Source organism: Moschus berezovskii, chromosome 8 (assembly GCF_049115385.1).
Source record: "Moschus berezovskii isolate FMDL1 chromosome 8, NW_MosBer_1.0, whole genome shotgun sequence".
Lineage (NCBI taxonomy): Eukaryota > Metazoa > Chordata > Mammalia > Artiodactyla > Moschidae > Moschus > Moschus berezovskii.
Genome location: NC_142467.1, coordinates 22,945,502 through 23,089,680, shown reverse-complemented (window position 1 = coordinate 23,089,680; position 144,179 = coordinate 22,945,502). Strand labels below are relative to the sequence as shown.

General features: G+C 38.5%; 2 protein-coding genes across 6 annotated transcripts; one reads left to right on the top strand and one right to left on the bottom strand.

Moving 5' to 3' along the window:
* Window positions 1-43,014: 43,014 nt before the first annotated feature.
* TMEM161B (transmembrane protein 161B) lies at window positions 43,015-119,889 on the bottom strand. 5 transcript variants are annotated; one of them, XM_055429135.2, is made up of 12 exons: window positions 119,739-119,889; window positions 94,829-94,932; window positions 78,330-78,413; window positions 76,123-76,220; window positions 72,539-72,695; window positions 53,907-54,058; window positions 53,426-53,486; window positions 52,793-52,933; window positions 49,823-49,936; window positions 46,379-46,553; window positions 45,042-45,138; window positions 43,015-43,873 (listed from the first exon to the last, which is right to left on the bottom strand). In XM_055429135.2, the coding sequence occupies exons 1-12, from the start codon at window positions 119,739-119,741 to the stop codon at window positions 43,596-43,598; spliced, it is 1,464 nt and encodes a 487-aa protein (XP_055285110.1). In that variant the 5' UTR covers window positions 119,742-119,889; the 3' UTR covers window positions 43,015-43,595. The 5 variants fall into 5 exon arrangements, with proteins under 5 accessions (XP_055285110.1, XP_055285111.1, XP_088694604.1 ...); XM_055429136.2 differs by lacking the exon at window positions 94,829-94,932 and having other exon boundaries at window positions 119,739-119,869; XM_088838478.1 differs by lacking the exons at window positions 76,123-76,220; window positions 94,829-94,932 and having other exon boundaries at window positions 119,739-119,869.
* On the top strand, window positions 119,471-122,161 carry LOC148777029 (uncharacterized). Its single transcript, XM_088838480.1, has 3 exons — window positions 119,471-119,592; window positions 119,720-119,937; window positions 120,315-122,161. Exons 1-3 carry the CDS (start codon window positions 119,493-119,495, stop codon window positions 120,414-120,416), a joined length of 420 nt encoding a protein of 139 aa, XP_088694606.1. The 5' UTR covers window positions 119,471-119,492; the 3' UTR covers window positions 120,417-122,161.
* The last annotated feature ends 22,018 nt before the right edge of the window (window positions 122,162-144,179 follow it).

The window sequence follows — 144,179 nt, the reverse complement described above, 5'->3', positions numbered from 1 at the left end:
GAGAGTCCCTTGGACTGCAAGGAGATCCAACCAGGCCATTCTAAAGATCAGTCCTGGGTGTTCATTGGAAGGACTGATGCTAAAGCTGAAACTCCAATACTTTGGCCACCTCATGCGACGAGCTGACTCACTGGAAAAGAGTCTGATGCTGGGAAGGATTGGGGGCAGGAGGAGAAGGGGACGACAGAGAATGAGATGGCTGGATGGCATCACCGACTCTGTGGACATGAGTTTGAGTGTACTCCGGGAGTTGGTGATGGACAGGGAGGCCTGGCGTGCTGTGATTCATGGGGTCACGAAGAGTTGGACACGACTGAGCGACTGAACTGAACTGAACTGAATAAGAACTCTATTTGGAGCCCTTCCTAAATGCATCAGGCCTGGAATGCAATCGTTAAATCTACCTTGCTGAAATTCCAATCAATGAGAATTTGGGACAATATGGAAAAATGACAAAAAAGTGTTGTTGGATTTTTGTAAGAATCATTTGAATGGGTTGTCTTAACCAATGAACCTGTATGCATTGATGACCACATTTTTGAGATATTAGAGTAAATACAGGAAATTCAATCTTTTTAAAATGTTATCCACTTGGGATGTCTGTTGACATTTTGCAAAGCAGATCATAAATGTACTTAAACCGATGAGTAAAACATTAAAATTAAAAATCAGCCTATCTTTTCTCAGAGTCCCTTTTTCAAATGGCACAGAGAACTTTACACAAGCTCCAGGCACCTCTGCATTTAATTCCTAGGGGCAATAGTATTCATCAGTGCATTAAGCAGCCTGGTCAGGTACTGCTGAGTCAACCCCATTCTGGGACTTGCCTTCCTTGTGAAAGCAGCACAGGCCTTGAGATGTCATTATTCCCACGTTATGATAAGGCACTCACTTATGCTGCTTTACAGGAGAAAGAACCAAAGTTTAAAAAGCCAGAGCCACTGATTTATATTACACTACTGTAACACTCTTAAATAGAATCGCATTTTAAAAGACAGGACCTGGAAGAGAAAAAGCTTTACTGGCTTAATCCACGATCATGGAATTGATGGTCATTTAAAAATAATTCTTTTCTTTTCTCTTTTTACCATCAGGAGCTTCATTTTCATTAGAAATCGCAGTCTTGGTACTGAGGCAGCACCAGTTTCTTTGTGGCACAAAGCAGGAAGGTGATCTTTTCTTAATGGGAGAATGACTGGAAGTCGCTGGTATGATAATGTTCACAGGTCAGTACTTCATAGCCCGACATGTTTACTAAACACAGTTGCAGCAGAGATGACCAAAGGTATGAGTGCGTACTTCTGAATTATCTTACTTGACTAAATGGCTGCAACTTAGCTTATTTGCAATGGACACTTTCTCAAAATCTTCAAAGTGTACTGGAAAACATGAATCTTAGGTGTGTTTTAATTAACTTAAGCAGAAAATTGTAGCTTTTACAATTTGGCATGACTAATGAATGAAAGAAATCTATAATAGCAAAGCTTAGGTCTTATAAAGTGCTTCTTGCTGGGGGAATCTTAAAATCATGTTTCCTTTTTTACTCTTTTATAAGAAAACTGATACAAATAATGTAGACCTTTTCTCAAGGTCTCAGAGAGCTTTAACAAAGCTAAAATGTGCCATCTTCACTCCTTGATTTATAACCTCCATAACCTTTACTTAAGAATTTATCCAAAGTAAATTCTGAGTGTCTACTTTACTAAATATTTCTTTTGTTGACCAGGAAAATGGAACTTTTGTTTCTAGAGTCATTTGCCAGAGGTGATGCTGATTAATAGAACTGAAACTAAAGATGACATGTGAAGTCTCACGGGCAGCAACTGGATACAATTTTAAGTTAGAAAAACTGCTGGCTTTAGCAAGAGAACTAGGGTTAGAAACCACTCCTTCCTTCGCAACGCTGTTATCACTTTTTACAACAAAGATCATCTTCTTCTCTGCCCCAAACCACACCCAGAAAACACACCCAGTCAGTCTCTGAACATCTGTTCACCTCTCCCCTTCCTGTCTTGTTACTGGGATGGCCAACTTTGACAAGACAGCTTTCAAATAGCCATGAGAGGGCTAGAAATCTTTTAAATACATAAATAAGCTTTAAGAAGTAATTCACAAATAATTGACATTTGACCGTGGAACTCTGAGGCATATATTAAGATATGCCCATATGCCCACGGGCTTTCCTGTTGGATCAGTGGTAAAGAGTCCGCCTACAGTGCAGGAGACACAGGAGACACGGGTTTGATCCCTGGGTCAGGAAGATCCCATGGAGAAGGAAATGGCAACCTGTTCCAGTATTCTTGCCTGAAGAATCCCATGGACAGAGGAGCCTGGCAGGCTACAGTCCGTGGGGTCACAAAGAGTTGGAAGCAACCGAAGCAACTTAGCACACACGCATATGCCCACAGGCTCAAACACTCTGTGCCTGAACTCAGCACCTACTCTGTAGAGTCCAGTTATCAGCTTTTCAGGATCCAAGCAAGAGATGAACAAGAGGGAACCAAACAAGAAGAAACTAAACCCCTTGCGGGTTGACAGTATAGTCTCGGATCTGGAATGACTGAATCTTCACAAGTGACACCCCTAGACCGGTGGTATCAAGCGGTCATTCTGTATCCAGTACGTGGGAATTCAGCTCACTTGGACCTTGTATAGCTAAGGACAATATTTCAAAAATGATGGAAGAAATATTTAGAAACAAGTCATGGTTCCATACTAGGAAGGACAGATGCTCAAATAGTCAGAAAGCTGGATAATCGACTGTACAGGTGTAAATTCACACATGCTAATTATCACCATCTCTAGTGAGTCTCTCCTATTGTATTCACTAAAACTAAATTAGTTGAAGTCCAAAATGGACTTTCCATGTGGCACACTGGTAAAGAATCCGCCTGCCAGTCAGGAGACCGGCAGAGTTGTGAGTTCGATGCCTGCCTGGGTTGGGAAAATTCCCTGAAGTAGGAAATGGTAACTCACTCTAGTATCCTAGAAAACTCCATGGACAGAGGAGTCTGGTGGGCTACAGTCCATGGGGTTACAAGAGCCAGACACAACTGAGCAACTGAGCACACACAACTTCCCAATGATTGTGAACACGTGTTTTTCTATGAGTTTGGCTATGTAAGTTTTACCTAGTTTAATGCCACACAGTATTTAACATCAGGTTACACATTTAACCTCTGGAGGCAAATAACTGAACACAATTACCAGTATAATACAATAACCATTCACAAACAATCCACATTATACAACAGCCTGGGTAACTGTGAATCCAGTCCCCGGAATCAAGAAACAATACACCAAAAATGACTCAAACAGCCTTCAGCTAGTAAAAGGACAAATAATATGTAGAACGCTCACATGAATGTAATATGTCCAATGAATGTAGCATGCCCAGTGAGATATTGCTTAGCAGTAAAAGGAAATAAACTACTGATACACCCAACAGCATAACAAAGATCAAAGTCACTATGCTAAGTGCAAAAAACCAGACACACACACACAAGCTACCTACTTATGATTCCATTCATATGTCTGGAAAAAGCAAAACTGTAGGAATGAAAACAGAGCAGTAGTTTCCAGAATTTAAGTTTATGAGGGAGTTGACTACAAAGGGCAAAGGTTGACTACAAAAGATAGCACAAAAGCATTTGAGAAGCGGGGTGATGAAAGTGTTCTGTTTCCTACTTGTCATGGTGAGTATAGGACTCCATGCATTTGTAAGCCTCTTAGACATGTATAACCCCCCCAAAGTGATTTTATTGATTTTGGTCCCACTCCCTTTTTTTCTTGATGGGTCTGGCTAATGGTTTATCAATTTTGTGTATTTTTTCAAAGAACCAGGTTTAGTTTCATTGATCTTTTCTATTTTTTTAGTCTATTTAATTTTTATTTTGCTCTAATTTTTATGATTTCTTTCTTTCTTCTAACTCTGGATTTTGTTTATTCTTTTTTCTCTGATTATTTAGGTGTAAGGTTATGGTATTTATTTGATATCTTTCTTATTTCCTGAGGTAAGCTTGTATCACAATAAACTTCCTTTTAAGAACTGCTTTTGCTGTGTCCCATAGATTTTGGATCGTCATGTTTTTGTTGTCATATCTCTAGGTATTTTTAAATTTCATCTTGCTTTCTTCAGTGAGCTTGGTAGCATATTGTTTAGCCTTCATGTGTTTGTGTTTTTTGCAGTTTTTTTTCTTGTAGCTGATTGAAAATTTCTAAGGAAACACAAAAGACCCTGCATAGCCAAAACAATCTTGACAAAGAAGAACAGAGATGAAGAAATCATGCTCCCTGGCTTCAGAATTAGTACAGAGCCACAGCAATCAAGTCAGCATGGTACTGCAACAAAAAGAGACACACAGATCAATTGCTGTTGTTCAGTCACTAAGTTGTGTCTGACTCTTTGTGACCGCAGGGCCTGCAGCACACAAGGCTTCCCTGTCCTTCACTATCTCCTGGAGCTTGCTCAAACTCATGTCCACTGAGTCAGTGATGTCATCCAACCATCTCATCCTCTGTCGCCCCTTTCTGCTCCAGGTCTCAATCTTTCCCAGCTTCAGGGTCTTTTCCAATGAGTTGGCTCTTCATATAAGGTGGCCAAAGTATTGGAGCTTCAGCTTCAGCATCAGCCCTTTCAATGAATATTCAGAACTAAATGCCTTTAGGATTTGACTGGTTTGATCTTGCTGTCCAAGGGATTCTCAGGAGTCTTCTCCAGAACCACAATTTGAAGCATCAGTTCTCTGGGGCTCAGCCTTCTTCATGGCCCAACTCTCACATCTGTACATTACTACTGGAAAAACCATAACTTGGACTATACACACCTTTGTCAGAAAAGTGATGTCTCTGCTTTTTAATATGCTGTCCAGGTTTGTCATAGCTTTCCTTCCAGGGAGCAAGTGTCCTTTAATTTTGTGGCTGCTGTCACCATCTGCAGTGATTTTGGAGCCCAAGAAAATAAAATCTGTTGCTGCTGCTACCTTTTAACCCCATCTATTTGAAATGAAGTGATGGGATCAGATGCCATGATCCTAGTGTTCTGAATGTTGAATTTCAAGCCAGCTTTTTCACTCTCCTCTTTCACCCTCATCAAGAGGCTCTTTAGTTCCTTTTTGCTTTCTGCCATTAGAGTGGCATCACCTGAATATCAGAGGTTATTGATATTTCTCCCAGCAATCTGGATTCCAGCCTGTGATTCACCCAGCCAGGAATTTCAAATGATGTACTCTGGGAGTTGGTGATGGACAGGGAAGCCATGCTGCAGTCCGTGGGGTCACAAAGAGTTGGACACGACTGAGCGACTGAACTGACTGACTCTGTGTATAAGTTAAATAAGTTGGGTGACAATATATAGCCTTGATGTACTCCTTTCCCAATTTTTAACCAGTCCATTGTTCCTTGTCCAGTTCTAACCGTTGCTTCCTGATCTACATACAGGTTTCTCAGGGTTTGATCCCTGGGTCAGGAAAATCCCCTGGAGAAGGGAATGGCTATCCACTCCAGTATTCTTGCCCAGAGAATTCCATGGACAGAGAAGCCTGGCTGACTACAGTCCATGGGGTCACAAAGAGCCGGACATGACCGAGAGACTAACACTTTCACATAGATCAATGGAACAGGATATAAAGTCCAGAAGTAAACTCACACACTTATGGTCAATTAATCTATGACAAGGAAGGAAGAATGAACAATGGAGAAAAGACAGTCTGCTAAATAAGTGGTGCTGGGAAAACTGGACAGCTACATATAAAAAAATGAAATTAGAACATTCTCTAATATCATATACAAAAATAAACTCAAAATGGATCAAAGACCTAAATGTAAGAATGGATACTATAAAACTCCTGGAGGAAAACATAGCAGAAATAAATCACAGCAATTTAAATTTAAACACAGAACAAAATAAATCACATGTTTTTTTTTTGATTCATCTTCTAAAGTAAAGGAAATAAAAGAAAAAAATAAACAAACAGGACCTAATTAAACTTAAAAGTTTTTGCACAGCAAAGGAAACCATCAAGACAAAAAGACAACTTACTGAATGGGAGAAAACATCTGTAAATAATATGGCCAATAAGGGATTAATAGCCAACATATATAAACAGCTCATACAACTCAACATCAAGAAAACAAACAACCCAATTCAAAAAATGGGAAGAAGAAGTGAATAGACATTTCTCCAAAGAGGAAATGCGGAAGTGCAACAGGCACATCTGCTAATCATCGGGGAAATGCAAACCCAAACCACCATGAGATATCACCTCATGCCTGTCAAAATGGCTACCGTCAAAAAGAACACAAGTAACAAATGCTGGCAAGGATGTGGAGGCAAGGGAACCCTATGCAATGTTGATGGGAATATAAATTGGTAGAGAAACTGTGAAAAATAGAAATGGAGGTTTCTCAAAAAACTTAAAATAGAATTACTATATGACCAAGCAATTCCATTTCTGGCTTTAGGTCTGAAAAAATAACAAACCCTAATTTGAAAAGATATATGCACCCCAGTGTTAATATTGTTGTTGTTCAGTTGCCCAATTGTGTCTGACTCTTTGTGACCCCTTGGACTGCAACACCCCAGGCTTTCCTGTCCCTCACTCCCACTTCTGAAAAGTCATGAGCATCTCTAAGACAGAAACCTTCCAGAATTCCCGTTCCTCTCCCTAACTTCTAGTATACTTGAGAATCATGGTGAACGTAACGTGCTTCCCGAGTAAGAGGATGCTATGTACTTGGCATGGAATAAGGACTTCATAAAAACATGTTCAATGAATGGATGCTGACAGGGTTAGTTAGTGTTAGTCGTGTCTGACTCTTTGCGACCCCATGGACTGTAGCCCACCAGCCTCCTTTGTCCATGGAATTCTCCAGGCAAAAATAATGGAGTGGGTGCCATTGCCTTCTCCAGGGGATCTCCCTGACCCAGGGATCGAACCTGGGTCTGCCACACTGCAGGCAGACTCCTTACCATCTGAGCCACCAGGGAAGCCCAAATGCTGACAAAACACTATTTCAAATCTTGTGCTCTCTGCTCACCACCTCCAAGGCGTAATATTTGAGGGGGAACCGAGTCAAGTTTCACTAGAAATTACTGTGTCAACGTAGACGTCTATGAAACAAAGTCACATCACTATTTCCCTGCTTTCTCATTAGGGGATCTCAAAGCACTATACCAACCTCAAAGCCTGAATACCCTTTACTGGTGGCTGTAAAAGGCAGGTAAATCAGACTGGATATCAGTTCCAGTAACAACCTACTTACTCCCGGGTCTTGCTTTTTCTTCGAGGATTTGGTTTTTCTTTCAGGATTTGATTTTTCTTCTCCTGGGTCCTGTTCGTGCTCTAAGCACTCACCTGTGCCCCAGGAAGCCCTGACTTTTCATGGCACTCTGAAATGTAGGAGACCCAGCTTCGACCCCGGGGTTCAGTAAGATCTCTGGGGAAGGGAATGGCACACCACTCCAGTATTCTTACCTGGAGAATCCCCATGGACAGAGAAGTCTGGCGGGCTACAGTCCATGGGATTGCACACATTCGGACACGACTGAGTGACTAACACACACACACACAGAGCAGGCAATGCGCCCCCACACTCCCTCCTCCACGCCCCGTCTTCTCACCGCCCCCCCACCATGCTACTAAGCAGATCTAATGCTGTTTGATCTCATCTCCAATTCTTTGCGGTTTAGGGAGCTGTGCAGCCTTGATGTACAAGACAAATACACACTGTAGCTCTGGCCATACAAAATCATCTATCATCACCCTGCCTTTGGACGTGACCAGTACATTGTGTGTTTCACAGAAATTAATCTGGTGTTTCGGAGGAGAAAGGCATTTCGGAATCAGTCTGCGTGCAGAACCCTTCCTGCAAACCCTGCAGACGCAGTTTCAACGCCTTTCGCCCCTGCTCAGGAAGTCTCAAACTTGACCTTCGAGAGGATTTCAAGGGTAGTGCCTTCCTCCCTTTCCCCGGTAAGGCCTCCTTCTGGGTACCAGGGCTCTGAGAACTGCACATCCAGGCGCTCGGACAAGGCGGGGGAACCAGAGGAGGCGCGGGTGGGAGGTGGGGAGGGGACCGAATCGTGGAGGGCGGGGGAGAAGGGGGAGAGCTGGAGAGGATGGAGGGAGGAGGAAGATTATCTGCATATGCATGAGGCGCCCGGCGCTGCCCTAGTCCCCTCGCAGCTGCCGGGGCGGGAGCGCAGGAGGGCGCGGGAGGAGAGCGGAAGAATGAGGCGGGGGCGGGGCGGCTGAGGCCCAAGCCTGTTTGGAGAACAGAAGAGGCGATTTGCATGGCGCCCGGTGATTGGCTGAGGGCGGAGGCTGGGCCTGAGAGGCGACTCCTGAATGGCTCAAAGGACAAATCGCAGGATTCGTTTGGCCGCCGAGAAGCCGTAGAAGACGAGGGCTGCGCAATATGAAGCCTGGCCGCGAGGGGGCGCGATGTCCCACCTTTGTTCTCGTGAAAGGCTCCTTTTCTCGCCTCCTTCCCCCGCCCCCCGTCCGTGTCCCCACCCCCCACACACACAGACACGCAGAAAGTGCAGAGAAATCCTGTGATCCAGTCAGCTGGCTCTGCCCCGTCTATTAAGAAAGATGAACACTCCTTTCTCTTCCATCTCCTTCATGGGAGACCACTTTTCATTTCAGATTATCACAGCAATAAATATTCTTCAAGGGATTAAAAAAAGGCACTTTGCCAAAAGATAAGAGAATATATATGAAGTGGGTGGGTTGTAGAGGAAGACAATGCATGTAGGCAGGGAAACAGGCACACGTATGTAAATATGCACATAATCACCCTAAGAACACAAAACATGAAGGTGGGGGTGCAGAGACATACAGGACAGAATACACATCACTCACAAGATGCTCACAGGTTATACACACTCTCCCACACACCCACTAACCAACACACTACCACACACCCACGCACACACACGGACCTCAGAAAAGGCATCCCAGTGAATTCACATGCAGTGGAAAGACTGCCGATAAAATATGAGAAGAATTTAAATGGCTCATCCCCTCCCCCTCCTAAAAAAATACTCAAGCCGAATGGCTCTGTTTGCATAATACTAATATACACAGGACGCTGGCAGGGGCAAAAAAAAAAGGCTCCATTTGAGGCACACAGCAGAGAATGCGTGTATACACGCGTGCGCGCGCACGCACACGCCCGCGCAGCTGTGGGCGGGACACACCCACAGCCTGTGTCCTCCGCCCACGGGCACAAGCAGAAGACAGATGCCATCAACAGCGCTCAGTACAGTTTTCCAGAAAACACTCAACGCGAGAAAAACGTAAAGAAACCACCCTGCTCAGACACGGAAGCCCTATTAGTGAACCCACGTTTTCTAAACACACACACACATACACACACGCTTGTCAGACAGAAGATTTGGGTTCAAAGAACAGTGGATGCACAATAGATAACAGAGCTAGAGCATGTCATCAGGTTAAACAACACTTCGAAATTACTTCAGCCTGGGATGGCTTCCTGGGATGCTCCTGAAAAATCATATCCAAGAAAAACAAAACATTTTCATTTATTCTGCTTTTCTTTCCCCCCGCCCCCGTCCTTGTTTTTAAGACAGTGTAGAAGAATCTCCCTTCCCCAAAGGAGGATCGCCCTCCTCCCACCTCCCCACCCGCCCCCCGACCTCCCGTTTTTGTTTTGGGAGCTTTTGAGCTGTCCTGTTGATTTGCCAGGGAGGAAGGTGCTAGGGAGCGGTCTCCCAGGCAGACAGCACCACAAAAGGCATTATTACACATTCCAAATAACAAGGGCTGTCTATATATTTACCAATCTGTTCAAATATTGAACCTCTTAACTTGCTAAATACCCGCCTCTTCTCCCTTTCCTTCCCTCTTGTGCTCCCCTCTCTCCCCTTTCCTCCCTCTATCCGTTCCTTTTCCTTTCTCTTTCTCAATAGGTTGGAGGCAAGAAGTGCCCTTCTGGGGTCCAAAATGCGGCCAGGGGTGCTGGGCTTTACCTGACCCTCTTTGAAAGCCAGTTTCGTTTCCAGGACATTGCTCCTTTGCCTGCCAAAAGACCGAATTTGAACCACCAGAGCTCCCTTTTTTTCTAAAGGAGAAGCTTTCATGTTGCCTTTCAGGTTTTAAACTGCCTCCAAAAGCCATCTCCTAAACAGGAGGGATTCTCCTGACCCTTCAGGAGTGCCAGTGCCTCCAATCCGGAATGTCTGCTCTACACTGTACCTCCAACCCATCCAGGAACTAGTTAGTAGAGGGGAAACTTGCATAACCGAGAACCTTCTAAAGACAGCCAGGGAGTTTGGACAGTATTTGATGACCCAACCAAGGCCAGGGTTTAGGCACATGCCTATTGCAGGAACCAAATCGGAATGCCACCGTTGAGAATGTCTTAGTACCCTAATCTTTGCTTGGAGGACTAATAAACTCACTCTGAAGGCCAATGTAAAATGGGAAGTTGTATAGCACTGGGCCTTGAAAGCATAATCCAGAATGGAAGGGTTCTCATTTTGATGCATAGAGGGAAAAGGAAAGCTGTGCAGGAGCTCAGTGGGAAAGGAGGCGGCGACCCCCTGGGGCAGGGACTCTGCCCACGCCCACCCTCCAGGCAGGTGACCTGGGTAGACTTGCCTTTGAACGATCCACAAGCAACCTCACTCTAGAGTCTTCTGACTTCACCCAGAACCCTGCTGTGTGACGCAATTTAAGGTTTTCTAAGGAGGCTTCCCTGTGCCACTCTAGGGTTTCCTATCGGTCGAAGCAAAGAATTGCGAGAAAAATCGGGTGCCTTTCAAGTTGACACCGAAAGGGACACTTCCTCTAGGCACGTTTCCTCTGGCCTCAAATAACTTTATGCGTTTTGTTTGTTTGCGGGGTAATGGCAAAAAGTGAAACTACAGTTTGGTGAGATAATGAGATGTATGTCTCCATGTCAGATTTGCCCAGTTGACCACCTTCATACGTCTATTCTCCTTTGAGGCGCCCTACCCACCAGTATGGCCAGAGATCACCTTAGACAAACCAGCCTTCACCTCGGACCCAGGCCCTCTGCAGACTCAAGTTGGGGATATACGTCCGAGTGGTCCAAGAACTCCCCAATTATCTTCCAGTCGCCTGCTCTCCCGAGAAGCTGAAACGCGCCCGCCCGCGCGGTAATGACCTTTGCTCGCTGCTGTCGGGGCTGGCACGAAGCGCCAGGGGCGCTCAGGGCCGCCCAAGCTTTGGGCAATGGGAAGGCGGAGCGAGGGAGAAACTCAGGTATACATATGTTTTAAAGAGGTGTGCTGAAAACTTTTACAAATGCTAAATAAGAGGAGAAGGCTAAGTGCGTTGCTGGGGTTTTTTAAAGTGTGTTTACTCTTTGTGCCACGCCAAACCTAGAGGAAAACTTGGTGCTGGCTTCTTACGCTATGTATTCTGTAAGATGCCGTCTATTTGCATGATCATAAAATGGTCAGGATATTTCTCCCCTATTGCACAAATCCCTTAGGAAAACTGTTTGAGTTTTCCACTTTTACGCTGATCGGAAATGATACTCATCCAGAGACATTATCTAAATCTGCGAAAGAACGAGGGCTGCTTGTCATGCGTCCTTCGTCTCCACTAACGTGTGCCACCCGATTAGAAGCAATTTAAGCAATCAAGGCCGTTATGAGAAGGGGATGTTAAAAATAGGTTTTCAATAGCCTCAGCACTCTAATTCGGAAGAAAATCTAAAATTACATATGTATCATTTCTTTATATGAAATATATAATCCCACTGTCTCCTGTTCGCTCTCCATGGTCCCTCCCCCATCTCCTGCCTTCCTTTAGGAAATTCGTAACAGAAGCGAAGTGTAAGGCTACGATGGAGAGAAGGGACTAAGGTTCCTAAAAAGTCTTTCTGAGACCAAACGAGAGGGTTTGTGGGGTGCTTGGCCCAGCCTTTCCTGGGGCTCCTCGCTGTGGTAGCGCTCATAATCGTGGTTGCTCTCTGACTTTGAATCCGTGGTGGGCGAAAAAAAATCCCTCAAATGTCCTGCCCAGAGCAGAAGGACCCCACTCCTGGAATCGAGTTGTAGAACCCAAGGCTCCGGGGGTTCGAGGGCTGGCCGATCGAGGGGGTGGCTCTGGTGACTCCAGGCAAATCGGGCTAACTGCTGACACACGCGTCCACCTTGGGCGTCAGGGGTGCAGAGAAAGGGCAAAGAGGTTGTGTTGGGGGAAAGAAAAACAGATACATGCTTCCAAACGGAACGGGAAAAGTAAAAATAATAATAATAAAAAAAAGAAGTAAATCAAAACAAGAGATAGACCGCAAAGCAATGTTCTCCAGCGGAAGCAAGAATGCCGTCCCCGCTTCCCCGGGTCCCACCAGGTCCGGGCGCGTGGATGGAGGCCCGGAGCCGGGCCAAGGGCGGGCGTGCCTGACGCCGGGCCCTCCCAGCCCTGCGATCCAAGAGGCAACTTGACCCTCCCCTGCTCTCCCCAGACAGCTTTGGAGAGCGACTCAGGACAGGGAGCGACGCGAAGCTGTCCCAACTTCTAGGAAGTGGAGGGCCGGTCCCCGCGCTTCCTGCGGGCGACGGGTCGGAGTCTTTGATCCCGCTGGTCATGCGGGCCCGAGTTCTCCGGAGCGAGTTGTACTCAAAGCCAAACGCCTGGAGCCCCAGCCCTGAGAGCCCTGGCAAGGGCGTGGAGGGCGGAGAGGGGTGGCACCCTGAGCCCAGCTCTGGGCCCAGAGTGGCGGGGCGCGTGGGGCTGGGGGCGCCCAGGGGGTGGTCCCTGCACTTACAAGTGGACCCCAGCTTTCTGCAGGGCCTCCAGAGTGGGAATACATCACCTGGCAGTAACACCCTCCCGAACCCAGTCTTCTGGAAGAAACTTCATGTCCAAACAACATCGCCTCTTCCCAACCGCTGAGGATAGACCATGAATGAAGTTGGGGACAACTCGTCTCGGAAGTGCTCCTGTTTTCCAAAACAATAGCAATTCTAGAGGAGGCAACGATGCCCCCATGGGACAAGCTGAGAATCTACTCTAGGTTTCTCAGAGTGTGAGCCCCCCCGCTCCCCCCGCCCCCCGACCAACAGCCACACCCGCAGAGGCAGAGATTAGGGCCCCCCTCCACCCACAGGCGACTCCGCACAGAAGATTCTCACACACAGCTACGGAAATGTTGCAATATTAAAATCCTTCCTAATAGCACCTAATTTATTTCCTATTTGTTCTGCTTGTTGGTGTCTGATTCATGGACTGGAAACCATTTGATTTTTAGCAAATTGATCGATTTAATAATTCAAAAATTATTCCTGTTTTCAAATAATCTTTCCTGGAAAGTGATGTCGAAATTGTTTCTTGAAGTTAAAGCTTTATGAAAATTGCTTTGAAAATTCCTTGAAAAAATACTCTATTTTTACACTATTGAATTAGAAATTGATGACATTTAAAAGTGTATAGATATTAGGAATATTTATACTAATGAGGTTTTCTGATTTGACAAATATAGTTACAAGCATTTATTAATTTATTTCCTCATTTTGCTACATAATGCCCTAATACGTTGGGGTAGAAATCAGAGTAGATGTTATTGACAGGGAATGGTGCCCTTTCAAAAGTTAAATTTATCCTTTAAATCTACTCTTTTCATAAAGCTGATTTAAAGCTCAGTACACACACACACATATGCATAAAATATAAAATTTTCTGTGCTGTAAATTAGCTGGATGAACTCAAGTCTTTCATCCTTACTGGGGTCTTGGTCTTGTTAATTTTGGAGATCTAACTAAATAATCTACAATTCAAACATTGTAGAATTTATGAAATATTTTACTTAAATGTAACTTGTGGTTACATAATAGCAAAATATTAAAATAAATATTTTCCTATTTTACACAAATAGCCTATATTTAAACTGTCTACTCTATGCAATATTCTGTTTTAACAGTCTAAGAGAACTTTCTAACATGATCCATTACTCTTAACGGTCTAAGGGACCATGAATGTACAGGAAGGATCATAAAGAATTTTATATATTTATCAATATATCTGCTTCCCAGGTGGCAGAGTGGTTAAGAGTCCACCTGCAATGTAGGAGACAGGTTTGACCCCTGGGTCGGGAAGATCCCCTGGAGTAGGAAATGGCAACCCACTCCAGTATTCTTGCTTGAAAAATTCTATGGATAGAGGAGCCTGGTGGGCTACCGTCCATGGGGTCGCAAAGAGTTGGACGCAACTGAGGGTGTGCACACATTCGTATATCTACTCTTCTGTAAATGAGGCCATATCTTCCACTAAATTCCCAAAGAGATTCATGATTGTAAAAAGTTTAAGAGTAACTGATCTGCTCTGGAAGCATTCATAAGCAAAAACACAGCCACCACCGTCATTGCATTTGCATTCCTTTGCATGTATGAAAGTGTTGCTTTTTATAGTCATTGAAGAGCACCAAATGTTATGTGAACTTCTAAAATAGCACTCCATCTCACTGTGGAAGCCATCTTGGGAATGTGTTATCTCTAAGACTTGTATGCCCCTAAAAAGAGCTTAAATCTTTCCTCCAGCTATTGAAGATAGTGAATTAATACCTTTGATAACTTTACAGCAGTCTCTGGAAGACAGCTAGTTTATTACAGCAATTATGAGAATCACAAACTACAAGAAACTACGGTCTCTAGAAAGTTCTCAAAGTTGTCTTTTTCTCCATCAATAATCTTTTCTCTTTCTCCTGTTCCCCATCTCTCCTCTATTCCCAACCCTGGTCCACACTTGGGCCCATTCTTCCAGGCTGACATGAGCTTACTTAATCTGAGCAACATTTTCAGGATTCATCAGCAGCAAACTACACCATCAAGTTTCTTTTTTTTTTTTTAATTTGACCCCAAGTCTACTAAATTAATTTCTATGTCAACCATTACAAGACTTCCTTTGGAAATATCAGTGACTGCACAAGCCATAGACAGATCAAGTGTGGGTGCTCCATATTCTGAGTGGGGTTGGGTTATGTTTTCAATTGGAACAAGGTATTAAGTGATTAAACTGTGCCAGCAGACACAGCACTTTTATCAAGCTCTTTTCTTTCCAAGCAGGCACAGAAATAGTCAATCTCTGGCCCTGAAAGTCTCTGAGGAAAACTTGGAATGCTTCAGGAAATCATGTTTGCAATTAAAGTGCTGGCATTTTTGTCCTCATCACAGAATAAAGGCTGAATACCATTTTTGAAACTTTACCCCCCAACACCTTTTTTTTTTTTTTTTTAATTTCAATAAGCTGCTTAAGATCCTCTTGCATTCATTGACAGGATTTTTGGCACCATTCTGCTACACTAGTTCACAACCATTTAATTGTTAAATGTTAACAGATTACAAGTGACTTAACAGAGGCTCAGTCAGAATTCCAGACACCATTATCTTAAATCCTACCACTGCCAGATTCACACAAGACAGAAGATCAAATACCGATTTGGGCACCATGTTTTGCCTGCCTTTTTGCTGACAGAGGTAGAATGCTGGTATGTCTTCACCTTATTCCCATCACCATACCTGGCACATGGCTCCGAGAATAAGTGAAATTAGCAGATTTCAAGGAATAAATGTGCAGGCCAAGCTAGCTAATGTCTATTTGACTACTTGGAACCATAGGAGAAGTGGCAGCTTTTTAGTGATTCCTATTATGGGTCCTTTATTGTAAATGCTCTCAAATGAAAAATACAAAATGAACACAATAAAATACTAAATACATACCATAAATCTGTAATAAAATTGTTTTACGCAGTTCATTGTAAAATTCTTTCTAAAAGTCTTCCTACTGATGGAAATGGGGTAAGTAAAATCTAAACTTCCTTGGGAAGAGCAGAAGGCCATAGCGTCCAGCATTGTTCTTAGCGCTTGTGTGGGTTATCTCAGTCTCCCGGGAAAACCCTGTGAGACATGGACTATTATGACCATTTTACAGGCGAGGAAATTGAAGCCCATAGAGGCTAACTTACTGCTCAGCATTATATGATACAGATGGTTGGTCTATGTTGGAGCCGAGATTCAAAATAGAGGCACTTTAATTCTAGAGACAGAACTCTTAGCAATTAGACAATACCTTGTTGAAAGAAATATACAAACATGAAAACTACATAAGTACTCAAAAATAGCAGATTCTTGCTTCCAAGAATCCAAGGATTACACTTATCCTACTAAGGTAAATAGGTAGGTAGGTACGTAGATGGATTGGCAGGAAGCATAACACGGACTGGAGAGTCAGGCGAGCTGGGTCTACGTCATTTTTTTTTTCTGCTCAGCCACGCAGCCTGCAGAATCTTTGTTCCCTGACCAGGTTTTGAACTCCGGACCTAGGCAGTGAAAATGCTGATTCTTAATCACTGGACTGCTAGGGAAATCCCATAATACTTTAAATTTTTCATCAAAGTAAAGCATATACCTGGTTCTACAAAACAGTACAGAATGACTTAAAATGAAAAGCCACAAGTCTCCTGCCCTAACTTACTCTACTTCCATTATAGTCCTCCATCAAGAGTCTCTTTAAATGTTTTAAACTGTTCCCGGTTATTCTTTTTCTGATGATTACCACCATACTGGTAAACAATATGTTTATATATCTATCATGGGAAATGCAGATATGGGTTACCTATACCACTTCCCATACCTTTCCCCATTTTAGTTTCTACATTGCCTTTTAAATTCTAAATAATAAATTTTCACATATATTTCTTGATACAGCACCTCAGATAATATCCTTTGATTTCACACTTTAGCTCTCCTCCCGTCTTTCACTATCCAAAGAGAATTCTTTGTATTTTGCATTTCTCTTGCCAAAATGGATGACAATACCTCCTGCTTTTTTGTTTATAAACTTTTTATAAGTTGAATATGAAATTCAAAATCAATCAAGTTTTTAAACCGTTGTGACAGTGTAAACAGTATTAATTGTACAACCATAAGGATATTTCATCTTATTTTTATCTTGGAAGTTCTATTGTCTTTTTTTCTTCAATTATCTACTGCCTCCAAAAATTTTGCAGTATCTAAGATGGTATCATACCTTTGGAATCTACTCTGGCTAAAACCTCCCTCCATAAGCCTCTTTTCTACTCCAATCTTGACGAATTTCTCTCCAAGTTTTCAGCACAATTGCCAGGCTGTTGCTGCTGCAGTCACTTCAGTCGTGTCCGACTCTGTGCGACCCCATAGACGGCAGCCCACCAGGCTTCCCCGTCCCTGGGATTCTCCAGGCAAGAACACTGGGGTGGGTTGCCATCTCCTTCTCCAATGCGTGAAAGTGAGGTCAGTCAGTCGTGTCCAACTCTTCGTGACCCCATGGACTGCAGCCTATCAGACTCCTCTGTGAGATTTTCCAGGCAAGAGTTCATTACTTTGTGGGCTGTAGCCAATGTTTTCTACATAGGATGTCAAGTCATTCTTTTTGTATCACTCCTTTTTGCTCAAAGTAACCTCCTCATTTTACCCCTCATTTTGCTCAAGTAACCTCCTAAGCTTGAGAATGCAGGAGACAATTTTTCTGAGTCCTTTCCTGTCTGAAACTGTTCGTTATTGAATAATGTATCAAATATGAGTTTGCATTTATTCATTGTTCTCAACATTCAGTGGATACTTTCACGGCTTTCTCATACTGTTCATGGAGTTCTCAAGGCAAGAATACTGAAGTAGTTTGCATTTTCTTCTCCAGTGGACCACATTTTGTCAGAACTCTCCACCATGACCCATCTGTCGGGTGGCTCTACACGGCATGGCTCATAGTTTCATTGAGTTAGACAAGGCTGTGGTCCATGTGATTAGACTGAGACATTACTTTGCCAACAAAGGTCTGTCTAGTCAAGGCTATGGTTTTTCTAGTAGTTAATGTAAGGATGTGAGAGTTGGACTATAAAGAAAGCTGAGAGCCAAAGAACTGATGATTTTGAACTGCAGTGTTGCCTAAAGGAAATCAGTCCTGAATATTCATTGGAAGGACTGATGCTGAAGTTGAAACTCCAATACTTTGGCCAGCTGATGTGAAGAGCTGACTCATTGGAAAAGATCCTGATGCTGGGAAAGATTGAAGACAGGAGGAGAAGGGGACAACAGAGGATGAGATGGTTGGAAGGCATCACCGACTCAATGGACACGAGTTTGGGTAAACTGTGGGAGCTGGTGATGGACAGGGAGGCCTGGCACGCTGCGACTCATGGGGTTGCAAAGAGTCGGACATGACTGAGTGACTGAACTGAACTGACTCATGGCCTTCAATTCTAGCTTCTGTCTTTGTCTTTTTTCCTTTGATTCTGAAATTCCTAATTTTGGGGAGTTGATTTTTGAGATTAATTCTTTCTTCCTTGCATTTCCATTGTATTTTCCTACTTGCTTTACTTTCCTTTAAATTCACTTAATCTTGGGACTTCCCTGGTGGTCCAATGGTTAAGACTGCAAGCTTTCACTGCAGAGGTCATGGGTTTGATCCTGGTCAGGGAACTAAGATCCTACATACTGTGCAGCCAAAAAAAAAAAAATTCACTAATTTTAATGTTCAACCAATTGATTGTTTTAGTTTCGTAATCACATTTTTAAATAATGAGGGCATTCAGTTGATGCACAATTTCTTTTTCATAGCATCCTATTCTTTTTTATAGCATCTTGTTCTTATTTTATGGATGTATTATGCTTTCTAATCTTTCTGTGGTATGAATTAGAATGTTTAAGTTTTTGTGGCTGTTCTTCCAAGTTACCTGTTTCCTTCATAATGTTGCCATTTCCCTGTCTGTTTCCCTTTTTTTAAATGACTGGTTTTCTTGGCCTTTTTCACCCATATTGCTGGCTTTTCTCAAGCAATTAGAGATACTTGTTTCTGTTTATAATTAGGAAATACTAAAATGGCTCACTGGTAGCTCTCTGAACACTTGTAGGATCCTGTTTACTGGCAGTTCAATAAGTGAAATGTGATTGGAAAGCTGGCTACTCTGTGGAAACACACACCTCTGCCACAATTGACAGGTCTTGTTCTGGGGTGTCACTGCTTTGGACTGGGGTGTCACGAGCTTCCCTAGAGCCCTTCTGCAATTGCTCTTGAGAAGGCTCTTCAGATGCCTGTTTTCAGTCATACATCCTACTCCCACCCTCCCTCACACCTGCAGCTTCTGAGCTCTGAGCCTGTCAGGTCCCACAAGGCAGACTGGCCCTCTTTACCTGAGTCACTGCTGCATACATCCTAGGTAATGGAGGTTTCCTCCCTGGTGCATCAGGGGCCATTCCTGCATTTGTTTTTCAACTTCTAGAACATTTCAAAATCTCTCTTTTGCAGTTAAGACTCTTAAGTTCTTTACTTTATACCTTTAAAGATGGTTTTCTATAATCTATTAATGTTTTAGGAGGGTCAGACTGCCATATTGAGTTGGATGTTTATGTTTAAACATTTTAAAGCCTTTTCATATTGTTTATACTTATTTCGTACTACACCTGATTTATTGCTTTTTATTGGCAGTTTCCAATTAATCATGAACCTGAGTCTAATTTACAGTATAAATTGGAAAGAAAGTTCTAAGAAACAAGCTTTGATGATTTAAATGGCCAAACGTAACTCTTTTTCAAATTTATGCTTCGTAATATAAAATGGATATGAATGTTTATTTCTAGGGGGGTCCTATGTCAAGAGCCTAGAAAAGATAATGTTGGATTTACTGAAATCTATTTATACCACACATATTTTCAAAAGCTACTTAAAGAAACTAAAAATCTTACTTGGAGCAAAAGCATATACACCAACAACTGGCATACCATTCCGAGACAGATGTAAATTTGCTTAGCAACACAAAAGATTAAGATTCTTCCTCAAAAGTATCTTTAGTACCTTGACAATGATCACAGCGTTTTACTCGATACTGCAAATGATACACATTCTTTGGCTCTCATTCATTTGTTCACTTTACAGATGAGCTCCGCAGAGGCTGTGGTCACATCTGTTTTTCACCGCTGCGCCTCCAGTGCCTAGCACAGCTCTTGCACCCTGTGGTCAGTTGATAAACATGCATCAAGTAAATGCTGAATGAACTATGTGTCCAGACGAGGCTCTAAAACTGACAGTCAGGTTTGGGAAATTAGATGTATTAAGATGTATTAGGAATAAGAGTCTGCGGTGTGTGATAAATGTCATAGGGGTCACCTGAGCAAGTGCAATAATAGGCATTCAAAGGAAGGAAAGATTGCTCTAAGCCAGGATGATTGCAATATCAAGCAGAAAATGAGGGATGAGATTTTGATAGGTAGAAAGAAGAAAGGAAGAGCTTTACATGGAATAGAGGGTTTAAGTCAAAATAATATCGAGCTTATAAATGTTTGTAGTCATTCAATATATTTAACTTAAAAAACAAAACCCTGACTTACAGACTCCAGAAGTAATAGTTTCATAAAGAAGCACTGAACTCAGGCAGATCAGATTTTCTTCCTTAGATCAAAGTTACTGACTAGACATTTATACATAATCATCTTGGTATATAAAACCACGTTCTTGGGGAAAAAGCTTCATACCACATCTGCTTGGCTTTGGAGCAGAATTAAAATATACTGCTAATTCAATATTCAAATGTCCCTTACTTAGGCTTTTTTTTTGTCCGCTTTTTGGAAATAAGAACAAATATCTCTAAGTATTATTTTACTAAGTTTTGGCAGTTTCAATTTACAACTCTTAAATTTTCTTAATAAAACCAGAATGCCAGGATGTTTTCATATTTGTTTACAAACATCTGGGTGCTTGCATTTTAATCAAACACAAACGGGGATCAGGCAAAGCTAAATGAAACTGGATGAAAATCCCCAATAAAACACTGCCTGCAACAAACTGACATTCAGAGCGGGTGGGTACACACACTTGCCACGGTATTTATTATCTGGTGCCCCCTTTGGAGTATAGTTGACAGTCATCATCAATTTCAATTTTTCTGATAAGAGAAAGTCGCATGTCAAAAAGACAGGCATACACATGGCTGTTTGGGGGAAAAAAACCAACATAAAGAAGGAAAGAGGAGGAGGAAATAAGAAAACAAATTATAGAATGGTAACAATAGTCAAGCACTCTAAGTTCTTTACATGTATAAATTCATTTAAGGAAAGAAGGCAAGCAGAAAGAGGCGGAAAATAAACTTATTTTCCTAGAAAGCTCTGATCTTCAAACAACATGCAATCTTCCCACTCATGTCCATAAGGCAGTATGAGGAACTGGGCCCTTCCTTACCTGTACTGTTGTTCTGAAGTCTTGGAGCTTGTCAGAAATCAGTCCTGCTTCATATTTTACACGATAAAAGAGGCAGAGATATTCACTGGAAATTCCACCAAGACGGATGCGAAGAAATACTAGTGCCTTTAAATTTTGGGGTCATGGGCACTCGATTATATGAATAAATCCCAATGCAAATTCTATTTCTTACATATTAAAAACTAGAATAGCATGCTGCCTTTAAAAATCTATTTATAAGCTATATTCTAACATGTTAAATCCTTTTCTGAAAGAGCTACCTCACGCTCTTAAATAGAATGAAGGATCAACAGCATGGTGGTAAAAAGCAGATGGGTGAGAGAAGTGTTGGAAATGTGGCCTCTACCCTTAGCTTTGGTTAAGAATCTCCTGTGTGAAGTCACCACATGGACAAAAGTGTTAAAACACTTAGTGTTGCCAAATATTTGCCTACCAAAGAGCTATTAAAGTCCACTCTCCCCCCACTCCACTGTTGAACTGGGTATGCTTTTAAACTGACTTCTCTGCATTTAGATTTGTCCTGATGTAAGATTATGCTTTTAATGAACTAGTTGAATTCTACAACTCTAGTTCTAAAGAAATTAAATGTTGTGCTGTTTATAGCCATCACATGGAGAAGTCATGTTCTAGGCAGGACATCTCAGCTGCCTAAACCCATGTTAAAGGGCAGAATTATCCAGGTGCTTTACTGGAACCCCACATTACAAGTCAGTATCCAAACCACCTGGTCATTTTAAGTATCAAAGATGATGCCTTATCTTTCCTATTTTCACATAAACAGGGCTTACTGACCCTTTAAACATGCAAATTAAAGTCCAGCAAAATAGTGCAAGTTAATGGCAAAGCAGAAAAATATGGTTAAAACCTGCTACTACAAAGTTACCGACTCTCTCAAAAGTACTAGCTGTTGAAACATGAGTCTCCATGTGTCTCAAAGGACTGAAAGGCCATCTTCTCATTTTTCAGTGTCTCAGCCAGCTTGTCCACTCTTATCCCACTTGTTTTTCCACTCCTCATAAACCAACACTCATTCAGACACCAGTATTCCAGCAGTTTTTTACACCACCGTTTTATAATTCTGGCAAAGCCAAACAACAGAAGGCTGCTCTGGGGCTTGCAGCATTGTCAAAAGGACACCCATGTGTGAGCGCTTCTTTTGTGGAGTGCAAGTCTCCAGAACAGAAGCTGTTAGCAATACAGTGTCTCTGGGCAGAACACTCAGAGCCCCTGCGTGTAAAGGAGCTACACCTGGAAAGATTATGAGCGCATTTGGAGGCTGTGCATAGTACTAAAAGCTCTGCCGAATCGTTCCACTGCAGCTGTAGTCAGTAACAAATTGAAGCACTTTATAAAATTTGTCGCTCTTCAATAATTCTGAATCACTTTTAAAGTGCTCCTGCTCCAAAACCATAAAGTCTTTCTTAACCATTGCAAACTTATAAAAGGCACATCATCAAAATGACAGTAATCAACTCCTTCAATTTTAGGTGTGAAACTGCTGGGTTTTTTTTTTTTTTCCCTCCTTGTTTTTGTTGTTCACCAAGTGGGGGAAAAAAAGTAGGTCATAAGGACATGATGTAAAAAATTCTCAGTTTTTCAACAGCACCAAGTAATCAAAATTCCCAGATGTTCTCAGATTAATAAAGACTTGATTTTAGGTAAGATTCCCCTTAGGGGAGAGAGAGAGTGTGTGGGTGTGTGTGATACATCTGTCCAGGAACCTAAATGAACAGAAAGAGGCCATTCACAGGTACAAAGACTGTTGATGCAAGTTTGGGGGCATGATCCTGCAATAACATGCTCTGTGTTAGGGAAAGTAAGAGGTGAGATAGCAAAGGAAATGGGTCATGCACTTTACAGGGTATGAGTTGCTTTGTGAGTTAAAATTAATTTCCTATGGCTTAAACCACTAACTGAAGAGCATTAAAAGTGTCATGTCAACACAATTTTCTAGTTTACTTTTGCCTTTAAATTCTGGAATGGATCCCATTCAGATTACATCCTTCAAGAATACTGGATTATATCAGCCCCAGTTCAAAGTTGTTCACCTCCAAACCAAATAAAATCACACATTACTTTCTAAGTGAGGGCGTTGCACCAGACTAGTGTAATACTATCTTCCATGTCCTGGGACAGCTGGAAATTATCTTAGTTCCCTGACCAGGGATTGAACTGGTGCCTGCTGTGATGAGAGCATGCAATCTTAACCACTGGACTGCCAGGGAAGTCCCCATCACTAATTTTCTAACTCACACCAAGTGTTCATATAGAACTTACTCTCGAGTCTGATTTTTTTCAAACATAATGCGTTAAACCTTATTTTTCCTTCCTCTGCTTATATAGTTGGTGAAACTAGGAGAATATTTTTTCCCATCTAAACAAGAGCTCAAATTTTTAAGGGCAAGACACAAGCAAGCTTTTGAATCCCAATGTGCAATGGACTAAATATGTCCCCCAATTTATGCAGAAATCCTAACCACTAATGTGATAGGAAGTGGGAACTTCGGGAGGTGGTAATTAGGTCCTGAGAGTGGAACCCTCATGAACAGGATTAATGCCCTTATAAAAAAGATCCCCGAGAGCTCTCTCATTCCTTTTCCCACACCCGACCACATAGGTATCTGATATCAAGCTACCAACCTCCAGAACCATAAGAAATAAATCTGTTGTTTATACATAGCCACCCACTCTGTGGCATTCTGTATAGCAGCCCAAACTAACTAAGACGCAGCAGGAAAGATGGCTAGCTGAAAGGCCTCGCTTCTTTCTACTGCTGGTTGGCTAGTTTACACCAGTGGTGAGGAAGGGGGATGAACTTGTTCCACAGCCTGTGGAGCCTGGGAAAAACGTGACCCTTCCGTGTCCAGTCAGAGACGGAGTACTGACTTTAGCACCTCAGTAGGTACGACAGACTTGGGCCACCCAGGAAAGAACTTTCTCTACGGATAAGCCTGCTAAGTGTAGCTCTGGCTCTTAACCAGAATTTGACTTGACCAGAATCCGCACCCAAGTAATCCACCACTGCTCTGAAGACCATACAGCTAACAAGCCAACGACACACATTTTCTGTATGGTTTCGTGCTGCGGGCTGCTCAGGTGCTGCTAGTGTTAAAGATGTGAAAGTCACTCAGTCGTATCCGACTCTGCGAACCCGTCTCCAATGCAGGAGACATAAAAGACACAAGTTCGATCTCTGGGTCGGGAAGATCCCCTGGAGGAGGGCATGGCCACCCACTCCAGTATTCTCGCCTGGAGAATCCCATGGACAGAGGAGCCTGGCAGACTCCAGTCCATGGTGTTGCAAAGAGTCGGACATGACTGACTTAGCAGCAGCTGGACTGTGCTCAGTCATGTCTGATTCTCTGAGACTCCATGGATCTAGCCTGGCAGGCTCCTCTGTCCACGGGGTTCTCCAGGCAAGAATACTGGAGTGGGTGGCCATGCCCTCCTCCAGGGCATCTTCCCGACTTGGGGACTGAACCCATGGCTCTTGCGTCTCCTGCACTAGCAGGTGGATCCTTTACCACTGCAACACCTGGGAAGCCCCCTATATATGGTATTACGGCCTTAAACACTGATAACCCAGGTGCTTCAGGCAGCTTTGTGTTGATGGCTTGGCATACTTCTTAAGAGACATTTCGATAACAGAAGAAAACCTCTTTTCAAAGCAGCATTTGGATTTGGGCCTCTAAAGCCCCCTCCAAAAATCAATAGGGGACATTTCCCAACCCAAAAGCATGTAATTTCTCTTAATCAAAAAAGAACATTGATTTGACAAGGCTAACACACTCAATGTAGAACCGATTGATGTAGTGGAACTGTTCCATGTGAGTTTCCATGTAAGTGTGAACCTGAGAATATAGCAGAAAACAGCTATTATGCAAGCTGCAAAGAGCTCCAGGGGTTCTCAACTGTGGCAAGGGTGTCTTCCTAGGAGGCAGCTGGAGATGTGTAGGAGTTGGCTTTGTTTTTGCTCTTGAATTATCCCAAGTTTTTTAGCAGGGGACCTTTAGTGGCAATAGTGATTACGGAGTCAGGGATACCAAATATCTTGCAGTGTGTGGGACAGTCCTACAGTAAAGAATTTCCTGCCAAAAACACTGAACTAAACACGTGCAACAACTTGGGATAAAATAAATCAAGCAAGGACTCTATTGTATTCTCCTTCCAATGAAGCAGAACTCTCCCTATCGCATATCCGGAGAAATGCAAATTAGTCTGGAAAGAGATAAAACGCATCAAGAGACTGGAGAAACTTGAGAGAAAAGTTAATAACATCTTACGTTAGTTTTTAATTCAGACATTAAAAACGTAATCTTTGATCCCTTCTTCTTCTCAAATGCAGTCTTACTGAACGAAGGCATTAGGTGGGGAGAGCAAGGTAGGCATCCAAGCTGGTAAGACGGGGAGCCCTGCCATTATCAGTATATATTGATATATATTGATGGATATGAAAATAAATATGATTGTATATTGTGTAAGTATGTATGTTTTCAAGTGTTAATGTCCTCATACTCCTATATTCATAGCTCTATCCCTTGTCCACTGAGAGAGCTTGGGAATGATGACAATCCAAAAGCTGCTGCTGCTAAGTCGCTTCAGTCGTGTCCGACTCTGTGCGACCCCATAGACGGCAGCCCACCAGGCTCCTCCGTCCCTGGGATCCCCCAGGCAAGAACACTGGAGTGGGTTGCCATTTCCTTCTCCAATGCATGAAAAGTGAAAGTGAAGTCACTCAGTCGTGTCCGACTCTTAGCGACCCCATGGACTGCAGCCCACCAGGCTCCTCTGTCCATGGGATTTTCCAGGCAAGAGTACTGGAGTGGGGTGCCATTGCCTTCTCCAAATCCAAAAGCTAATGGTTTCCAAATACCATTCTCCACTAAAAGAAACCAGGAAGATCCCATATGCCGCCGGGGTGGGGGGGCAGCTAAGTGCATGAGCCACAGCTGTTGAGCACGTGCTCTAGAGGCTGGGGCCACAACTACGGAAGCCCGCAAGCCTTCCAGCTGGTCTCTGCAACAAGAGAAGCCACTGCAATGAGAAGCCCACGCAGCAGCAAACACCCAGCACAGGTGGGGAAAAAACCTAACAGTAATATTTTTTTAAGGGTTTGTTGTAAACCAGGCTATTTGCTAAGTCCTAGGGATGCAGTCGGAGAAGGCAATGGGACCCCACTCCAGTACTCTTGCCTGGAAAATCCCATGGACAGAGGAGCCTGATAGGCTGCAGTCCATGGGGTCGCGAAGAGTCGGACACTACTAAGCGCCTTCACTTTCACTTTCCTGCATTGGAGAAGGAAATGGCAACCCACTCCAGTGTTCTTGCCTGGAGAATCCCAGGGATGGCAGAGCCTGGTGGGCTGCCGTCTATGGGGTCGCACAGAGTCGGACACGACTGAAGCGACTTAGCAGCAGCAGCAGCAGCAGCAGGGATGCAGTAGTAGGAAAAAATCTGTTTCCTGCCATAAAATGTTTCTAGGCTGGCAGGGAAAATAAGAGTTGAACAAGTAATTATAAGTGCAAGAGAGGAAGCTGTTCAACTGCAGAGGTTGAAGGAAGGTCCCCCTAAGAAGGTGATCTTTATGTTAAGGATGTGATGAGCAGGATTAGCCGGGTGATGGGTGAATGTGTGTGCATGCGCTGTGGGGCACGGATATTTTGGACTTTGGCAACAGGATATCGCTGATATGATAAAGCTGTGTAAAAATCACCAGACAGGCAGCAAAACTGATTTTTTATGATATCCACCACTAATACCACAGGATTTTAAAGTGTAGATACCAATAATTTAAGCTTTTCAATAAATGATTAAAATTAATTTGAGATATTATTACTGTTTAACAATAATGTAAGTGAAGTGAAGAAGTGAAGTGGCTCAGTCGTATCCGACTCTTTGCAACCCCATGGACTGCAGCCCACCAGGCTCTTCTGTCCATGGGATTTTTCAGGCAAGAATACTGCAGTGGGTTGCCATTTCCTTCTCCAGGGAATCTTCCTGACCCAGGGATTGAACCAGAGTCTCCCACACTGCAGACAGTCCCCTTACCATCTGAGCCACCAGAGATATAACACATGTGTAAAGAGCAGATTACATTTTAAAAGAAAAATGTTATGACATCTTGATCTTATGTAGCTCCTGCTGTCAAAGGAATTCAACATATTTTCACGAATTAGTCCAATTTTAAGCATTATTGTTGCTGCTGCTGCTGCTGCTGCTAAGTCACTTCAGTCGTGTCCGACTCTGTGTGACCCCATAGACAGAAGCCCACCAGGCTCCCCCGTCCCTGGGATTCTCCAGGCAAGAACACTGGAGTGGGTTGCCATTTCCTTCTCCAATGTGTGAAAGTGAAGTCGCTGAGTCGTGTCCGACCCCCAGCGACCCCACGGACTGCAGCCTACCAGGCTCCTCCATCCACGGGATTTTCTAGGCAAGAGTATTGGAGTGGCTTGCCATTGCCTTCTCCAAAGCATTATTGTTAGGGAGTGGTTTATGTCTATTTTACACTTGGGAACACTGAGGAAAACGACTTGCTCAATTGTCACATCATTTTTCAGTTGCAGGGCCAAGACTATGTCCTCAATTTTTAACCTCCCACTCCAATGCTTTTTAAAATACTAGTGTTGAAAATATATCAGCCATGTTATCACGGCAGGAAAAAGAGGAAATTATTTTCTACTCTTTTCGTCATAGAACTAAATATATTTACAAATTAAGAACAGTATTAAATACTTGGTACAAATACAGAATTAATCAGTGTCCACTTGATATTTTCCCCCACTATAAGCCTCAGTCTCTTCTGTCCCAGTTCTTTTTGATGACTCTTCTAGAATTTCAGACTTTTCCCTTTGCAACTCCTTCTCAAACAGAAATGAGCTCCTACTCCAATGATTCTCAACCTATTTTTAGTCACAGATCTGAGAATTTGATAAAAAGTTACAAACTACTTTCTCCTCAAAATGTTCACACACAGCAATATTTGCATGAAATTTTAAGGAGTTTGCTGAGCACTCTCCCTTCTCAAGGTCATTCATGCACCTCACACTATGAAGCCCTGATCTCCTACGTGTCAATCACTGATAATTTCATCTTTATTTTCTTAATAACCCTGCATGGAAGGTATTGTTTTCTTCATAAAACAGATGAGGAAACTGGGCCATATGAACTGGTATTGCTGGGACATGAATCAATGTGTCTTTCCTTCCCTAGGTCCTTTCACCTACATATTCTTCCCTACAAAAATGGGCTTCAAAACTCACTCAACTAAATCTAAAGGCTTACATTCAGCCTTCATCCATCCAATCAGTGTCAACATGCCAAACCATTTAACCATTTTCTCACTCATCTGAGAAAAATCAAGTTGAGGAAAGCTGCCAGACCTCGCAAGGGGCTTCCAGAATTATTACTCTAAGTTATCCTCGTGCTCTGTGGTCTCTTGCGGCAGCTTCCTAAAAACCAGTCCAACTTCTAGGTTTCTGGGAAACTATTTTTAAAAGTTCCTCGGTGAGGAATGGTTCCTTTGTCCACAGTTCCCGTTCATAACTACCACCCTGATGATAACTAGGGAAGTGGCTGGGCTGCTTTCTCAGCACTGTTAACCTCCTGGGTGACAAAGCACCGTCATCTCTAGAACCATTCCTGCACCTTTCATCCTCTCTCAGCACTAAACAAAGAAGGAAGTGAACTATATGGCAGTCAGGTAGAATTTTGGAGTAACTGGCTACACATAACTGAAAGTCAATCAGGTGAAAACACTACTTCAACCAGGTGTTTCCTTTTTAAAGATCTGTATGTCTAAATGTGGAATAAAAATTTTTACCTTGTATTTCTATGTGTTAGTAGGCAAATGGACAAATGATTGTTGTTTGATTGGTTGACTACTGGAGCAGAACAGTGAATGGTTTGCAGTCCCATAGATAAAAGATTAACATGGGTAGATTCAAGTTTTGTGGATTCTGAAGCATAAACAATTTGGGGAACTCTCTTTAAGAAACATATAAAACTATGTATAGAAAATTAGGTTAAAAAGTGAAGTTATTGAGAATGAAAAATCACATCAAATCACTATTACAAACTTGAAAATAATACAAATGCCCCCAAATCCAGAAAAATCATATTTCCATCAGGTGACATACCTCTGGCTGACATCTCATGCTGGATGAGTCAGCACAGTAGGAATTAGGAATATTCTAGAAGTCAGGCCTATAGATGGCCAGCAATAGCTGTGCATGAAACAAACAGAAAGCCACATAAACACCCCCCACTAAATCTGAAGGGTGTGTATCTATAGTTCAACTTCCCCTTAACTGGATGTCCCAGCCACTCCGACACCATTCAACCGCAGGTAGAGTACAACCAAGGGAAGTCTAAGTCTGAGCCAGCCATCTTAAACAACTGCACATTTTGCAGAGAATGTTAACATTAAAGAGATACAGGAAAACAAACTCCTACAACTTTTGTCTATTAGCAAATAATTGTCTTTATCTCAGACTATCACTTGATTTTTGCCTTGGCAATGAATGCAGATAGAGGCTCTGCTGTTCGATTGCTCCTCTCTTCTGTTCAGGGCTTTGCCTAGAGCCCACCTCTAGGCTCCACTAGCTTTGTCTCTGGACAAATGTATGCCCTGTACATTTAGTGTTTTTTGCTCTGTTTCCTTAGCAACTACAAAGAGATTTATTGACTGTTTTTCATGAAAATAAAATTTTAAAAATCTAAACTTATATGGGACCACAATAGACTCCTTGTCTTTCTTTCTTTCTTTTTGCCATGCCACAGCATGTGGGAATCTTAGTTCCCTGACCAGGGATGGAACTCGCATCCCGTAGCAGTGGAAGCTCACAGCCTTAGCCACTGCACTGCCAGGGAAGTCCCCGAAAGACCCCTTAAACAAAATTTAATTTAAACAAAATTAAAGCTGGAGGTATCATACTCATTGATTTCAAATTATATCACCAAGTTGTAGTACTCAAAACCGGAGAAGGCAATGGCAAGCCACTCCAGTACTCTTGCCTAGAAAATCCCATGGATGGAGGAGCCTGGTAGGCTGCAGTCCGTGGGATCGCTAAGGGTCGGACACAACTGAGCAACTTCACTTTCACTTTTCACTTTCACACATTGGAGAAGGAAATGGCAACCCACTCCAGTGTTCTTGCCTGGAGAATCCCAGGGACAGGGAAGCCTGGTGGGCTTCCGTCAAAGGGGTCACACAGAGTCGGACACGACTGAAGTGACTCAGCAGCAGCAGCAGCAGTACTCAAAACTGGCTTCCCTGGTGGCTCAGCAGTAAAGAATCCATCTGCTGTCTATGGCCACACCACCCTGAACGCGCCCGATTTTGTCTGATCTCGGAAGAATCCATCTGCAAAGCAGGAGACCCGGAGACACAGTTTCAATCCCTGGATCAGGAAAATCCCGAGGAAATGGCAACCCACTCCAGTAATCTTGCCCAGAAAAACCCATGGACAGAGGAGCCTGGCAGGCTACAGTCCATGGGGTTGCAAAGAGTTGGACATGACTGAGAGACTCAACAACAACAGTACTCAATACCGAATGGTATTGGCAGGAGGATGGACACGCAGATTAACAGAACAGACTCAAGAGCCCAGACATAAACTCACACATCTAGTCAATTAATTTAAGACAAAGGAACAAAGGTGATACAATGGAAAGAGGATACCCTCTTCATAAATGGTAGGGGGAAAACTGGATGGCTACCTGCAAAAGAATGAAACTACACCACTACTTACATCATACACAAAAATTAATGCAAAACAGTCTGAGACCTGAAATCATAACACTATTAGAAGAAAACATAGGCAGTACTCTCATTGACACTGGTCTCAGGCAAGGGAAACAAAAGCAAAAATAAATGGGACTATATCAGATTAAAAAGGTTCTGCACAGCAAAATAAACCATGAACAAAGTGAAAAGCCACCTACCGAATAAGAAAAGATACTTGTGAACCATATACCTGATATGAGCTTATGATAGGAGCCTAACATCCAAAATATATAAAGAACCGATGTAACTCAACAACAGAGAAGTCAAACAATCTGATTAAAAGATGGGCAGAGGATCTGAAGAGACATTTTTCCAGAGAAGATACACAGATGTCCAAACATAAAAAGATGTTCGATATCATTAGAGACATGAAAATCAAAAGCACAATGAGATACCACCTCATGCCTTTTAGAATGACTATTATCAAAAAGGCAAGAAATAACAAGTGTTGGAGAGGATGAGGAGAAAAGGAAACCAACACACACTGTTGGTGAGAATGTAAACTAGTGTAGCCATTATGGAAAACAATATGGAGAGTCCTCAAAAAATTAAGAGGAGAACCATCATATGATCCAGGTATTCCATTCCTGGCCTTTTATACAGAGAATAAAAAAACACTAATTTGAAAGATATATGCACCCTTATGTTCAACACAGCATTATTTACAACAGCCAAGATATGGAACAGCATAAGTGCCCATTGAAGGGTGAATAAAAGAGATGAGGTATTTAAGTATGCAATGGGACACTCAGCAATAAGATGAAAACTTGCCATTTGTAACTTGAAGGTATTATTTTACGCTACATATAGCAAGTCAGACAGATTAAGACAAACATTACTAATTCACTCATATGTGGACTAACACCAACAAAGTTAAAAAAGCAAATAAACACATAGATACAGAGAACACAGCAGTGATTACCAGTGGGGAAAGGGTGTTGGGGGAGAGTGAAATGGTTAAAGGGGGTCCACTATACGGTGACAGATGGAAACTAAACTTTCAGGGGTGAGCATGCTGCACTAAAGAAATACAGAAGTTGAAATAAAATGTCATCACACATGAAACTTACATAATATTATGAACCAACTTTACCTCAACTGAAAAATAAAATAAACAAAATTGATAAATTAGAAAAAAACTAAGTTTCAGGAGAGGGATTTTGAGATATATCATCTACTTTTTTCCCCTTCATCTTACAAGCACTCCTGCTCAAAGCAGGAATTAGATTCCCAGACTTCTCTAAGAGTGGTTTAAATAGTATTTCATATTGCTATCCCTATCTCTGATTCTAGAATATATCTTTTCCTTCCAATATTACGCCAACTGCTAAGTTTGAGGTTTCAGCCTTGATTGCTCTTAACATTAAGAGAACTGATAACATCTTGACTTGCTTAACATTCAGCAATTTAGCCACATAAACTCTTTCAAGGCAGATTTTTGTCCTTCATGAAGTTTTCCCTAAAAATCAAACTTACACCAATCCTTAACAAAGCACTTACCATCCTGTATGGCAATCATATCTTCCAACTCGATTAGGAGCCACTTCAAGGCAAAGACTGTATTGTTCATTTAAATGCACATCACACATTTCAGTGGAAAACAGTAACCACTACATGTTTGCTGTGTAAACTAATACACAACTGAATGAAAGATACACATCACAAAAAACATATTCAGTTTATAGAGGTATGACTATTAATGAGAACACTTGAAACCTTGACTTGTTTAACTCACTATTGCCACATAAAGAGGTTTATTTTCAGATAAACTCAAGATTAGTCAGTGGAACTTTCAACTCACGTAATCTAGGAAGGAAAAACAAACAAACCAGCTCATTCTATCCTAAAACCCAGACTAAAACCCCACAATTAACACTTCTGTGGTTTCATTACAGGGAGATTTCTACCACTCACCTTCTGAATCCATTGCCTCCAGATGCCGTACTCTTCAGAGTCTTCACTTCCTACCTCACTGAGAGGGAGTTGATAATGCTCTTTTCTTGGATTCTGAACTTTGGAAGATTCCGGTATTTCCTTTCACTGTTAGAGAACAGCTGAGACTGTGGGAACTCAGCTTTTATTTGGTTCTTCTGCTTTTAAATATCTCCTTTGCTCAAGAGTGCTAGAAATGTCAGAAACCTATCTAGACTCTTAGAAGTACGTAGAGAGAGATTTAAGAGAAACACCATAAAATGAAAGAATTTTGGCTCTATCCAGGAGGAGGAGCAAACTTCTGGAACAGTTTTCAGGAAATGAATTGGTAAAGTTTATGACTCTCAGACTTGGGGACTAATAAACTTTTTATTGTGGTAGTATAGTAAGTAGACCAAATCCACTATCAGCATCATTTCAAAGCAAAAGATATTTTAACATCACAAACTCAAGTAACAATCTTAAAATAAATAAAAGTTCTTTAAATTTTACCAATTCTGCTTAATGAAAACCATACTGCATCATCAGTTACATTCTGAAACTCAACTGGGAGCAGTGATCTTACTTGGCATTTCTGGAGTCTAATATTTATGTTATTTTTAAACAAATATTTAAATTTTAGAACAATTTTAGATTACAGAAAAATTTCAAAGATGATACAGAGAGTTCTATAAACACTAAACCCAGTTGCTCCTATTATTAACATCTTACATTAGTATATTTATCACAAATAATGAACCAATATTGAACATTGTAATTACCTAGTAAAGTCTAGACTTTGTTCAGATTTTATTCAGTTCAGTTCAGTTGCTCAGTCGTGTCCAACTCTCCGTGACACAATGAATCACAGCACGCCAGGCCTCCCTGTCCATCACCAACTCCCAAAGTTCACTCAAACTCATGTCCACAGAGTCGGTGATGCCATCCAGCCATCTCATTCTCGGTCGTCCCCTTCTCCCCCTGACCCCAACCTTTCCCAGCATCAGAGTCTTTTCCAGTGAGTCAACTCGTCGCATGAGGTGGCCAAAGTATTGCAGCTTCAGCTTTAGCATCAGTCCTTCCAATGAACACCCAGGATCGATCTCCCTTAGAATGGACTGGTTGGAACTCCTTGCGGTTCAAGGGACTCTCAAGAGTCTTCTCCAACACCACAGTTCAAAAGCATCAATTCTTCGGCGATCAGCTTTCTTCACAGTCCAACTCTCACATCCATACATAACCACGGGAAAAACCATAGCCTTGATTAGACAGACCTTTGTTGGCAAAGTAATGTCTCTGCTTTTTAATATACTATCAAGGTTGGTCATAACTTTCCTTCCAAGGAGCAAGCGTCTTTTAATTTCATGGCTGCAATCAGCATCTGCCGTGATTCTGGAGCCCAAAAAAATAAAGTCTGACACTGTTTCCACTGTTTTTCCATCTATTTCCCATGAAGTGATGGGACCAGATGCCATGATCTTTGTTTTCTGAATGTTGAGCTTCAAGCCAACCTTTTCACTCTCCTCTTTCACTTTCATCAAGAGGCTTTTGAGTTCCTCTTCACTTTCTGCCATAAGGGTGGTGTCATCTGCATATCTGAGGTTATTGATATTTCTCCCAGCAATCTTGATTCCAGCTTGTGCTTCTTCCAGCCCAGATTTTATTAGTTTTTACCAACTGCCATTTTTCTTTTCCAGGATCCCAACTAGGACACCACATTTCATTTGTTATGTCTCTTTAGTTTTTGCTTGGTTTTGGTATTCTTGACAGTTCTGAGACATACTGGCTAGGTATTTTGTAGAACTCTCACTTGGGATTTCTATGATGTTCATCGCATAATTAGACTAGTGTCAGAGATTTTAGAGAGGAAGACCGCAATGGGGAGGAGGCAGCTAGAAATTGTAGAAGAGTATCAGAATATTAGAGAGGAGAGCTGCAAAGAGAGTGAGCTCTAGAGATTGGCAGAGTTCTTTCTCATCTTCATCTGAGTTCTGATCAATAGATGCATCTGAGGAAATCACACAATGCTGGCAGGATAATCACCAGAAAGGAACAGGAAGAAAAATCCTTAGGACTCAAAGAGAGGTAAGAGTAGTTCCGGTTTCCATCTGACCAAAGTGAAAAAGCTTTGAAACACATGGGGGTAGAGCACTCAGCAGAGTGCTTCCTCAATAACAGGTCAAAATCATCACTAGCTTAAAGGGCACTCTCTTAAATTTTAAAAGTAAGTCTCAAGAGAATCAAACTATCTCCGAGGGTTCCAAGATCTTGGCTACATCCAGAACAAAGCTCAGAAATATTTAAAGGAATATAAAAATATCCAGCACCCAACAAGACAAAATTCAGTGTCTGGCTTGCAGTCCAAGATTTTCAGGATGCAAGCAAGCAAGAATATATGAACCCCAATGACAAGAAAAACCAATCAATAGATACAAGCTCCAGAGTGACACAGAAGATAACATGAGTAGACACAGACGCTGAATCAATTGTTTAAATATATTTTACATGTTCAAGAAAGTAAATGTGAACATGTTAAACAGAGATATGGAGAAAATAAAGATCCAAATGGAATCTCTAGAGATCAAAAAAAGAAATCTGAACCTGAGATTAAAAAATACACTGGGTGAGTTAAATACCAGACTAGATACTGCAGGGCAGGGGGGGATAAAAAAAGTGAACTTCAAGACATAGCAATAAAAACTATCCAAAATGAAACAGAGGGGGAAAAACAAAACTAGAAAGAAAATGAACAGGGTATCAATGAGTTCTGGGACAAATTCAATTTTTTTAACTAACAGATTAAAAAATTTTTGTTTTGAAAGCCAGTTGAGTAAGTACAAAAATGATACTTCCAAATTCTCAAATAAAGTAACAAGATCAGAGTCGCCTTCCATTAAAATGCTAAAACTGAAATCTCCTACTTCTGCCAAGAACTTTAATATTCTCAAGCAGAATCAATACTTTAAAAGGCAAAGAAAACTATCATAAAATTTACTGCATATGTTTGACCATGTAACAGAAAATCCTTTTGTGGTTGACCCAGGTAACTTTTAGAGATCTACCATATTTTTCTTTCAACACTTTTTTCTCCAGAAAGAGCTATCAAAAAAATTATTGTAAAATCCAACAATGCAATGCAACTGCATTCCTACTTCTTTCCTCAGGATGGAAAAATTAAGTCAGTTTTTAACTTGGCCTGAGATGAAAACCTAGTGATCTAAGCAGCTCAATTGAACTCAGTGCAATAAATGTAAGAAACTATAACAAGGGATATCAAAAATTCTACAGATTAAGTACTTTTTCATGTGCTTTTTGTTTAACTGCGAAGTTATCTGATATATTTCTTGCCCATTCTTTGTTAGTTCTTCATTTATCTTGAACATGAGTCCTTTGTCTAACATTTTGCAAATATTTTACAAAACTATGACATGCCTATTTTCTTAACACATTTTTTAATGAGCAGAAACTTAATCTCTATGAAATTTTACCATTAAACTTTCTGGTTAAAACTGTGTCCTAAGAAACCTCTACTTCTAAAATGATCAAATATTCTCTTATTTCCTCGAAAAACTTTATGGCTATATTTTTACAGTGAAAACTATCAGTTCAGTTCTGTTCAGTCGCTCAGTCGTGTCCGACTCTTAGCGACCCCATGAATCACAGCACGGCAGGCCTCCCTGTCCATCACCAACTCCCGGAGTTCACTCAAACTCATGTCCATCGAGTCGGTGATGCCATCCAGCCATCTCATTCTCTGTCGTCCCCATCTCCTCCTACCCCCAATCGCTCCCAGCATCAGTCTTTTCCAATGAGTCAACTCGTCGCATGAGGTGGCCAAAGTATTGCAGTTTCAGCTTTAGCATAAGTCCTACCAATGAACACCCAGGATTGATCTCCTCTAGAATGGACTGGTTGGATCTCCTTGCAATCCAAGGGACTCTCAAGAGTCTTCTCCAACACCACTGTTCAAAAGCATCAATTCTTCAGCGATCAGCTTTCTTCACAGTCCAACTCTCACATCCATGAATGACCACGGGAAAAACCATAGCCTTGACTAGACGGACCTTGGTTGGCAAAGTAATGTCTCTGCTTTTTAATATGCTATCTAGGCTGGTCATAACTTTCCTTCCAAGGAGTAAGCATCTTTTAATTTCATGGCTGCAATCAGCATCTGCCGTGATTTTGGAGCCCAAAATATAAAGTCTGACACGGTTTCCACTGTTTCCCCATCTATTTCCCAAGAAGTGATGGGACCAGATGCCATGACCTTCGTTTTCTGAATGTTGAGCTTCAAGCCAAACTTTTCACTCTCCTCTTTCATCAAGAGGCTTTTGAGTTCCTCTTCACTTTCTGCCATAAGGGTTGTGTCGTCTGCATATCTGAGATTATTGATATTTCTCCCGGCAATCTTGATTCCAGCTTGTGCTTCTTCTGGCCCAGCATTCCTCATGATGTACTCTGCATATAAGTTAAATAAGCAGGGTGACAATATACAACCTTGACGTACTCCTTTTCCTATTTGGAACCAGTCTGTTGTTCCATGTCCAGTTCTAACTGTTGCTTCCTGACCTGCATACAGGTTTCTCAAGAGGCAGGTCAGGTGGTCTGGGATTCCCATCTCTTGAAGAATTTTCCACAGTTTATTGTGATCCACATAGTCAAAGGCTTTGGCATAGTCAATGAAGCAGAAATAGATGTTTTTCTGGAACTCTCTTGCTTTCTCCATAATCCAGCGGATGTTGGCAATTTGATCTCTGGTGCCTCTGCCTTTTCTAAAACCTGCTTGAACATCTGGAAGTTCCCGATTCACATATTGCTGAAGCCTAACTTGGAGAATTTTGAGCATGACTTTACTAGCGTGTGAGATGAGTGCAATTGTGCGATAGTTTGAGCATTCTTTGGCATTGCCTTTCTTTGGGATGGAATGAAGACTGATCTTTTCCAGTCCTGTGGCCATTGCTGAGTTTTCCAAATTTGCTGGCATATTGAGTGCAGAACTTTCACAGCATCATCTTTCAGGATTTGATATAGCTCAATTGGAATTCCATCACCTCCACTAGCTTTGTTTGTAGTGATGCTCTCTAAGGCCCACTTGACTTCACATTCCAAGATGTCTGGTTCCAGGTGAGTGATCACGCCATCGTGATTATCTTCGTCGTGAAGATCTTTTTTGTACAGTTCTTCTGTGTATTCTTGCCACCTCTTCTTAATATCTTCTGCTTCTGTTAGGTCCATACCATTTCTGTCCTTTATCGAGCCCATCTTTGCATGAAATGAACTATGGTCCCTCCTAAATTAATTTTTGTGTGTAGTATGAGATAGGGATTCATTTAAAAAATGAATGTTTTATTCATTTTTCAAATGTGGATACCCAGTTACTCCAGTGACAACAGTTAAAGTTGCACTGCTGCTCTTTGAAAATTTTACTATTAAATTAAAAATTTTTATTAAAATTTTAAAATAATTTTTTTATTTCTATAATTCACTTCTTTCTCTGATGGGATACTCAGTTTCAACAGACTATTAAGTTGACAGGTTATCAACTTTAGACATCAGTCACTTACCCAAAACAGGTACACAGACCGTGTACTAGAATGACAGAAATTCAAATATGTGGAAAAAAACTGCATTTCATGTTTTAAGGAATTGTTAAAAACAGAAAAGAAACAAGTATACACATATAAACAAAACACAATTACAGTAATTCCTAATCTTATCATTGCCATTTATTTAAAGTAAGCCAATTAACATGGCGTCATTTGTTTAGTCTTTTGGAATTTCCTTTAAGTACAAATTGTTTCACTGTAGAATTTCAGAAAGAGAATACATTTCAAGTAAACCAAATAGATGTTAAAGCCAGGTTTTGTAGAGTGCTATTTTAAAAAATATATCTCCCTCATACTTAATTCTTTAGCAATAGGTACTTAATATACTCAAACTGTGCTCTATATTTATAATTTTGATATTATTAATCCAAATTCATCATCAGCTATGTTACCTTTGTGTAACAGAGTATCTGACACTATGAACTATGGGTAAAATCTGTCATACACACATCATATTGTGTACTAAATGGACACATCTTCAACTCTTTAGAAACCCTTTGAGTCTTTTAAAAAAGTAAACTCAGAAGATTATACTTATTGCATATTTTAGTTCATTAGTAAACAAGCAGCATTTGATTAAATGGTTATAATCCTTCCTGTACCAGGCACCAACTGAAAAGGGAATATACAATATTGTTCATTTCTTAAAATATTTCTTGAGTGACCTCACACTTAGCAAAATCCAAGTAATCAGGATGTTTTGTTGACCAATGAACCACAACGATATAAAAAAAACACTATGATGGTGCTCATTCCCTTCAAAGCATTATTTAGAAATTTTCTTCTCAGTAAGGCTTTCCCTCAATAGTCTAAAATTTTAACCCCAACCCTCCAACTTCATATTCTCCTTTCCCTGATGCCCTACCCACCCCCCACCAAACTCCTGCTCAGTAGCTCAGTGAGCTCTCACTCACTGTCTAACCTATCCCACCTGTGATTAATATTCATCTTTGTTAATAATCTCCTAGAGGGCAAGAATTTTGATGTGCTGTTTACCGATGTATGTAGGGCAGTTTCTGGAATACTACCCACTCAATACATATTTATTGAACAAAGAATTAAATGAGTACAAACCAAAATACTCCTGGAGAAAATATTCTTTGTAAAGTCATTCTCAACTAACAATAAATTAATGCCTTCTAACTAATATGATGTGTAACCATTCCTGAAGCCAAAAGTAGTTACTCATTTTTCTCATGCTAACATAAACAGAAGTCAGTATCAGATTTGGAAATATAGTTATACATATAATGTAAACTACTTTATTTAACACATGATTAACCTGAGGTTCTCCCTGGTTGCTCAGACAATGAAGAATCTGTCTGCAATGCAGGAGACCCGAGTTTGATCCCCTGGAGAAGGACATGGCCACCCACTCCAGTATTCTTGCCTGGAGAATTCCATGGACTGAGAAGCCTGGCGGGCTACAGTCCACAGGGTCGTAAAAGGTAGGACAAGACTGACAGACTAACACACACACACACCCCTGAGGTCAACAGTGATGATAATTGTTTTATTTAATTAGTATGGATTGAATGCCTAACAAGTGTAAAAAAAAAAAAAAAACCTAATTGCAGGTAGAAATGGGATGCGAAGAAATGTTTCCTGATTCTAAGATCAACATTCTTGCCAGAAAATTGTGCTACTTCATATAATAAAATGGGCAGCCTTCAGCCAAATGGGAAAAAGGAGAGGAATAAAGACATACAGGGAGTCTTAAAAGAAAGAAAAAAAGAAAAAACAGAACATAATAGAAAAAATGCAAACTCTCTGAATCATTAAAGATTAAAAAAAAAAAAGAAGGGAAAGTTTGACATTAGCTCTTTGATCATCCTTAATGCTTAATGTCCATGTTGGAGTTTTCATGGCATATAATCAGCTCAGCTATAAACTCAGAGTACAGATATAATGAGACAAATGGGAATTAGACAATGAGAATGCAGGACTATTTGAGACACTGGGTTCAAGCTCTAGGACAGTGTGTTTAAATCTGATTCTTTAAGCCACCGAAAGCTCTGTGAAGACACAGGATGACCGACATTCAAAAACCACTTAGTTTTATTTTGCTAAATAGCCATATAGCATGATAGACCATTTTCAAATATAAGATAGCTCAGAAAGTGTGTATGAATTCAGAGAATGTTGAGACCCCAAGCTTTGCAATACTGAGAATTTAATCTTTCATTTGAAAGAATAAAATCTACCTAATTAAGTTCCCATTACAGACTTCATAATGAATTCTACTTATTGCTTCTTGGACCTATCAATTCCACTAATAGATGAATATCTCTTCTGAATCATAAGAAGAAATGTCACTATTTTACCAATGATATTTATATCAGAAACAATAAGACAATGAGCCCACACTGCAAGGATACATTGGTCATTTACGCACAACAATTGAAATTCTGGGGAAAATACCAAAGATAATCAAAATAAATATAATATTAAGATACAATTATATGCTTTTCATTTTGGACAAATCAATGGGAGTAGAACAGAGCTCTAATTTTTACAGTGCAATGGGCAGGGGCTGGGGGCAGGAACCAACAAATCGTCAAGTAACATTCTACAGATCATAGGAAGCAAGATTTTATGGGTTTCCAGTTAATCTGGCAAAAATATAAAATAAAAATAACTGATTTCTGAAGCATTTATACTGATTAGAGTCCAATGTAAAAAATAGTTCCACTGACCTAATTTGGGATATTCAAAAATATTACTTGCAGTCAGTTTTCAACATATACACGTATCAAAAATCATTGTTATACTACAATTTTATATGAATTATATCTCAACTTAAAAATATTACTCAGTTTACATAAAATACAAACCCTTTTGCATTTAATATAATCCATGATACAAAGACGACATACTTAAATTAACCAGTTAGTAGTTACAATCATCTTTCTCTCAAAATTTGCTTTAAAATGCTAAAAAAACTAAGTCCACCAATTCAATTAACCAGTGGCTTCTATAAATTCATAGTATATTTAGGCAGAATTCAAGTTTAAAAAGAGTGAAATCAATAGTATTTCAGAAATACATGCTAGTCCATCTAATAATGAATTCTATTCCTTTCCCTCCATATAACTCTGCTATACAATCTTTGAAAATCAAAATAACTTTAATTGTAACTTTCATAATATAACTTTTTAAATAAGAATGGTTATAAATAACAGGCGAGATTTTTTCAAGTCCAACATGTGAGAACTTTCATATACAAAATAATGTTATACTTCACTGTAATCTCATTATAAGATACTTAATTTGGTAATGCTGATATCTCTAGATATACTTGGTATGCTTCTTTTGGAAATACACATGAACTATCATTAGGCTATACTCACAATTCTTCAAAGACCTTTATCCAACTTAAGCACTTATTTTATTACTCAGTCTTATTCAAAATATCAGCTATTTTCAAAATATTTAATCTATACCAAAAGATAGGAATTTGCTGTACTGAGATTATTCAAATGAATATGAACCACAAGGCTTGAAAGTAATGCCAAAAGAAGTCTCAAAACTGCTTTCAATAGTGACAATAGCAGTGAAACATAATACACAGCCTCACAAGACAGTTAAATGCAAGAATATTTATCAAAAAATTCTATTCATTTGGGCGGGGGAGGAACTTGTTTATCTGTTACATTCATTCCCTATGTAAAAAAGCATTCAAAAAAATTTATTTTTTCCCATTTTTTTGAATTTCTCAAATTACTCCAATTTCTGTCCTATAAAGTAAAAACATGCAAATAAAATCACTACAAAATTAAAACAAGTCCTATATAACATAGGTTTAAATGATACCAGATTTGTCTACAGTGGGAAAGGTTCTAATTTTTTTTTTTAATGATAGAAAAAGAATTTTAGTTGGGGAGCAATCACCTAAGTATTTATAAAATCAGAAGTACTCTAACACATGTGTGTGTGCTAAGTCACTTCAGTTGTGTCCGACTCTTTGCGACCCTATACACATTCTCCAGGCAAGACCATTTCCTTCTCCGACTCTCACACATAGGCAACACAAATAAACTGCTTACTCGGATGAATTTTCAAAATGTATTTTAATCTCATTCCAGGAAGAAAGAAAATTTCTAAATACAAACACATCTCATTCAATCACATCTTAACATACATTCAGCAACTTAAAATATTATAAGAATCCAATCTTTTCATCTTTTATAATCTCAATATATTATATATTTAATATATAATATATATATGTACAATACATACAGGTAGTCAGCAGGATTACAAAGTCATTTTTTAAAAGTCTGATCAACACTGATAAATACTTTTAGACTATTAAAAAGAACTATACTTAGGATCATAGAATAAAATAAAATACGGGAGGTCCAAACCTAATGAGACTGCAAATGTTCATGTAGCCAATCATTTAAAAGATCCCTCAAGTTGGATAGAATGAATTTTAAAACAATATTCTTGCTACTCTCAAGCAGCAGTACTTGTAAATATTAAGCATGTACATCTCCATTAAATTTAAAATTTCTATGCAGCTTTCCTTACTGTAATATACAGTAGCTATTTCTTCCTTTCTGTTGGATTTTGCCATTGTTGCTGTTTGAAGAGTGACTGGTATATTACCAACAGAAGTGACGTTAACTCCTTTCCCTCCCCTAAAGCATGGCTCAGTTTGAAGATTGTTCTATAGGCAGCTACTATTAATATTAACAGTACCTTAATACCATTAACAGAACCAATCAATAACTGGAGTCATATGAGAAATTTCAAAGACTGATGGAGGTTTCTGTAAACCAAGGTCATAGGAAGTATTACACCTGCAGATAGCCCTCTCACATCCCTTAATGCAAGGAGTTAAAATTTCAATACCATAGTATAGCAGTTAACAATCTATTCTATAATTTAAAATATTAATACCATTAATCCACCCTGAGAATACAGAGGAAGTATTTAAAACAAGATATTCTGATATGGTTTCTTTCCTTTGTATTTGCTTTCTTCTGGTTTTCATTGGCCCTTCAAGGGTACGACATTTGAATTCAAAGTATGACTTTGATATCCGTTTTTGTTAACTGAGATTCACGCCACAGTGAGATACTGGTGATAGAAAAGCCCAAAAAGGCTTGTAGAAAAGAGACAAGCAGCAATCCACCACGTCAGAAAAGACAGAAGTCCTCGAAAAAGCAGAGGAGTGAAAATGTTTTTTAAGCTGCTCAGTGCCACTGTTATTTGTGTAACAGTTACCTTCATCTTCCCATCAGCAGATGGCAATTCAGAGTAAACAGAATTGGAGGCTAGACTATTATCCACTGGCAAGGCAGACATAGATTCTGGATAAATCCCCCAGGAATGATTACCTAGAAAATTAAAGATGCAAATAAAATTTGAAGAGTAAGTAATTCCAAAGCTTCTTATTTAAAAAAAAAAATTCCTTAACTTATATTTCAAATTAAGAATAAGAAGTTTAGTGGCACAACAAATTATTTTATGTTGAAAATAAAGTAAAATAATAAGCTTTCCACACACTTAGGGAAAATTCACTTAACTTGACCAGACTATAATCTAACCTTATCAGCAGAACTACACATAAAAGCCAAAAACTAATTTACATTTAGTTAACTGCATTAAAATCTGGTAAAATAACAAAAACATTCTCTTCCCTGTATAATCCATGAATCAACTACCTCTACTGGAGTGACAGAACAGATTCTGTAACTTCTTGGAATCTTTTCTACCTCTAGAATATCAGAGTAATTTCTTTCTCAGAAACTATCTATGATGCCATTGTGAGAGACTAGTAATAGCTTCCAGAAATTTTTTCATCATATACTTTCCTATGCTGATAGGATATGAGTCATATAATTTACCACTGAGCTACTCTTTTATGTTCTATAGATTCCTGAAAGATTATTTACATCTATCATCAGCTCTATAGTATCTATAAGTCCACCCTATAATGCTTTTAATTCTTTTGGGTTTCTAAAACCCCCACACTGGCAGACTGCCAGATCTAAGCAAAGAAATAATCAACTCGGTAATAGATAATTCTTGAGTAACACCACAGAGGGGCTTGATTGCTTAGTGAACAGACTTATAGAAGAACTTTGTTCTGCCACCAAGAAATCTTTATTCTATCCACGTTAAGTTATCTGAAGTAGAACTCACCAAAAGATCCTACAATTCATAAATTTAAAAGTACCTCATAATAATTTAAACGTTATGCACTAACACAATCTTAAAATGCAAAATATAAGATTAAAAAGTGCTCACTCAAGTTACTCAGAATTAACCTTTAGCAAATAATTCTTTAAACATTTTAAAACCATACGGGTCTGAGTTTTCAAAATCAATAAGATAAATCAATGAATCAACTTCTAGAGCTTAAAGGCTCCCACGTTTCCTCATAAAACTTCTAAAGAGAGAATCAATTTTAAGAGGCATATTTCTTTGTAGGTAACAGAAAACATTATTAATTACAGGTACAAAGTAGAGCAATGAGCTTCCCAGCTGCCAGGATATGCCTACCTAGAGTTTTCAAAAGCAGGGTTGTGTGAAGCAACATGACCAGAGGAGCCACATACTGCAGCGCAATGACACAAAGGTAATAAAAGACTCGAGCGACCTGAAACAACATTTTAAAGTTTCTAACACAGCTGACATGTTATGAATGAGTTAAACTTCCATATCAAACTGAATCATCAAACTGAAATGCTTAAAAGATAAATAATCCTTCCATGGAAAGAAAGCTAACTGGAAATAAATTTTTACTTCATTATAAATGCCCTCAGACTGACTTCAGAAAGACTCAGTTTGAAGGTTCTTTAACATATGAAAAAAGCATTAAATCCCTTAAAAATAGTTAAGTGATTAACACATATTGGAGAAACAAAATCACTGAAATTCAAGTGGCATATATTCACTTATTTCAAATATAAAACAAAATGCTAAAGTCTCTGAAGACACCTAAAATATCAAAGTAAATAACAATAAGAGTCATATATGAACATAACCCCTCATAAATAAAAATATTGATCCCTATTTACATTAGACTGAAGTAAAATTTGAAGTATGAAAATACATTGAAAGGTAAAACATAAAAAGTTATTTGAATCTTGATAGATTCAAGACGAAATTCAAGAGTAAAGAACAAGAGGATCTGACACCACGTTTCTTTAAAAAGACTTGATCAGGTTGTGGGTCTAGTCCATTACAACAGTCGATGGATTCCTAGCACCTTCCTTCTCTGGAACCTCCATTAAGTTAAAATTTACGTTCCATGTTCAAGTACTTGGATTAATGTTAAAAGGAATACATTTAGTCACTAAAACTAGTATTTCCTATTCTTTAAGTCACAAAAGCTAAACAATATACTGTGAAGTCTTTCAGATCAGTTAGGGGAGTCCTATTTAGCAAACATAGATATACCACAACTTTGTAATCCAAACTGTGTACTTAAAGTACTTAAGGCAGGAAGGGGAACTGAGACCTTTTCTTCACCTAACACCAAAATCAGATCAATGTCTCTGACATCTGTCAGTTTAAGATTATTCTATGTGTTCGTAATAAGAATATCATGGAATGAAACTACTATGAAGGAAATCAAACACTGCTATTTTTGTGCATGTGGTGCTAGCTGCTTCAGTCGTGTCCGATCCTTTGCAACCCCATAACTGCAGCCTGCCAGGCTCCTCTGTCCATGGGATTCTCCAGGCAAGAACACTGGAGTGGGTGCCATGCCCTCCTCCAAGGGATCTTCCCGACTCAGGTTCGAACCCGGGTCTCCTGGATTGGCAGGTGGGTTCTTTACTGCTAGCGCCATCAGTATTTGCTATTTTTCATTTTGATGACAGTGTAAAACTTACCATTTTCTGAAGCTCAACTGTGCTTATTCGCCCTGCTTCTTTCTTCATTTGATCCACACATTTCTGGGCTAAGTTTAAGTAAGCTTGCAGGTGACTACGCATCATGGCCAACCGCAAAGCACATAGCAGGATTATTAACCAGAGTCGCAGAGTATCGAACGTAGCTTCTGTCATTCTACAGATCAAAAAGTTGATATGGTGCTCTCAAAGACCAAAAAATGCTAGCATGCTAGTTTTATGTGTTAATGTTCATTGGATAAGATATTTAACACAAGGAAATCTAGACATGAAAAGTGTCCCATTCTATCACAGACTTACAGAATACTTTCACTTGTATAACAAATAAATGCATCATGAAACAAAGAAGTACCAGATAAGTCTAAAAGAAAAAAGCAGAGCAATACTTGGGATTCCTTTCTCTATACATCCTCCCATCAAGAGGGCAGGAGAATGACTCTAAGCAAAAAGGGAAGTTGGGAGTTCTTAAACTGGAGACTATAAGAAAGAAGGAAGGAAACCCCAGGAGCTTGCCCGTGGACTATCAAGTTAACAACCCATCTGTTTCTGGCTACAGTTTTGTTTGATCACATAAACACCTGAGTAGGATCTTTCACTCTGCTGAATTCCTGACTGGGACCAAGAATTCTGATATAATACAATAAAATCAGATGTTCTTTAAAGGACTTTAGAAAGAAGAGGTAAATTCTGATGTCCTTTAGGGATTTAACATTTATAAAAGACCATGGTTTCTGCTTTGATAAAAGATAACATTGTAATTTGAAGATAATGCTTACACGTGCCTGACTCTATTCAAATTTCTAGTACATATCAGGTAGTTAAATATATGACTGTTGAAATGTGTCTAGTGATCTGCCAGACAGATGTGGAACTTACAAGGGTCTCCCCCAAATTCTTAGAGACTATGAGGGTAGAGTGGATGGCTATAAAGAAGAATGAGTGGGAAAAGATATAAAACCAACACTTTGTTCCAAAATAGGCTCTTATCACCCCCTTCTGTCCAGTGAAAGCACCTAGGAAAGGGACTAAAACTATAATACAGAAGAAGCTGCCTGTAGAAATAAAGTTGAAAAACAGTACAGGAAACAGAAAAGGCAGAGAAGATGGGAAAGGATACAGTTTTGGTTGAACCATTTAAGAAACGGAGGCAACAGAGGGAGGGAACAAAGGCTTTATCATGCATGCTCTTTTTTGGCTTCCTGTTTACAAGGTCATGAGGAATGCATGTTGGTTAGGAAGCACAGAGGCAAACTTTTATCAATACATTTACATTATAATGAACAATAAGATTAAAGCATCAGTCATGTGAGTGAGAATGAGGGTACACAGATTTAGAACCATCCACAGCCCTGAACCCTTCCGGGGACTACAGACTGCGCTGCCTGGTGTGGTGCAACCAGGAGGCTTGGCTGGTAGAGTTCTGAAGACAGCTAGTATATACTCTTTGAGGACGACAGGTAATAGAAATGAAGGGAATGGAATGAGGCAGTGAATCAAAAAATATCTGCCCTGTTCATAAGGAGTTCAGGATTTAGGTAACAGTCCTATTGACAGTTATCTAATTAGTACCTCTAATTCAGATTGCTTACTTTTAACTTCATAAGGATTTGGTAAGTTGATATGATGGGGTATCTCAGGAAAGAGTCTGAGCTGGGGCAAAATATGCAGGTAAAGAAAAGGCAAAGAAATTTTTCCAAATTCTTGAAGCCATTCTAGGTTTCACTGTACATGTTCTCTTTTGGTTTTCTTAAGAGGTTATAAGCACACATGGACCCTGCCTGCATTTCATTTTTTGATGCCCAAGCAGAACACAAGGATGGATGAGTTTAAATACATTTCTGAGTTGAAACTCTAAACATTTTTGTTTCTCACTACAAATAAAGGTCTTTGACCAACCATTTAGTCCATGTGACAGATGAAGGACCTGGGTTAATGGGCAGCCATTCTTTCTCAATCGAACACATGGGCTTCGGATTTTAAACAAAAATTAAAAACCACTGCTGTCTAATCACTTAATGTAATGATCTAACAGATAAAAAAGGAATAAAATGGAGCACAGATAAGACTATAATTTTATTTCCATCATTTACCAAGCAAGAATACTGGAGTGGGTTGCCATTCCCTACTCCAAGGGATTTTTCCGACCCGGGGATCAAACCTGGATCACCCACATTGCATTGCAGGCAGATTCCTACCTTAGTCTAGAACCCTACAATCCTTAGGATTAACTTTTAAATACTCAGATTGAACCTGTCAAGTTGAAATTACCATTAAAGCTTACTTATGTGGGGAAAAAAATGTTATGACTTCAAAGTATACTTTCTTAGTTCAATAAGGTTAAGTATGAAAAAAAAAATTATGGTCATCACTGATTCTACACTTATTCCAACACAAATCTGTACCAGGATCTAAAAGAAATACATAATGTAAAATGCATACTGTGGAATCAATGACTAGTCGAGTTTTTCTATTTTAATTTTGATAAGGCAAAGCAGTGGAAGGAACATTTATTAAGCACTTACTTACAGCCAGTTGCATTACATGTGTTCTTTCATTTAATTCCAATGATAACCTTGTGAGGTAGATACTATTATCTTCATTTTCCAGATGGGGAAACAGAGGCTCAGTGAAGTTAAATAATCTCCCTCAAGTGACAGTTTTAGTGACGATCAGAAATGGGGTTTGAACCAGCTCTGCCTGAATCTTTTTATTACTCTAATACAGCTCCATAACGCTAATGAGTTAACATATCAAGTACAGTTACTAATGCCTTTTAACAAACTGTTCGTTTCCTTCTTCTTCTGTTAAAGTACAGTTGTCTAATTGGGGAATATGACCTACTATTAGATAACAACATTAAGGCTTTATTTTTAACTTTGATAGTTATGACAACATTGTCATGTAGAAAAATATATTTTTTAGAGAGGTATACTGAAGTTCTTAGGGGTAAAAATGTTATGCTTCTGATTTACTTGAAAATATACTTTATCAAAAAATAAAACAAAAAACAGTGAATATGGAAAATATTAATAACTCTTAAGGGGCTGAATATATGAATTTCATTTGTAAAATTTTTCCTCTGTAATCTTCACAATTAAGAAAAAATAACAGAAATGCACAAAGTGTCTTAAAAACAAGCACTATCAAAAGAAAGAGAAAAATTTCAGATATCATTGGACATCAAATGAAAAAGCAGAAAAACTTACAACTGTACAAGATAAGTGCAGAGTAATAATTCACAACCACTACTTTAGATCACCAAAAGTTTAAATGATGACCTGTAATTTCCATTTTGATACATTTCTATTAAGGTTTTAAAAATAGTCTTAATATTATAATTAAAAACATGAACACAGTAAAAAACATTTTAGAAAAGTTTTGATTACATAATAAAATAAAAATTAGCCCCCAAATACCCATACTTACAAAGGGACACTTTCTTTACCCAATGGTGGGTTCATAATGTAGTCTTTGGTAATGGGTTTTACCCAGAGCAGAACCATAAACAGAGGTGCCAAGAAGTTGATATGAAGTAATGTTCTGAAAGTATGTAAGAAATAAACATAAAAATCCAGAAGCAAAATACACTAATAAACTACAGAAACTTGGGACTTAAAAAATGAAGGTAGGAACTTATTTTCAGTATTCTATATTAAGGTATTGTTGCCACCATTATTTTATATTAATCATTATCACTCAACACTGATTTGAGCCCTTATAAAAACATCTCATTATTTTAATGTTTCAGATGAGAACGTTTAGATGAGGAAAGTTAAATGATTAGTACATGTTAATATTACAGGTGAGAAAAAGATCAAGCACTAAAATCTACATCTGTTCACTCCCATTCTAGGGTTCTTTAACAATCCCCTACTGTATCCCTGATTTAATACACCGGTACTTAAATGATTCTCTAAACAATCAATGAATCCAATGGATTTTCAGGACAGGAGTCATCTTTTGATATTTTTCAGTCCAGCAGACATAAGTGGCTTCTGATTACTTACAAGTAAGAGACCTATTACAAGGTCCAAAATACCAGACAGGATATGGGAGGTGGAAGCCACTACACCAACTTATAAATGAGGAACCTTTCAGTATGTAATAATCATGTATAATGGTTTAATTGTTAAAATCATAAATGATTCACATTTTTATTTCTTCTTGAAGAATTATGAACGTATTTGAAATGAATTTCCCTATCCTATACAAACCAGGAGAAATTCACATTACTCCTACAAGGCAATATAGCCAACACAGCAAAAGGTTTCAGGTGTGAGATGTAATGTCATTGTTAACTGTTGCCCCAAGTCTGTACCCTACAGAGACAGATGACTGATAAAGACTGTCCTTATTTCAGAAAGACGTTCTTCAGACTATTTTATTACCATGTACTGTTTTCATTACAAACCATGCAAGGAAGAGAGACTATAAACTGGAGGGTTTAAAGATACACACACACACATGCACACTTTAAAATGCCACCATAGTGCAAGTGACAGTGATTTCTGTGAGTAAGTGGCTGGCTCAGGAAACCATGAAGACCTACCTGACCAGGGAGAGGTGGAACTCTGGTTCTAAGCTCTGGCCCTGAAGCAAGTACTACTGCCTGGCCATGGGGGTGAGGAGAATGCAGTTCTTTGTGCCAGTCTGCTGCTCTCACTACAAAACTAGCTTGCCACACCCTGGATCCAGGCAGAGTGCTACAACACAATGTGTGTGTGTGTGAGAGAGGGGGCGATTGTAATACACGGAAAATAAAACTCCAGATTCCCAAAGGGAAAAATCGGAAGAAGCTACATTTTTCTGAGAAGGAAAAGAAAATGTGCCCCCCACCCCCCCCAACCCTCAGTGTCTCCAATCCCAAACTACCACTAAATGCTTTAAATGTTTTTATAAAGTGATTCTTTCATCCCACAGCCTGGGTAAACCATCAGTGCGGGGGAAGAAAGCAGCAGTATTAGGTATGCAGTGTTGCTAGGGAACACTCTAGTATCAAGGAGCAGCCCACAGCGGTTTCAGTAGCTGGTGAAGGGCTCCCCTCCACCCACCCTTTCAGCTTATTTAAATCATAACACTGGGGTTAGTGGACTGAAGTGTGTGTCTGCAGAGAGGAGGGGGAGAACCAGGTTTTGTTTTAAAAGAAGCCATTAGAGAGACGGTCGGTGGGAGAAAAGCAGGATGTAGCCAAGAGCATGCTGAGTAAAAGGAGCAGAAAAAAGAGGAATGAAGGAGTGTGTACTAGGAGGTGAGAATAAGTAAACACACACGAAGCATATGCAGGAAAAAAGGGAGGAGAGGAAAAACACAAAAACATTTTCAAAATTAAAGGAAAATGACAGAGGTAGGAGAGAGAAGAACGTGAGAAGACAGAGAATCAGCATCATTAAATGTAGGTTTTTATAGAGCAGCAATGTTAGGAAATATGACTATTCAAAGAAACTTAATGACTATAAATACATATATCAAAATGGAATATTCTCAACTCGGGCTTCTACTGCAAAACAAAAACAGGACTTGGAAATTTGGATCTGGATATGAAATGAAGATAAAAACCTGTTCCTCTGCCAAGGTGTCTATACCAAGAAAAGAATTTCTGACAATCACAAAGAATATAGTAAGTGGGCTCTGACTTATATGTAGAGATTCAAACACAATTTCTCTATTTGAAAACTAAAATAGTAAACTATAATTTAACACTATACAGTATTAGTAATCCCAAAGTAAAATAAGCTTACAAATAAGTCAGTAATATAAGGAAAACAAACATTTCTTATGTACACAGATTTAATTTCAAAACATTTTAAAATAAAATGCTTTAAGTAAAAAATTAAATCATTTACATGAAGTTTAAATAAGTATTTTTAACTTGAAAATTCTAATTTAAAGAAATTCCCATAGATTCTCAGATCAGTGGTAGAGATTACGATATCATAAACATTGAACTCTGAGTTCAAAAGAACGTAAATATTGATATTTCCATTTTAACAGGAAGAAAAGAAATTTAATAATTAGTGTTTGTTCTTACACAGGACTTAAAGTTTAAATGAACGGAAGACACCAGAGCGGATTCATGTCAATGTATGGCAAAACCAACCAATATAATACTGTAAAATAATTAGCCTCCAATAAAAAGAAAAAAAAAACCCAGAAGAGAATAAAAAAAAATATATATATAATTTTCAAAATACACTTGTGAATAAACACATATATTCGTACATTGAAAAAAATAAAGAATGGAAGAAACTTGCTTATAATAGAAAGAAGAAGCAGTGTGATATCAAATGGTTATTAATTTTCAATACAATAATTTATGATTTCATTACAATAATATACCTTCATTAAGATGGAAAACATATATTTATCTGCATGTGCTTATGTACATTTTCCGCTTACTGTGTAATTTTTTCTGTTGCCAAATTCAGGGCATCCAGATGCATTTGAGCCAGCCGTAATCCAGGAAATGTCAAAAAAGCCCCAATGAGTGAACAGAAAATAGCCAGGAAAAATTTGAAAGTAAGTTTTGAAACAGGACCCCTAAAATTAAAATATTTTAAAAAGCTGGTAAGTTTTTGAAGTGAACCTTCTAGAATTTTCTTTTCTTCTGACTAATTACTTTATAAATTACAACAATACAAGTAATACAAAGTAAACTCCTACAGAAAGACAGCTCTATTCTACTACCATCTATAAGGGATTTTGGTGAATTATGAACTTAATCAGACATCTCTTAAGCAACAGTTTTAACAATCTTACCTACATATTCAACAAAAAATAACATGTGACTCATGAATTTTGTTTACTGTCTGATGGAAGAGGAATTAAATAAGAGCAAATTCAAATCAGAATTCTATGAAATTAACTGTTTATACAAATGTAAAAAATATGAGTAAGGATACTGCTAAAAGAGACAGTCCTACTTAAAAAAGAACTCTTTTCACTGATTAAAAACAACTAATTACAGTAAGTGCTATTTTGCTAAAAATGGAAAAATTTAACTTGAATAATACTTAATTAAAAAAAACTTACTGAGATTCTAAACCTTGCTTTTCAAGAAACTGCATCGCACTGTCTGAAAAATTGGTAAACCCTGTAGGGGGAAAAGAATTTACTCTTATCATAGGAGTAAAATACAGAATCTTTCTTTGGAAATAAAATGCTAGAGTATCTTAAATTCTGAAGTGACAAGCTTAGCTCTTCCATATGTTAATTAGTATGTCATAATGCAATAAAATTTAGTTATTAGGAGAAATAGCCTTTGAAAACATCCCTTTGATATCTACATTCCATATAATTTGCATGAGAATCTGCATCTTTATCTGAGTAAACATTAGCATTAGAAACATTTATTTAAGTTTAACGAAAAAATGAGGAGGGGAGAGCACTTTTGGAAAAAGGCAGGAAAAACTTAGCTAAAAAAAAGGATATTAAGAATAATAAAGGTTAATTATTTAGAACATTTCAGAATATAAACCTAATTTTAAGACCTTATAAGATATTAAATTATTACCTGTTTCAAGTCCGAATTCCAGATAGTTTTCTGTTACAATCAAGACAGCCATTGCTTTCACAAAGAAAAAAAATCCAAAGGTAACACAGACTGATCTTTCACCACCATCTTCTACTTTAAAATAGTGTGTAGTTAATGAAAATAGAACTTTGCTGCAAAAGTAAAAGTTCAGGAAAAACAACAAATAACTTTGTGGAAGTTAAACACAAACATCTTTATAGGACCTGAACTCCAATAAACTTTGACTACAACATTCATTTTGATTCTACAGTATTTCTCTACAAGGTGCCTTTTGGAAGGAAGTGAAAAACTAATGAAAATCTGAATAGTCTTTCAGAAAATAGGACATAAAAACAAAGCAAATCTAAGCGAAGTTTGTAACATTTTAAAATTAATAAAAAATGCACATATACATACACCACTGTAATTAGGAAAAGAATGTATTTCCAGTTTCTCTAACTCAAATTCATTAGAAGGTTATTACAATAATTTTATGAAATAGGGTCTTAATGACATGAAAAGCATCTTAGGGAACTGCTTACTGGGCGTGATTGTCAAGTAGTTTATATTTAGAATTAAACACACATCTCAGGAATCATCTGTAAATCATTCACTAATTTAAACTTTGAGAATTACAAAAAGTTTTTGTAACAGTCATTGGTAAGCTTGGGTACAAAAACTGAGCATCTGGGATCACCATTTCACACTATGATGAAACAAAAAACAGGTTTCTGTTGAGTACTCAAAATCAACCAAAGACAACATGCCCACCTATTTTAAAATACTTAAATTTTATACAAAAATACTAAATACATTATTTTATCTGAACCTCCTCTTAATAATCAATCAAATCAAGATCAATCAGTGGATGATCCATGGCTAGAATCCACATTTCTGTTATATCAAATTGTTCTCCTGGAAAGCATAAACCCACCCAACGAAATAAGCTGTTCGGCCAAAAAAATCTAGAAAAGCAACTTTTACATAAATCATATGTCAAGCATGGAAAATAATAACAGCTGTCATTGAGTACTTGCCAAGTGCTAGGCATTAGCAATTACTTCATTTCATCCTTACGTTAGCCAACTATTATCACTACTTTTCCAGATTTAAAAAAGTTGTGGCACAGATTCAGACTTCTCAGGTGGTGCCAGTGGTAAAGAACCCGCCTGCCAAGGCAGGAGACATAAGAGATAAGGGTTTGATCCCTGGGTCAGGAAGATTCCCTGGAAGAGGTTGTGGAAATCCACTCTAGCATTCTTTTATTTTTACTTATTTTTTTTGACACCAAAAAAATTTTGTATTGGGGTACAGCAGTTAACCCCAATTAATTATAGCATTATCACAAATAAACAATGTTGTGACAGTTTAAGGTGAACACTGAGGGGACTCAGCCATACATACACGTGTATCCATTCTCCCTCCCATCCAGGCTGGCACGTAACATTGAGCAGAGGTCCATGTGCTATACAATAGGCTTTTGCTGGTTATCCATTTAAAATATAGCAGTGTGTATGTTACCTTTCCAAAGTCCTTAACTACGTCCTCCCCTCAGCAACTATGAGTTTTTTCTAAGTCCATGAGTTTCTGTTGTGTAAGTAAGTTCATTTGTATAATTTCTTTTTAGATTCCACATATAAAGGATGTCATATGATATTTCTCCTTCTCTGTCTTACTTTACTCAGTATGACACTCTCTAGGTCCATTCATGTTGCTGCAAATGGCCTTATTTCATTCTTTTTAAGGGCTGAGTAATATTCCATTGTGTGTGTGTGTATATATATATGTGTGTGTGTGTACACACCCCACATCTTCTTCAGAACTACAACAAAAAATCTCAAAATCTGTATGGAGACAAAGTAAGACAGAGCTGGAGAAATCAGCCTCCCTGACTTAAGACTATACTACAAAGCTACAATCATCAAAACAGTATGGTACTGGCACAAAAATAGAAATATGGGTCAATGGAACAGGATAGAACACCCAGAAATAAGCCCATGCAACAAAACAACCAACTAATCTATGACAAAGGAGGCAAGACTTATACAAATGTGGAAAGACAGTCTCTTCAACAAACGGTGCTGGGAAAACTTGACAGACATATGTAAAACAATGAAATTAAAACATTCCTTAATGCCATACACAAAAATAAGCTCAAAATGGATTAAAGACCTAAATGTTAATTGGGCACTATAAAACTATTAGAGGAAAACATAGGCAGAACACTCTCAGACATAAATCACAGCAAAATCTTTTTTAATCCATCTCCCAGTATAATGGAAATAAAAGCAAAAATAAACAAATAGGACCTACTTAAACTGAAAAGCTTTTGCACAGCAAAGGAAACAATAAACAAAACAAAAAGACAACACACAGTCTGGAGAAAATATCTGCAAATGATGTGACTGATAAGGGATTAGCTGCGTGATCTTGGGCAAGTGCGTGCATGCATGCATGCATGCAAAGTCACATCAGTCAGGTACCGACTCTTTGTGATCCCATGAACAGAGGAAGGGATAAAGAAGATGTGGTATATATATCCACTCCAGTATTCTTGCCTAGAGAATCTCACGGACAGAGGTGCCTGGTGGGCTATAGTCCATGGGGTCACAAAGAGTCAGGCATGACTGCCGTGACTGCATGCACGCACGCACACACACACTTGACCAAGATCATACAGCTAGATTAGAGGCAGCTGGGATTTAAATCTAGGTTGTCTGGATCCAGAGTACATTCAGCTAACAATTTTGTATACTGTGTCTACGGAAATGCTTCCAGCACCTAAGGTAGAGGACAGTTCAGCAATAACACATGAAATCATTTTAAAAACAGAGCTGCCTTGGCAGCAGTAAATGGTTTGTTCAAACATTCTCATAGTCAGAAGAATTCTTATTCAGGAACAGATAAGCAAGTATAAGGACCCTTGTCCTTCCATTTAAAAGGAAGCTGTCCTTTGATTCCTATTCAAAATAAGCTAATATAGTTACTACCCATTCTCTATTAGGATCCTAACTAGGATACTGGATATAAATGTAAATAGAGTCCCAGCTGCTCTAGCTATGGGCATCTACCCTAAGTAAGCCAACTTGAAGGTAATAAAGACAGGTGATTTTTTGGATCTTCCAAATGCAAGTTGAAATTAATCTCTGCTAGAATGTAAACTTCATATCAATAATTCAAGTCTCCTGTTCACTGCTCAGATGGAGCACTAAAAAGTGACTGGCACATAGTACGTAGGTCAGTTCAGTTCAGTTGCTCAGCTGTGTCCAACTCTTTGTGAACCCATGGACTGCAGCATGCCAGGCCTCCCTGTCCATCACCAATACCTGGAGTTTATTCAAACCCATGTCCATTGAGTCAGTGATGCCATACAACCATCTCATCCTCTGTCATCCCATTCTCCTCCCACCTTCAATCTTTCCCAGCATCAGGGTCTTTTCAAATGAGTCAGCTCTTTGAATCAGGTAGACAAAGTATTGGAGTTTCAGCTTCAACATCAGTCCTTCCAATGAATATTCAGGCCTGATCTTATTTAGGATGGACTGGTTGGATCTCCTTGCAGTCCAAGGGACTCTCAAGAGTCTTCTCCAACACCACAGTTCAAAAGCATCAATTCTTCACCACTCAGCTTTCTTTATAGTCCAACTCTCACATCCACATATGACTACTGGAAAATCCATAGCCCTGGCTAGACGGACCTCTGTTGGCAAAGTAATGTCTCTGCTTTTTAATATGCTATCTAGGTTGGCTATAACTTTTCTTCCAAGGAGTAAGCATCTTTTAATTTCATGGCTGCAGTCACCATCTGCAGTGATTTTGGAGCCCCTCAAAATAAAGTAATACCTAAACAAAAACAAATTTTGCCATAGAAATAATGTTTTACATGGTAATCCACGTAAGCTGAAACAGTATTAATTCTATGCTTTAATGGTAAACAGACCTTTACATTGGCGATATCCAGGGTTCAAACACCTGACCATTATGCGTATATATAACCTGAGTTATGGTGAACATAAGAACAAGTTTTAGCCCCTCTGTAATAATTACCATTATTACAGCTCTTAGAGAGCTTCCCTGGTGGCTCAGATAGTAAAGAATCCACCTGCAATGAAGGAGACCTGGGTTTAATCCCTGGGTTGGGAAGATCCCCTGGAGGAGGGGATGGCAACCCACTCCAATATTCTTGCCTGGAGAATCCCCATGGACAGAGGAACCTGGTGGGCAACAGTCCACAGGGTCACAAAGAGTCAGACATGACTGAGAAACTACGCACAGAGCACAGGGAACATTTCATCCAAGGATGGACATGATAAAGGACAGAAAAGGTAAGGAACTAATGGAAGCAGAAGAGATTAAGAAGAGGTGGCAATAATACAAAAAACTATACTAAAAAGGTCTTAATGACCCGGATAACCACCATGTGGCCACTCATCTAGGACATTCTGGAGTGTGAAGTTAAAGTGGGCCTTAGCATTACTACGAAAAAAGCTAGTGGAGGTGACAGAATTCCAACTGAGCTATTCAAAATCCTAAAAGATGATAATGTTAACGTGCTGCACTCAGTATGTCAGCATATTTGGAAAACCCTGCAGTGGCCACAGGAATGGAAAAGGTCAGTTTTCATCCCAATCCCAAAGAAGGGCAATGCCAAAGAATGTTCAAACTACTGCACAATTGTGCTCATTACACATGCTAGCAATCCAGTCCCAACATTTAATGGCAAACAGATGGGGAAAAAGTGAAAACAGTGACAGATCCAAAATCACTGCAGATTGTGACTGCAGTCATGAAGCAGAGACATCACTTTGCCTACAAAGGTCTCTACAGTGAAACTTGTGATTTTTCTAATAGTCATGTGCAGATATGAGAGTTGGCTCAACATGAAAGAATTGATGCTTGCAAATTGTGGTACTGTAGAAGACCCGAGAGTCCCTTGCACTGCAAGAAGATCAAAACCAGCCAATCCCAAAGGAAATCAACCCTGAATATTCACTGGAAGGAATGGTGCTGAAGCTGAAGCTCCACTACTCTGGCCACCTGATGAGAAGAGCCAACTCACTAGAAAAGACCCTATGCTGGGAAAGATTGAAGACAAGAGAAGGGGGTGACAGAGGATGAGGTGGTTGGATGGCATCACTGACTCAATGGACATGAGTTTGAGCAAACCCTGGGAGAACGTGAAGGACAAAAGAGTCTGGTGTGCTGTACAGTCCATGGGTCGCAGAGTCAGACACCACTCAGAGATTGAACAGCAACAACAATAAATACTAACAACTCTCTGGGATAATCTACTCAAACTGAAAAACATAAAGAAAAAGTTTTACTCTAAGATCTGTTTTCATCGGTGGCAATAACAAAAATATAAATTATTTACCACTCGGGGTTATAAATTTAAAGGATGTTCTAAATTAAAAGGCTTAGGCTTTGTATTCTTAAACCTTATTTAGAAGACAGTTTCCAAAAAAGAAGTACAAGAATAGCTCATTTTTATCCATCTATTCCTGGGGCAATCAACCCTTCAGAAGTGTGTGATGGGAAGTATCTCCAATAACCACCCTAGTTACTTTTCAGGCAGTATAATCCCCTCTCCTAACTTTCACTGTTCACACCTCGGTGAATTCCACTCTAGCTAAACTTCTTTTCACATGAACCTCTCTTACTTTTTCTCAAATACCATGATTCAAGATAAACACTTGCTCATATTTATTTTCCTAACTACTTATGAGCAAAAGCATTATTTTCTTTGAAAAATAATGTTGTCGTGTGTGTTAATTACAGATCAAATGAACTTTCATGGGCTAATCTGGGAGGAAATCCCTTTTTAGCATTATTTTTCTTAAAAGATTATTTTATTTCCAAGCATTTCAGAATACAATCTACATGCAAGTTGGAGGTACCATCTAAAAACTGCTGTCTTAGCAATTCATCTGAACTCTTTTTTGGCCATACCACATGGCATGTGGAACGTTCTGGACCCGGGATTGAACTTGTGCCCTCTGCAGTGGAAGTGTAGAGTCTAAGTCACTGGGCAACCAAGAAGTCCTTATTTCAACTTTTTAATATACTTCCTTACAGACTATTATCAAGATATTAGTTATAGTGCTACATTCTATGAAGTACCTGATTTCATTTTAAGCCAAGAGAAAACCAAGAATGAAAAGCTAGATGATAACCTCTGAACTTTTTGATTAAAAAGATCTCAACTTTGTAGTAACAAATACATGTTTTAGGACACATATAATCAGAAATACTTACACTGTAGAGCTTTAGCATACACCTTCTGAAGACATTTACCAGGCACATTACTTTCATTCTAAATGTGTTATGTTCACCATAACTCAGGTTATATATATGTATAATGGTCAAGTTTTTGAGCCAATTACTTCTTTAAGGTAAAAATTAAAACTAATAAACAAGCAAATGCCATTGGTTTACAATAGTTCCCTAACCAAATACTCAGCACCCTGACAGAGTCTTCCTCAATTTAACTCTGCAGTACTCTTGGTTATAAACCAATACATAGATATCTCAAACTGTACTGAAGAGCTTAAACCACATAATAACAGATGTCAGTTTTTCTATGATACTGAACATTAGGAGAAAAGGGAAGCCAAATCATTTTCTAATAAGGGAAATAAATTTGCAAGTCTTATATATCTGCAAAACTAACAATCTTTGAAAATTACAATAAGAAATTAAAGAGTGACATTTACACTCTAGCTCTTACTTTGTAAAGTAGAATTCTGTGGTATTTCCAAGTGCTATTCCTTTAGAATGCTTTCTTAAATCATCTAACATTATTGTACAAGTTTTCCCTAAACATAGTTGTCAGTCCTCTTCCTATTTTGGCTAACAGTTACTAAATCATTTATAAGCACTAAGAGTATACCACATCACTGTAGAAGTTGGCATGATTTTGTTACACTAAGCCTAAGCAAGGTTGTCAAATTGACAAGATGTTAATTTCAATTAAAATGATTAATGGGTATTTAACAAAGCACATTTAGTTTCCATGTCATTTAAAGATGTAAGTGAATGTTTAACACTTCTCTATAACTTAATCATTGCATACACGTCCTATTACTATTTTTCTCCTTTTCAATAAGAATATCATTCATTTCAGAGTTCCTGCAGTTATGCTCTTACATGAAAGACACTGATAGTCTATAGTTGCTTAAAGTGGAAAGACTCGGGAAAAAAAATTAGGAAGATTAGGTATCCAGGAAGAAACTGACAATAAACACCAGTTCCAGCTAGAGGAGATAAAGGCAGGACCTGCCCCACCCTCAGTGCAAACCCATCCCATTAACCTGGGATATATTGTTTGTAATGAAAGATGCTTCTGAGAGGAGTTAGCTGTGAGTGCAGGTAGGAAAAAAGGTTACAAAGCATAACTCTAAGCCCTCTTGCATAATCTAAGCTCTTGGAATAGTTTCCTATTCCAAATTTTCTAATTAATAAAGTAATAAACATTGCAGTTTAAATTTACATTATGATTGATTTTTTAGTAATTCAATTAATAAAGAAAAACTACAAAGTTAAGACTTCCCTGGTTAATATTCTGAACTCCTTAGAGGAGAGAACAGCATTATAAGAGTCTATACACAATTACTTTTAAAATTATGCAATTTTAAAGCACAATTTTACTTATAATTAAGAAGTGATATAAATCAGTTCAGTAAGAGTTTAAGACAGGTTAAGTGTAAAAACTATGAAAGCAAATAACAAAGGGAAAATATCTGGTTTTTAAACAGAGGACTACTGGATCTTTTCCTCATGCAAACTGTAGCTTTTCTTATAATGAAGTAAAGTACTAAGTTTTCTAAGATAGCAAGTTAAGAATAATGTCACAAGTATTAAACATCTAACTTTTAACACTCAAGATGGGAGTTTTATGAAACATGAAACACTGTTTAAAAGTGATGACGTGGGACTTCCCTGGTGGTCCAGGGGTTAAGAATCCATCTTGCAATGCCTGGTTGGGGAAGTAAGATCCCAACAGCAGAGCCTGCCTGCCACAACTACGGAGTCTAAACAGTCTGGAGCCCGCACTGTATGAAGGATCCTGCATCACAGAACCAAGATCCTGTGTGCCGCAACTAAGACCTGACACAGTCAAATAACTAACGTTTTAAATTTTTTTTAAAAAGTGGTACAGACATCCTAGAAAACAGATGCTCAAACTTTTCTCTCCAGGATATTCTGAATGCCATGTTCCTTATCTATCTCTTCACCACAACTTAAAACAAACAAAGCTAGTGGTTCATTTTACTAGTATCAAACACTAGTCCATCTCTTTCTTGGCATTCTAAAGAAGGGCTTACATATTAGGAGATAATAAGGAAAAAGGAGCAATATTTAAAAACACAACATAAAAACTCCAAACACCACAAAAGAAATGCTCTTAGACTTAGCTATGATTTCTCTCATTGCCTGGGGGGCCCCAAGTCCAGGTTGGAAAAACACTGCTTCATTTTTACTGAAAATGGATACTACAGTCTATAAAGAGACAATTTCAAACTCCTTCACTTACACTAAAAAGCAAAATAACATCTTCAGCCAGAAGTGATATCAAATGACTAAAAAGAAATTTCTCAAAGATTACACCTACTGCCAAATTTTGATACCATAAAATTATATAAAAAACTTACAAAGTATGTCAACACTAAAGGAAGAAAAACAAAATTAGATGCAATCAAATTCAGGTGGGAAGTATAATCATATATCATTAATATGTTAATATAACCCTATACCACAAACACCTAAAATGTTGTAATTCATCCAGAATTCATACTAGATAAATTTTAAATACTAGATAAATCTTAAAACCAATTACATATTGAGCCCCATACTGGAATAAAACCTTTCCATAACCCAAAATGTAAACACACATATTCTGATCTAAAATACCATGCTCTGGCTAGGGCCAAATGTTCAAGCTTTCATTCAATAGTTCACAAGCCTCCACTTAAATCAGAACAGTGTTTGTACAATCTCCTAAGTGTAAAGCCTTTGACTGTGTGATCACAATAAATTGTGGAAAATTCTTAGAGATGGGAATACCAGCCCAGATTACCTGTTTCCTAAGAAACCTGTATATAGGTCAAGAAGCAACACTTAGAACTGGACATAGAATAGCAGACTGGTTCAAAATTGGGACAGGAGTACGACAAGGCTGTGTACGGTCACTTTGCTATTTTAACTTATATTCAGAGTACATCATGCAAAATACCAGGCTGGAAGAAGCACAAGCTGGAATTAAAATTGCCGAGAAATATCAATAACATCAGATATTCAGATGATACCATTCTAATGGCACAAAGTGAAGAGGAACTAAACAGCCTCTTAATAAATCCCTCAGTTCTACCTGGATGGAACACCTCCTTTAAATGCTAGCTTATTTTGCGTTATAAGATCTCCATTTCTGAAATAAAGAGAATGTTCAGTTCAGTTCAATCACTCAGTTTTGTCCAACTCTTTGCAACCCCATGCACCGCAGCACGCCAGGCCTCCCTGTCCATCACCAACTCCTGGGTTCACCCAAACCCATGTCCATCGAGTCAGTGATGCCATCCAACCATCTCATCCTCTGTCATCCCCTTCTCCTCCTGCCTTCAATCTTTCCCAGCATCAGGGTCTTTTCAAATGAGTCAGTTCTTCACATCAGGTGGCCAAAGAATTGGAGTTTCAACTTCAGCATCAGTCCTTCCAGTGAACACCCAGGCCTGATCTCCCTTAGGATGGACTGGTTTGATCTCCTTGCAGTCCAAGGGACTCTAAGAGTCTTCTCCAACACTACAGTTCAAAAGCATCAATTCTTCGGTGATCAGCTTTCTTTAGAGTACAACTCTCACATCCGTACATGACCACAGGAAAAATCATAGCCTTGAGTAGACAGACCTTTCGTGACAAAGTAATGTCTCTGCTTTTTAATATGCTGTCTAGGTTGGTCATAATGTTCCTTCCAAGGAGTAAATGTCTTTTAATTTCATGGCTACAGTCACCATCAGCACTGATTTTGGAGCCCCTCAAAATAAAGTCAGCCACTGTTTCCACATCTATTTGCCATGAAGTGATGTGACCAGATGCCATGATCTTAGTTTTCTGAATGTTGAGCTTCAAGCCAACCTTTTCACTCTCCTCTTTCACTTTCATCAAGAGGCTTTTGAGTTCCTCTTCACTTTCTGCCATAAGGGTGCTGTCATCTGCATATGTGAGGTTATTGGTATTTCTCCCGGCAATCTTGATTCCAGCTTGTGTTTCATCCAGCCCAGCATTTCTCATGATGTACTCTGCATATAAGTTAAATACGCAGGGTGACAATATACAGCCTTGACCACTCCTTTTCCTATTTGGAACCAGTCTGTTGTTCCATGTCCAGTTAGGGATGGAATAAATTTTCTCTGTCATGTGCTTGACATTTTCAAACTTCTAATTTAATGTCAACATTTTTCATACTGAAATTAGGCCATAATTTATAGATGCAGATAGAAAAATCAGAACAGAAAAGAAAAATCAAGGCCAGATTGGAAGATTTATTTAGTAGGAAGTATTTTAAATATACATATCTTTGAGCTGGAGATAAGAGCTTTCAAATAGCGAACAGGCTTACTTTTTTGTTTTTAAAATGGCAAATTTCTCTCATCTAGGATAACAACTTTAATAACATAGATGTGTCAAAGTACTACCATGTTTTAACTTAATTTACACCTTCAAGACCCAATTCTCGGATTAAGAAAATGTATTCTCTGCCCTAACCTCATAAAGTTATTCAACAATATATTAAGATGCTCTTTTGAGAAGAAAAGAAATACAAAGAAATCATATTCTGATACGAAATGTTGCCAGTTTTGTTGCCAGATTGCCAGTTTTGTTGCCAGATTGTTGCCAACAAATCTACTGCATAGTATCCTAAGCAATAAACAGAGATTTTCACAGATGTTTCTCAAAAATTTTTCACAAAATGTATAATTACCTTTTAAAAATAGATCACATTTCTACTCTCAGCAATTTGCATGTAAAGCTTTTCTAATCTGTGAATGATGATATTGTTTTGGGGAACACTAACAATAACCTAATGTTTTTTCCCATTCAAATGATTAAACTTATCACATCGAGTTTTCCATAAGAAAAGGCAAACAAAATACTCAAAAATCACATCATACTTTGCATTCCTGCTGCAGCGAAATCTAGAAACTATACTAAGGCTCTGCTATAGAACAGATATTAAAAACTAAATTAAGTAAAGTAATAATCCTTCAGCTCAGTTCAGTCTCTCAGTCATGTCCGACTCTTTGCAACCCCATGAATCACAGCATGCCAGGCCTCCCTGTCCATCACCAACTCCCAGAGTTCACTCAAACTTATGTCAAGAGCTACCAAATAAAATCCTCTTAAAATAATCTGATCCTATCTTCAAATGTTTAAAAAAAAACCAACAAAATTTGGATACATTGTTTAACTAAAACATTCTTTCATATTTTCTTAGAGACAAAGCTTCAATTACTTTATTTTAAAGAGAAAAGAAACGAACCTAAAATTCTCTCAGATAAATAAAAGCCAAAAACTATTATGCAACTTTAAACCCATCCTATAAAATAGTTTACAGTCAGCCTCAACTTAACCAGACTGTGGAAAAATATGACCAGATTTTTGAAAGCATAAAGATATTGGCTTTATTTTAAAAAAAAAGCAAACAACAAAAAACTATTAACTAATCTTCTGATTAAAATAAAGCAAAACAATTAAAGTTAGTCTTATATTTTTAGATTCATAAGAAAAATTACCATTTCCTAGCTGAAAGAAAAAAAGTCATACCTGACTATAAATTAATAAACAAAAAAAACAGTCCTATCTCTCACTTAAGTTCCCTATATAATGCTAGGTTTCTGACCTGAAAGCTGAATAATTTGACAGTATTAATGTCATAGAAGATCTCCAAAAGTTTGTTAAAGAATCAGGTTTTGACATACTATGTACTGTCCAAATTTTCAAGACAAAACAAGTACCTTGGCTCAGATTCTAAAGCCCTGAGTATGTTCCTTTTTCACTGGGAAACATGATATCTTACACAGTTCACTTCAGGGTTTAGTGTTTCATTTTTCCTATTAATCTAAAGCAGAACATTTTTGTAAAGAATAATTTAGAATTGTTTACGGAATTCAGAAGAGGTGACTAAGTCAGGCTACTTTGCTGTAGTTGTCTATTTCCTATAGCAAACAAGTACAGCATTTAATTTGTAGACCTTTAATTTACAAATCTACATACAGAACTGGATATTTAACACAGAAAACCTAAGAATTTATTTCAGTTTAAACCACTCACAACTTTTTGATTTGTATAAAATCTGCATGTCTGGCAACCAAGGCAAATTAAATTTTAAAACACAGTCTTAAAAATATATATAATGGGTTTTGTACCTTAAACCATCCACACTGTAAAATACAAGCACTGTGGAAATGTGACTAACGATCCAGTTCTTTAACCAAATATAATAGGACTACTGAGAAGCTTTACCATTCTTTGTAGAACAGCTTTCTTCTCACTTAAATTCATGTAATTGACTCAGTATTACTCTGCAATACAGCTTATTCATAAGGTTCTTTAAAAAAAAAATCCATCAATTGTACAATATTTTAATTTTTTAAGTTTTATTTCTAGCAAAGGATCTCTGCATTCTGCAAGCACCATTTTTACCTTTATACTTTTCTCTTATTCTTAAATGAAAATATATGCTTCATATTACAAAATCAGCGGACATTTCTCCAGCGACTAAACCTTCATGGGTCATCACATAGGAAAGACAATTACTACAACTGCTCCATCCCCCTTATCTTCTGCATAACATAAACTTGGCATAAATGGAAGTAGAACATGCAGACTTGGACAACTGTGGTTAGAATCACAAACTGGCAGGAGAGTAGAGCTGAGAATTAATATGGGTTTTGGAACAGGACGGGAAGTAGGTGTGATAGCTTAGATGCATGTACATCTCAGCTGAAGAAGAAAGCAGAGCTGACGACAAGAGATGAACCAGTTTTAAGTTCCAGGGTTCAAGATTTGAGTGTCACATGTTTTAAAAAAATCATTCTTTTGTTTTTCAAAACTTTCAAGATTCTGTAAATATTATAATTGTTGTCCAACACAAGAATGTCAAATAAAAACTGATGAGAAGGGAAATGAGCACAAAAGTAAGATAGTTTTCTTCCTCACTTTGAAGTGAACCAATTATTTAAGTTATATGTGTCTAATTTGCGGACCATTTTAACAAAGGCTATTTCATCAGTAACAACTGCAGAGAATTTCTGAATCGACTGATGTATGTGTGACTCTGGAATTAAGTGGAGCTATTGTCCTATGTAATCAATGGAGACATGTGTTTGACTAATAAGTAGGCACATACAATAAGAAAATAAAGAGAAGCCAGACAGAGGTCACTGCAGCTAGACTGTTCATAGGGTGTGAAAAGCATACCAGATACGTTATAACTAAGATAAAAGGCTATTAACGGGCTCTTCTTTGGAGTTAATCTGGATAGCAGGCATTAATTCTGGTTTCCTGCATGCTACTGAAGATCGTTTTCTCACATGCTACACGTTCGAAAGAAAATCATGTACCCAAGCATATACACAATTCTTCTTCCCTACCCCTTTGAGGAGGGTCAAAGTTGGCAGAAAATAGCTTGGATTATAAAGCCCTTCACCACTTTCTGTCCTCCCTGGGATGGAGAGACAGCCAGTGACTAGATCCCTGCAGGGATGCTATTGTTTGGTGCCTTCCACAAGTGCACTACTTCAAACTGAGTAGAGCCAGTTCAGTGCTGAAGACTGCTTAGGACCTTTGCTCTCACATTATCAGGCATTACTGAGTGAAATGAAAGGTAAAAAATTTATTCACATAAACAGTACTTTGAATAGCTATTAAGAAGTACATTTTTCTAATTTCTCTGGTAAGTAGACATTAAAAGCTGTATCACATTAAATAAAACTGGGTATCAAGATATGCATTTTTACATAAATTTGTCATAGCTACAAAACAAAGAGAATGAAACAAAACCAAGAATATATCATAATAAACAATATTTCAGAGAATATAAAAACAGTATGAAAAAACTAATGACATATTCAGCTAGTGCTAATTATCAAGTTATAATATTTTTAGTATGTTTAATATGACGATGTCCAAGGATGCTGTTCATTCTGACTAAATGATTTTTCACTTATTTAATACTATAGAGCTAAATGGTAATATTTTAAACCCTTGAATTTAACCTGTTCTTCAATAAGTATACCATTGACTATCTGGGGGTCTTATTCAACTAACACACATGATCAGTATTTATACCCAGTACTGCAAGGAGATCCAACCAGTCCATTCTAAAGGAGATCAATCCTGGGTGTTCACTGGAAGGACTGATGCTAACGCTGAAACTCCAATACGTTGGCCACCTCATGTGACGAGTTGACTCACTGGAAAAGACTCTGATGCTGGGAGGGATTGGGGGCAGGAGGAGAAGGGGATGAAAGAGAAAGAGATGGCTGGGTGGCATCACCAACTCGATGGACATGAGTTTGAGTGAACTCCGGGAGTTGGTGATGGAGAGGTAGGCCTGGTGTGCTGTGATTCATGGGGTTGCAAAGAGTTGGACACAACTGAGTGACTGAACTGACTGACAATATAAATCTTGTGAAGCTGTCAACTCTTAAGGTTTTGTTCTGGCTGCTGCTACTGCTGCTAAGTCACTTCAGTCGTGTCCGACTCTGGGTGACCCCATAGACGGAAGCCCACCAGGCTCCCCCGTCCCTGGGATTCTCCAGGCAAGAACACTGGAGTGGGTTGCCATTTCCTTCTCCAATGTGTGCAAGTGAAAAGTGAAAGTGAAGTCGTTCAGTCGTGTCCGACCCTTAGCGATCCCACGGACTGCAGCCTACCAGGCTCCTCCATCCATGGGATTTTCTAGGCAAGAGTACTGGAGTGGCTTGCCACTGCCTTCTCCATTGTTCTGGCTATTCTACTCTAAATTATACCTAAATCAATCCAAAAGAGTCAACAGAAGGATAGCAAAGTGGTGCTGAATATCAAATCACATCATGTATTTTAAATGGTATCACCTAACAAATTTAAAAGATAGTTCAGTGGTTACTGGCTGAAATAAAAAATGGAAAACATCTATTAATTCTCTTATTTCCCAACTCTGACTAAATAGACCACACAAGGAAGAAAGCAGAACTCCCCAAAACAAAGCTAGGAAAAGAAATGACAGCAGAAAATAAATACAACAAATTTTGGAAAACATTAAGTAAATGGACAAGTAGTAACGAATTTAGGCTTCAATCTACTATGTGAGATCTACAAGGCAAGGAACCCAGTGAGAAGAAAGCCAATTCATTCATAAAACATGGTACAAAAGTCAGGAACCAACCATCTTGTTTTCCTATGTTTTGCAACCTCCAAAACAGCAGGGTTGCAAAACATAGGAAAACAAGATGGTTGGTTGAACGACTGTATTAGTATAATTAAACTTTCCAGATCTTCTCTTTTGCCGACTTAACAGAGGTTAAGGTGATGGCTTTTCCCCAGTTTTGGCAGAACCCAGAAGAATTAAATTTTAAAGATATTAAACCAGAAAAGACTGGGCTTGACTGTATTAGGCAAAACTTCAGGTGACAATGAAGAGCTGAGAACAGGGGCAGGGGGAGGACGCAGAGATACATTTAAATCAATGCCTGCACGTTGAATGTGAAGGCTCTGAGCCTTTCTCAATCAGCTCTCATAACAGTAGTTGTCAGGCTTAGATCCCACATATGGGACACTGCCAGAACTTCAATCAATTAGCCACTAAAAAGCCTACCAATCAACAAGCTCCAGCCATCTACAAGAAACTTCCAATTTTTAACCCCTCCTTCCGAATATAAACAGATACTCAAAGACCATAAGACATTCCAGAGCAATCTTGAACATGACAGTGATTAAAACAAAAAGGGAGGAAGAGGGAGACTCAGAAAATAAATAATGCAAGGTCCAGATTAAAGCATAAAAGCTATTAATGTTCTTAAAAAGATATTACACAACCATGACACACGACTGCTATGAAAATGGAGCTGTCAAAGAAGTGTTAATTTTTTTTTAAAGTTGATATAAAAATTGAACAAAAGGATTAAAAGAGAAAAGAGAAAAATCAAGAAAACTGTATAAAATAAATGGAAAGGGAGAGATAAAAGCTGAAGAATCATTCAAAGAAATCCAACATCTCACTGACTAGAGTTTCTTTTTCACACTGTAGGGAGTCCTGGTCAGGGAACTAAGACCCTGTGTGCCATGCGGCATGGCCAAAAAAACAAAAAACACATAGAGAAAACAAACTAGTGGTTATGGAAGGGGAGAAGGGACGGGGAGAAAGTTAGAGGTATGGATTGAGAGATACAAGCAAACTACTATGAATAAAATAGATACGCAACAAGGATATAGCTGTTACCCGAACGCGGTTCAAGCCCACTCAGGGATGCGTTTCACCCTTTGGGTTTCTTCGGTGGCTCAGACGGTAAAGAATCTGCCTGCAATGCAGGAGACCTGAGTTCAATCCCTGGGTTGGGAAGATCCACTGGAGAGGGGAATGGCAATCCACTCCAGTATTCTTCCCTGGAGAACTCCATCAACAGAGGAGCCTCAAGGGCTACAGTCCATGGAGTCACAAACAATTGGACACGACTGAGTGACTAACACTAATCTAACTAACCTAAGGATATATCACATGGCACAGGGAATCATAGCCATGACCCTATATAATAACTTTTAATGGAGTATAATCTGTAAAAATACTGAATCATTATGCTATAAATATGAAACTAATACTGCAGATCAGCTATATTACAGTTAAAACAAAAAGAGATCGAGCTGAACTACTGAGATTTAGAATTCTATAGAGCTTAGCTTCTATACAATAAGAATAGAAAATTGTTTGAGGAGGGTAACAAGATACTACAATGCTTAACTATAAATAATATTTTCATCAGCGTAACTGAAAGCAACTACTGATTTAAGTAAAAAGTTGTCTCCTAGGTCATGTACGGATGTGAGAGTTGGACTGTGAAGAAAGCTGATCGCCGAAGAATTGATGCTTTTGAACTGTGGTGCTGGAGAAGACTCTTGAGAGTCCCTTGGACTTTAAGGAGATCCAACCAGTCCATTCTAAAGGATATCAATCCTGGGTGTTCACTGGAAGGACTGATGCTAACGCTGAAACTCCAATACTTTGGCCACGTCATGTGATGAGTTTAACTCACTGGAAAAGACTCTGATGCTGGGAGGGATTGGGGTAGGAGGAGAAGGGGACGACAGAAAATGAGATGGCTGGATGGCATCACCGACTCGATGGACATGAGTTTGAGTGAACTCCGGGAGCTGGTGATGGACAGGGAGGCCTGGCGTGCTGTGATTCATGGGGTCGCAAAGAGTCGGACACGACTGAGCTGACTGAACTGAACGGAGGGTGGGACAAACTGACAGGGTAGCACAGAAGCACACACATTACCACATGTAAAACAGATAGCTAATGGGAAGTTGCTGTATAACACAGGGAGCTCAACCCAGTACTTTGTGATAATCTAGAGGGGTGGGATGGGACGGGAGTAGGAGGGAAGTTCAAGAGGGAAGGGACACACGTGTACTTATGGCTGATTCATGTTCCTATATGGCAGAAAGCAACACGACATTGTAAAGCAATTATCCTCTAATTAAAAGAAAAAAAACATATTATGTTAACTTTAATGTATATCGTCGTCTGAGAGGAGTCTAATACGACCAAGAAAGCAAGCTACATGACATATCAATCTGCCCAACTTCTTATTCTTAGAACATCTGTTACGAATCTGAGTACTGCAAAGTCCTCAGTGTTATCAGTAAACCTAGAGGTTTTATTGAAAACTAAAAAATTTATTAAAAGTTTTCAGGAGGTCCAATCATGCCAAATATTCTTAGACACTAACTTCAACAATCCCAAAGTCAAGAAATGACCATATTTTCCCTCTGTTTTATTCATCTGACTTCCTAATTTCTTCTCCTATATGAATCTCCCAAGCACAAGCAACAAATTTCCCAAGCACCACTATCAGAATAATAACTTCTCTGTGTGTGTGTGTGTGTGTGTGTGTGAGTGTGCACATAGGTTCATGCATTTAAAATAACTATTGGGCAAAATTTTTAAGTCCAAATAAAGTATATTTTATGATTTCTCAAAAAAAAAAATCTCCGTATTTAGAAAGAAAGAAGGCAAGGCAAGGAGGAGAAAGGTGCGATAATATCTAAAATTTAAAAAACACCATTATCATGTATTATTTAAACATGAGGAAGGAAATCTGTGTAAAGAACTGCCTAAGAGAAAAGGGGCTCCCTCTGTGACATGAGTCAGACAGGAAAGGAAAGGCAGAGAACTGCTTTCTTTCCTTGTATTTCACCTTTTAAACTATCTACCTCCATTAACAAAATTTTTTTCCAAGTATATGAAGAGGATTTCAACAAAGAAACATTCTCTAATGATCTAAAATCCTTTCTAAATCAGAGACGAGATCTAATAGTATTAGCTGTAAAAGGAAAACAAATTCATAAATTAATATTAATGATGTTTTGAAGGATACATTGCAAAAGACAAAACAAGCAGGCACCAGACTAAGCTGATATTCATTTCTTGTGTGGGCTTCATAAAACTGTAGTAGACTTCAGTTACTAGATAGACAACTGTAGCAGCCACTGTGAAATCCACCAGCCACTGGTATTCTGGAAAGTAATGCAATGCTGAAAAATAAAGGTTTAAGAAAGAAAGTTTTACTTAAACTGAAAAACAGCTTTAGGAAGATTTATCTATAATTAACTTCAAATGTGAGATTTTATTGTTTGATGATTCTTGCCATGTAAGGTGTGCAAATATGAAAATGTAAGAATGTGAGAAACAGATCGAGAATATTGGCATCCAAAACTAAACTTTAATACACTGTAAATTAAATAATAAAACTGAAATGATTACCAAAAATTATTTAAATGGTTGCTAAAAATATGATCGCAAAATGAGTTGGTATTTTTTAAATGAGTAGCTTTCACAGAAATTATAAATCATTACTTTTAAAAAAAGAATCTAAGCAATAATATTTTAGCTTTAGAATATAACTCGATAGAGTACTATACAGATTTACTTACATTCATTTCTGTGAAACAAGAGAGTTGGACTTCATGTCACATATTACTAACCTTACTAACAGAGGATTAGTAATTTTGTGAGTTACTGCAGGCTAAAATAATAAATTAAGTAAATATACTTTTTATTCTCTAGAAAAAAAGTTCAAAAAAATGCCTGTCAATTCTCCATAAAACCATACTCCTTCAACAAACTATTCCATACTTAAGGGTTGACATTAAAATTAACACTGTCTCAAAGTATAATTCCATTCCCTTTTCTTGGATATTCTGGTTTATTTCTGCCAGAGAACAGTCTCAAAGATCAATATCATTTTGCAAAAGACCTTCTAGAAATGTGGAAATATATCAAGTACCGGAACACCATTTCCTATGTTCTCACTGGCACATAATAAAATGATCTACATTACTCTGGGAAAATTGTAGTTGTAAAATGTAACACCTGAGGATATTTTAAAATCAGAATTTACAAAAGAAAAAGCACTGCTTTAAAAAAAAAAATCACTCAAGATAAGACTTATTTAAAATATGAAAATAAACTAACCAAACTTACATCTTCACGAGGTGACAGCAAAACCTCTAATTCCTTTCATAATTAGGTATATTCTTTATTCATGTCAATTTAACACACTTACTTTGCCTTCAAGCTATTTTAACTGCTTTAGGTTTTTTGTTGTAATAGACCTAATAACTTCTGAACATCAGTCTGAAAGATTTACCCTAAAGTAGTTGAAGAAATCCTACTCTATAGAACCCTCTCCCCTCCGTAAAGTCATTCAGTTGAACTTTTTAAATAACTTTCTGGAAGGACAGCAGAGAAATGGATGGAACAGATAGACAAATACCTGTTTATCTAAAGATAAAGTTATTTCAGTTTTTACTAACAGAAGTTAAAGTAAATGTTCTAATTCTCCATGCCTGCCCACATTCACACAGGCTTCCCCCAAGGAACTCATTCACAGCAAACAGACAGGTGACATTCAAATGTTCTTATGTCCTTTAAGAGATTTGTCTCACAGATAGTTAACACAAACTGAAAGACTTTTAAGATAGTTATCTGGCTATCAATAACACATACATTCAATAGAAGAACAAATTATATATATTCTTGGTTATATATTTAACTCAAGTATTACATTCTTCTTTCTGTATTCAATAATGTAATTATATACATGCCTCTCAATGGAATATTGCACTAAAAACTGAGAATTCATCAACTCCAGTGACTGGTATTAGCCTCCTGAGAGCACCTAAAGGGCAGGTAAAAAACCCTCTACTTTTACCTAAACAAAGACACAGAGCATGCATTCACAAATGATTACATAAATACAAACATAAATCTCTCTCTGTTACTCTGATTAACTAGAATAATCTTTAGTTACATGATCAGTTATTTAACAAGTACGATTTACAATTATTGCTCAAAATTGTAAAACAAAATATTGAATAAGCTGAAGCCACATTACCCCAAACTTCAATTTTTTAAGTTCATTAAGTAGCCTAATTCTCGCAAAATGTCTCTACCACTTTCAGAGTTATTTAACTCTTTTATCTAACAAGTTGAAAAAAAAGTCAGTAATAGTTACATACCTCATAGACCTGTGAGGGCAACATAATACCAATAAAGCACTTATTACAATGTCTGAGATAACAATGTCTGATAAGCAGTCAATAAACTATTATTAAGGTTGATTAGCTGATAATTATCCATTAAACATCAGTTATTAGTAAGAACAGAAAAATTCTGTTTTAGAAATCAGGAAACCTGTATAAGTTTTCTTGTACAAGTACCCACACCTATCAGATTAACAAAACAAATAGGATAACTAATCAAAAAGTTCAAGTGCTTTTACATGTTTTAAATTTTGCATGAAAAATAGTTAAAAGAAAAAAAGGGGGATGAGGTAACCAGTCTCAACAGTCTGAGTAACACTAGACGACTAACGCATATTGTTCCTCACTGACACTGTAGGATACCCTTTCCACATATATATACACATACATACCATCTTGAACGCAGCACCAACTTTCAAATGTACTGAAGCCACCTTGTTTCACAAAGTAATATTTTATTAGATGTGAAGTGACTCTATAATTTTTCTGTGGTGGTGTGATTTAATCCAAGAAGGACCAAATTACATAATGATACATTACACAACATTACCAAAATTACTTTTTAAATGTCATTTTAATTTCTTACTTATCATGTAAAACTGTAGTTCTTGAACTTAGTCAAAAAATCAGAACCATGTGGAACATTTAAAAAAATACAAATTCCCAGAAACCACTCTAGATTTACTGAATCATCAAGGGTAGGTATAAGAGAATCTTTATCTTTAAAGAGCGGCTTAAGTGGTTCTGATATACAGCCAGGTCTGAAAACTAGTGTTCTAAACAATATCACCTTAGATGCTTTTCGCTTCTAGGATTTGAATAATTTCATATAAATTTCACTTTAAATTTAAAATCATTATAGTTATTATATAATTTTAAACACTAATATACAGGGGGAAAATTGACTTATTCAGAGATATCCAACAAAATCTTGAATAAGTAAAGTTTTCTATTTCTAATCCAATTCATCATTCTAAAACCATTTTCCTTTCTACTAAATATAACATAAAGTTGAATTGCTTTAAATATAGGCAGCTTAATACAAACATACAGATGCATTTCTACAAGCAACATTATAAAACATGTAAACTGATACAGATGGCAACTTAAAATTTGAGATAGTAAAAACTGTAATCTCAGCATATACAAAAACTGTGTAACAACTTGCATAAGACAGCCTCTTCTGAAAAATGGGGAAAAATAAGGCTTACTATAAGTTAGGTGGATAGAAAAACAAATTCAATTCAGATGAAGTCATTGTGAGCTTCTTAGCTCTGAGAAAGATTTCATAGTCTGTATAATGGACTTAATGATTAGGAAAACAAAAGAATCTAACAACAAAAAATAAATTCAAGTACTTTCACTAGTATAATATAAAACTGAGATTTACAGAACACTTTACCCAGATTTCCCTTACCTAAAGTATCCACTTCTGTAACTGACTTTGTTTCTAGATGGAGATCAATATCCTTGGGAATGGTTAGTGGTTTACTTTCAATGTGACCATTATATTTCCTATAAAAATCAGACAAGTGACACAAAAAACAAGTTACCCTCACTGTTATTCAAGTGTTTGTATCAAACTAACTACAAATGAGGTAATAAATTTCACAGCGAAAAAGACGCAGAAGTTCTAATATTTTATCAAAAAGGAGGTAAGGCACTAAAAAGTAGTTTTCAAAAGGGGAACTACAAAATATGGATGTAAATTATTAAGAGAACATACAGATTACCAGGAAAAGAGTTACCTATACTAGTGACAGAAACAAAACCTTGACTGCTAGCTTACCATTTCACCCCATTTTTCCTGCTCTCTTCTGGAGATTTAAAGACAGCCCTAACATCTCTTTCCTGAGGCACACAAGTAAAAGGAAATGAAGACAAAATGCACTTCACTTTGAAATTATACACGTACACACATACATACATATAAACAGACCTGTAGCTATAAACAAATCAGAACTGAAAAATATATGAAGATTTATGTGCGTGAGAAATTCGGAAATGTGCAAGGCCAGTTCAGGGCTGCTTTTACAAAGAACCATGGGTAGAGGAAAACAACAGAATTCTTCAGCTGCATGTGCACTATTTCCAAATTTAATTTTCAAACACAATCAAACATAAAAGCAATAAGCTAAGTTTCAGTAACAATAATTATAACACCAAGAAATGACTTTGTATTTATCCTTTAATAAGTATAAACTGGGAAACCTCAATAAAAATTTTAATTCATGTCAATAAATCAAATAATTACTGCTACTAAAACAGGATAGTGTTGTTAATGTATCTTTTTGTAAATGTAAAGCATTTTCAACATATAAAAATTATTATAAAAATAACAAAATTATTGGATACGAGGCATATAATAAGAAATCAAATGTTTATAAAATAAACACTATACTACCTAAGCTCACAAATGTTGACCATGGGAGTTGTGAGAGGCAAATGCAGAGTAATTAAAAAGAAATGCAGAAACTAAAAATTGACCTGGATTAAAATCCTGACTCCTAATAGTTATGTGAACTTGAGCAATTCATTTAACACCTCTAAGCAACACTTTCCTTATTAGCAAAATATAAATTAAATTAATAATGAATATTTAGGGTTATTGCATGGATTAAATAAGACTGTATAAAAGTGCTTCGAAAATTTTAATATTTGACAGAAATATTTTATTAAAGAATATAATCACTGGAATACAAAGAAGGAGGATTTACACTTAATATTCCAATGACCTTCAAGGTGTATTTGTATTGAGAAGTGAAAAAGAAAATGGTGGCCAAATCAGAAAAGACAGACTTTTCAAACTTCTAATTTCATGTCAAATAATCATTAATGTTCAAAAAAACCTTTTCAGTACCTATAAATCCATTCGCCCACATTAATGTAATTTTTATGATAAACATGAGGAATTGGTGATAATATGTTGTCACTGACATTTTACAATATATTAGAATCACAGATTCAGATCCTAAGACATTCTCCCCAGTTAAGGAAACTTAGGCCCATTTAGAGAGGCTAACTGACATGTACTTTCTATGAAGATTCCATATAAATAAGGTCATAAAATTTTACAGCTGGAAGAATCTTTCAAAATTACTATGTTTGGTCCTTCTCCTTCACAGATGAGGCTGCTGGAGTTTATTCAGTGAGGTTTATTAACAGGCAATTTTCTTCATAAACTTTAAATATAATATTTAAGAGCCTGTACAGGATCTAAGAAGTTATACTGTTCACCCCTTTTATTAAAAAAAAAAAAAAATGAGAAAACAGAGGTAAAAAGCAAATGAATTTGCCCAATTTGAGTGGTAGTAAAATCTGGAAAAGAACCCAAACCAACTGGTATCTTTAAATGAGTTGCAAAGACATGGGTTATGGGTCTCTCAATCCCCCACTAACAATTTCAAGTAAAATTATCATTTTTGTGCTTATATATTAGATTACTACATACTGGGTTCTCTTAGAGGGCAATTCAATATTATTTTAGATCATGGATTTTGATTTCAGATTTTCCAAATGTTTATAGCATAAACAGTATATGGTACTTTAACCAAAGTACCAAAATATATTTCCACAAATTCTGTAAAATATTTAACACTTTACAAACTCAACAATATAACTTACCTGTCTTTTCTGCTTTTCCCTTTTTGCTGCTTTCCTGCAAGAATTCTTAACTCTTCTTCTGTAGGATGTTGATACCATCTCAAACTAAGAAAAAAATTAATTCTTTTTAAATAAAGAATTAAAACCACCAGAATTATTCACTTACTCTACAAACATTTATTGAGTTTCCTAATTGGGAAGACACTGCAGGGAAATATTAGGTGAAAAACTAACCTGAACAGATACGACTGCTTAAGCCTTAAAAGGTTTAGACTCAAATTCACCAAACACCCACCAAGCACTTACTAGATGCCAGATTTTACAATGTTGTGTGTAGGTGTTTCTCTTACAACTGATACACTATTGATATATATTAAGATCCTATTGTCTTACTTTAACAAGAAATGGTGTGAACTCTGCAGGCAAGCTTGCAGAAACACATTCAAATTCTCTACCCATCCTTCATTTACACAGAAGGAATTGTTGTCTTAAAGAGAGTCCTCTGAATGTCCCCAAAACTACAAGCAGTCTTTGTTTTTCTTTCCTTCCTTTAATTTAGCTGGAGAATTCTCAAACTTGATGTAAGAATTAGAGTGAATTGATGTATTAACAAAACCCTTTACTCTTAACCATATCTAACCCTCTTTGGTTAGGGCTCCAAAAACATCTGATTGTATTTACCTCTACTACCCAGTCAAAATATCCAGACAAGTCATTTATTCCTTCCCAAGCACCCACCTGTTCATTCGCAATTTCCTGTCTCACCTCAACTTCCTATCTGTCAGCCACCTAACTTTGATATTTGGGTTTTACCTTCAACATGCCCTTTCCATATATTAGCATTAATTCTGTTCTTTACCTCTTAAAAGTTCCAAACTTGCCTACTTCCTGAAAGGACCTCAGTTCAGCATATCTTCCTCTCTAGCTGACTATGGCAAAACTCCTCTTCTTTTCCCCTAGACTCTCTCCTAAATGCATTCAAATCCCACATTTATTTTTTTCCATAATGCAAATCCTATCAAGGCATATATGCCTGCGTAAATCCTTTCCAAGACTCCTCACAGAGTAAAGAAGTGAGTAAGGCAGCTAAGCAAAGACACCAACCAATGTCCTGTTCTGAAAAAGAAACAGACACTTCGTATTGAAAGATCTTCCAATTTTTCAACCACAAAAATCTAGATTTTTAAAGTGAAATACCTCAATTTTTAAAAAATTCTACTGCTGATTTGCTGTTTTAAAAATACTGCTGAACTGGCAATGTGAGTAATGACTGAATATTTAGTGATATACAGAAACTGTTAAAATTTTTAGCTGTGATAATGGGATTACAGTAACTTTTTAAAAGTTCATATATTTTAGAGATATACACTGAAATATCTATGAATGAAATAATATTTGCTACAAAATAATGGTGGCTGAAAGAGAGGAAGGGAGTACAGATGAAACAAACTGGCCACCAGCTACTGTAATGACTACATGGGAACTCATTATGTTTTTTATACATTCATGATATCATTCTGTCTGTTCTTTGTATATGTTTAAACATTTGTATTAAAGCTAAAATACACATTACAATGCCAAATATAGAGTTTGTGACCTCTTATTTTAATAGCCTTTCACAATTTACTGTCTACTTCATCAGACTCAAGAATTCCGTTTTTGGGGGTGGAAGGTTCAAGAGGGAGGGGACATATGTATACCTATGGCTGATTAATGTTGATGTAGGTGGAAACTAACATGATATTGTAAAGCAATTATCCTCCAATTAAAAAAAGAACCACCCTTTTGAACATGACCTTCTATCTAGACTAAGTGACATTTATTCCACAAATTCTTTCATCCCTTGGCATTTTTGCATATATCCTTCCCTCTGCTTGAAATATCTGTGCCGCTACTGGCAAACTCCTAATTTACCTTTGATGCTTTATAAGGCAATCTCTCTGTGGTATAATAAAGAATACATCTGGTTACTGGCCCCCTTATAGCTTCAGGATGGAGGCAGGTCACCAGAAATACCACCCAATTAGAACTGGAACTTTCAGCCAGCTGACCTCCAGGAATGGGAAGGGTGTTGAAGATTAAGTTTCAATCATGCAGCCGATGATTAAAATCGTGCCTATGTAATGAAACTCCATAAAATCTCTAGACACCAAAGTTCCGAGGAGCTTCCTAGCTGTTAAACATACTGAAGTACCTGGAGGGTGACATGCCCTGATTCCGCACAGAGAGGACATGGAAATGCTGTGCTCCTTCCCAAACCTCATCCAATGTGTAATCTTTATATTAATAAAACTGTAATCACTGCACTTTCTTTGGTTCTAGTTGTTATACAGAACTACTGAACCTGAGGGGGTCATGGAAATGCTGCTTGTCAAAAGTATGGCCCAGGGATCCCAAGAACTTGCAGCTGGCATCCAAAGCCTATGCATTCTTACGGAGGATTTTGCCTTTAACCTATGGAACCTGAGCTAACTCCAGGTAGCTAGTGTCAAAATTGAACTGCAGTTGGTATCAGACTGATTGGGGTAAAATGGAATATTCCTCTAGCTGACAGATCTCTGGAGTAAAACTTTTGGACTTCCTTGTTCCTGTATACTTCAAAAGTAGTACAGTTACTGGCATACAGTAAGTGCTCAAAAAGGATCAGTGAATGAGTGCAGTTCTCCTCTTAAGGGTCTTAAAATAAAATATATATCCCAACCAAAAATGCCCTAAACTATACTTAATATGGGTAAGGAGGCACTTCCTGAAATTTCAATCACAGTCCAGAATTCTAACTTACAGTCGATTCTCGTTATTCACGGTAGTTATGCTCTATAAAGTCACTGCGAACACTGAACCATTGCTCCTAGGGGAAATACACGGTTAGGTTCCCACGAGCCTCCAGTCACAACATCTTCAATCAATCAGTACAAACCCTTGTTTTATGTGTGTTTCTGTTTAAAGATACCTTAATACATACTGTTGATTCATTAATATTAAATTCATGGTCAACAGTAATAAAACTCAGGTGTGAACAAAACTTATCTAATAACTGTAATTTTAAATATAGTATTTTCCTGGTATCTGTGAATATTTCTAGTGAATTTTCTCCATAAGGCACATCTTGAACTTAGAAACACTAGATATCAAGCACTGCAGAACTATACTTGGGGGCCATTTTAAATAGCAAAGTCACCAAAAAAGCAAAATTGTGAAAAGATGGACTAGTTAGACCACAAAAAGGACACCTGATTACAATATGAGACGTACAACAAGAAGGCTTCAGCTGGGAATGTAGGCCTCAACTGGGAACAAGCCACTCAAATTTTTTACCACTCTGCTCTGCATATATTTCTATAAATGACTTCAAAAGCACCACAGGTATGACTTTTGGGATTACAAATAAATTTTAGCAATTAGGCAAATCACAAGTACAGAATCTACAAATAATGAGGACTGAGTATATAACGTACTCCTATAACCTCAGATATGCAGATGACACCACCCTTATGGCAGAAAGTGAAGAGGAACTCAAAAGCCTCTTGATGAAAGTGAAAGAGGAGAGTGAAAAGGTTAGCTTGAAGCTCAACATTCACAAAACAAAGATCATGGCATCTGGTCCCATCACTTCGTGGGAAATAGATGGAAAAACAGTGGAAACAGTGTCAGACTATTTTTTTGGGCTCCAAAATCACTGCGGATGCTGATTGCAACCATGAAATTAAAAGACTCCTTCTCCTTGGAAGGAAAGTCATGACCAACCTTGATAATATATTAAAAAGCACAGACATTACTTTGCCAACCAAGGTCCGTCTAGTCAAGGCTATGGTTTTTCCCGTGGTCATGTATGGATGTGAGAGTTGGACTGTGAAGAAAGCTGATCGCCGAAGAATTGATGCTTTTGAACTGTGGTGCTGGAGAAGACTCTTGAGAGTCCCTTGGACTGCAAGGAGATCCAACCAGTCCATTCTAAAGGAGATCAATCCTGGGTGTTCATTGGAAGGACTGATGCTGAAGCTGAAACTCCAATACTTTGGCCACCTCATGCGACGAGTTGACTCACTGGAAAAGACTCTGATGCTGGGAAAGGTTGGGGGCCGGAGGAGAAGGGGACGACCGAGAATGAGATGGCTGGATGGCATCACTGACTCTGTGGACATGAGTTTGAGTGAACTCCAGGAGTTGGTGATGGACAGGAATGCCTGGCGTGCTGTGATTCATGGGGTTGCGGAGAGTCAGACATGACTGAGCGACTGAACTGAATTGAGTATATAACATTTAGGAGAACACATAAGCAATAACTCATTTATAAAGACTAAAATTAGTTGTTTGTTTCTTTGAGGAAATAATTCTCAGTGAAAGAATCTTAGTACTACAGGAAAACTTAAGTTAAACTTAGAGTCCTACAATAATGAAATATTTTAAGATCCCTACATTTTCTAGGATCTATTTTCTAATATTCTCAGATTTAATTGTGTGAATCCATTTTTCTAAATACCTGTAATTTTGGTATTTAAATCCATAGGCATTAATAAGATCAACTAACAGGAAAATAAAACATGGTAGAAGGTTAAACAGTTAATAAGGAAGTGGGAAAACTGAGTTTATGAGAACAAGCATGTAACAAATTCAGCACTGAAGGAAAAACAGGGAAATAAGCCAAACCTAAGGAATGGGACCAGAACCTAACGGAGGTTCGTGATATGGTACAGGAGACAGGGACCAAGACCATCCCCATGGAAAAGAAATGCAAAAAAGCAAAATGGCTGTCTGAGGAGGCCTTACAAATAGCTGTGAAAAGAAGAGAAGCGAAAAGCAAAGGAGAAAAGGAAAGATATAAGCATCTGAATGCAGAGTTCCAAAGAATAGCAAGGAGAGATAAGAAAGCCTTCCTCAGTGATAAATGCAAAGAAATAGAGGAAAACAACAGAATGGGAAAAACAAGAGATCTCTTCAAGAAAATTAAGAGATTCTAAGCGAACATTTCATGCAAAGATGGGCTCGATAAAGGACAGAAATGGTATGGACCTAATAGAAGCAGAAGATATTAAGAAGAGGTGGCAAGAATACACAGAAGAACTGTACAAAAAAGATCTTCATGACCATGATAGTCACAATACTGTGATCACTGACCTAGAGCCTAAGGCATCTGGTCCCATCACTTCATGGGAAATAGATGGAAAAACAGTGGAAACAGTGTCAGACTTTATTTTTTTGGGCTCCAAAATCACTGCGGATGCTGATTGCAGCCATGAAATTAAAAGACGCTTACTCCTTGGAAGGAAAGTTATGACCAACCTTGATAGTATATTAAAAAGCAGAGACATTACTTTGCCAACAAAGGTCCGTCTAGTCAAGGCTATGGTTTTTCTGTGGTCATGTATGGATGTGAGAGTTGGACTGTGAAGAAAGCTGATCGCCAAAGAATTGATGCTTTTGAACTGTGGTGTTGGAGAAGACTCTTGAGAGTCCCTTGTACCGCCAGGAGATCCAACCAGTCCATTCTAAGGGAGATCGATCCTGGGTGTTCACTGGAGGGACTGATGCTGAAGCTGAAACTGCAATACTTTGGCCACCTCATGTAACGAATTGACTCACTGGAAAAGACTCTGATGCTGGCAAAGGTTGGGGGCGGGAGAAGAAGGGGACGACCGAGAATGAGATGGCTGGATGGCATCACCGACTCTGTGGACATGAGTTTGAGTGAGCTCCAAGAGTTGGTGATGGACAGGGAGGTCTGGCGTTCTGTGATTCATGGGGTCGCGGAGAGTCAGACACGACTGAGCGACTGAACTGAACTGAAAGGAATGGATATGGGAGGGGCTATGCTATTTAAAAAGGAAGGGAGGCAGAGTTGTGACTCTTGTTTATTTGTTGTTATTATTTTTAACGGGAAACATTTTTAAAATGTGTGTGTGTATTAATAGGAATAATCCTACAGAAATAAAGCAATTAATGGTACAGAAGACAGGAAATGGCCAAAGAAGCAAAGTCTGGGTGAAGGTTAGAGGGGATGGGGTACAGCCCACAAATGCAGCTATTGGGTCTTGATAGCAAGAGATTTCCTCCATAGGCCAAATTAAAATATGTAAACACTAAAAAACAAAAAACGTAAGTGGCATGAAGATGAGAAGAAGAACAAAAATAAAAAACAAAGAGGCTGCACATGCAACTAGGGCTGGGGGTTTGATGGCATGAAGATGAGAGAGAGAGAGAGGTTCCTGCTTTAAGAGTTTAGAGTGAGGTGGAGGCAGGAATGTGTAAATGAAGAGAGGTGAGGGGCTGAAAAAGCTGGCTGAGAAGGACAACACACAGAGACTTCCAGGCTGCATGGAGCAGCCATCTAAGGATGTGAAAGCAAAGGAAAACCTATTAATAAAGGTATAGTTACACACTTTCCTTCAACAGTCACTGCTCTGTACAATTTGATTTCATATTGTATGATTCCCATCTACCATACTTTAAGTTTTGGTCTCAATTTTTGGTCTTTTCCTTTGCAAAATGACTTGGAACCTGTTTCCCGTGATGCACTTTGTTGTCGTTCGTCAGTTGTGAAGTCGTGTCAGACTCTTTCTGACCCCATGTTCATCATGGCAGCATGCCTGGCTTCCCTGTTCCTCACCATCTCCCCGAGTTGGCTCCAAATCATGTCCACTGAGTCAGTGAGGCCATCCAACCATCTCATTCTGTTGCCCCCTTCTCCTCTCACCCTCAATCTTTTCTAGCATTAGGGTCTTTTCCTCTTTGCATCAGGTGGCCAAAGTAGTGGAGCTTCAGCTTCAACACCAGTCCTTCCAATGAATATTCAGGTCTGATTTCCTTTAGGATTGACTGGTTTGATCTCTCTGCAATCCAAGGGACTCGCAGGAGTCTTCTCCAACACCACGGTTCAAAAGCATCAGTTCTGTGCTCAGCTTTCTTTATGGTACAACTCACGTCCACACATGATTACTGGAAAAACCATAGTTTTTTTTAAGGGCTATATAGAACTTTGTCGGCAAAGTCATGTTTTTCCTTTTTAACATACTATCTAGTTTTTTCATAGTTTTTCTTTCAAGGAGCAACCATCTTTTAATTTCATGGCTGAAGTCACTACTGTCCGCAGTGATTTTGGAGCCCGAGAAAATAAAGTCTGTCACTGCTTCCACTATTTCCCCTTTTATTTGCCATGAAGTGATGAGACCAGATGCCATGATCTTAGTTTTTGAACGCTGACTTTTAAGCCAGCTTTTTCACTCTCCTCTTTCACTTTCATCAAGAGGCTCTTTAGTTCCTCTTCACTTTCTGCCATTAGAGAGGTATCATCTGCCTATTTGAGGTTGTTATTTCTCTCAGGAATCTTGATTCCTGCTTGTGAGTCATCCACCCAAGCATTTCATGCATCACCAACTCAACAGACACGAGACTGTGTAAACTCCAGGAGTTGGCAATGGACAGGGTGGCCTGGCGTGCTGCAGTCCATGGGGTCACAGAGTCGGACACAACTGAGCGACTGAACTGAATTCTGCATATACTTAAAAAAGCAGGGTGACAATATACAGCCTTGATGAACTCCTTGCCCAATTTTGAACCAGTCCGTTGTTCCATGTCCAGTTTTTTGTTACTTCTTGTCCTGCATACAGATTTCTCAGGAGGCAGGTAAGGTGACCTGGCATCCCCATCTCATTAAGAATATTCCACAGTTTGTTGTCATCCACACAGTCAAAGGAGGAGAAGCAGATGCTTCTTTGGAATTCCCTTGCTTTTTCTACGATACAGCTTATATTGGCACTTTGATCTCTGGTTCCTTTGCCTTTTCTAAATCCAGATTGTACATCTGGAAGTTCTCCGTTCATGTACTGCTAAAGCCTAGCTTGAAGGAATTTGAGCATAATCTTGCTAGTATGTGAAATGAGTGCAACTGTATGGTAACTTGTACATTCTTTGGCATTGCCTTTCTTTGGGATTGGAAAGAAAACTGACCTTTTCCAGTTCTGTGGCCACTGATGAGTTTTCCAAATTTGCTGGCATACTGAGTACAGTGTTTAACAACATCATCTTTTAAGATCTGGAATAGCTCAGCTGGAATTCCATCACCTCTGCTAGTTTTGTTCATAGTAATACTTCCTAAGGTCCACTTGACTTCACATTCCAGGATGTCTGGCTCTAGGTGAGTGATCACACCATCGTGATTATCTGGGTCATTAAGATCTTTTTTTGTACAGTTCTTCTGTGTATTCTTGCCACCTCTTAATCTCTTCTGCTTCTGTTAGGTCCTTGTCAGTTTTTGTCCTTTACTGTGCCTATCTTTGCATGAAATGTTTTCCCTTAGCATCTCCAATTTTCTTAAAGAGATCTCTAGAGACGTCCCCATTCTATTGTCTACCTCTATTTATTTGCGTTATTCACTTAAGAAGGCTTTCTGATCTCTTCGTGCTATTCTCTAAAACTCTGCATTGAGATGAGAATATCTTTCCTTTTCTCTTTTGCCTTTCGCTTCTCTTTTCTCAGCTATTTGTAAGCCCTCCTCAGACAACCACTTTGCCTTCTTGCATTTCTTTTTCTTCGGGATGGTTTTGGTCACCACCCACTGTACAATGTTATGAACCTCCGTCCACAGTTCTGCATGCACTGTCTACCAGATGTAATCGCTTGAATCTATTCCTCACCTCCACTGTATAATCATAGTGTTAGTCACTCAGTTGTGTTCAATTTTTTGTGATCCCATGGACTGGAGCCCACCAGGCCCCTCTGTCCATGGGATTCTCCAGGCAAGAATACTGGAGTGGGTGGCCACTTCCTTCTCCAGGGGATCTTCCAGACCCAGAGAGCAAACCCTTGTCTCGTGCATTGCAGTCAGAGTCTTTACTGTCTGAACCAACAGGGAAGCCCAAGTATAATGTAAGTGCTATGTAAATAATTCAAAGTGAAAGTGAAGTCGCTCAGTTGTGTCCGACTCTTTGCAACCCCGTGTGTAGCCCACCAGGCTCCTCCGTACATGGAATTCTCCAGGCAAGAATACTGGAGAACAGAAAATTCAAGTTTATTTTCTGGAACTTTATGGAATTTTTTTTTCCAAACATCTTCCATCCTTTGTTTGAATTAATGGATATGCAGATACAAAGGGCTGACTGTACTTTCTTCTCTCCAAATATCAAATTCCTAGCAAATATATAACACCATATATAGTTTCAAATTAAAGTAAATTCACACATTTGTTTGTTTGTTTGATTTTGCTTTAACCTATTATGTAACATACGGCCATGAGTCTTTGAATGTGGCATCTAACCAAAAAAAGCTGCATATGGTCACTCTCTGTATGAGAGGTTAAATGTTGTAAGGCAACAACATTTTTGTGGACTATTTTTAAAACATGATAAATGGCATTATCAACATTATTCAAGATTTAAATATTATGTATACATCACAAATCATCTCCATATCAACAATTTGTAAGGGGAACACTAGAAAATAAAAATATAATCATAAGGGATTTGATTTAGGTCATACCTGAATGACCTAGTAGTTTTCCCTACTTTCTTCAATCTGAGCCTGAATTTTGCAATAATTGGCCTGATGCACTAGGCCTTTCAAATATGGGCTTAGAAAACTGATATAAAAGTTTACCAGTCTTAGATCTGATGTTAAGAATAATGGTTACAAAAATACAATTACAGACAAATGCTTCATGCTAAACAAAACAAGCATGATGTAAAATTACACATAAAATAATTACATCCATGAGGGGGAAATATGAAAAGATTAGAAGGAAATACAACAAAATTTACACATCTTTAGCTGAAAGGAATACAGTTTGTTATCTCTTATTTTTTCCTTCTTATTTATTGTCTTTTTCTACATCAAAAGCATGTATTGTGCTAATAAAAAAAAAAAGTAAGTATTAATAGAATTTACAACAAAACTGAACCTCCTGCATTTAAGTTAAACTGTATCTTCTGACATTTACTTTGGCTACTTTTTTAATTCAGACAGTCAACAGTGTCTCAGATAACAAAGCCAACTGTGTTAAACTCCACTAAATCACTGAAATAATTTTTCAGTAATTTTCTTGCATAAACCTCTTACATAAAATATCAGACTACAAACTTTCTTACAAAGGCAGTTTCAAGACCACTAAAAAAAATACTAGAAAATACAGAATGTATTGACCTAGATTCATAAAAACAAAAAAATTAAACAGTAATGCTATTCAAAGTGAACAAAAAAATTTTTTTTAGAAGTAAAAATTTCAGAAATTTAAAATGAAAACCTAAACATGAACAAATATGGAAAAGCTGGGTACTGAAAGAAAGCTAAAATCAGCTTTAATACATAAATAATCATACGAAACTCTTTCACAAGATAGTTTTGGTCTCTATTCTAAATCTCAAAGTAATAATTTAGACATGAAAAAAAACTTAAGAGAAAACAAACACCACCTAAAACCTAGAAAATCAGTACAAGTAACTAAAATATTGTTTATTACATATACATTAATACATTCTCTTGTTACTTATTGGAAACTTTACTGGAATATCACGACATTCTGGAACGGATTCAGACAGCTGCAGGAGAGCAAGGACTCAGGCATTCCATAAGGGAGTAGCTGAAGGTTTGAACCTTTCCCTTAGGTCATAGGTCCCACCTACTGTGCATTTGAATAGTAGGTTTCTCTCACCAGAGGGAATTTGCAAGTTCTTGGATCAGGCAACATGCGAAAGAGAACAGGCAAAAAGAATTAAGAGCGATTGAACAGGGTGTTGTCACATCCTCTTTACTCAATACAGGATGAGACAAAATCAGAATAAATCCAACCATAATATATTTTGAGTCAGGGACATATGAAGGGAAGTATCAGACCAAAGTGAGAGCCTAGGGGATGAAGGGGTAGAGAAAAATGCATAAGGTTTGAGCTGAACAATCGGGAGAATGGAAAGCAGGTTCAGCAAGGAAGCTATAAAGGACAAAAAGCCAAATCTTGCTCCTCATGCAAAACCCACTATTCAAATGTACAAAGAATGTAACCTACCACTTACCTCTCCATGAAAAGAGGGGCCAAGCAAACTTCAAAACAAAAAGGAACTTTAATTACAATAGAAAGTAGAGAATACTCTGGCTACAAAGCAGTGGCATGCTGGACATGATAAAGAACTAACATCTGTAGGTGATCTGAGCAATGGTTAGAACAAATGATCAGAGTAAAGGTAGAGAGAAACCAATTTCCCACAATCCTTCTTTCCTTTGGAGAGGAAGGGATGGGAAGAGCAACCTGGGCACTAGACTCCACATCCGAGTTCTTCAAAGTCAGTAATTTGCTTACAGGTAACAGCAAGAAAGATCTTGTTTCATAAATTCTTATTAAAGCAGGAATGCCTCAACAGTCTAATAAAAAGGCATGTAAAAAAAGGAGAATAACATTTTCTAGGAGAAAAACATTTTTCTATTATAAAAAAGTAGAAGGATGGAATACAAAATAATGATGACTTAGTAATGTGGAACACATTTAATCTCAAATGTGAGGAGAGGTATCATTTTAACAGATGGTATTTCTTAAACTCTACTTCACACTTAGCATGCTTTTGGTAATCAGAAAAATGCTGATGTGCCTTTAAATTTAGAATAAAAGATGATTATAGTCCTAGAGAAGCCAGAAGAGTAAGTAAAGAGAAACCATATACTTCCTGTAACCTGAGGATATCTTCTAGAAGGCTAAGCACACTAGGAAAAAAGGTAGAAAAAAGAAAACCTGAAATAAACTACTCTGTTAAATCGCCAGCAGAAGTCACAGTGGTTGCAGAAAAGCTTACCTCCACCAAATTCAAAATTCGGTTTAAGTACATTCCAGGACAAGGGTCTGGAATCTGATGAATAACACCATACATCAAATAATTACTAGACTAGGAGTCAGACTTTCAGGGTAAGAGGCTGGATCTGTTTCACTTTTCAGTATGTGAACATGAGTAAAGCTACAATTTCTCATCTAAAAATGGAGACAGTATTACCTACAGCAAAGGACTAGGCGCTCACCAATCCTGCTTTTACTCCCCAAGCGCAAGGAAAAGTGTATTTCCCAGCCTGCCGTGCACTTTTGGTCTGAACCAGTCACAGGGCTCTAGACTATACAATGTGATAGAATCTCCCGGAAAAACCAGAGCCCATGCTCTCTTTACTTGCCAACTGGCACAGTTCAGTTCAGTTCAGTCACTCAGTCGTGTCCGACTCTTTGCAACCCCATGGACTGCAGTACGCCAGGCCTCCCTGTCCATCACCAACTCCCGGAGTTTACGCAAACTCATGTCCATTGAGTCCGTGATGCCATCCAACCATCTCATCTTCTGTCGTCCCCTTCTCCTCTCGCCTTCAATCTTTCCCAGCATCAGGGTCTTTTCAACTGGCACAGCATCTAACAAAAAGGACTCCAAAGTAGCAAAAGGAACAGAGGAGCCACAAGACAGAAGCAGCAGCCTAGAATCCCTAAGTAACACTTGAATCATCATTTCGTGAAGGAGCTACACTGAGAGTTGCCCTACCCCTCTCAGGTACCCTAATTTGACCTTGATGCCTGTTCTGTCTGTGACTGACAAACTTTTATTAAGTTCAGACACTGAGATTTCGCAGGTCATAAAATACCCCAATACATGTCTTCTTCCAAATTCAGAGTGTAGAGATGCAAATGGGGAAACAGAAATAAAAATTTTACCACTGCAAAGCTTTTTAACGTTGTAAAGGTAATATTAACAGAAATAAACCAGGCTAAAGATTATGCACTTAAAATAAACACCTAGATAGCTACAATATTAATTACAAAGTAAAAATGTTATTTAACCAAGAGCTAGAAAACTAGTCAATTTTTTAATATAAAAAATCAACAGTCTAATATATAGGCAAAAACTGTGAATTTCTTCAAGGTACTGACTTCAGGAAATTAGCAGGCTTACTTGTTAAGTCAACATACTAGAAACAGGTGCCACTTCACACCTTCCATTCTAAAAGAGACAGAATTTGATGAGAGATATGGACAGAAACCAATTAACATGATTAAAAGAGAAGCCATAACTTTTAAGAAAAACATGAATACTTACAATCTGAATATATGATAAAATATTAAGTCAACAGATACCAAAACTAAAGTTTCTTCTGTCATACTTGTGATTATTAAACTATCGTGGTATCTACACCATGCATTCACTTAAATTTCTTCACTATAGCCACTCCCAAACCATCCTATACTATCTATAATTTCGAAAGTTCTCTCATAAGCTTCTCCCTTTAAATTTCAAGCATTTTACAAACGACAAAGAATGCCCTCAGATCTTCCCTTTCTCTTCCTTCAACTCAGCAACAACACATGGTTTAAAATATAAACTGTCAGTTCTGATCAATATTTTTGCATGAGCAATTTAGAAGAGATTTTAGATTTTCTTAATATTAAAACTGTCATTTCATGTCACAAAAGGTTTGTAAAACTAATTATTTCAAAATGATAAAATCAATATTCTTATTCAACAGAATTAGGCAACAACAGTCAGAATATAGCTTCATGACCTAAAAATTTCAGATTTAATATTAAAGAAAAATATCATAGATGATCTTAAGAATAAAGAGCAAAACAAACAAAGAGGAAATGAAACTATAGCAGAAAAGAATCACTAGAAAATCCTGATTGGTATTACTTGGAATCTGATTTGGAATTAGAGACAGCATTAATTAACACTAAAGTTAATCTATTTACCAAAGCAAATCAAGATCACAAAATTTATCAACTTCATGGTTATTTTTGAAGGTTGAGCTCCTCTTCAAATTAGCAATATGTATACTTACATGACAGATAAATTGTCAAAAGAGCAGCAGTTTTAACTATAATGTATTGTTTCAAAATTAACAAAGAGAATCAGTTTTCAATCTCTGGAAGTTTTAGTTTTATAGAAACAAATGGGCTGCAGATTACCTGTTAGAAAATAGAAACTGCCTAACGACTAAAAAGGGATAAGACTGCCAAGATCTTTAAAGCCAAAAGGGATAGGAAGGTTCCCTGGAGACTCACTGGAAACAAAACCAGAAGTGTGCAATTCTCAATAGAAAATAAGCTACCTTAATATGTATTTTATCTAGTTAATTAATTCAGATTCTATTTATTTAGAATTAATGGTATTTGTCCAGGAGATATTCACCCTTTCATGATCTACAAAAAAGGGTTTTTGCTAAGCAAAACAAGTAAGCAAGACTACACAGGGCATAAACCTACATAGCTAAAAACTAGTCACTGATGATTTACTTTTTTCACTTATAAGCATCTTTAATGAAGTTTTAACTTTACTAAAACGTCACTGTTTACTTTGCTAATAAAAATATGTATTTTTAAACCACTGTTCTCTCACACTTTCCATACACATGCGTGTGCACGCATATGAGTGTTCAAAAAACCTTTTCGGACAATCGAAATAGTATTTTCCTATATTTAAACACTGATACAGAACAAGCATAAAGCACAAAAGAATATACTTAACACTGAAAAATAAATTAAGCTTTGTGGATAGAATGGCTTATTATTGGTCTTGCAGTATATGAAATCATTAGGTGGATAATACCTGTCCATTGCTTTCTAACTTAAAGTGAAGGGAAAGTAGCTCAGTCGTGTCCGACTCTTTGCGACCCCATGGACTATATAGTCCATGGAGTTCTCCAGGTCAGAGTACTGGAGTGGGTAGCCTTTCCCTTCTCTAGGGTTCTAACTTAAAAGGTCTAAACAATAGAAAACTGATATACAAATCAATAACAGAATCTATTTATTTATTAGAGACAAATAACTGGAGTAAAACTATAGTCATGATACCAAACCTATAATGTGCCTTTCATAATTACATAAGATTGTGGCATGTATTTCTGTATGCAGGGTTTTACTGCTTTTGCCTCTTGATATCTGTATTTAACTGTATTTAACACCTGACCTGCCTCTTGAGAAACCTGTATGCAGGTCAGGAAGCAACAGTCAGAACTATACATGGAACAACCGACTGGTTCCAAATAGGAAAAGGAGTGCGTCAAGGCTGTATATTGTCACCTTGCTTATTTAACTTATATGCAGAGTACATCATGAGGAACGCTGGGCTGGAAGAAGCACAAGCTGGAATCAAGATTGCCGGGAGAAATATCAATAATCACAGATATGCAGATGACACTACCCTTATGGCAGAAAGTGAAAAGGAACTCAAAAGCCTCTTGATGAAAGGGAAAGAGGAGAGCGAAAAGGTTGGCTTGAAGCTCAACATTCAGAAAACAAAGCTCATGGCATCTGGTCCCATCACTTCATGGGAAATAGATGGAAAAACAGTGGAAACAGTGTCAGACTTTATTTTTGGGGGCTCCAAAATCACTGCAGATGCTGATTGCAGCCATGAAATTAAAAGACGCTTACTCCTTGGAAGGAAAGTTATGACCAACCTTGATAATATACTAAAAAGCAGAGACATTACTTTGCCAACAAAGGTCCGTCTAGTCAAGGCTATGGTTTTTCCCGTGGTTATGTATGGATGTGAGAGTTGGACTGTGAAGAAAGCTGATCGCCAAAGAATTGATGCTTTTGAACTGTGGTGTTGGAGAAGACTCTTGAGAGTCCCTTGTACCGCCAGGAGATCCAACCAGTCCATTCTAAGGGAGATCGATCCTGGGTGTTCATTGGAAGGACTGATGCTAAAGCTGAAACTGCAATACTTTGGCCACCTCATGCGACGAGTTGACTCACTGGAAAAGACTCTGATGCTGGGAAAGGTTGGGGGCGGGAGGAGAAGGGGACGACCGAGAATGAGATGGCTGGATGGCATCACCGACTCTGTGGACATGAGTTTGAGTGAACTCAGGGAGTTGGTGATGGACAGGGAGGCCTGGCATGCTGTGATTCATGGGGTCGCGGAGAGTCCGACACGACTGAGCGACTGAACTGAACTGAACTGACTGAACTTCTGTACTGTTAAATTTTATTCTTTAACTTTCAGCAAGGTAACTTAGTTCCTCTCCATGAGGAGACAGTAGTAGCAGTAAGCTTATAGTGCACTAAACAAAATTAAAAGCCTACAAAATTACTTCACCCCTCTTTGCTAAATTAAAGTTTAAAATTATTTATTAACAGTAAAACAACTCTTAACTCTCATAATATTCTCAACTAAGTCACCAATAATGAAGCAGGTGCTTTGAGTCATTTTTTCCAACTCTGGTGAAAAGTTAAGCACTTCGATTTACAGTCTCTTCCTCTTATTGACCAACTTTTTTAAAAAAAGATAACTAGAAAAGTCATGTGATAGTTCCAGTGGCCATGTTCAAAAAGGGATCAAGAAGGAAGAGACTAAATTCTTGACAATGATCATCCTATTATCTTTGTACTCAACAGATAAACTACTACTACCTCAAGTAAGAGAAATAAGGAAGCTGAATTTTTCTTGTAATTTTCCTTTTTCATGTTTTTAGAAAACTGGAATTAGCACTTAACTTCTAGGAGGTTAACCAGCCTGGTAAACTAAACAAAGAGGAAAGTGCCAGTCAGTATCAGCCTACCCTTGCCTTACCTGCCATTACAGAGTAGCCATCGAGCAAGAGAATAGTGAGGTAGAATCTTCTGCATGGCACTGGCCATCACCATGGTAACAACCAGCTGTATACCTATCACACCCTGTATAAAGAAACAAACAGAGAGTTTAACAATGAATGGATTTAGATTTGAGGACACCGCTGAAAAGCTTTCTATACGTTTTGAAAATTATACTTTGTAAGAAAAATGGATTTACTATCAAAACACCTATTATTCTGCCATACGGGATCTCACCTCATAATCCTCTACAAGTTATCCAAGGGTCACATCCATACTAACAAAAGTTAAATTAGGGAGCACACACATTCAAAATCTATTTCCAAGAAATCTTCTCCATTACCTGAGTGTACCAAAATGAAGCAGAAAATAGTGATTTTTTCCTCCATCCTTCTCCAGATTTACTCTATTCAAAAAACTTAGAATACCAGCTAAGCTAGCTCTAAAAGCAGTATGCCTGTTTTTTAATTCTAGGGTGGCAATGAACAACACAAGAGCATTAACTATACTAAATGTGACAGTGGAAAGTCACTAGAAAAAAAATTTAATTCATCCTATCATCACGAACTTTCAATAGGTGGGCTTTAACAAGGTCCAAAAATGCCCAGTTTGTTCTCATCAATCCCTCTCTTGTTCTCTGCAACACCTAATTCAAACCTTCTCCCATCTCCTCACACCTCCAACCTCCCTCAAACTTTTTAAAAAAAAAATTCAATCATAGCAAAGTGATTCAGTTTCACATACATACATATACATGTACTTTACATACAAATTCTTTTCCATTACAAGTTATTACAAGATATTGAATATAATTCCCTCTGTGAACTCCGATGGACAGGGAGGCCCGGCATGCTGTGATTCATGGGGTCGCAAAGAGTCGGACACGACTGAGCGACTGACCTGACTGAACTGCTATACCGCAGGACCTTGATTTTACCTATTTTACATACAGCAATTTGCATCTGCCAACCCAAACTCCTGCAGAAGGCAATGGCAAGCCACTCCAGTACTCTTGCCTGGAAAATCCCATGGATGGAGGAGCCTGGTGGGCTGCAGTCCATGGGGTCGCTAGGGGTCGGACACGACTGAGAGACTTCACTTTCACTTTTCACTTTCACACATTGGAGAAGGAAATGGCAACCCACTCCAGTGTTCTTGCCTGGAGAATCCCAGGGACAGGGGAGCCTGGTGGGCTTCCATCTACGGGGTCACACAGAGTCGGACACGACTGACGTGACTTTGCAGCAGTAGCAGCAGCAACCCAAACTCCTAATTTATCCACTCCCTCCAAACTTCTCTCGACTCAGTAGAGGACAGCTTCCAGTTCACAGAAAATAAAACAACAGCATCAAATGAGAACTCTCATTTGACACCAACAAGCTCACAATCACTGGTATCTGCACCTGTCTTCTTCCACACCCTCTAGAAATATAACAACAGGGTATCTTCAGTGTAAAGCAAATCCCTCGGTGCTTCAGAGCCCATCCTCTCACGGATTTTCAGGAGCCTCAACCACTGAACAGCTTCCCTCCTGTTGCTGTTTGGTTGCTAAGTCGTGTCCAACTCTTTGCAACCCCACGGACTGCAGCACACAAGGTTCCTCTGTCCTTCACTATCTCCCGGAGTTTGTTCAGACTCATATCCATAGTCAGTGATGTTATCTAACCATCTCATCCTCTGCCGCGCCCTTTTCCTTTTGTCTTCAATCTTTCCCAGCATCAGGGTCCTTTCCAATGAGTTGGCTCTTCGCATCAGATCTCTTATCTATTTCAAGTCTTCCTACTAGTATTTTAATACCTTTCACCTTTCTAAAAAAAACCAAACAAACAATAATTTCCCCTTAATCTTTGTTTTCTCTTCTATAAAATGAAGCTAATAATTCAACCAACCTACTACTTAAGCTGTGGTTAATGATTGTGCCTGTTTCAGAGAACGCAGCCAATACTTGTTATTGTCATAATTATCATCCCTATTAAGGGTTTTTATTTTTATTTCAAGAAGAGAAGGCTTTTCAAAACATAACCAACGTTACTTCTATAAGAAATAAATTTAGAAAACAAAATAAATGGACTCACACCATGAAAAATAACATCAGTCTCCTAAGTGATAAAAGAACACTAACAAAGCTAGTGGAGGTGATGGAATTCCAGTTGAGCTATTTCAAATCTTGAAAGATGTTGCTGTGAAAGTGCTGCACTCAATATGCCAGCAAATTTGGAAAACTCAGCAGTGGCCACAGGACTGGAAAAGGTCAGTCTTCATTCCAATCCCAAAGAAAGGCAATGCCAAAGAATGCTCAAACTACCGCAAAATTGCACTCATCTCACACGCTAGTAAAGTCATGCTCAAAATTCTCCAAGCTAGGCTTCAGCAATATGTGAACCGTGAACTCCCAGATGTTCAAGCAGGTTTTAGAAAAGGCAGAGGCACCAGAGATCAAATTGCCAACATCTGCTGGATCATGGAGAAAGCAAGAGAGTTCCAGAAAAACATCTATTTCTGCTTCATTGACTATGCCAAAGCCTTTGACTGTGTGGATCACAATAAACTGTGGAACATTCTGAAAGAAAAGGGAATCCCAGACCACCTGACCTGCCTCTTGAGAAACCTGTATGCAAGTCAGGAAGCAACAGTCAAAACTGGACATGGAACAACAGACTGGTTCCAAATAGGAAAAGGAGTATGTCAAGGCTGTATATTGTCACCTTGCTTATTTAACGTATATGCAGAGTACATCATGAGGAACACTGGGCTGGAAGAAGGACAAGCTGGAATCAAGATTGCCGGGAGAAATATCAATAATCTCAGATATGCAGATGACACCACCCTTATGGCAGAAAGTGAAGAGGAACTCAAAAGCCTCTTGATGAAAGTGAAAGAGGAGAGTGAAAAGCTTGGCTTGAAACTCAACATTCAGAAAACAAAGATCATGGCATCTGGTCCCATCACTTCATGGGAAATAGATGGAAAAACAGTGGAAACAGTGTCAGACTTTATTTTTGGGGGCTCCAAAATCACTGCAAATGCTGATTGCAGCCATGAAATTAAAAGACGCTTACTCCTTGGAAGGAAAGTTATGACCAACCTTGATAATATATCGAAAAGCAGAGACATTACTTTGCCAACCATGGTCCATCTAGTCAAGGCTATGGTTTTTCCCGTGGTCATGTATGGATGTGAGAGTTGGACTGTGAAGAAACCTGATCACCGAAGAATTGATGCTTTTGAACTGTGGTGCTGGAGAAGACTCTTGAGAGTCCCTTGTACTGCCAGGAGATCCAACCAGTCCATTCTAAGGGAGATCGATCCTGGGTGTTCATTGGAAGGACTGATGCTAAAGCTGAAGCTGCAATACTTTGGCCACCTCATGCGACGAGTTGACTCACTGGAAAAGACTCTGATGCTGGGAAAGGTTGGGGGCGGGAGGAGAAGGGGACGACCGAGAGTGAGATGGCTGGATGGCATCACCGACCCTGTGGACATGAGTTTGAGTGTACTCCGGGAGTTGGTGATGGACAGGGAGGCCTGGCGTGCTGTGATTCATGGGGTCGCGGAGAGTCGGACACGACTGAGCGACTGAACTGAAAAATTTTTTTGAAAAAAATCAGATTTCACTGATTTTAACAAACTGTTCAATCAACTGTACATCACTGTAACAAATGTACTGTCAATGTGTGGGATGCTGAAAGTGTGGGAGGTTGTGCACGTGCCAGGACAGGGGATGTGGAACTCTCTATACTCTGATCCATTTTGCTGCAAACCTAAAAGTGCTCTAAAAACATGAGATCTTAAGAAAAATCAAATCAAATTTATTCATAGAGAAACAGTGTTAAGTAATGTCAAAATAAATGGAAAAGACATTTGTAACTCATATCATAAAGGGATAATTTGTTGTTTAGACTCTTTTGCAACTCCCTGGGCTGTAGCCCACCAGGCTCCTCTGTCCATGGGATTTCCCAGGCAAGAACAGTGGGTTGCCATTTCCTCCCCAGGGGATTTTCCCAACCTAGGGATCAAACCAGTGTTTCCTGCACTGGCAGGTGGATTCTTTACCACTGAGCTACTTGGGAAGCCCAAAGGTATTATTTACTTGTTAGGTATTATATAGAGTTCTTACAAGTCAATTAGTAAAAAAACAAATGCCTTCTTTTGTATGTACAGAGAGTTCTTTAAAAAAGGGAGCAAGATGGCTCTTAAACAGGACTGTTTTTAAAATGCCTTTGAAACCTGCCTCAATTCTGGTTTCACTGTGGATATTTTAATGTCTTAAATTCTACCAATTGGGTTAAGGTTCAGACCATTTTTATATTCTCCTAACATCAAAGGTTACATTTTTGTCTTTTTTCTTTCACATTTCCTATCACTTGCTTTTACTATCTTATTTTCTGTATAGTTTGTGATAGAAGTTCTACAATCTCCATACAGTGAATGCCATTACAAAGAACGCTTTCAGGCAGAACAAGGCCAAGAAATATATTAGCAAGTATGTCAGAAGGTTAGTCTATTTGAGATTACCGACGTAAAAGCAAAAGATAATTTTTTTTAGTCAGAGAATCAGGGAAAGTTTTGTGGACAAAGTGAATCTCCATCTAGCCTTGAAACAAATCTGACAGTATCATAGAATCTTCAAGGTCATCTAGTACAATCTCTCACAAACATATATAACAATTTATTAGAGTGTAAGCTCCTTAATAGCAGAAACCATATCTTAGTCATATCTAATAAATGTTACAGGTATTAAATGGCATTTCAGAAAAACTGACCTGGAAGATATATATATGTATGATGGACTGTGATGAACTGGGGAAAAAAGGCATCTTACCAAACTCTCTCCTCTTATTCCAAATCACTAAGCACAATGAGATACTGCTGATAAAACCAGGACTAAAGAAGGTAAACCACGGGAAGGCCAAAACAAATAAAAATCAGCAAACCGGATTGACTAGCATAACAGCAACTAGGCTTCTGCAATGATTCACACGAAAAAAGATAACGATTTAAATTACAATGGTATCTCTGGTTGTAAGAAGAAAAATGTATTCTAAAGATACTGTTGAAGAATTCAGAGAATGATGGTATACTGAAGCAAATGAGGGACTAAAGAGATCAACCTCGTGAAAGGCAGACATCATTCTCAATGTTGTAGCTAATGTTTGACTAACAAACGTTCAAAAACATAACTTCACTCTATTCACTTATCCTACTATGTCATTTCCATCTTTTTAAAATAAAGTTGAAAGCACTTTCTCAAAACCTCATCTATTTACTGTTAAATATATGTTTTCTTCCAACTTTCTAACAGAAGTCAATAAACCTTTCCGAGAATGAATCAGCTGTTAGGTAACCGCATACATGGACTAAAAGAAAATGTTGTTTTTTCCCAATAGAAGAATCCACCGAATTTTTTTGAGAAATAATTTTTAAATTACGTGGAAAACATGTCCCCAAAGTTAATCCTTTTCATATTTATTTGGAAAAGAGTCCTTGGAATATATTTTCAAAATGACAATCATTTTACAGAATTATATATTATCAACTTAATATGTTGTTAGTACTAAACTTAGATCAACTTTTGAGACATTCCTATACAACTGACAATCACAGTGTACATGCCAGGGATTAACATATTAAAATATATTCAACTCATTAATTAAGAGACACAATTATGTGAAATTTAAAAACAAATTTTAATAACCTGCCTTCACGGACCAACTTAAGTGTGCATGTATATCTAAGTTTGTACAAAACAGAATTTTTGAAATGTTTAGTTTAAAAACCAAATTCCCTGAATATCTTTCATTATTTTTAATTAAAAGCTAATGCTTAAGAAAATTTAACCATAAACAAACAAACTTCACACAAAAAAACTATTAAACTGAGTAGATACGCACCAATACAATAAAGTTCATCATGGCTGAAGCTTCAAGCACACAACCTATGGGTCATTGGCCAAGTGGCCTTAATGGTTTTATTAGGGCCTCAAAACAATAACTTGACCAAAGAGATGGCTTCTGTCCAGATTGGTTGCCCCTAGGCTCCAATTCTCTTGATAACTGGAACTGGGAAAAGTCATTTATGAAATAGCTTGTAAGTTCCCAAGAAGGGTGAAACATTGGGGCAACTTAGGTCTCAACCTTTCCACATCTATTAATCTGAGGCCATGAAGAGCAAGAAAAAGTTATTTGCCTTTAGTTTACAGAAGAATGATAATTTCCATTTTTGTTAGTAATCATTTCTGGGTAGGTTAAAAAAATTCTTACCATGGAAAATTAAACAATTCTCCAAGAAATAAAATATATCAAATAGCAGTATTTTATCTTGCTTGACAATACTGACAATAAAACTCCCCCAACTTAAAGAAAACATGTTGTAATTTTAAAATTCAAACTTGGAACAATGTCAACCTCAGGGGAGTTGACATTTTGTTTAGTTTGCTTCCCTGGTGGCTCAGATGGTAAAGCGTCTGCCTCCAATGCGGGAGACCGGGGTTCTATCCCTGGGTTGGGAAGATCTCCTGGAGAAGGAAACGGCAACCCACTCCAGTACTCTTGCCTGGAGAATCCCACGGACGGAGAAGCCTGGTAGGCTACAGTCCATGGGGTCTCAAAGAGTCGGACACGACTGAGCGACTAGTCCTTAGTCCTTTGTTTCACTAAACTAGCTCTCCTGTTAACAAACAGACTGAAAGCAAAGTATACACTGTTTACAGTCAGAAGGCATATCAGCAACATACTTGAACTCAAACCACCCCAAATGGTTTTAATTATCACTCACCCTCCAATAAATGAGAAGAAAAAAAAAAAAGGATATTACCCAATGATCTTCCCATTTTTGGTTTTTTAACTTTTTACATATTTTAGTGATAGCTAGACATGTTGAGACAGACTTCTTAAGAGACGCTCAAATAATTTATACTACAAAAGAAGGTGTGAACTTTGTTATTTCAATATAGATATACATAAAACTTAGAATTCACACATTGAGCATCTAAGCAAACCATCTCCCAACAATTTACAAACGAGGTTATCAGGGTCCAAACAGCAAAGATCATAGAACTACCCAGTCACAAACTTATCCAGAACCCAGATTCCTAATCCAACCTAATGTTTTTTCCTCTAAGTTGTTTCAGCACATTCAATGAACATTTACTGAGCAACAAACTACATGCACTGAACCACTTGCACATAATAGGGAGAAACAGCACAGTCCCTGCCATCGATGAGAAGTCAGTCCAACAGGAGAGGAAACTGTTGTTCAGTCGCTCAGTCTTGTCTGACTCTGCAATCCCATGGACTGCAGCACGCCAAGCTTCCCTATCCTTCACTATCTCCCCGAGTCTGCTCAAACTCTTAATACAAAGTGATGAGAGGATAGGCAGGGGATTCTACCAGATTGCAGCGTGCATACTAAGGGACAGGAGCTGTGTAAGTTAAGACTCCATGGACTCAGCTTGGTGAACCACCAGTGATACCTGCTTCACACAGGATGACAAGTAGGCCAAAACCAGATACTGAAAGGGCAAAACCTACAGACTTAAGTTCAACTTGAGAACAATAAAGAAACCCATGAAAAGTAAAACGACCACATCAGAACTTTAGAAGAGTCACTCTGGATACCTTGTGAACACTATAGATGAGGGCTAGGCCAGCGGCACCAGGACTACTGCTCAGGTGTGAAAGAAGGGCCTGCACTAAGGCAGGGGCACTGCTGCAGGAAGGAGGGTGGCAAGAGCCATACAGAGTCACTATTCATCATGTGCCCAATGAGCTAGGGTCTCTATCAAACAACGTTAAAAATCTATAAATTCAAATTACACCACTACAGAAATTATTTGTATCTATAAACAAGAAAAGCAAACAACACTTTAATTAACAAATACAGGCTGCCTGCCTAATATACATCCGATATCTTGCCGGCTACTACTAGAAACTTGCCAGAGGACTTTTCTGTCCCTCTGACCACTGTATCTCAAATACTCAGAGCAATGACATTTAGAATAATTCTAAGGCACACAGCACGGTTGAATGAATGAATGAACGGCACTACTACAAAACAAACTGTCTTGACAGAACCTAAAACCCAGGATTATCATATTAGGTAACAAATATACTAAGACAATTTTGGAGCACAAAATTGCATAGTACTAAGAACAAGGGTTCAGGGTTATATAAATTCAAAAAATTGAACAGAAAAGTTTCAGAGTAGATGATTAAAATGAAACCAAGGAAGGGAATTCCAGGTTAAATGACAAATGGGAACAGAGTAACCATGGGACAGCTAAGAACTTAGTTCAACCAAAGCAGACAACAATATGTTACAAAGAACTGTGAGAAATCAGATGAAGACAGAATTTTAGATTGCTAAAAATCTTCAAGGCTATGATTTTTCCCGTGGTCATGAATGGATGTGAGAGTTGGGACTGTGAAGAAAGCTGATCGCTGAAGAATTGATGCTTTTGAACTGTGGTGTTGGAGAAGACTCTTGAGAGTCCCTTGGACTGCAAGGAGATCTAACCAGTCCATTCTAAAGGAGATCAATCCTGGGTGTTCATTGGAAGGACTGATGCTAAAGCTGAAACTGCAATACTTTGGCCACCTCATGCGACAAGTTGACTCACTGGAAAAGACTCTGATGCTGGGAAAGGTTGGGCGCGGGAGGAGAAGGGGACGACAGAGAATGAGATGGCTGGATGGCATCACCGACTCTGTGGACATGAGTTTGAGTGAACTCCAGGAGTTGGTGATGGACAGGGAGGCCTGGCGTGCTGTGATTCATGGGGTCGCGGAGAGTCGGACACGACTGAGCGACTGAACTGAACTGAAAAATCTTTAAAATCAAGATGATGCATTGATCTGAGGTGTTTGCAAATATCGCATTGGAAGGCTTTTAAACAATCAAGGGTAGGAGAATAAAGCAATCCAAGTAACATATAAGGATAATTAGACATAACAATATGTTGAACAGTCAAAGAGAAAACCTAAGACTATTAAGGTAGAAACAGTTGAAACTAGGAAGGAAAGAATGAAACTAAAAAGTTTGTCTGTAGGAAACCAATCAACTTTGAGTATGACTGAACATGAAGAAGGAAAACAACTACAGAACAAAAAAGCAATGTCTCAAATGTTATTTAAGAATATTTTAGTTTTGGTGACTGGGAGAATCCCGGAGTCACTGACAGGAAAGTTGCAGACTGAAGGAAACTCAAGGAAGTGAATGGACAAGCTTCCCACAGGCCTCCCACTCAAGCTGTGCCCTCAGCCATTCAGAACACACATAAAACATGTTTTTCTGGCACAATCGATCTATATCAGACAGACTGGCAATAATCACGTTTGTAAGAGTTCTAACAACTAATATCCAGTGAAACATAAGTTACTAAGTGGATCAGATGTTCAAGTTCACTAACTGCTCCATTCCATTACCGTCTTAATGATACACTGGAAGTCAAATAAAAAGCAGGCTGCTTGATAAGGAGTAATTTAGAGCAAAAGGCAGCACTGAGGGATATTTTATTCAGGCAGTGATAAAGTCTGAAGAGATACACAGAACAGTCATCTAGAGCATAAAATACTCTCAACCCTAAATAGTTCTGGAACTGACTGACTGATGCTCAATTCTGATTCTTAAAATGTGTTTTTCTAGACTTTTAAATGACAAAACTACTTTCCAATCCTACTTCTTTAGACAAAACCCTATCTAAAATTTTGTCTATCTTTTGATATGTAAATATGATTGATTTAGCCACAATCTAGTCTAGCTTAAGTCTTGCAAACAATCCATATTTAAGTTCAAGGTGAGAGGACAACTTCTTCCATCACATGTTGATCTTATCAAACTCTTAAAATGTTAACCACCCTTCACTGCCACCTTCAAATAATATGTGATAAGTGATATGGTAGAGGTCAGTGCCCAGTATTATGGGTGCATTCCAACAAAGGGGGTGAATAAATCTACATGGGAGAGGTAAGAAAGACTTGTTCACAGAGGTGACATCCAAACTAATGTTACAAGGTTAGAGTAGTATCCCACTGTCAGAAAGTAAAGAAATACAAGTTCAGATACATCTATTTGTACCAAAGCTAGTGGAGGTGATGGAATTCCAGCTGAGCTATTTCAAATCCTAAAACACGATGCTGTTAAAGTGTTGCACTCAATAAGACAGCAAATTTGAAAAACTTGGCAGTGGCCACAGGCCTGGAAAAGGTCAGTTTTCATTCCAATCTCATAGAAGGGCAATGCCAGAGAATGTTCAAACTACCACACAATTGCACTCATTTCACATGCAAGCAAAGTAATATTCAAAATCCTCTAAGCTAGGCTTGAACAGTACGGGAACGGAAAATTTCCAGATATTCAAGCTGGATTTAGAAAAGGCAGAGAAACCACAGATCAAATTGCCAACATCTGTTGGATCATAGAAAACGCACAGAGAATCCCAGAAGAACATCTACTTCTGCTTCACTGACTATGTTAAAGCCTATGATTGTGTGGATGACAACAAACGGGAAAATTCTTCCAGAGATGGAATACAAGACTACCTCACCTGCCTCCTGAGAAGCCTGTATGCAGGTCAAGAAACAACAGTTAAAACCAGGTGTGGAACAACAGACAGGTTCCAAATTGGGAAAGGAGTATGTCAAGGTTGTATATTGTCACCTTGCTTATTTAACTTATATGCAGAGTACATGATGCAAAATGCCAGGCTGGATGAAGCACAAGCTGGAATCAAGATTGCTGGGAGAAATATCAATAACCTCAGATATGCAGGTGATACCACCCTTATGGCAGAAAGAGAAGAGGAACTAAAGAGTCTCTTGATGAAAGTGAAAGAGGAGAGTGAAAAAGTTGGCTTAAAACTCAATATTCAAAAAACGAAGATCATGGCATCTGGTCCCATCACTCCATGGTAAACAGGTAGGGAAACAATGGAAACAGTGACAGACTTTATTTTGGGGGCTCCAAAAACACTGCAGATGGTTAACGCAGCCATGAAATTAAAAGATGCTTGCTCTTGGAAGAAAAGCAATGACAAACCTAGACAGTGTATTAAAAAGTAGAGACATCACTTGCTGACAAAGGTCCGTCTAGTCAAAGCTATGGTTTTTCCAGTAGTCATGTATGGATGTGAGAGTTGGATCATAAAGAAGGCTGAGCACCGAAGAACTGATGCTTTTGAACTGTGGTGTTGGAGGAAACTTGAGAGTCCCTTGGACTGCAAGGAGACCAAACCAGTCAATCCTCTAGGAAATCAGTCCTGAATATTCATTGGAAGGACGGACATTGGAGCTGAAGTTCCAATACTCTGGCCACCTGATGTGAAGAGCCAACTCACTGGAAAAGACCCTGATGCTGAGAAAGACTGAAGGCAGGAGGAGAACAGGACGACAAAGGACGAGATGTTTGGACGGCATCACCGACTCGACGGACATGAGTTTGAGCAAGCTCCGAGAGATGATGAAGGACAGGGGAAGCCTGGCGTGCTGCAGTCCATGGGGTCTCAAAGAGTTGGACATGACTGAGTGACTAAACAACAACAGTTACACATGGCTAGATTCTGGTATGGGTTACACACAATGGATTCTTCTGTAGGTACTTAGAAGTCCAGGATCCTAAGCCTGGAAGCAACTAAATCAAATATATTTTGGAAGAATAACTCTGCCACTTCCATGGAAAAGTAAAGAAGAGGTAAGTAAAAGTAACTGCAGGCAAAGAGCTAAATTACAAATCCACTGAAATAGTCCAACAAACATCATGAAAGCCTAAACTAAAACAACTTCAAAAACAAGAGCAAAATTAACATTTTTAGAGGGGGAAAAAAGGAAAAAGACATGAGATTAATAGTTATCTCTGCAAGTAGGTAAAGATGACATTTAAAGTGGTTACGTAAAGATAAAATGCAAATAATGGGCATAATCATTCTTTGGAGAAATTAAGCAATAAGAGAATCTGACAATTACTAGAATGGCTCACATATAAAATATATATATATATATATATTTGTAGTGGGGGAAATATACATGCATAAGGCAAGAGGGAAGGAACCAATATAAGGGGGCTGCTAAATATTCTAATCAAGAGTTAACTGTGAATACTGTTTTAGAAACAGATGAGACCAAAGGCCTAAGCTGAAAGTAAAACTTCATGAGACCTTGTTTTACCTAATAGAAGCACACAAAAAGGTAAAGAAATGTATTAAATTTAAAAACCAAGGTCTTCAGAGTTTACATAACTTGAGGGAGGGGGTGGAAACCAGGTCAAGATTTTGATGCCCTGCTTTCCACTGAATATAGTCATTTTGGAAAACTCATTATATATCATTTCAAAGTCCTTAGATTGTTCCCTAAAAACCATGATGGGATGGGGAGCTGATCTCTAAAACAAGAGGGGAGGGAATTTTGTGAGAAATTCAAAAGCTGTGAGAATTTTCACAGAAATGTAACAGAAGAATTGAATGAATAATTGCCAAGCAACTTCGTCTAAAAGACGAAGCTTTAGGTACAACATCAGAGAAATAAAAGATCTGGAGTTAAAGGTTAAATCTGCAGGATAATTAAGTAGCTGGTCAAAAGAGCCAAAGAAAACCACCAAAGTGGACAAAGTTTGAGAGATCTTGAAAAAGGACCACACCAAGGTCAGGATCGTGGCAATGTGACTGTGGGAAGGTTCAGAGACTTTAAAAAGTGGCTAAAGAATCTGAATAAAGTCACTGATTGATATTTGATACAGATTTATTGATTGAATCATATGAAATCAAATACTTAACTCTTTTGACCTACAAAACAGCAATTTCATATAGTTCAAACTGTTACTACAAACAGAATTATATACACATAATATATAGGTAAAAGTAAAATGACAGAAAGGGAATTGAAAAACACAATTATCAACAACTGTGATTTGAACTCAAACAACATGGGTTTTCAAATTTAAACATTTACAGAATAAGTTCAGTTTGCAAAACATCAATGTTTTGCACCACAAAATATTTTTTTAATTTCTTTAAAGTAAAAAAGTAGAAGCAGAAATTTTTATTTCCCAATTCAGAATAAGAAGTCTAAGGTACTTTAAAACTAAGGTCAAAACCCACAAACCAATAAAATGCCCAGGTAAACATCACCCTAAATATCGCAGTGAGAACCACAACATGCAGAATGCATGAGTTTCACACAACCATACGCAAAACAGCAGATCCAGACTTTCTGCGAAAGGTGACGATGTAAAGCCATTTCTCAGAATTTGATTAAACTTAGAAAAAAACTTCAGATATTTCCCCAAGATATAAACTGATAAGGCAAAGGGGAAGATCAACAATAAACAGAGGGCAAAGATAAAAATACTTTTCCAGAGGACACTCTAATTAAGCATAATTTATAAAAACATCTTAACATATTAGAGTTGAAATTAATAGTTGTTTATCTTAAAAGATCATTTTCCAGTTACAGTAGGTTGAATAAATTATGTAATATTTCATATAAAGCAATATCATACAGTCATTAAAATGCTGATGAAAAATGAAGTATTTTTAAAGATGTTAGCAACTTTATCTCTAGCCAAAGCAGGCATAAATGTTTTACTATAATACTGATAAGTAACAAACAAAAGTTTCAAAGGAAGAAGATATCCCTAAATTCTCCTACTCTTCCATAACCGTAAGAATACTTTCTGACAATATAAACAATATCCCTATAGATCTATATTCAAAAAACCTATTAGTCAAAACTAATAAATTTACATTTGATATTTACAAATCATCTTGCGTATTCAAACCAATTCTTTCTCATTCCTTAACATTCATTTCCTCCATAAAACCTTCCTTGCTACAAAAAAAATACGTGTAATTTCAAAACAGCCTTTATCATGCTCAGCTGTAATTTAAGGGTCTCTCCCCTTCTAGAACTACATTCATCTCATTTTCACTTCTTCAGCTCCAAACTCCAATCCTAAGAAAGAAAATAGAATATTTACTTTTTAGATGAAATGAAAGGATAAAGCATAATTTGGCCACAGTTCTTCACTACATTCATGTTCCTATACGTGCCAAATACTGAACTTTATTTTCAATAAAGATGAAAATTATTTAAGAGTGAAAGATATCATGTTTTCTGCATACCTCGGAGTAAGAGTTGTAGCAACTTTTACAAGATAATCCTCTCAATTTAATGCAATATGTGTTGCAAATACTTCCTTTCAAACTTTTGTAAATACACTAATAAAGCTTTTTGAAATTTCAAAATTTCAGCTTGTATCTAAATTTTAAGTAAAAAAAAGTCAAGAAAACTTAATATGCATCCTTAATGTTAACTGTTAGAAAATGCTTTCATTGTGAATATTTTAAAATGTTGAGTAATTAAACATCACAATCAAGATAGTTCTGTCACTATAGCACAGCAACTAGACAAACCTTCTCTGGGACTCATTCCTTACCTACAAAAAGACAAGAGTTGGCAAATGATCTCCAAAATCTTGAAAGAGCTTACTGATGATGACTGCAATTACTTTAATTAAATAAACAATAGATTGTGTGCAGTTACATATTTACCATTACTAAGTAACCATCAAATCCTGTGATAGGCAGTTGTTCCCAATGGAAAATTCTTTCCTCATTAAGAATTAAATGAGCTACTATTTGTAGGAGAGTTGAAAGGAAATCAGAGCTCCATCCAAGTTAATGCAAAGAAGTACACCTAGCCCACTGCCCAACATTCTTATCTCAACAAGTAGTTTGCTGTATTTCTCTTAGGAGACTTGTAAATGCCAAAAGTTCTGGTTTCTTTTTTTTTTTTTAATTTATCTCAGCTATGTGGTCAATTCTCTTTTATTAAATGCTTCATTTTCTTTATGACCTGAAAACATTTTTAGGAACTATGATGATCTTAACAACTTCTGATGGGAATGACTGAGAAACTATCAAAATCAAAAATATGTCTTAGTTCAAATCAAATAAAAAAAGTTTTAAAGAATAAATATCACAATTAAACTTACTACATATACTACAACAAATTTTAACCAAAGCTTTCTTTTCTGTCCCTTCCGACTGGAAAATTTATTTCTTTGACATTTAATTCTAATTGCAGTTATTCTAGATTCCTTTCAACTTCCTTTCTGTCTTAAAAATTGGATTACGAAAAGATTAGTCTATTCAACATGAAACAACTGACCTATCCAAACAATGAAACTGTCTAGGAATAAATGATACAGTGAGGCTTCACTGTCTTAATGTTAATTAAGAAAATAGGGAACAGAGCAGGAAGGCAGTAGGCACAAACTTAAATGGAAGCAAAATTCTACTAATGAATTAGCTATTAACAAAAGCAAAACTTTCAAGGAAAAAAAGGCATGGCTTCTCTTTTAAACAAGACTGTAACCATTAACAAATGACTGTAACCATGGAATACTTAAATGCATATATGCCCATAAACCATAAAGACCTGGAACTATTCTCTAGTCAGTCATTTACACTCACCATAAAAACAGCCAAAATCTTCAGAAATGAGCAAAATACTTAACAAACACTGAAGTTAATGAAGTTTTGGGTCGAGCAGAATCCTCCACTGTGACTTTTCCTTTAAGGAAAAGAAAGCAGGAAACTACGGCACTGCTTTTTCTAAGCAGATCACTGCATGAAGGCAAACAGTGGCAATCAACAGGTGAAAGATAACAAAAATCAGCGAACCACTGTGTAAAGGGCAGACATTAAAAACTATATATAAAAATAAGCAATTCAAGACTGCTATTTCAAAGGGTTGTATTACTTATCAAAAAGATAAAAAATATTAAGATTATTTAAAAAGGAGAAACAGCCCTAGCCTTTGAAGTGCCTTCTCCGTGACATTAACTGATGGCAGTCTATAATCATACATTTATACTATGGAGCTTATTGAACTTCCTTCTTCGTAAGTAATTTCTACTGTTGGAGAAAAGTCTCCCAAGGCCCCTAAGTATTTCCATGTCATCCCTTCACAATCCAAACCTCACTACTCCCAAGAACTTATTTCAAAGATTAATCACTATCATCAAGGACTTCCATTTTTTCCCCTAAAGAATCTTTGTAATAAATAGCTAGCTAGCTAGATAACTAGTTTATGGTTAGTCCGAAGTTACATGGGGAGGTGACTTCTGCAAATTCTGCTAGCAATAAAAACGTTTACTAGAGTGTGCTGAAGGTCTGGGAAGGAAGGTAAGATACTCTAAAAGACTATGTTCTTCTCTACAACTCCAGGGGGGGAACACAGTTCTAGGTGCAAGCAGTAGGTAATCCAAGTGAAAAGAAAAGGAGCAAGCCAGTCCTGAGAGCCCTCAGGAAAAGTGGGCTGTGACACACGAGACACACCTGGAAGAAACTTAATACACTGCAGGCTCACACTGAAGAAATTCCAATTCACCGAAGGTCCTTATCCCCAGTTCTCTAACTGTTCCTCATTTATCATTGTTACCGGAAGTTCATCCCCAGGCCTAAGGGAAATTCATGCTCTGGTGTGAAAGAGTGCCAGTTAAGGTAAAAGGAATATGAAGGAATCCTTATTGTGAATTACTGCAGCAGAGTCAGAAATATTTAGCATCTGAGTTAGAATTGCCAATCATTACAGCTTTCATGACAGTAATAATTAATTCCTCTAATACCATGAGATGTGATGCTGCTGCTGCTGCTAAGTCACTTCAGTCGTGTCCGACTCTGTGCGACCCCATAGACGGAAGCCCACCAGTCTTCCCCTGTCCCTGGGATTCTCCAGGCAAGAACACTGGAGTGGGTTGCCATTTCCTTCTCCAATGTGTGAAAGTGAAAAGTGAAAGTGAAGTCGCTCAGTCGTGGCCGACCCTTAGCGACCCCACGGACTGCAGCCTACGAGGCTCCTCCATCCATGGGATTTTCTAGGCAAGAGTACTGGAGTGACTTGCCATTGCCTTCTCCGATGAGATGTGATACTGGGTAGTAACTAGGTTAGAAGGATCTTCTAGAAATATAATCACTAATTATAGTATTACTTCTATAGGAGAATGTTTTTGAAATTCAATCCTTTCATTAAGTTAAAATTTGTCAAAGATAAACAGTAAGATTGGCACAACAGTACAGTGGTCAAATAGCCTGATTTAGAAGTCAAATTTCACCACCACTGGATATACAATTTTGGGTGAGATACTCTAATCTCACTGTGCCTCCATTTCTGTATCTGTAAAACAGAGGTTAAAAAAAAAAAGTAGGTAAAATATGGAGATTAAAAAAAATAGTAGGAGGTTAGGGGGAAAAAAAGCCCAAGAGTGATTACTTCGTAAGTGTTTAGTTAAGTAGAGCAGATAAATATTAACTCTAAATAAACGTAGCTACTATTGCTATTGAGGAAAAGTACTTAAAATTCAGTTTCTTATCCACCCAACATACTTCTACTTCTACTTACACTTAAAGACCTAGACCAATCAATCCTTTGTTAAATCCTTCTTAAATTCCATACAAATTGAATATTTCCTTCTTGGTCCCCTCAATGTACATTCAACTAAAAGTACATCAATAATATTCACAAATCCACATATTGAGAGTCACAGACCTTGAAACAAACTCTAGAGGTCATTTAGTTCTGGTTCAAGTAGACTTTCAATGCCATATACTTATCGTACACTTCCCAAAGTCATTTTTAAAGATATGAATGTCTGAGCAGTTGGTTTTAACACAACTTTTAAAAAACAAATAAAACACTATAATCGGCTATCAAGATTCTGAACTTCAACACTGAAGTGTCAAAAGCTGAAATTATTTCAGGTTTTTGTAAATCTTTTGTTTATGGTCAAAACACAAAATACATTTAATCTACTTTAACAACAGAATTACCAAGTCTGTTTAACGTAAATAAAAGATACTCTGTAAGTCAGAATACTTATAAGTGAATAAGTTGTATTCTCTCAAGATCTGTAATAACTTAAAAGGCTAAAAATATGTGGCACAAAAAAATGCAATCTATTAAGTAAAATGTAACATCACCTACTAATATTTTAAAAAACAGATTTCTATCATTTTTCTGTTCACTATACGGAAAGGTAATCATACATGACTTTACTGAAAGATTCACACTGTAGTTAAAGACACTATGAACTTTGTACCTGATAGATACTACAACACTTTTTTGGGGTGCAATTATAAACAGATTTTCAAAGACAGCAGGTATATATGAACGTAAATGTGTCCCAGTGTCACCTTCTCACTGTGGCTTTCCCTGAATGCCCCATCTAAAATCACCACTCCAATCATTTCCTTAACTCTGTTCTATCTTTCCTTATTGTATTTACCATGACTAACAAACATTATATCTCAACTGATTACCATCAGGCTCTCAATAAAACCTAAGATCCACAAAGACAAGAAAGTCTCTGTTTTATAAAGTTATGTCTCTGTTGCCAAGAACAGTATGTGACATACAGATACTGCTTAACAGACAATGAATGATTAAACAAATACTTCTGAGGTAAGAGCATGAATTTTAAGTTTGGTGAACCAAAAGGGACAATCACTTCAGTTAAAACCAAGAGAATGTTCATTTTACCGGGACTTTAGAGATTTTCTTTTCCTGTAACTCAAGAGTAGGTAGTATACAAGGAGTAGGAGCACAATTTACAAATCAGGTTTACATCTTCAAAGCTCCTCTAGCTATGGTTTTTCCAGTAGTCACGCATGGATGTGAGAGCTGGACCACAAAGAAGGCTGAGCACTGAAGAATTGATGCTTTTGAACTGTAGTGCTGGAGAAGACTTTTGAGAGTTCCTTGGATTGCAAGATCAAACCAGTCAATCCTAAAGGAAATCAGTCCTGAATATTCACTGGAAGGACTGACCCTGAAACTGAAACTCCAATACTTTGGAGTTACCTGAAGCAAAGAGCCAACTCATTAGAAGAGACCCTGATGCTGGGAAAGATTGAAGGCAGGAGAAGGGGATGACAGAGGACAGGATGGTTGGATGGCATCACCGACTTGAAGGATATGAGTTTGAGCAAGCTCTGGGAGATGAAGAAGGACAGGGAAGCCTGATGTGCCGTGCAGCCCATGGGGTCGCAAAGAGTCAGACACGACTGAGTGACTAAACAACAACAGGGCAAGTCGGTGTTCAAAAATCATAATAGAAAAATAATAAATTCTCTCTTAAAAAATGAACACTTTAGAATATGTTCTGATTTTCTAAAATCAACTATTTTGAAAGGAAGAAAAAGGGCAAACTAAACCCAAAGTAAGCAAAAAAAGAAATAGTATGAATTATCTTCAATGGAACTGAAAAGAAGAAATCAACAGAGAAAAATCAATGAAACCAAAGTTGGTTCTTTGAAAAGATCTATAAAATCAGTAAATTTTTAGCCCTATCAAGTAAGGAAAAAAGAGAGGACACAAATTATTAATATCAGAAATGACAGGGGGGATATCACTATAGATCCATGGACATTTAAAAGGATAATAAAGAAGCATTATGAACAAGTTTATGTTCATAAATTTTATAACCTAGATGAAATTACCCAATTTCTGAAAGATACAATTTGCCCAAACTTATACAAGAAATAGACAATGTGAACAGGCCTATAACTACTAAGAATATGAATCAATAATAACCTTCCTATACAAAAAGCATCAGGCCCAGTAGGGTGCACTGGTGCTTCTATCAAACATTTAAGGAAGAAATTATACCAAGTCTCTACAATCTCTTTCATCAGAGGATAGAAGCAGAGAGAACACTTCCTAACTCATTCTAAGAGCAGTACCCCAATACCAAAATCAAGCAAAGGATTACAAGGAAAAACAAACAAAAAACTAAACCAATATCTCTCATGAACATAGATGCAAAAACCCTAAACAAAATACCAACAAATCAAATTCAACAATGTATGAGAAGAATTATACACCACAACAAAGTGGAATTTATTCCAGGTATTTGAGGCTAGTTCAACAATCCAAAATCCATTAAAGTAATTCAACACATCAACAAACCACATGTATGATGATCACTCAGCACAAAAACCTCAATATCCCTATCAAAGTTTCTAATGGCTGCATTAGAGTTCCTTCAAAGTGCTTTCAGGACCACAAGTTTCAGACTTAATTGTAAAACTCATTAAAAATTAAATTATGAGACTCTACTCCCTCAATAAGGCAGCCCAGATAAGCATTTTTATCAAGCATCACAGGTGAATCCCATGTGAACTTAAATTGAGAATTAGTGTCCTAATTATTAAGAATTAGTGTCCTTACTCCTTGGAAGGAAAGTTATGACCAACCTAGACAGCATATTAAAAAGCAGAGACATTACTTTGTCAACAAAGGTCCGTCTAGTCAAGGCTATGGTTTTTCCAGTAGTCATGTATGGATGTGAGAGTTGGACTATAAAGAAAGCAGAGCACAAAAGAATTGATGCTTTTGAACTGTGGTGTTGGAGAAGACTCTTGAGAGTCCCTTGGATAGCAAGGAGATCAGTCCTGCGTGTTCACTGGAAGGACTGATGCTGAAGCTGAAACTCCAATCCTTTGGCCACCTGATGCGAAGAGCTGACTCATCTGAAAAGACCCTGATGCTGGGAAAGACTGAGGGCAGGAGGAGAAGGGGACGACAGAGGATGAGATGGTTGGACGGCATCACCGACTCAATGGACATGAGTTTGGGTAAACTCTGGGAGTTGGTGATGGATAGGGAGGTCTGGAGTGCTGCGGTTCATGGAGTCACAAAGAGTTGGACATGACTGAGCGACTGAACTGAACTGAGTGTCCTAATTTAACTTTTCAAAACTCAGTTGAAGCCACCTATTATGTGTCTCCCTCCCCCCATCAGAATTTCTTTCCCCTGTGTTAGTCATGTATTTCTAACTTTTACCACATTATCTCTTCCCAACGGCCTTCCTCATTTCCCAAAAAGAAAATTCTCATTAACTCCAATTAAGGCAGAGATTCACAACATCTTTTTTTTTAACAACCAACATACTGAGCACAATCCTAGTAGTAAAGTTACAAGAGGATGCTACGTAGATAAAACAAGCCATGAGATTCCTACAATTCTAGGAGTCTGATCTACTTTTCACCCACAATCAACCTAAATAGTGTAAAAATCTATTTGATTAAAGTTGGTCTGTAACAGTCAAAAAGTATAATAAAAATATAACCTCATTCCTTTACTAAATTTTCTATGGATTCTTCATCATTATGCCAACCAAGAACTTCCAGATACTCAAGCTGGGTTTAGAAAAGGAAGAGGAACCAGAGATCAAATTCCAACATTCACTGGATCACAAAGAAAGCTAGAGAATTTCAGAAAAACATCTACCTCTGTTTTATCGACCACGTCAAAGCCTTTGACTGTGCGCATCATAAAGAACTGTGGAAAGCTCTTAAAGAGATGGGAATACCAGACCATCTTATTTGTCTCCTGAGAAACCTGTATGCGGGTCAAGAAGCAACAGTCAGAACGCTGTATAGAACAACTGACTGGTTCAAGATTGAGAAAGGAGTACGACGGGGCTGTCTGCTGTCACCTGCTTGTTTAATCTATACGCTGAGCACATCATGATTAATGAGTTACAAGCTGGAATTAAGAAAGGTGGGAGAAACATCAACAACCTCAGATAGGTGGATGATACCACCCTAATGGCAGAAAGCCAACAGTAACTAAAGAGCCTAATGATGAGGGTGAAGGAGAGTGAAAGAGTCAGCTTAAAACTAAGTATTAAAAAAACTAAGATCATGGCATCTGGCCCCATTACTTCATGGCAAATAGAAGGGGAAAAGGTGGAAGCAGTGACAGATTACAGGACTTCTCTGTAGCTCAGATGGTAAAGAATCTGCTCAGAATGCAGCAGACCCGGGTTCGATCCCTGGGACAGGAAGATCCTCTGGAGAAGGGAATGGCAACCCACTCCAGTATTCTTGCCTGGAGACTCCCTTGGACAGAGGACCCTGGCAGGCTACAGTCCATGGGATTGCAAAGAGTTGCACACGGCTGAGCGACTAACACTACTTATTATACACTACTACTAGTGAGATTTACTCTATTCTTGGGCTCTAAAATCAATGCGATGCTAACTGCAGCCCTGCAGTTGGAAGACGTTTGCTTCTTGGCAAGAAAGCTATAACAGGCCTACATGGCTAGACAGTGTGTTGAAAAGCAGAGGCATTACTCCAACAAAGGTCCATACAGTCAAGGCTATGGTCTTCCTAACTGTCACGTTCGGCTGTGACAGTTGGACTGTAAAGAAAGTGGAGCACTGAAGAACTGATGCCTTCAAAGTATGGTGTTGGAAAAAAGACTCCTGAGAGTCCCTTGGATAGAAAGGAGATCAAACTAGTCAATCCTAAGAGAGATCAACCCTGAATACTCGTTAGAAGGACGGATGCTAAAGTTGAAACTCCAGTATTTTGGTCATTTGACATGAACGGCTGACTCACTGGAAAAGGCCCTGATGCTGAGAAAGACTGAGGGCAGGAGAAGAGGGCATCAGAGGATGAGACGGCTGGATAGCATCACCGATGCAATCGACATGAACTTGGGCAAACTTCGAGAGATGGTGAGGGACAGAGAGGCCTGGTGTGCTGCAGTCCACCAGATTACAAAGAGTTGGACATGACAAGGCGACTGAACAACAATTCATTTTCACAACAGAAAAAAACAAGTCAACACTCAGTATTTTTGATCTTGATCACGAGTTTATATTGATTAAAACAAAAAATCAAGATGTAAAATAAAAAAGGCTCTGCTTTCCATTCTGTGGTTGTGTTTAAGACAGTAGTAAAATACTTGACCAAACACATTGACAAAGATTCTAAGTATTACCTACTTGATATGTTAAAAAATGCAAAACTGCCAAACTACTGCTGCTGCTGCTGCTGCTGCTAAGTCACTTCAGTCGTGTCCGACTCTGTGTGACCCCATAGACGGAAGCCCACCAGGCTCCCCCATCCCTGGGATTCTCCAGGCAAGAACACTGGAGTGGATTGCCATTTCCTTCTCCAATGTGTGAAAGTGAAAAGTGAAAGTGAAGTCGCTCAGTCGTATGCGACCCTTAGCGACCCCATAGACTGCAGCCCACCAGGCTCCTCCATCCATGGGATTTTCTAGGCAAGAGTACTGGAGTGGCTTGCCATTGCCTTCTCCGAAACTACTGCTACTTTATGTAAATTACTACTTTAGGTGATTTACCTAAATCTACCTAAATTTACCTGCCTCTTTCTAAACCTCAGATTTTTCCCTCTGTAAAACTGGGGATTGAGGGGACAGAGGAAGGTGGTTAGGCTAGCCATTATCTTTGGTTTGTTCTAGTCCTTCTGTTCCTTATCTTTGTCTATTTTCATTGTACAAAAGGAAGAAAAAAGAAAAAAAACTCTTAATAATTACAAATTGTACTATTCACTGAGGTTTAGAGAAACATACACACCCACTACTGCCTCAAGAGTCGAAAGGTTAGCTGACAGGATTAGGAACCACATTATTTTGAAGTTCCTTTTTTCACAATCCGTTAAGTTTCTGTAAGTCATTCAAAAGTGAATCATCATACACAACTGAGCAATGTCAACATTTGATCCTGAAAAAAATATGGCAAACTCCAAATTCCAAGGCAGAATGTCCTCCAGACAAGGATCTGAAGTAACTTGACAATTTTGAACCAGACCCCTGTGATACTGGAAAACAGCAAATGTTAAGAAATCCTTCCAACGCCACCTTTCTGGAAATGGCTTACTGCAAAGAACCAACAGTCTCCATAAGGGAAGCAAGACGCAGAAATTGGCTGCCTGTGTGCTCCATGGCATTCGATTCTTTGCAGCTCCATGGACTAGAGCCCACAGGGCTCCTCTATCCATGTGATTTTCCAGGCAATACTGGAGTGAGTTGCCATTTCCTCCTCCAGGGGATCTTCCTGACCCAGGGTTCCAACCTGCATTCCCGGCACTGGCAAGCAGATTCTTCTACCACTGAGCCACCCGGGAAGCCCTGTAACAAGGCCAGATGTAGTGCCTGCAAATTACCATTCTTTGCTTCAAAAATGACTAGTTGAACTGCCTGTCCCCATAGAGCAACTGGAACAAAATATTACCCAAATTCTGAAGTCTCTTCCCCCAGGTTCCATAACTTTGGCCCACCCTCACTTTGAAACAGGATACACCTCCAAGTTTTTCCTCATAAGTCTGGTCTGGTGGTAAAATTTTCTCTGATTTACAGTTGAATCATACTACCCTTTCATCTCCCTTCCCCACACTTAGTTCTTTCTAGCCGTTTCCTCCTCATAAAAGAAAACCCCTTTTGCCTAATATTTGAGGCTCTTACAGATCTTACGGTCAAGGTACTCTTCCTACTCCAACAGTTCCCTCGCCCACACCCCTGCAACATTCCTTTGGAATCAAGACCCTCCTTATTTAGTCCAGACTGGTTTTGTTTTTTTTTTTTTTTTGAGACCTTTTCCAATTTCACAAGGGCCGAGTCTGAAAGATAAACTGACTTGGCCGTTTCTTTAAGTGACACGTGTTGATGCTTTATAAGAAGGGGAGGTATTGGGTCCACCCAGAAAGGCCAGGAGCATTTCTGAGATCTGAAGTTCTTGGCCACTGCCCTACAGCTGAGAGAAAGGAGGAGGTGATCAACCGGGCAAGGTCAACTCTGGGACCACCTGACCCCACGGCCGTCCACAGTGAACGGGCCATGAATATTCTGACTACCTATTTCCAACTCCTAGACAGATCCAGCGGCTGGGCTGGGCAGACGTCGCTTCCTCGGGGGCCCCAGCGCCCCGGTGCTGGTGGTAAGGTCCTGCCCTATCGCTCATCTCATTGCTCCCACCCGCTCCATCCTCAGCTGGCCACCCGGCCGGCTTCCCTGCACAGGACTGACCTCCTGGCCCCGGCTTCCCCCCACTGCTCTCACTCCAGCCCTCACAGGAGGACTCACCATGGCGCCAAGGGAAGGTCGTGGACCCGACACCCAGGAGTACACCGGGGTCGTCCCGAACCTCCCCTCCCAACCCTGCAGCTGGGAGCCACTCGACACCGCGAGGGAGAGGATCTTCCGGCTCGGCCGGAAGTTCTGCTCGGCAGGACAGGAAGTCCCGCCCCTCTGCCGAGCGCCGGCGACCCCACGCCACGCAGAGGTGAGGCGACGCAGGACGTCCTCTATTGCCACTTCCGTGGGTGCTAGGTTAGAGGCCGGGGGCGGTGCCGACCTTGAGCGCGCGCGGGGGGAGGCGCAGGCGCAGCGCAGGTAGGTGGGCGGGCGGCGCGCTGGTGCGGCGCCTGCGAGGATCCGGAGGTAGATTGGGTGGTGTGGGCCCTACTAGGTGATGGAACTACAGGTTCGTGGACGCGGGGAGAGCCGACTCCAGACCCAGCGGATTTCGAGCGGAAGAAAACCCCGGTTAAGCCGCGCTCTTGCTGAGACGACGTGGAAAGTGCCTTAGCTCAGCCACGCCCTTTCTCTTCTACCTTCTTTTTCTGACCGTCCCTTCTGGGAAACTCCGAATCCTTACAGACCCGTCCCTGCGTCGTCTCTGCTCTCCGCTTTGTGGGTTCTCCAGCTCTACCCTTCCTCAGGGCAGTGGAATTTGATCGTGAGACCTTTCCGCACTGTTGAGATACCAGCCGAAGTCAGAACTGCATCTACCAAGAGCAGAGAAACTGGCAAGAGAATTCTGCCTACTTAATCTATTCCAATATGGACGGTTTCCTTTTAGATTAAAAAATATCCATCACCAGTCAAACTTTCGGATTCCTTGTAGTATTGTGTTCCCCTCCTCCCCCAAAGACAACTTCCATATACCTTCAAAATGTTGTGTTAAGTGTACCTGTCAACTCTCTCCTATTGTTTGGTTATACATAGTATTAGTGACAGACTTCAAATGGATATACAGAGTACTTTTAACCCAGAAATTCATCTCACCACTTAGGGGTCCTTGCTTAGGTCCTGACTATATCTGCAGTTTCATCTGTGGGATGCCTTTTTGCCTTAGGGTCTATTTTTGTCGGAAAAGCTGGAATTGGGACAGGAAATCTAGGAGGCTTCAGAAGAACTTAAAGTTGGGTTGGCAAGGGTGGTTAGAGATGTTTCACCTTCCTTACCAAAGTCTCTGAAGAGCATGATACCCAACCTAAACGTGGTCTAAAGATCCTGGGAATCATCAGAGTTCTGAGCCATCTGAAAGAAACATGCACAGAGCAGTTGCCTTATATTAGTTTTCACGTTAAATTTTATTGGGGAATGCATAGGGTGATAGAGAAGATACAGAAATCCGAAGTACTAACGTTGGAAACAGGTGGAGAGGGGCTGGGAAATATTTTGTGGAACAGGTCCTATTGAAGACAAATCCAGAACTTCTCGGAGGGTTCCGCTTCTGCTGTTTGGGACAAGGTTGTAAACAGACAAGCCCCTGGGCATCTGCAGATGGTAACTGTGGGAGAGAGGAATTGGAGTCTGTCGACTGGGGTGTCTGGAAAGCAGCTGCTATCCTTAGGGAAGAAAAGGTGGAGAAGGGAAGTGGCTATAAGTCTGTCACTGACAGCACCATCTTACTCTCATTTCTCACGCCGTGAGTCTTACTGTGCTAGACCTGGCAGCCTCGCTGAGGTTCACAAAGCATCACCTCCTGAGTGGCATAAGACTGAAATTATTAGGGTGGAATTTATTGCTGCCAGAATAAAACCACGAAAGAAAATCACAGTCATTATTCATTATTTGCTAATCATTTTTAATAGACCTTGTGACTCTATGTTCCTTATTTGGTGTAGAGCAACTTGATAAATAACTCTTTTAATATCCTTGTATGTTCCTAATTCTCTTAGTGTGAAAAATCTGTTACAAGCAGTGTTTTATTAAGATTAAAAGGCATGCATGTTTTAAGGTTGCAACAGTTATAATGTTGTGTAAGGTTGCAAGCCTTAAAGAAGAGGAATTTACCTATTTCCATTACTTAAAATAGATGAGAGTCTTTGACAGAGGAAAAAAAAAGGGAAGAAGAATGAAAGAGGAACAAAGATGTGGATGATGGAGATTAAGAAGAAATTTGGTTGTTTCTGGCAAGGAAGTTAGGAGTCCAATCCTTGATGAAAAATCAAAGTTGCTTACTATTCAGGCTTTGTGATGAGTTGTCCTGAGTAAGAACTGTTCTCCGATACTTAAGAACACCAACAAATAGTTATCTCCTCCTTTGACACTTCCACCTGTCTGGAACATTTTCCAACATTAAGACCTATCAGTTTTTCAAAGTCTGGCTCCATATTCTTTGCAAAATGTTTTCCAGATTAGCTCCTATAAGAAATTTCCACTGCTTTTTCTTTAATAAATATAATGAGTTATGCTTATGCGGTCAGTGCCTTTGTAATCTCCACACCTCCCTGCAACATATACTATTTTCCTAAGTAGAGATAAATGCCTGGGACCCTTTTGTGTTGCCCACCCTCTTCCTCTTGAGAAATACCATTTAAATGAATGTTGTAGACCAAAATCACTTCAGTTAAACTGCCCTTAAAATGATTTATGGACCAAAATGTTAGTTGTAGGAATACTTATCATGATTTAAAAAAAAAGTAGGAACAATCTTCAACAATTAGAGATTGGTCAAATTCTGTCATATACACTTAGTGGTATATTATCTAGCTATTTTTTAAAAGCCATTAAGCTAGTCTTTCTAATGGAAAATGTGACCGGTGTGATTGCTTTGATGTGAAAAACTGAGTATAAAACAAAGAGTAAAAAAGGAAGTAACCAAAATATATAAATCATCATTACTGGAATTACCACTCTAAAACTGTAAGAGGGTAATTTTTTTTTAATTCAATTTTTTTACTTAGGAGTGGATGAAAGGGGCTTCCCCCCCCCCATAAAAAATTATGTTTTATAACATTCACCTATATTACTCTCACCTTTCTAATGTGGGAAAACATACAAACATGTTTTTCAGAAGTGTATTGCAACTTTTTAGTAGTTCAGTAGCCTTCCTTTGAAGCTTTTCTTTATTGTTATTATAGTTCATTGGAGGGACTGATGCTAAAGCTGAAACTCCAATACTTAGGCCACCTCATCCGATGAGTTGACTCCCTGGAAAAGACTGATGCTGGGAAGGATTGGGGGCGGGAGGAGAAGGGGACGACAGAGAATGAGATGGCTGGATGGCATCACCAACTCGATGGACATGAGTTTGAGTGAACTCCGGGAGTTGGTGATGGACAAGGAGGCCTGGAGTGCTGTGATTCATGGGGTCGCAGAGAGTCGGACATGACTGAGCAACTGAACTGAACTGAACTGATAGTTATATCTAAGACTATACTACATATCTGACTTACTGGTGGAAAAACTCCTACAAATTTTACACATTACATAGTGCATACTTTCAGGGGTCACTACCATACATAAATGGGATCTTGATATCATTTGATACCTTTTGGGATCAGGAAAGTCTTTAAACAGCCAGGGGCTTCCCTGGAGGCTCAGACGGTGAAGAATCCGCCTGCAGTGCAGGAGACTGAGGTTCGATTCCTGGGTCAGGAAGATTCCCTGGAGAAGTAAATGGCAACCCACTCCAGTATTCTTGCCTGGAGAATTCCATGGACAGAGGAGCCTGGCGGGCTATGGTTCATGGGGTTGCAGAGAGTCAGACACGGCTGAGTGACTAACACTTTCACTCTTTGAACAGCCACCACCAAGAACAATAAAACCGTAAGAAAGGTTTAAAACCTAAACTCATTTTATTCATTCTTCAAGTATTTATTGAGTGTCTGCTGTGTCCCAGTCACTGTTCTAGACTTGGGGAAACTGTGGTAAATAGAGCAGACATGGTCCCTACTATATTTTAGTGATAATAGACCATAAATAAATAAACTATGAGATCATGCTAGGTAGGGAGTTAAAATAGATGAATATTTTAGAATAGGTGACTAAGGAAAACCTCTAAAAGAGTGTTATTTAAACTTGTATTTGACAGGAGAATCCAGCTTTGCAGAAATTGGGGAAACAAATGCTTGCAGAGGGGACAAAAATGCAAAACCCAGAGGCATGAACTATCTTGGAATATCTTAGGGACCAAAAAAATGCCTGCCTGTTTAAAGCATAGTTGACTACAAGAAGAGTATGTTTGCAGGTAGGAAAGAGCAAAATTAAAAGCAATTGAAAGCAACCATAATTTAGATTTTATTCTGTTTTTACATTTTTACTTGAGTTATATGCACGAATTTATTTTTTAAATTAATTTGATAATATTTTTGTAATTAAAGGGTTTAGTTGATTTATATGTAACACAATTACTAATATACATGGAATTAAATGTATCATTATTTGCTATTTGTACCATCTCTCTTTTATTGAGTTTCTCCTTTTTTTGCCTTATTTTAGATTAACTTTTGTTATTCCATTTCTTCTACACCATAAGCTTGACAGTTATGTATTATTTAGTAATTTATATTACACGTTTTCCTGGACAAGGACCCGATAACACATCATTTACTGCCTCACTGCATGTTATATACATTGTGTCTACTTAATATATATTTCCTTAATTTTCTTAAGACATTATATGATTAATATGTGTTTATATTCACTCAAATATTTACTTTGTTGTACTTTATGACTCCTTGAGTTTCTAAGTTTCTATCTGGCATCTTATTTCTTCTTTCTGAAGATCAGGTTTTAGTATCTCCTTTGTACATGGGTGCTGGGGACAAATTCCATTTTTGTATCCTGAAACTTATTTATTTCACCTCATTTTCAAATAACATTTTTTGCTGAATTAGCAGCTATTGTATTTTATCATTTTGAAGATATATTCCATTGCTTTTGGCTTCCAAAAAAATTTTTTTGAGAAATAATTTTGGTTTTATTTTTGCCCCTTTAATCTGTTTTTCCCTTTGGCTGTTTATAAGATGTCCATCTTAAAATTGAAGCAGTTTTATTACAATGTAACAACACTTTTGTATTTTTTAAAATATAGTTTGTTTTCTTTTCGAGTTTGTAGCGCTTCTTTAAACTGGGGTCTCCCATCTTTTCTGTTTTGGAAAGTTCTCAGCTCTCATCCGTCAGTTTCTGCCCTACTCCCTTGCCGTCTCCCCTCCTGGTACTCCACTTAAATGTACACTTGAAGATACTCGATCATTTCAATTTATCCCTTATGTTCCATTTATTTGTCGCGGTGGTTCATTCTGGATAATTCTTACCTGTCATCTCATTCTTCTCTAATAGTCTCTAAACTCCTATTAAACTTAATTTGTTGAAACATTGACTTCAGTTATTATGTTGTTGGTTGTTATCAGTTCAAGCATTTCTCTTTGGTTCTGTTTTATAATTTCCTGTTAGCTATCCAGTAATCTATCTCATTCTGATCTTTTATTTTCTCAAACATATTAAGCATAACTACTTTAAAACTCACGTTGAGTGACGTTGGAATCTGTTGTTATCTGAAACTTCTTGTTTCTTCGTTGTATGTGTTGTTTATCATATTATTTACTTTTATGTATTTTTATTTTATGTCTTTTTGTTTATAAAGTTTTGTTAATTTATGTTATGTTATTTTTGTTTAAATGCCAGAACTAGTGAAGGAAATGATACTTTGAGGTTTAGGATGTTGATAAGGAAGGAATTACGTCTCCTGGCAGAGGCTCTGGCCACTAGTAATCCAGAATCACCCTAGTGTGGCTAGATAATTGGAAGGTCTGCTTCTAGTTCAAACTTTTGCCTCAGTATAGACGCTTGAGATCTCAACTTGAAGCCTGTAGAGTTAACCAGGGCAGTCTCTGAAATCCAGGTTTTGTCTAACTCACTGACTTAATCAGAAGCTCTGTTCAACTTCTCCACCATCTTCTCAAGAATCAGCAGGTACCCCAGATAAGCTGTTATAAATGCTGGATTCAACAACTCTGGGATTTTCTTTCTCTGGATTTTCTACTACCTCATTAGCTCTCTGATGCCTTCAGATATGCATTTTATATTTTGTCCAGCTTTTTGAGTTCTCAGAAGAAGGACTACAGGTATACCTTGAAGATATTGCGGGTTCGGTTTCAGATCGCAATAAAGCAAATACCACAATGAGTCACATTATTTGTTTCTCAATGGCTTAAAATTTATGTTTACACTGTACTGTATTCTATTAAGTGTGAAATAGCATTATGTCTTAAAAAGTGAAAAAATAATCTGCAGTCCTTAGATTATTGTTTATATTTAGTAATAATATTAATAACATTATTAATATTTAAAGGAATATTACTATCCCTTTAAAAATACTCTTGCTAAAAAATGCTAATCTTCATCTGAGTCTTCAGTGAGTTGTAATCATTTAACTGGTGGAGGGTTTGAAATATTTTGAGAATTCCCAAATTTGACACACAGACATGAAGTGAGCAAATGCTTTTGGAATAATGGTACCAAGAGACTTGCTCAATGCAACATTGACACACACCTTCCATTTGTAAAAAATAAAAATAAAAAAACACAGGATCTGTGAAGCACAATAAAAATTCAGTGGAAACGAATCTGCCTGCAATGCAAGAGACGTAGAAAGTACGGCTTCAGTCTATGGGTCAGGAAGATCCCTTGGAGGAGGAGGATAATCCCATGGACAGAGGAGCCTGACAGGCTACAGTCCATGGGGTCGCAAAGTGTCAGATATGACTGAGCATGTGCACACACACTTAACACTATACAGAAAAAATCAGTTCCAGGTGAGTGAAACGATTTAAATGTGAAAGGAAAACCTATTAAACCTTCAGAAGACAAGATGGTGAGATGCCTTTATGCCCTTATAGTGTGTGTGTCACTAGGACATGTCTGACCCCATGGACTGTAGCCTGCCACGCTCCTCTGTCCATGGAATTGCCCAGGCAAGAATTTTGGGGTGGCTTGCCATTTTCTTCTTCAAGGGATCTTCCCAAACCATCTCCTGCATTGGCACATGGGTTCTTTACCACTGAGCCCCAGGGAAGCACCATGCTCTTCAGTCGCTGAGTCGTGTCTGACTCTTTGCGACCCCATGGCCTGCAGCACGCCAGGCTTCCCTGTTCATCGCTAACTCCTGGAGTTGATTCAAACTCATGTCCTTTGAGTCGGTGATGCCGTCCAACCATCTCATCCTCTGTTGTCCCCTTCTCCTCACACCTTCAATCTTTCCCAGCATCAGTGTCTTGTCCAGTGAGTCAATTCTTTGCTTCAGGTGGCCAAAGTATTAGAGTTTCAGCTTCGGCATTAGTCCTTCCAATGAATATTCAGGACTGATTTTCTTTAGGATTGACTGGTTTGATCTTGCAGTCCAAGGGACTCTCAAGAGTCTTCTCCAACACCACAGTTCAAAAGCCATGCCTTTATACTGCTGCTGCTGCTAAGTCACTTCAGTCGTGTCCGACTCTGTGTGACCCCATAGACGGCAGCCCTAGGTAAATGCAAAATCTATTTTAAAAATTACATTCAGCTACATTTTTAAAACTCTGTTCAGAAGACCTCATAAGCCCTTGGAGTAATAGGTATAGGAAATGTACACAATGAGCCTGAAACACTTTGTTGTTCTATTTAGGAAGGAAACTGTCATCATCTACCAGGATCACATCAAATGATTCAGGAGCCAACTGAAAAGCATCCCTCTGGCCAGAGATGGAATGACTGAGTATCAAGGACATGCAGGTTTATAGAAATCCTGAAATCCTCTTGAGCGCACACTGGAACATACCAAATGCAGTGGATTGGAATATCTGTAATTATCTAATGTCCTCAAATTCATGAGTTCTTAATAATAAAACCAACAAAAAGCATCTAATTGGTCAACTTTGAAGGATATTATCAAATCATGCATTATTTTGAAAACAAATGTTTAAAAAGTCAATTATTTGTCCTGTCTTTCCTATATGAACTGTACCACAGGTAAGCAAATAGTGAGGGGAAGTTTTTCTATATAAATGTATTAATAAGTGAAGAATGAATGATAAAATTAGAACATTTTAAGATTCCTAATGAATAAACAGGTTTATTCATTGTATCAATATATCAACAGCTACTAACGTGATAAATAAGGAAACTATATGCCTCTTAATGGAAAAACACACCATCACCTATTAAGAATTTTTGCCAAAAAAATCAAACCTGATAATTAGGAAATACAGAGAATGTTAAACACAGTTAATGTGCAATCAGAAAAATTTCATCTACAGAAGTCATGGGACAGATTAACTTCAACAAATATGTTGCCAGAAGGAGAGAAGATGGAAAAAAATGTAGATTAAAAGAGACACACCTAAAAGACGTGTGAAGCAATGTGTGAACTCGTGTTAGTTAACTACTGCTGTGTAACAAGTTACCCGGAAATTTAACAGCTTAACACTAAAAAGATGTATCACTTACAGAGTCTGAAGGTCAGGAATCCAGGAATGGTGTAGCTAGGTCTCATGACCCAGGGTCTCATGAGTTTGCAGTCAAGCTGTTAAGTGGGCTGCAGTCTTCTGAAGACTTGACTGTTCATAGAGGATTCACCTCCAAGATGGTTCATTCTCAAGACTACCTGAGTGTTCTTATAATATGGCACCTGACCTTCCCCAGAGCAAGTAATCCAAGAGAGAGTGATCCAAGACAAGCTAAAAATCACTCAAAATGGTGGACCGTTCTTGTCAGATGATTCCTGAAACAGTGTGGGAGGAAATTATGCAATAGCATGCCTACCTGGAAGCCGTCTACCAAAATTTGACCTCCAAAGAGTCACATTCTTCCAGTATGCCAAATACACTCAACCTCCACCAAAGCTCCCCCAAACTTTCATCCTATTACAGCATTAACTCAAAGTCTAGAAATGTAAATTCTAGGTGTGGATGAGGATTTTCAGGTGTACTTCCTTAAACACTGATCTTTAGAGTTCCTCTTGATCCAAAAGTGAAAGTGTTAGTTCCTTAGTCATATCCTAAGGATATGCAACCCCAGTTCAGTTCAGTTCAGTCGCTCAGTCGTGTCCGACTCTCCATGACCCCATAAATTACAGCACGCCAGGCCTCCCTGTCCATCACCAACTCCCGGAGGACACTCAAACTCATGTCCACAGAGTCGGTGATGCCATCCAGCCATCTCATTCTCCGTCGTCCCCTTCTCCTCCCGCCCCCAACCTTTCCCAGCATCAGAGTCTTTTCCAGTGAGTAAACTCGTTGCATGAGGTGGCCAAAGTATTGCAGCTTCAGCTTTAGCATCAGTCCCTCCAATGAACATCCAGGATTGATCTCCTTTAGAATGGACTGGTTGGATCTCCTTGCAGTCCAAGGGACTCTCAAGAGTCTTCTCTAACACCACAGTTCAAAAGCATCGATTCTTCGGTGATCAGCCTTCCTCACAGTCCAACTCTCACATCCATACATGACCACGGGAAAAACCATTGCCTTGACTAGACGGACCTTGGTTGGCAAAGTAATGTCTCTGCTTTTTAATATACTATCAAGGTTGGTCATAACTTTCCTTCCAAGGAGCAAACGTCTTTTAATTTCATGGCTGCAATCAGCATCTGCAGTGATTTTGGAGCCCAAAAAAATAAAGTCTGACACTGTTTCCACTGTTTTTCCATCTATTTCCCATGAAGCGATGGGACCAGATGCCATGATCTTTGTTTTCTGAATGTTGAGCTTCAAGCCAACCTTTTCACTCTCCTCTTTCACTTTCATCAAGAGGCTTTTGAGTTCCTCTTCACTTTCTGCCATAAGGGTAGTGTCATCTGCATATCTGAGGTTATTGATATTTCTCCCAGCAATCTTGATTCCAGCTTGTGCTTCTTCCAGCCCAGCGTTCCTCATGATGTACTCTGCATATAAGTTAAATAAGCAAATGCTCAAACTATCGCTCAATTGCACTCATCTCACACGCTAGTAAAGTCATGCTCAAAATTCTCCAAGCCAGGCTTCAGCAATATGTAAACCGTGAACTCCCAGATGTTCAAGCAGGTTTTAGAAAAGGCAGAGGCACCAGAGATCAAATTGCCAACATCTGCTGGATCATGGAGAAAGCAAGGGATATGCAACCCCATGAACTAGCAAACCCATGGACTAGCCCGCCAAGGCTCCTCTATCCATGGGAATCTCCAGGGAAGAATACTGGAGTATTCCCTTCTCCAGGGGATCTTCCCGACCCAGGGATCAAACCCAAGTCTCCTGCATTACAGGCAGTTTCTTTACCATCTGAGCCATCAGGGAATAAAGACACACAGTATCTGCCTCCACAGCTTAACATAAAATAGGATGACCACTACAGATTGTGTGTTTGAAAGGAGCTAAGTTAGGTGCAGAAGTTAGGTCCACAGGTTCCCAGAAATTCTGAAATCCACCGGGGAACAGGTTGGCAGTTTCTTGATTAAGATTGAAGATGTCAGAGTAAATCTTCAGGGCTCTTAACTACTTTCTGGTCCTCAGATCCACCCACTGAATTATCCTCCGTTTTCCATATTTACAGCTATATACTTGTGTGCCTATAGAAGCCTGTATGTCCAAAAGTCTCTTAATTTGGTGCTGTATCCTTTCCAGTTCAGGCTGGCAAATAGCCGACTAACATAATTCTCTTTTAAAACATTATATTCTGCTGATATATTCCCTTTATAAATGTTGTGGATCTCCTGTGAATATTATTTGAATTCTCGCCATTAGACAAAACAATGCCCATAAATATCTTCCATGTAAACCCTTCTCTACTTTGGGCTTTTGATGCACCACACCCTTAAAATTCTTGCTGCTGCTGCTGCTAAGTCACTTCAGTCGTGTCCGACTCTGTGTGACCCCATGGACGGCAGCCCACCAGGCTCCGCCATCCCTGGGATTCTCCAGGCAAGAACACTGGAGTGGGTTGCGATTTCCTTCTCCAACGTGTGAAAGTGAAAAGTGAAAGTGAAGTTGCTCAGTCTTGTCCGACTAGTAGCGACCCCATGGACTGTAGCCCACCAGGCTCCTCTGTCCATGGGATTTTCTAGGCAAGAGGAAGCCCTGTAATTTGAGAGATTTTGTCAGGCACACTATTTATGTTGAATAAAACACCGAAGCCCAACACTAGATCTTTCTGAGTTCTTAAAGGGCTTTAAAACTATATCCCCAACTTCATATTTTCCTGTTAGTGCTTTGCATTTGTTCTTGTTCTGAGCCATTTACTAATTTTGACATCATTTGTCTCCTACAGAGACTGGGAATCTTCAATTCCCCAAAGTTCTGGCTCCTTTTTGTTTAACGGTTCTTCCTTTAATTTATCTCTCCCCTCTTACATTTTACTATAAGCAACAACGAAAAACCAAGTGACATCTTCAACACGACTCTGGCTGGAAATTGCCTTAACCAGGTCACCCTGTTCATTAGGCAAATTTTCTACTTTGCACATAACCGCAGATGACAAATCTGCTACACTTTCTGCCACTTTGCTCTAATTTCCAATAAGATTTTTTTAATTTGATAAGACCTCATCTGCCGCCTCCTCAAAGTTATTATGCATTTATAAATAATTTATTCAAACCTCTTCAAACTTTCACTAATGCTTTCCAAGTTCCTCCACCTTTTGCCCACTGTACTTGAAAGTCAGTCCCTTTTTTTTTCATCTCCACCAGTGGCATGCAGGATCATATTTCTCCAACCAGGGATCGAACCTGTGTCCCTTGCAGTGGAAGCACAGAGTCTTAACCACTGAACCATAGAAGTCCCAGTTTCTATTATATTTTAGGTTTTTGTTATGTCAGAACCCCACTTTCAGGTACCCAAATCTTTGTTAGTTTTATATCACGTTATAGCCAAACTATCCACAAAACATAACTTTTAAAGCAACAAACATTTCTGTCTCATGCAGGGTCTGAGGGTCAGAAATCCAGGAGTAGCTTAGCTGAGTGGTTCTGGCTCACTGTCTCTTATGATGTAACAGTCCAGCTGTCAGCTGGGACAACAATCATTTAATGGCTTAAATAATGCTAGATGTCCTTACTCTCATTGGTAGGATGCTCCAGTTCTTTGTTAGTTATTTGGCAGAATGCCTCAGTTTCTCACCATATATCTCTCCACAGAACAGCCTGGCTCCCCATTAAGCAAGAAATCCAAAAGGAAGAGACAGAAGCCACCATGCCTTCTACGTTGAAGGAATCATTGGGTACCATTTTCCAAGCCTGCTACCACAGGACTTTATCTGGAACATGATTCAGACAAAGTTTAACACACACACACTTGAGATAATTGGAAATTTGGAGGCTTAGTGAATATGTGATGATATTAGGGAAGTATTGTAAAATTTTTGTGTTATAGTAATTTTTAAAGATCCCTATTTTCTAGAGATGTATATGGAAATATTTAGAGGTATAACGATATAATATCTGGGATATACTTTAAAATATTAAGGGAGAGAGAAAGTGAGTAGTAGTATAAATGAAGCTGAATTGGTTACCAGTTGATAACTATTGATGCTGGGTGGTAGATAAATTGGAGCTCATTATTCTACATACTTTTATACTATTATATATGCTTAAAGTTTTCCATAATAAAAAAAATCTTTAAAGACATCCTAAGTAGAGTAGAAGACAAGACATAGGCTTTGTTACCTTTACAACCCATATTACAGGCAAAGGAATTAATATTCAAACTGTGTAAAGAATTACTAAAATTTAAATTTTTTAAAAATAGATAATGCTCTTAACTGCCACACTATAAACATAACTCATAAAGGAGGAAACCTGAAGACATGCTCAGCCACATGCTTATTATTTCACACCCTCCACATAAAAACTTTAAAGTCTGACAATATTACCAGAATACTTATACATTACTGGGTGGAGGACAAATTTGTATATCCATTTGGAAAACAATTTGGCATTATCCAGTAAACATAAAAAAACACGTGTTTTTTACGACTCAGGAGAAATGTGTATCAGGATATATGAGCAAGAAAATTCCTAACAGTATTATAACAGTAAAAAATGGAAACAACCCAACTGTCTATCAATAGTAAAGTGCTTAAATATATTACATATACAGTAGAATACAATAGTGGGGGAAATGTATCACAAATCCATGGACATGGATAACTGTCTAACAGTGTTGAATAAAAAAGCAACTCACAAAAGAATAGTACAGTAGGATTTCACTTCTATGAATCAAATAATCAATAAAAGTAAACAATATTTTGAGTAATAGCATAAGAAGTAAATCTATAAAGCAACAGAATGATAACCACAAAATCAAGGTAGTGATCTTCTCTTGCTACAGAAAGAAGGGAATGGACTAAGGCAGGGGAATGCAAAGACTATAAAAGTACTGTGACTATACATGTTGATTTACTCATAACAGTCCTGTTTGCCTATTTTCCTAGTGTAATAACTAATAGCACTCTTTCACTCTCAAAAGTGTCCTAGTTTGGATAATAAAATATACGTTCATCATTTTTAAAGTATCTTTTTTCCATTTAACCTAGATGGAGGGTATTGTATAATACGTCCTTATATCATACAGTTCAGTTCAGTCACTCAGTCGTGTCTGACTCGTTGCGACCCCATGAAGCGCAGCACACCAGGCTTCCCTGTCCATCACCAACTCCCGGAGTCCACCCAAACCCATGTCCATTGAGTTGGTGATGCCATCCAACCATCTCATGCTCTGTCGTCCCCTTCTCCTGCCCTCAGTCTTTCCCAGCATCAGGGTCTTTTCCAATGAGTCAACTCTTCCCATCAGGTGGCGAAAGTATTGGAGTTTCAGCTTCAATATCTGTCCTTTCAATGAACACCCAGGACTGATCTGCTTTAGGATGGACTGCTTGGATCTCCTTGCAGTCCAAAGGACTCTCAAGAGTCTTCTCCAACACCACAGTTCAAAATCATTAATTCTCTGGTGCTCAGCTTTCTTTAGAGTCCAATTCTCACATCCATACATGACTACTGGAAAAACCACAGCCTTGACTAGACGGACCTTTGCTGACAAAGTAATGTCTCTGCTTTTATATGCTGTCTAGGTTGGTCATTACTTTCCTTCCAAGGAGTAAGTGTCTTTTAATTTCATGGCTGCCATCATCATCTGTAGTGATTTGGGAGCCCAGAAAAATAAAGTCAGCCATTGTTTCCTCTGTTTCCCCATCTATCTGCCATGAAGTGATGGGACCGGATGCCATGATCGTAATTTTCTGAATGTTGAGCTTTAAGCCAACTTTTTCACTCTCCTCTTTCACTTTCATCAAGAGGCTCTTTAATTCCTCTTTACTTTCTGCCATAAGGGTGGTGTCATCTGCATATCTGAGATTATCGATATTTCTCCCAGCAATCTTGATTCCAGCTTGTGCTTCCTCCAGCCCAGCGATTCTCATGATGTACTCTGCATATAAGTTAAATAAGCAGGGTGACAATATACAACCTTGATGTACTCCTTTTCCTATATGGAACCAGGCTGTTGTTCCATGTCCAGTTCAAACTATTGCTTCATGACCTGCATACAAGTTTCTCAAGAGGCAGGTCAGGTGGTCTGGTATTCCCACCTCTTTCAAAATTTTCCACAGTTTATTGTGATCCACACAGTCAAAGGCATCGGCATAGTCAATGAAGCAGAAATAGATGTTTTTCTGGAACACTTTTGCCTTTTTCCATGATCCAGCGGATGCTGGCAATTTGATCTCTGGTTCCTCTGCCTTTTCTAAAACCAGCTTGAACATCTGGAAGTTCACGGTTCACTTATTGCTGAAGCCTGGCTTGGAGAATTTTGAGCATGACTTTACTAGCATGTGAGATGAGTGCAATTTTGCGGTAGTTTGAGCATTCTTTGGCATTGCCTTTCATTGGGATTGGAATGAAAACTGACCTTTTCCTGTCCTGTGGCCACTGCTGAGTTTTCCAAATTTGCTGGCACATTGAGTGCAGCACTTTCACAGCATCATCTTCCAGGATATGAAATAGCTCAACTGGATTTCCATCATCTCCACTAGCTTTGTTCGTAGTGATGCTTCCTAAGGCCCACTTGACTTCACATTCCAGGATGTCTGGCTCTAGGTGAGTGATCACACCATCATGATTATCTTGGTCGTGAAGATCTTTTTTGTACAGTTCTTCTGTGTATTCTTGCCACCTCTTCTTAATATCTTCTGCTTCTGTTAGGTCCATACCATTTCTGTCCTTTATCGAGCCCATCTTTGCATGAAATGTTCCCTTGATATCTCTAATTTTCTTGAAGAGATCTCTTGTTTTTCCTATTCTTTTATTTTCCTATATTTTTTTGCATTGATCGCTGAGGAAAGCTTTCTTATCTCTCCTTGCTATTCTTTGGAACTCTGCATTCACATGCTTATATCTTTCCTTTTCTCCTTTGCTTTTCGCCTTCTCTTCTTTTCACAGCTATTTGTAAGGCCTCCTCAGACAGCCATTTTCCTTTTTTGCATTTCTTTTCCATGGGGATGGTCTTGGTCCCTGTCTCCTACAATGTCACGAACCTCTGTCCATAGTTCATCAGGCACTCTATCTATCAGATCTAGTCCCTTAAATCTATTTCTCACTTCTACTGTATAATCATAAGGGATTTGATTTAGGTCATACCTGAATGATCTAGTGGTTTTCTCCACTTTCTTCAATTTCAGTCTGAAATTGGCAATAATGAGTTCATGGTCTGAGCCACAGTCAGCTCCTGGTCTTGTTTTTGCTGACTGTATAGAGCTTCTCCATTGCAGCTGCGCGCTTCTGCCCAATCATACTAAAATATAGTAATCAAGTTATTCAACAAAAATGTACTGTATATGTGCTTCTTTATTAACACATTGAAAAACAAAATCTAGTAGCGGGTCAAATAATACCCAATTTTAAAGTACTGAACATTAATTACTTCTTGAGATGTCTACAGCTATAGTAATGCAATGGGGAAATATTTGTGATTTTTATTGGTAAAAAAATCACTGGTACTTCTGATAACACTGGTTTGTTGCCTATGTTCACAACTGAAAGAAATGCTAAATTTCACTTAGAGGGTTGCCAAAATTAAGTTATAATATTTTTTGTCATCAAAATTCACAGCATTCTGTTTTATGAACTTAATTCATCGACTTCCTGACATCTGTTTTACTTCAGAGAGGTCGTATTCCTTAGCCTCCCACTTTCTGGTTTGGGATTACACTCAAAATGAGATGCAAAAACTAGAAACAAAAAAATATTTCTCTATGTGATGAACCTGAGTGGGGAATGAGAAACAGGAATATGTCAGAATGACTAGGTATACACATAGACAATGGGAAGCTCAGAACTGCTTTAGAGTGTTTTAAGAGGTTCAAAACTGATGCCAAATGTGTACTGCCACATGCAGTTATTCATAAAATAATTCATTATTGATAGCATAATACCCTACAGTATACTATTTGTCAATACCTGCAGCAACGCAACAATCAAAAAAGAAAATTCAAATAGCTGGATACCTGAAAGTTTCATTGCCTAAAAGCAAAACATCTGACAACTTTTTGATTTGCCTTTCTCATGATTTGATGTCCCAGCAGAACAACTGGGGAACCTAATTCTGACCAACAAGGAAGAATTGCTTGGCTAATTGGAAGTGACAGAAACCTTGGGAGTAAACAACCACATACCAAGGATAATTATAAGAAGGTAACATGGGCCTTAAAATATAGTGTCAAGAAACCTGAAGCTCCCAAATGAAGTGAGACTTGGAAAAAAAAACATTTGCTAAGAGAAGGCAAAGAAGGGGTTGTTTAAAATTCTATTCAAAGGCAGAAGATCAGGAAAGGGAAAGCCCACTTACAGCTTCTGTTGTAAGGTTAGAGCTGAGAGAGAAAGCAGACTCCCTAAATATTGTTTTCTTCATTCTCTACAAAGGAAACTTGAGAAGCAGGTTGACATAGTAGAAAAAACTCTGTGTATTTATGAGGTCAGGCAAACTTGGATAAAATTTTCTGTTTCAATACTCAGTTATATTAACCTGGTTCTCCTTGTCCCCCATCTGTAAAATGGAGATAAGTATGTCTTTCTCATAGGATTGTTCTGAGTAACTGAAGTAACACATTCAAAACACTGAGCCAGGCTCATATTAGTGACTCAAGTAAATAGGAACTTGCTAATATTACTCAAAAGAGTAGTATAAATAGTGAGAGGAAGCAGTACTCTTCCCAAGTAGAAGGCATTGGAAGAAAGTACCTAACAGTTCCAATTCAGAGTCCACCATCCAATATGAATTGCTTGTATTGCAGATTTGGGGGATGGAAGGGCGAGGGCTACAAATAAGACCTGAGAATTTTTCCCATCTTTGAGGAATTATGGAAAACAGAACATTGCTAGAATGACATGGGTGAATGCTTTCAGGGTGACACGGAAATCTAAAACCTGGAATTTGGGGGGCTGTTTCTTCCCATTAGTGTAATATTCATTTGCCCAGGGAAGGGGGAATTAAAAAAAAAAAGAAAACTGAAACGAAGAAGTAGACTGAATTTTCCAAAGAAGTGCACAATGTGAAGGCACAGTCTTCAATTCAAAGCTAAGGTGATGAAGAAAGAACAGATTTCTTGAATTTCCTCAAAACTTCAAGAAGTAAAACTTAAAATAAGAAGGAAAAAAACTGTATCCTTAAGCAAGATGTAGTGGGTTGAATAGTAACACCCAAAAAGACAATGCCCATGTCTTAAGCCCTAGAACGGTGTGAATGTTACCTTATTGAGAAAAAGGGTCTTTGCAGATGTAATTAAGTTAAGGATCTGGAGATGAAGAGATCAATCACCCTGGACTGTCTGATCAGCTGTAACTTCAGTGACGAGTATCTTTATGTGACTGACTGAAGAGAAGACCCAGGGAAGAGGAGGCAATGTGACAGCGAGGCTGAGACTGGAGTAATACAACCACAAGTGAAAAACTGCTGACATCTACCAGGCGCTGGAGAGGAAAAATCAGACTCTCTTCTAAGTTCTCCAAAAGTGCATCCATGCTGACGCTTTAATTTCAGATTTCTGGCCTCAGAACGGTGAGAGAATACGTTTCTATGGTTTTAAGCCATCAGTGTGTGGTACTTTGTTACAGCAACACTATGAAGTTAATGGAAAGAGTTTAAAGGGAATCTCAATATTAGTCTTCCCTGGATTGGAGGGAATGGGGGATTGTGAAACAGATGCTAGAGAGTGAAGAAGGTCTAAGGGACTCCTTGGAGGAAATACATGAAGCAGGATGGAGTTAGCAAATTATGGATCACACAGTCTGCTTTGACAGTGTGTGTCAGAGTTTGGAAGAGACCTGACAGGGGTCAGTTCAGTTCAGTTGCTCAGTTAATAGAACCAGAAAACCATGTGGCAGAATATTCTAATATTCAAAGAGTATTTCATGTCCTCAGACAGTTTGCTGGATCGACAAATGCTTCTCCCTCCCTACTCTCTTGATCTGTAGCAGGAGTTACAGCTGTCTGTATGCCAATACTTTTCATAATTGGGTACAAACTATTCATAGGAAAAGGAACTTTTCAATAGTCGCTGGCAGTCTCAAACCCTCAGAGAAAAGATCATGGACAACTAAAGGAGTTCCAGGGATATAGAATGGAAATCCACATCATTTGGAAACCCTGTGTTCAATCTTGACTTGATTGGGCTTTATTCATTCAGTTGAGAGTCCCTAACACCTCTAACCCTACACCAGGAGTCCTATGATCTTAGGCAAGAATCTAAAAGGAATTAACAGCATGCTCCAGGAGCATCTATAAGAGAAAAAAGTGAAAGTCACTCAGTCATGTCTGACTCTTTGTGATCCCATGGACTATACAGTCTATGGAATTCTCCAGGCCAGAATACTGAAGTGCATAGCCTTTCCCTTCTCCAGGGGATCTTCCCAACCCAGGTCTCCCTCATTGCTGATGGATTCTTTACTAGCTGAACCACAGGGGAAGCCCAAGAATACTGAAGTGGGTAGCCTATCTATTCTCCAGTGGACCTTCCCGACCCAGGAATCGAACCGGGTTCTCCTACATCGTAGGGGGATTCTTTATCAACTGAGCTATCAGGGAAGCCCATAAGAGAAAGCCACAGTCAATCAAATACAGTATGGGTTCATCAACCAGACTTTCTCTAATTTTATTTTCTTCCTGACAGGGTTCCTAGACCCATGCACCAATAAAATACAGTACACAATATTTATCTGTACCCAGCAAGCATTACTGACATTTTTCATCATAAACTCATAAGTAAATTGGGGAGGAAACAGGACTAACAAGATGGCACCTTCAGGCACTGGCTTAATACCCAAAAGGTACTGACTCCTGGAGGCACTCAGCCTCTCCAGAGGTTTTTAGTGCAGAACTACTGTCCTGTAGGGCTCAACACTGTATTTCACTGACTTGAGAAAACCCGGACTTATCAAATTTTTATCTGATTCAAAGTTGGGAAGGGTAGGGGGTTTTAACAAACTTTAGAACAGCTTGATGTTGACTCTGGGCTAAATTCTAGATAGTCATAATTCAGTTCAGTTCAGTCGCTCAGTCGTGTCCGACTCTTTATGACCCCATGAATCACAGCACGCCAGGCCTCCCTGTCCATCACCAACTCCCTGAGTTCACTCAAACTCATGTCCATCGAGTTGGTGATGCCATCCAGCCATCTCATTCTCTGTCATCCCCATCTCCTCCCGCCCCCAATCCCTCCCAGCATCAGAGTCTTTTCCAATAAGTCAATTTGTCTCATGAGGTGGCCAAAGTATGGGAGTTTCAGCTTTAGCATCAGTCCTTCCAATGAGCACCCAGGATTCATCTCCTTTAGAATGGACTGGTTGGATCTCCTTGCAGTCCAAGGGACTCTCAAGAGTCTTCTCCAGCACCAAGTTCAAGCATCAATTCTTCGGCGATCAGCCTTCTTCACAGTCCAACTCTCACATCCATACATGACTACAGGAAAAACCATAGCCTTGACTAGATGGACCTTTGTTGTCAAAGTAATGTCTCTGCTTTTTAATATGCTATCTAGATTGGTCATAAGTTTCCTTCCAAAGAGTAAGCATCTTTTAATTTCATGGCTGCAATCAGCATCTGCAGTGATTTTGGAGCCTAAAAAATAAAGTCTGACACTGTTTCCACTGTTTCCCCATCTATTTCCCATGAAGTGATCGGACCAGATACCATGATCTTTGTTTTCTGAATGTTGAGCTTCAAGTCAACCTTTTCACTCTCCTCTTTCACTTTCATCAAGAGGCTTTTTAGTTCCTCTTCACTTTCCACCATAAGGGTGGTGTTATCTGCATATCTGAGGTTATTGATATTTCTCCCAGCAATCTTGATTCCAGCTTGTGCTTCTTCCAGCCCAATGTTCCTCATGATGTACTCTGCATATAAGTTAAATAAGCAGGGTGACAATATACAACCTTGACGTACTCCTTTTCCTATTTGGAACCAGTCTGTTGTTCCATGTACAATTCTGACTGTTGCTTCCTGACCTTGTGTGCTAAGTCGCTTCCGTTGTGTCCAGCTCTTTGTGACCCTATGGACTGTAGCCCACCAGGCTCCTCTGTCCATGGGATTCTCCAGGCAAGAATACTGGAGTACATTGCCGTGCCCTCCTCCAGGGGATCTTCCAGACCCAGGGGTTGAACCTGCATCTTTTATGCCTCCTGCATTGGCAAATGAGTTCTTTACCACAAGCACCACCTGAGAAGCCCATAAACCTTCTTAAATATTTAAAACTTGTGCCATATGAATGTAACACATCCAGAAAAGAGAAAATTTAAAAATAAAAGTATTTAGCCTAAAATTTTAAAACTACACTTACAAATATTTCTAATAATGGAAGGAAATACACTAAGTGAAAAGCAAGAAAAATTTATTGAGTCCTGTAGTGAATTCATATAATTGGAAAATGCCAATATAATTCTGGCTGTGTGACTAGAAACATTTTGTTCCGTATTTTTCACTCTAAGAAATCTAGGAACAGTTTATACACAAGCAAGGTTGGTAAACAAGCTCATCTAAGAATGACTGGAGGAAAATGTGAATGTTTGGCCTGGAGTTTATGTGTGAGAGCATGATGGCTGTCTTCAAGTATCTGAAGTACTGTGATAAGGAAAAGGGAAAATCCATTCTTCCTTAGGAATGTCTCAGAGGATGAAACTAGACCCACTGACAAGAGCTACAGTAAGCCATTTCAGGTCAATGTCAAACAGTAACAAACTTGTTTATTTGTTTATAGGCCATTTCAGCTCAATGTCAGGAAACACTTTCTAACGGAATGGGGCAAAAAATGAGTGAATTTCCAGTCACTTGAAGGATTCAAGCATAAATTGTCACCTACTTGACCGGACATTATGGAAGAGATTGAAGTATCAGAAGTGTGGCTTTTGGTAAAATTCCAACTGTGTGAGAAGTCATTTAACCTTTCTGGGACAGTCCTCTGTAAAATGGAGAAGTTTGACTAAATTATCTCCATGTTCCTTTTGAGTTTTAAATTGTTTTGATTCTGCATTGGGGTAATTACATTTGACTGATTTTTCCAGATTTACTTTATATCAGCCTCTTATCACATACACTGTTCCTGTGAGAATTAATTTAGATGTTTAAAAAAATTTATAAAAATGAGAAACTTTATGTAAGACATTATTATAATTCAACGTCATTGGCCAATAGGAAAATGCATATTAACACCACAATGAAATAATGCTACATACCTATTAGAATGGCTAAAATTAAAAATATTGATTATACCAAGTGCTGACAAGACATGGACTAGCTATGTCTCTCTTACTTTGCTGAGGGGAATGTAAAATGGGACAGTCACTCTAGAAATAATTAGTAGTTTTTTACAAAGTTAAATATATACTTATCATAAAACCCAGTAATCCAACTACTGGATATTTACTCTAGAGAAATGAAAACTTACATTCACTCAAAAATCTGTACATAAATGTTCAAACCAGCCTTATCTGTTAGAGCTAAAAACTGGAAACCACCCAATACTCTCCAATGGGTGAATTAATAAACTATGGTACATCCATATCATGGAACACTATTCAGCCATAAAAAGAATAAATTTGGTACATGCAACTATTTGCAGGGATCTCAAGGCCATTGTGCCGATGAGAAATCAGTCTCAGAAAATTACATATGGTATGACTCCATTCACATAACATTCTCAAGGTTGCAAAAGTAGAGAGACAGAGAACAAAGAAGTAATGCCAGGTTTCAGGGTTGGGGGAGGGCATGACTATGAAGGGGTAGTATGCAGAAGTTACTTTGGGGTGGCAGAATAATTTTAAGAATTTCATATCCTAATTGTGGCGATCACTATGCTAATCTATTACATATGATAAAATTTTATACAACTATACACCAAAAAGAGAATTATGTTTATCTTCGCAGTTCTAGAAAGCAAGAAAATTTGTTTCATTTTCCACTTTTTGTTTAAACTGATTTTTTATGTTTAGCTTTGGACTATCTTATAACCAATAATATGAAATGGTTTTCATGTGAAACTTTTCTTAATTGACATGTGCCACAGAAATAAAGGTGTGAGGTGTATTTCTGTTCAGTTCAGTCGCTCAGTCGTGTCTGACTTTTTGACCCCATGGTATTAAGTAAATTAATTACTTATTTTCTTAATAGTACTTTTATTCTTTTTATTTAAAAGAATAAATGGTCAAACATGAAAGTAAATTGAGGTAAAGTTCACTTTTATTTATACTTCATTCTTATTTTAAAATTTTACTATTTCGTTTTTAAGGAAGCCTCTGAAAAAATATTTTTACATAAATTTTCACAGCTCACTCAAATGTGATCTGTATTTAAACTATTTATCTTATGATTTGAGAGACTGTTTACACCTTGCTGGATTCTACTTTAGCTGCTAATTCTCTCTGTTTATACTGAACTAAATTTACTTCCAATCAAATTGTACACAGAATTCCAATCAAATAAACACAGAAGCTTAAAATTAATTCCTCTTCTAGGATAAGATCTACACAGAGAGTTTGTCCGAAAAGTGAATTTCTTGTGGATGTCTGTCAAACAGAATGAAGTAATTCAGAAAGAGAAAAATATATATTGTATACTAATGCACATATGTGGGAAAACAGTACAAATGAACCTATTTGCAGGGCAGGTATAGAGACCAGACGTAGAGAATGGACTTGTGGACACAGCGGGGAAGGGGAGGGTGGGGCAAACTGGGAGAGCAGCATTGACAGATACACACTACCAGGGGTAAAAAAGAGAGCTAGTGGGAAGCTGCTGTCTATCACAGGGAGCTCAGCTCGGCGCTTTGTGACGACCTAGAGGGGTGGAGGGGGGAGTGAGTGAGAGGGAGACTCACGAGGGAGGGGATACATGCACACAAATAGCTGATTCACTTCATTGTACAGAAGAAACCAACACAACCATTGTGAGGCAATTATACTCCAATAAAAAAAATAAATGAACAAAAAGGATAAAAAAACTGTTTGAAGGACCTAAAAATTATGTATGCTGTGACAACATCTATATGTATAATTATTTGTTTACATACAAATACATTTTAATATAACATAAAAACTATAAAAAAATACTATATCTCTCACATGATGATCCTTATGGATACTAGTATTTTAGTATCCATACTACTCAGATAGTGTAAGTGTGTTCTTGTGGCTAAAATTACCAGTGTTCAATATGTTCAATTTTTTTTTCCTGGATATGTAAAAGGTTTTATTTCTTAGTTCGACAAGTGAGGCAGGTTTGTGTGACTAGTTCTATCAATGAACAGTGACCAGAGGTGGTATGTTACTTCTAGACCAAAGCATTTACAAGTCAGCATATGCTGTCTTTCCTGTCACAAAGAACCCTGAGGCATCATTGTGGAGGAGTTACCAGAGAAAGGAAGCAGTCTGGATTGTTGAGCCACTGCATAAAGAGCTGCCCTAGAGAAACTCCTGGACTCCTAGCAGATTTGCCCAAGTAAGAAACTTTTATGTGAAATGCCTCTGAGATTCTGGCATACTTTACTACTGCAGCATTCCCTAGCCTAAACTAAAAAGTAGAATCCGTATACTAACTTTGCCTATATCAAAGGTTGTCATGGCCTTTTCTGTTTTCCATACATCAGATAATTGTTATAAGTTACAGCTTTTCTAATAATATTTAGTATAATTAGGCTTTTAATTAAAAACTGATTCAATTAGTCTCTACCACCAACTTAATGGCTCAGATGGTAAAGAGTCTGCCTGCAATGTGGAAGACTTGGGTTCGATCCCTGGCTTGGGAAGATCTGCTGGAGAAGGGAATGGCAACCCACTCCGGTATTCTTGCCTCGAGAATTCCATGGACAGAGGAGCCTGGTGGGCTACAGTTCATGGGATTGCATAGAATCAGACACAACTGATTGACTAATACTATCAACCTAAGATCACAAATTTCAAATCTAAAAGAACAATGTTTTTAATTATATATACCTACTCAGCTGGTAAAGAATCCACCTGCAATGCAGGAGACC

Coding starts and splice junctions, on each gene's coding strand:
- TMEM161B (XM_055429135.2), bottom strand. Junction 52,934..53,425: donor AAGCAAGGTTTAGAATCTCA/GTAAGTTTTTTT, acceptor TTTTAATTTTAG/GGGTCCTGTTTCAAAACTTA. Junction 43,874..45,041: donor CCTGCTTTTGAAAACTCTAG/GTAGGCATATCC, acceptor TTAATTTTCTAG/GTAATCATTCCTGGGGGATT.
- LOC148777029 (XM_088838480.1), top strand. CDS start 119,493: ATGAATATTCTGACTACCTATTTCCAACTCCTAGACAGATCCAGCGGC. Junction 119,593..119,719: donor CCAGCGCCCCGGTGCTGGTG/GTAAGGTCCTGC, acceptor CTCTCACTCCAG/CCCTCACAGGAGGACTCACC. Junction 119,938..120,314: donor CGACCCCACGCCACGCAGAG/GTGAGGCGACGC, acceptor GAATCCTTACAG/ACCCGTCCCTGCGTCGTCTC.